Raw genomic sequence first — 144,179 nt, 5'->3', positions numbered from 1 at the left:
CAGAGAGATCCTCAATCGTTCAATTTCTTTAGAGTCCTTCCCTTCTGAATGGCTCCCTGTCTCAATTCTCCAATTAGGGAGTTCTGAAAACAAACAGTTCTATATGTGTTCTGTGTCTCCCAGCCAAGTGTGTTGTGGTGAGGCTTTATCTATAAGCTTCAGTAATAGGAGAGGGAATTTCGATAAATTTTATAAGTGTTTAATGAATGTAACACTTACAAAGGGAAGGGAAGAAAGCCTCTTCAGCTTTGCCAAGTATCTACTTTTACTGACTGAGAGTAAATATCACTAAATTTCACGGAAGACAAAAATCAAGGTAAAATAATATTTTCAATTAAAATATGCATCATGCATATATATATATATATATGTGTATGGGTGAATGCAAGAGTTATGTCTCTCCTTCCATAATATGAATTCCAGGGATCAAATTTATCCTAACAGGGTTGACAGCAAGCAATTTTATCTACAGAGCCATCTTGCCACTCTCAAAGAATGAATCTGTGTTTGTGTGTGTGTGTGTGTGTGTGTGTGTGTGTGTGTGTGTGTGTGTGTGTGTGTTTGTGAAGTGAGGGTCTATGTGAAAGTAGGTGCCAATTCTCTTAGAAGCCAGAGGTGTTGGATCCTCAGGGATCTGGAATTATAGGCGGTTTTAAGGGTGCTAGGAACTTAATTTGGGTTCTCCTCAAGAGCAGTGGATGCTCTTAAAAGCTAATCCGTCTCTCTAGCTTGAAGAATAAATTTTAAAGTAATTTATTTTAGTCTATTAATGTCTAAACCTAAACAAGTAAAACATGTAAAAAAAAACCCCGCAAAATATGCAGTTAAAATCATTGCAGGCACAAGATGTTTATGAAAAGAAAAATATTTCATTTTAATGTCTTAATCTCCACTATTGGAAAATTTATTAATTAGCTTGCACTTTTCTGTTTTCCTTTTTCTTTCTATCTCTATCTCTATATCTATCTATATCAAGCTGCATCATGAGATTTGTCATAGAACACTTAAGAAATTGTGCTATGCTATTATAACCTTTAAAACATGTACTGTCCCAAGAAATACTACTTTTTGCTTTAACAGATTTTTTCCAACAGAAAATTACTCCAAACTATTCAAATCTTTATTTTACATTCATTGTCACCAAAATAAATTTTACCACCTAACCAAATAAAAATAATGTATATTTAATTATTTCTGCATTAGAAATAGAATTTCTGCATTAGAAATATACAAATAGACCATCAAACGACCAAATAGGGAGATAGGCTCAACTCACATTAGAAGAGAAATTCATATCTTGACATTTTGTGCAAATCTAGCCAGAAAGGGCTCCCTTCCACAGGATTCTGTGCTCTACCATTGAGATGGGAACTTCCTCCAGGGGGGTTTAAAAGCACTTATTAATTTCAATGGGAAGAAATTTCCTTTCTTTATGTTTGTGAGACCCATCTCCTCAGTCAACATTCCAGCCAAAGAGAATGTAGTCTTTGACTAAATAGATCAAAAGTAGAGTACAGAGAAAAGCGTATGCAATAAAAAGGTTGCTTCCCCTGTGAATGACAAATCCATTACAGCTCTTAAGCCCGCCTTCAGCTCCTACGTTTGCATGGATCCAAGGGAATATTTTATTGACCATCTTAAAGTTTACCTCGGTGTAATAATAAACCAAAGAGTATGGCTTAATGACCAAATAGAGTTCATATTTAAGCAGCGAATGATACATAATAAAGCATTTACTAGTGTCCTGTAGACCAGGTTTTCAGCCTGTTGACTATGATGGTCACAGAAGTGTGCTGTCACCCAATAGTTACTGAGTACAAAGTCCAAATGGAGAGAAGACCACTCGAGATGTTTTTAGAAGTGGTTTAACAGGGAGAAACTAAGCACAGAGTTCTTGGGAGAGCCCTAGAGCTAAAAGAGGAGCAGAGTGGTCAGTGACATAGTATAGAAAAAAGAATGACCCAGTGCCCAGCAAGTTACCCCTGCCGGGGGATGAAGTGTAGAGCTTGGATAGATCCGGTGGAGACAGTGCTGCTGAGATGCTGAAAAGCCAAGATTAACCACAGAGTAGTGGTTGCATTTAGAGTGTACCTGGGAGGGAGCCAGGATCGCTTTCTGAGAGAAGCAGGACCAGAAGCCTGGGGCTGGGCACAACAGGCCTCTTTTTGTTCCTTTGTCTCCCAGAATTCCACTGTGTGTTCCATTGTCTAAATCCCACTAGAAACCAGATGAGAGCAAGTCAAGCAAAGGAGCTTTGTAGGCTTTCGTCCCACTGGTTACATGGAAGAACAATGTGGATGGAAATGGATCTGGGAAACAAGAGGCTAACATACAGTACAATCGCTTTCCAAGTACCATGTGCTGAGGGATCTACAGAACACATCAACCTAACCAAGAAAGGATCGGCTGGCTGCCCCATTGACAACCACATGCTAAACTCTGGTTGCTTCCTAATTGGCAGCAAAACTGTTTTTCAAATGAAATTTTAACAAGAAATATTATTGTAGATTATGGGACAATACCAACCACTTAAATTATGAGCAGAAATCTATTATGACATGTGCTGTAAATTAATCTGTGGTTATTGAAAACAAATAAGGCTGTCCTGACAACAAAAACGATTTGGCTTCAAGGACCTGCTGACATTTGCATTCGGGTTCCATAAAATTCCAGTTGCACGTTACGAACTTTTCCGGACGAAGTTCTTTGCACATCATAGAATTGTAAGGAGCATTTAAGCTCTGTGTGTGTGTGTGTGTGTGTGTGTGTGTGTGTGTGTGTGTTCTAATAAAAATGGTGTGTTTGGGAATTACTCCCAAATTACTACACAAAAGAAGGCCCATAGCAATAAATATTTTAATAAAATAAATCTTATTTTTAATACAATTCATTATAACAGACTTACATACACCCAGACAATATTTTTGTTTATCAGAATATATAGTAAAAGTCTTAAAATGTAAAGTCCCATAGTATGTCACCAACAAACCAACATTGGTTTATGGAATAGGACAGGACAGTCTGATTTTATCACCACAATTCTCAATCCAAATAATTTCAATATTTTTCTATAAGCTAAAGCAAGACATGTTCAGACAGCCTAGAATACAATGCTTTCTAATTGAAATGTAACTGATATTCCAACCGCATCCTCCAGGATTAACGCCCATCCTACTTTTACTTCAGTTCATTGCTCTCTGTGTGATATTCACATTTCTCTGGCCTTTCACCTTTAATCAAGTCATCCTGTCTATGAAATAATTTCCCTCATTCTACTCCAGAAGCTTCTTCAATTAGATACACCTCCATATACTACAGTTGCCTTTATGGTAGTCTACGACCTATGTGTGCATGTATGTCCATACTGTGTGTTTTGTGCATGCATGTATGCACATGTATTTTCACTTAAGAAGGTAGAATGAATTTGAAACCACCATTGACATTCATTTTAAAAATCAAGTTTAAAAACAATAGAAATAACATTCTGAAAATGTGACAAACCTGTGCTGGTAATTACAACAAACCATAAAGGGTATTTGAGTATTTATTGAATTAATAAAATGAAAAACATATGTTACAGATGTGTGAAAATGTTGTAACACCCTCTGACAGGCTTCAACCTACCTTGCTCTCATCCAAAGGCAAGCATAAAAAGTTGATCAAAACATTAACTAACTGAACGCAGGTTTTCTGTGATCGCCGTGACACCAGTGCCCTGAGCACTGAGTTCTGTGTCACTCGGAACAGAATCATAGATGGTCATGACCCAACCACGGAGTCTTTGGGGTTATGGTCATTAGTGTTTTCACTTAGCATTGAATGTTTTCTCAGTATTTCGTTCCACCAGCCGGATGTCATCCATGCGATGACAGGAGGGGAAGGCAGATCTTTAGTCTATGACATTTTGCAACATCACGGGTAATAAATATTCACCTAATTTGATGAATTATGGTTGACTCAGAGAGAGTTTAGGGATATCCTGATTCATTCCTTCTGTGTATTCCACCAATAAATATACTCAGGAGAACCTAGAAAAGGCTGACTTAAAACACATTTATGTATTCTCTTTGCTGGGTGTTTTGTTTCTACAGAGCATGCTCGGTCAAAATTTCTAAACCGTTCTTCCAAGGGCGAGAGAGAGGGGGGGGAGAAAGGGAGGAAGGGAGAGGAGGAGGGGGAGGGAGGGAGGGAAGGTGGGAAGGAGAGAGAGAGAGAGAGAGAGAGAGAGAGAGGAGAGAGAGATCCTCTCACTTCCTCCAGGTTCGTCCAGATTTTTGAGTTCTATTTCCTGTTCGCCTAAGATATAACAGGAAGAGTCAAGTCATTCTTGCCTGTCGCCAAGTCACAAGTATGTTGTCCACTATTGTTAAAAGATGCAACTAGTTCTTTTTAATACCACAGAGATATAAGCCTTCAACAAATGCCCCTGTGACTAAATACTGTCATTATCCAGGCAAGACAGAAGTGTAGAAAGCTTAGTGCCTGTGCTCACAGAAACAGGATGCAGGATTGCTGCCAGTGGTCCAGTCACCACTATCACCAAACAGAAAGTTGCTGTTCAATTTTGCCACAGGAACGCCACCATTTTTTGGTGGGGCCACAAAAGATCAGTGACAATGGGGCCTAAAATGCCATCTTCCACGTGAACCAAGGATGGCATAATTCCCCTGAAAAGCAGAAGAAAAATATCTAATTTAATCATTTGTCCAGTCTTCCCCCTACAATATCTGGAGAAAACCAATCAACCCGCAGTGTGGAACAGCTTATTTCTCCTACCACTTTTCTTCCATAAAAATAATGAATTTGATGGCGGTTAGAGTAGCAAGATGAATCTGGCCAGGAGGCTTCTAACAAACTCTCATTCATCATGCTTGGTCCCTCTGTCATATCACAGTGTAGCTAGATAATCCCTTTTCCATTTTGGCTCAGAGACCTTTATACACACTAGCTCATTAACTCCACAAATGCTGTGTAAGCTGAAGGAAATCAAGTAGCCCAGTGCGAGGCCTGGGAGCACTGCAGTGACTAAGAAGCAGGCGGTACGCCAGATGATCCCGCGTACCTGATGTGCACCTTCTGAGCACGCAGCCCAGACCGTAGCCTGTTTCCTTGTCTCTTTCTGTTCACGAGTCTTTGCATAAATGCAATGGAATCAAGCAGCAACTGATTAGTTCTCAAGGAATGATGTTTAATGCATAGATCACCAGTCAGCATGAAAGGAAGGAAGGAAGGGAGGAAGGAAAAAGGAAGGAAAAGGAAAAGAAAGAAAAGAAAAGAAAGGAAAAGAAAAACCCCAAGATTAACAAAGCAAGCAAGCATTACGCAAATTGGCTACATGTGGGCACAGGTCGGCTTCACTGTTAGATCACTGCTGGCCTCCTTGGGATAAGCACAGCCTTAGAAGGCACCTATCCATTTGTAAGGAAACTTTCTTTTCGAGAGAGTCTTTTAGGTTCCTTTATTAAACTTAATATTAAGAAATTACTTAAGGCCTGGGCTCAAGAAAATAATGTACTTGCTATGTACTCTTGGCAACCCAAGTTAGATCTGCAGAATCCATCTAAAGGCAGAAGAAAATGAACCCCATGAAGTTGTCATCTGAAGTCCTAGGCTGTTCTGTGATATGTGTGTAGTACCCACCACAAATGCCATGCACACAGGCAAGATAATAATGAAAGCAAAAATTTTAAGGACTAACTTAGACATATTTTGGAGAATAGTCTTACAAAGAACTGAATATAGGTACGTGGATTTCCAGTTGTTTCACACAAATACAGTATTTCCTGGAAGGAAGACTCCTAGGCTGCCCTCCATAAAATATGTGACAGATAGGTCTGACGTTCATTTCTAAGGTTACAGCTATATTATTGGAACATAGAATATGAAAAGATTTCACAATGAAAGGGCAGACCCAACCCAATCCCTACAGGACTTGGATTAACATTTTGTAGCCAATAAATAATTTATTTATTTACTTTACATCCTGATCAAAGCTTCCCCTCCTTCCCCTCCTCCCAGTCTCTCCCTCTCACCTCACCTCTTAATCATCCCCCCTTTCTCCTCAGAGAAGGAGAGGTTTCCTGTGGATAGCAACCCCCCTTGACATAACAAATTGAAGTAGGACTGTGTGCATCTTCCTCCATTGCTGTTAGACAAGGCCATTCCGTTAGGGTGAAAGGATCCAAAGGTAGGTAACAGACTCAGAGACAGCCCCTGTTCCTGCTGTTAGAGGTCCTTCATGAAGATGATGTCATACATCTGTTACATATGCGGAGGGGGACTAGGTCCATCCCATGCATGCACTCTGTTTGGTGGTTCAGTGTCTGTGAGCCCTTGTGTGCCCAGGTAAGTTGATTTCTGAAGGTTTTTCTTGTGGGTATCCTTGACCTCTCTGTCTCTTTCAATCCTTCTTCCTCTTCTTTCACAAGATTCCCTGAGCTCTGTCTGATATTCTGGCTATGGGTCTCTGCATCAGCTGCTGGGGAAGCCACTCATAACTGTTGTGCTAGGCTCCTGTCTGAGAGTATAGTAAAATATTAATGCTGTCAGGAGTGGAGTCTCTCTCGTGGCCTGGGATTCAAGTTGGTTCAATCATTGGTTTGCCATTCCCTCACTTTCTGCCATCTCTTTATCCCTGTACCTCTTACAGGCAGGGAAATTTGTGGTTCGGGGGTTTTGTGGCTGGGATATCCCCATCTCTCCATTGGAAGGAAGTCTTGCCTGGTTACCGGAGATGCTTCATGTTCTATATCCCCGGTTGCTAGGAGTCTTAGTTAGGGTCACCCTCATAGATTGCTGGGAGTATCCATTGTCCTAGGTTTCTGATTTGTTCCATAAATACCCCCTACCACTGATTCCAGTTCTCTCTCCCACCATCCCTCCCAATGCTTGCTCCTCTTGTTTCCTTTACCACCCGCTCTCACAGCCAGCCCTCCATCCAGTCCCCTCCATCCAGTCCCCTCCATCCATCTATTCACTCCATCCAGTCCCCTCCATCCATCTATTCACTCCATCCAGTCCCCTCCATCCATCTATTCACTCCATCCAGTCCCCTCCATCCATCTATTCACTCCATCCAGTCCCCTCCATCCATCTATTCACTCCATCCAGTCCCCTCCATCCATCTATTCACTCCATCCAGTCCCCTCCATCCATCTATTCACTCCATCCAGTCCCCTCCATCCATCTATTCACTCCATCCAGTCCCCTCCATCCAGTCCCCTCCATCCATCTATTCACTCCATCCAGTCCCCTCCATCCAGTCCCCTCCATCCATCTATTCACTCCATCCCATCCCCTCCACCCATCCACTCTATCCAGTTCCCTCCATTCAGTCCCCTCCATACATCCACTCCAGAAGTCTATTTTATTTTCTCTTGTCAGTGATATTCAAACATCCTCACCTGGGTTCTAGTTGTTACTTAACTGCTTTGGGTCTATGGATTACAGCATGGTTATCCATAAATAACTTTGTGACACGTGTATTTACAATATCTTCAAATATACCTTTTTTATTTCTAATCCTGAAAATAATTAATTCCAAATAACCAATCATATTCTGAACAAGTGAACGAGTCCATTTAGATCAATCACAAATACCAATCAGTTGAGCTTTTGAATACAGTCAGGATAAGGACTAGAAGTGGAGGAATGCAAAGCTAGATCTCAGTCTCTCGTCTATCTCTGTTTTCTCCCTATCTAAAGGATGTCATAATCATTATCAAACCATACAGCTAGTGGTTTTGTCCACATTTTTCTTCATATACCTGGGGAAGTCAAAGTAAGAAAGTATCTTTATCAGTTCTGGTCCTGATTGAGTAACGACTCTTGATGTCTAGGTTACTATTGTGTAGTATAGAATCCGAATTCTAGCCTCAATTCAATATATTCCTTTTATCCTAAGACACAAACATGTATTTAATGCAACCCTTGATATTGGGACATGCAGAACCCCATTCTATCCCTTTGTGTTCTACCCATTCTCTTTGTTTGATTGGCTGATTTTAATTTTTGAGACAGGGTACCATGTAGCTCAAACTAGCTTCAAACTCACAATGTAACTGAAGATGACCTTAAATTTCTGACCCTACCTTCTCAGTGCTGGGATTACAAGCATGAACCAAGGTGCCTAGTTTTATTTAACTCAGAACTGTGTGCATACAAGGCAAGCCCTCTACTGAACTACATCTTTAGTCCTTGTCTGGACATTCTTTTAAAAAAGACTATTTATTCATTTATTGTGTGTTTTTTATGTTTAGGTGAACATGCATGTGCCATGGCATGCATGGGATTTCAGAGAACAAATTTGAGGAGTTGGTTCTTTCCTTCCTCTTTTATTCAAGTTTTGAGGGATGGATTTAAGTCAACTTGTCCAGCAAACACCTTTTCCCTCTGAGGCACCCTGCAGGCCTCTATTTTTTAGGGACAGGCTAAGTTGTCTAGGACACTCTAAATATGATATTTACAAGTCAGCCCAAAATTATCCTCTAGGAGAAGTCTAACTTGGAATAAAATGTCCTTTTTTAACTGGTGCTGCTCTGAGCCCCTAAACTTTATCATTTTAAATTCTAACCTTAACTATGTTAGTGTAGCTGAGAAAGCTATAGGTTTATCAACCCCAACCCCTTAATTTTCAACTGTTTACATAACTAGACCACCATTCCTAGCATCACATGCTGTTTGAAAGTGCATGTAACAAAATATTGACCAGGTTTCTTTGTTGTGTTCTATCACTCTGAAGAGACACCATGACCAAGGTGACTTATTAAAAAAAAAAACATTTCACTGAGGGCTTGCTTACAGTTTTGAAAGGTGAATTAATGACCATCATGGTGGGCAGCATGGCGGCAGGCAGACATACATGGTGCTAGAGAGTAACTAAGAGCTTATTATCTGTTCCATAGGTAGCATGTAAATAGAAAGACAGAAAGATCCTGACATGGGCTTATGAAACCTCAAAGCACAACCCCAGTGATGCACTTTCTCCAAAAATGCCACACCTCCTAGTCCTTCCCAAACAGGTCCATTTGGAGCAGAAAAGATGCATCATTTCTGTGATAGAGAAGCCAAGATAGGGGTGTACTTTTTCCTTGCTGTCTTTTCTATCAACCAACTACATAAAGAAGATTATGAAACAAGAAAAGGATGAGTAAGGTGCTCTGAATTAAAACACTTGCGTAGTCTCCCAGGCCCTAGGACGAATCACCAGGACAGGCAAAAATAAGTATAGAGATATAAGACAAAGGCAGTATGGATCTCTGCAAATGATGTGGAATCAAACTGCACCAAGAATATTGGCAGTGCTATTAGCAATTATATGTCAGCTTAGTAGCAAGTATTTTGCCTTTAGGTCTCTCAAAATCGTTACCACAGTTACCCAGTTTTCCTGAAATGTTAGCATTTACTACACTATGAGTATAGCAAGTGTTGGGTATAACCTGCCCCTCTTTATTGTGCTCATTTTTCTTACATGCACATATCTGTCAAATTTCAGTCTCACCAAAACCTCACTTCTTCTGAAAGCCTTAATGGACACCTTAAACTCTCCCAAACCTTAGTCTATGTCCCTTCCATAGAAGACCAATCATCATAAATATCATGTTCTCTCATTTTCTTCTCTCTTTCTATCTCTCTTTCTGTCTCTGTCTCTGTCTCTCTCTGTGTCTCTGTCTTTCTCTGTTTCTCTCTGTCTCTCTCTCTGTCTCTCTGCCCCCCCACACACACACACCAAGCATATCACTGAATATTCTTGTCACCTAATCGGGTTGTATGCTCAGCAGCTTTAATTCACCGTAAGCATCTCAGCACAGTTGGGATTCTGCCATGGACCTCACTTATTTTTAAATTGGACCATAGTCATTTCTGAATAAGAAATTTGCCTCCTTTAAAGTTGCATTATTATTGATTTTTTGTTCACACTTTGATTAAACAAAGTTGTTTTCAAAACATTAGTCATGTGAAACACTAAAACTTTCAAGTGTATTCCCTCAAATCTATCCACTTATATTCTCTGTTCTTCCATGCATTTTATGAAATGAGTGGTGAACCAGAGGTCTGCCTTATAGCACAAGACACTGTGTTACATGATCATCATCTTCTCTTTCAAGCAGTTTCTTTTGTATATTAGTAGGTGCCCTGCTTTTCTAAGCACAAAACACCTATCATGTCACATGGTTCCCTCACTGCAGAGAAAATCTGTCAAAGCCTATTTGTCTAACTAAGCCTGGCCTCACCACTCAACTTGGAGTTTTCTGTTCTAGGCTTCCTAAACTGTGTGTAGTGTCACTAACAAACATGAAATGTGGGGAAGACAATTCACCTATCATCCTGCAGTGACAAAGCTCTGTGCCTGGCTTGTCACACTGGGTGATGCTACTATATCAACAGCCAGTCATGAAGGAAACCATAGAATAATTGTCAACTCATCACTGGCCTTTGTTCTAGATCTACTGTCTTCAGCGCTCAGAGTAACTGTTCACATCCTGTCTGGATATGACTCCTCCTCACTGGGCTCCCAGACTGTGACTACAGAGATCATGCGGAAATATTTTCATCTCCAAATGCCGTACATCCAATGATACTGCCACATGGGAAACAAATGAAGTTATTAGAAAGGCTTGCATTAATACTGTTGCTTTGTAAGTCCTAAGAGAGATTATTCAACATATCTGAATCTCTATTTTCCTATATAAAATTTGTGAAAAATAATGTTTACATGCTCAATTGTTTTTATTTTAAATAAGAAGTATACTTTAGAGCTCGGTTTCAATGTTCAAATAATCAAGTTCAAAGTAATCAATTGAATAAATATTTTTAAAAACCCAAATATTCATGTTGTATAAAAATATTACTAGCATTAGAGAAATAAATTGAAATGCTACCTGAAAAAAATATACCATTGTAACCCGCAAATTTGATACATAAGAAACTCAATTCTATAGCAAGAAAATATATAATATACTCTACTAACTAGATAAAAAAATAGATATTTCTCAAAATAAACATGCAAGTGATCAACAAAATTCTAAAGCTATCATATGATTAATCAATCTTTCTACTGAGTTTATAATCAAAGGAAATAAAAATTGGTACATGGAGAAGATACCTGTATCCCTTGTATCTTATAACATTATGCACATTAGTCAACATATGGTATCAACTTAAGTTTTCATTTGTGAATGAACTGGTAAAGAAAGTGTGGTGCATGTGCACAATTCATTCATAAACAGGGGAATTTCTGTCATGTTTAAGATGAATGAAGCTAGTGGAAATGATCATGAAGAAGAAAACAATACACAGTCAAGGACAGCATAGTGTCAATAATATGTAGAAACAATTGGCTTTATAGAAGTAAGTGAGAGAATCCACAATTAACAAGCATGGTTCAGGATATTTTAATGGATCCATGGGATTGGCAAGTTGCTGGTGACAGTACTCAAAATTTTCATTAGGAGGAATGAGTTTATTTATGAGCTCTATATACAACTTGAGTGTAGCATAATAACTAAAATGTAGTTTTAATTTTTTATTATTTATTAATTATGTATTATGGCAAGATTTATTTATTATTCATTGTTATTATTGTGTGTGCATATGAGTATGTATGTAGGTAGATGCACAATAGTAGGTATTTGGACATCGGAGGCCAACTCTTAAAAGCAGGCTGTCTCTAGCTTACTGTTTGGAATCTGAAGATTGCATTCAATTTCTCAGAACCGTGACCAAGAACCTCTATCTATTGAGCCAGCTCATCTGCCTGAAACATGTAAGAGAAGGACTATAAAGTGGTGTTACTATAAAAAACATAATTATGTGGCACATAGGTAGTCTAGATTTTCTCATTATATATTTCACAGCATCATACCATACATGAGAAATGTGCAAATTTTTATCTATTACTGTAATGAGAGAGAGAGAAAAAGAATAGGAGAGCGAGAGAGAGAGAGAAACAGAGCGAAAGCGTGAGTCAGGGTGAGAGCGAGAGAGAGAGAGAGAAAGAGAGAGAGAGAGAGAGAGAGAGAGAGAGAGAGAGAGAGAGAGAGAGGGGCAGAGAGGCCACTAGCTGCTGGCTGCTAAATATATTCCACTTCTTTGGTGAGTTTTATATTTAGCAATTATATGAAAATATTGTAGGTCATGGAATTATAAAAATGTGAAAAAGAATCGCCTTCCTATGAATGCTGCATGAACGCAGTTAATATCTGTGACAGACTCAACCCAGTCTGATGAACTACCCTGAAAGGGGACAAACTGGAAAGACTTCCAGCCCTCATGTAGAGATGATCTAACTAATCTACTTATGTGCACATCTCTCAATTACTATACATTTGGCCTCAGTCGAGTTCTTATCTTTGTTGAGTTGAAGCTGTGAAGAACCAAATGCTTCAACCTTCATCATTACTTGAGCAGGGCGATCATAAACAGCTAAGTGGATTATGTATTACACAAGACATACAGGAAAGAGAACACGTAGCTTAAAGGCTCTGTTCTTGTCCAGATGAAGTGCAAACACTACTACTGGGCTCCTTGTATCAGGAGCACAGCCATTTTCTTTCCAGTTTCCTTGAGCTTATGATAGCGGCATCTTCCGGGCTACATGTTCCCAGAGAGAATACATTATCTAATTCATTCAAAGCTGTGGCTAGCTGAAGCTCTGATTGCAAGAACAACAATGAAAAACAGAACTGAACACGGAACTCTAGAATACCATACACATACATCTGTACATCTAGTCAACCAACAATTCAAACACAAGATATTGAGAATTTGGGAAGAATTCAATCATTCTAACAGATATCTCTCAGTCAATCAAAATATCTATAAAGTATTGATTTCCTCATATAATTTGTGAATAATGAAGTAATAAAATCAAACATTGACATGACACCTGACTGAACACAGGCACCAATCGGTTTTGTGATACGAAACACCGTAAATTCATTTTCATCAAACTTACCAGAGCCTTCTGAAACATTCCCAGCTTAGAATATTTTGAAGACATCTAGCACTGGTCTTCTAAGAGTTTGTTCCCCAAGATAGCAAGTAAAATATAGGGCAATGCTGCCCCAAAGTGTATTAATAAGGCCATATTGATAGGGTCATATGGGTAAAATAACACCATCCATTGAAAATGAGAGCAATTTAAAAGACATTTTACACGTCTAGCCACCTCTTTACGTGGTAGATTTACTACACACAAATCAATTTGAATCTAAATGTGTGACGTTCTCGCATTTATATGCATGAAACAAAGTCAATTTGTTTAGCAGATAATTGCGGGAATACTGATCAAATAGACGTGTTAATCAGTTTTACCAGCTATGTAGAAAAAGAGAGAAATACCTCTTTTATGAGCTTCCATAGAGTTCACCGTAATAGTCTCAGGTAACTATTAACACTGAGGCTATCTGGGCTTCCGTTTTTCGCTGGTGATTATCTTAGTCGGTTGCTTTAAAATAAGAGTGTTTTTGTAATCCATCCAGGGAGAGTCTTATACTGTCCGTTCTGAGTTCACCAGTATAATCCAGGGGTCTCCTACCCATCCTGCTTCTCTAGTTGGCAATCCAACACTTCATTCATCACAGTCACCATGTCTTGGAAACAGCTTCTTTCTACTCAAGCCTAAATTTCCACTGACATAAATTTACAACAGCAGGGATGCACATGATTGGGACAAAATTCTTTGCCACTTTGAGAGATACAACACTTTAGTAAAGACCATACACTTCCCAGGACTCCTCACCCCAAACCATGAGGAATACAGTTAACACAGAAGCACACTCCTTTCTCATAAACTCGTACTTGCTGCATTTCTCTCTCCTCTTTGCCAACCACCGGCCCCTTCTTGCCCTGGCTCCAATGCAAAGCATGGTTTTGCTCTGTCTTTCGTTTAGAAGATGGAAGTTATTGAGAAAATCTGCCAAGCGCATTTCTAATCTGAGGAGAGAAGTCTCCCTGACTGGTTTCTCTCCTTTTCTGAACACAAGATACATGTTCCGTGGGAAGTCCGCCTTCATTCACCCTGTTTCTTTAAAGTGGGCGTTAGGGTTTTGGCAAGTATTCAGCGACTGGTCTTAGAGTGTGTAGAGGGTTTTATTGATAAACTCTTGTATTTTTAATGTCAGGAATCTGTATAGTAATTTTTATAAAAGTCAGCATAAATTATTATATGGGGCATTGTATATCCAAGAAGAATATTCTAGTTTATGGGTCGTGTTGCATAATGCATAGCAATAACATTAATCTAATGTCCCTTATCTTTGCATTTTCCTTTACACTGCATTTCCAGAAAACAGTCTTAGCTTGTGATTCAGATAACTACCATGAGTGTGTGAAGAGAATCCTGCTATAAAGCCATCTCCTATTTTCAAACTGACCTCACCACCTGAACCTCACTGAAAGTGAAAATTGTAGTCATTCTCCAAGAGGGAGGTAGAAGTCTTTGATCATGGTTCTTTTAAATCATTGATAATGGGGGATTACATATGGGAAAAAAATTAACAATAGTAATAAAATAGTTCCAGAATAAAGAATAAATCAAGTTTATCAAAATATCCCATGGAATTCCATACACACACACACACACACACACACACACACACACGCCCGCACGCACACACACATACACATACATACACACATGCATGCACTCACGCACACACATATGCATATATATATATCAATTCTTATTTTAAAATAAAAATAAATGAACACAAACATACCTAGATCTTAAGAAACACTACAAAGTAAAAGCTAAAAAAAAAAAAAAAAGAAACCCAGTGTTCAAAGATGTAAAATATGGTGGCATTCCTCAAAATAAAATGTTCTACATTGACACATTACTAAAAATAGACAAACATTTCTATCACTTGGTTCATTTCTTATGGGTCCCAAGTGTACTTTGTTTATATCTTCCTGTATTTTAATATTGTCCTATATCCATAATGTTTGCTAATGTAAGGACAGTGAGGAAACTATGTGATAGGGAAAGCATCAAAGGTTTTGGATATTATCCTCATTTTTACTGGTTGGTGGTGTTCAATATGTTTATTCTATAAACTAGTGCCTTCATTTGTAAGGTTGAAAACCCAAGATGTCTCTAACCTAGGGATATGACAAAGAGCTGGTAAGACCCATGTTAGTGACTGTTGAAAAATCTACCCTATCCTTTATTCCAAATAACTGTTCCAAAATCATACCTTAGATTTTGCTCTACTGTCCCTGTCATCAACAACTAGTAGCCCCAACCATTTCCATGGCAACAGTGACACCTGTTTGTTATGATGCTCTAATCCATGTTATTGGTCCAGAGTAAGTTCTCCTTGCATTTGATAAAGAAACTCAACCCCAAGTAATTGAGCTAACTATCTCTCCTTCCTGTTTTACCTCAGATCCTATTCTCTGCTTAGGACAAAATCACCAAGGCAGCAACCTGGAGATCTCAATGGCTCTTTTTCTCTTTGCTGCCATCCCCAGCGCCCCTGAAAGTTTTCTCAGTCCTACCTTCGCACATCACTGTTGCTGCCATCGGCTGCTTATCTTCTTTTGAATCTCTTTGTTATCCGTATTCTATCTTCTCCTGTCAGTGGGACCATTGTCATCAAGTGATATGGCTAAAGACACAACTAAGTTGTCCACTCCTTAGAGTATAATCTTCTGTGGTCACACTGACATATAAAACGAACCACTGAGATCTTTAGATTGCTCCAAGTGCATACTAGTTGTCATAGGTTCCTTTCTATTGCTATGATTAACAATAGAAGCAAGGAAATTTAGAGTAAAGGATTTAGTTGGCTTACAGTCCATAGTCTATCATAAAGGGAAGTCATGGTAGGAGTGCAAGGCAGGAACCCGGAGGCACAGATTGAAGAAAAGGTCATTGAAGAACACTGCTTACTGGTTTGCTGTCCAAGCTCATGTTCACTGACCGTTGTCATACATTCCAGGCCTACCTATCCAAGGATGGCCCTGGCTACAGGAGGCTGGATACTCGCACATCAATTAGTGAAGAAAATACCTGACAAACTTGCTTCCAGGTCAATCTGATGGAGGTATTTTTCAACCAAGTTCAACCCGGCTGACCCACTTTGTACCGAGTTGATGAAAACCAGGATATTATTCTCTCACTGTAAACTCTAGTTATGGAGAATTTATAACCTGCCTAAGCATGAAATAATGCCTCTTCAGGATGGGTCATCTGCACAACTATAACTTTACCCTTTCTTTGGTCAGTCCATGGGCAGACAGTCTCTATAATACTAATTGCCTTTTTAGTGGGGCTTCTATGGGCTTTATACCTGATTCTACAACAGGTCTTATAACTCCCCAATTCTTCCTGTCTTTTGATGGAAACTTTAACTCTAAGTCTCAGTGACTTGAAGCCAACCACTAATCGCTCAACGTTCACATCAGTTATTATTGGAAACTGATGCTATAATCATTTTGTGATCTGAACAGTCTTTAATAGTGACAGTCACCATTTCAAGAGGTTGAGGCTCCAGGTCCACAAGTTCAAGGCCTGGTTGGGATTCAAATGTAGCCTGGGTAACTTAACAAGACCTTGTTTTAAAACTGACCTAACTAATTAATTAATTAATTAATAAGTAAATAAGTGAAGGGGCTATAAATGTATCCCAGTGATGAAGCAACCTCCCAGCATCCAATTCCTAATGTTGCTAAAAACATGAATTAATAATTGAATAGACTCATCAAGGCGTGCAAGCTGGATTTTGAGAGGTAAATAAAGGATTAGTCTGAATTTGGAAAATAACGCAGAGAAAAGGACGTCATTCCAGACTCAAGGAGAGTAGCAGCACTGAATGAGAAGCATGTTCCTGTCTATAGAGATGCTGGGAGTCCAAAACAAGCTGCACATGAAAGAACAATAAATACCCCCTCCTTGCTAGTGACTTTCTTCCAACGCAACCAAGTATACGGGAGGAAATGCACAGAAGCTACTGGCAGAGTCAATTACAGATGTCCTGGAAGAGGGGAACAGGGTCCCAAGCACAGCAAAACAACAAAGAAAATATATAGTGCAAACTCTAAAGACTCTCAGAGATACTAATTACTTGCATGATAAGTGTTGAATAAAAAATTCACTGAATGATTATTTGTGCGACACTAAAATCTGCACACACAAAAAATGGACAGTGAACAGTTAAATACAAAGGCTCGGGAACAGAATTTCTGCTAGCTCTATACAGGATTATGTTGTGCAGGCACTTAGCTGCTTCAGCTGAGACATGCTTTAAAGGGGAAGTGCAGAAAACACTGGGAAAAAAGGTTTTGTCATGTTTCCCAGGGGAGAAATGTGTTGCTGGTGGTGTTACCCAGAAGGCGGTCCTTTTTGACAAAATGGTGAAGACAACCGAGGGTGGATGCGAAGAAAACTCGTAGGCTCTGCATATAAATGCAAATAAACAACTAGACACAACAAGAGTAAGGATCCCAAGTAAGAATCTCCAGCAGCACCGAGGGGGAGGGGAGCTTCTATAGAAGGAAGGCAGAATGACTAAGAAGAAATGAAAACAGGAGGACTAAAGTGAGATAAGAAGGACAGTAAACAAGCGGGCGGTGGTATCAGCGGGAGAATGAGATGTTTGCAGAGGGAGTCTGTAAGTCTCCCACAAAAAGTCAGAACAACCCTGAGAGCTGTGGAACAGCATGTCTGCCAGAGTGGAAAGGCTCTCCTGGAAATGACAGCTCGCTCATCAATCAGAATGTGCAAGGATGATGTAGGCTCTAAAGGAAAACAAGGAAGTAAAACAGGAAGACGAGAAGGACTAGCTTGAGACCCACCCTAGCCAAATCAAGACTAATGCATTCCAAACAATTAGTTAGAAGTGTCTTTCATTAACCATACATGTACAAATTAATTCTTTGCTAAACTGATTATCATTTTAACGTTCTCTGTATACAGAAGTAGCTTCAGATAAATCAAATAGTTGATTAAGCTCCTAATCATGAGTGGCTCAAAATATTACAGCTGAGTATTGTCTAAGGGAGGAATTTGTGACTTCGTGGATGCAACCAAAGAAAAGACATGTAAAACCATATGACACAAAGCCAGGGATGGGAACTTTGGTGTCAGACAAAACTTTATGTCAATTTCTGCTGTCATGTCAAGTAGTTATGTAAGCCTTGTGTCAGTTTTAACTTCAGGACGATGCTTCCCCCCACAAAAGGCCCCCCAGTCACTGGAGTCACTTGAAAACTTAAATGGTTAATAAAAGTTGATACTGTGCCTGGCACACGCACGCACCCATGTCCTAAACTGTGGTTTCTATTAAAGCTTACTGTTCATGTGATTTCCATGAAGTGTGTAGGAAACATGGAGTGTTGATTGATCCTTACAGATTATAAGCTATTTCACAAATGTTAGATCCTATCATTATATGTAATTATTTATGATATGTAGGGATTGGCTTTTTAAGTGGTTGAGGGTTACAATTCTTAGATCATCCAGAATCCGTGTGTTTGCTGGCTTGCTATATAAATTCACAGCCTTATAATTATAGCAATAGGTAAATAGAGGCTATTATTTTGTAAACTAGTTATATATTTGTAAGTAATCTGTAGTATCATAATGTATCCAGTTATTTCAACTATTTTAAATTATATTTTCTTTCCTCTAAGGTCTACTGCTTGCTGTATTATAAAATATGGAAATAATAAGACAAAATATATACTTGATTACACAATACCAGGTAATTCAAAAATAAAATAAAACTATAAACACCAAGTATAGGGGCTTGAAATTAAAGAAAATAATCATTATATAGTAAACCCTATATATTATTTGTGTGTGTGTGTGTGTATGAGATGTTAAAGAGTATTGAAATTAAATTAAAGGACACCTATTTTATCTCAGTGTAACAACTAATATTTATATTTATTACAAATTTACAACAGTTGCTGTCTCTTTGGGCACCCTGTTTGTGATGGTGTGTTTATGCTTGACCCAGGGAGTGGCACTATTAAAAGGTGTGACCTTGTGGGGGGAAGTGTATCACTGTGGGGTGGGCTTGGAGACCCTCCTCCTAGTTGCTAGAGGATGCTCAGACTGTTCCTGGCTTCCTGTGGGTGAAGATGTAGCACTCAGTTCCTCCTGCACCATGACTGCCTGGATGTTGCCCTGCTCCTGCCTTGATGATAATGGACTGAACCTCTGAACCCGTAAGCCAGCCCCAATTAAATGTTGTCCTTTATAAAACTTGCATTGATCATGGTGTCTGTTCACAATGATAAAACCTTAACTAAGACACTATTACAGCATTACAAAGTACCCAGGATGAGTGGCACTGCCACCACAGTGATAAGAAGAGGAGGGTGACCAGCTCTTTCCCAAAATAAAGCACAAACTGTAGCTGTATATGTCACTCTCACAGTATGAAATGGAAACACTAAGTATTGTTTTCATTTTTAAAAATGCTTGCAAATGGTGCCCATTTTCCAAAGGCAGATTAAAAACATGTATTTACCAAAAATGTTCTTTATAAACCAACCGATAGCCATTCTATTTCTGACACTCTTTTCTCTGAGTTACCCACGTTGGTGGTGTGTTGCCAAGAGAGCTTTTGGGAGGTCTGTGGGCTGGCTGCTTCTGAGATGAGTGGAGCTCAATGCTGCTGTACATCAAAGCATCTGTCTAGGTAGCGAACAAGAACCAAGTACCAACTCGGGCATGTTTTTCTCTCAACATCTCCATACTTAGGTGAAGCATGAAGAGTGGCTTCTGAAATACCCAAGTCTCAATTCATGCTGGAGGCTGGATCTCCACAAAGCAGGATCTGAGTGGGAGGTGGGTGTACCAAGAATTTACTAAGAAGGAGTGTTACTAAGGAGTGTCTTTGTGAAGCAGGAAAAAGAAACAGGAACATACAGGAAGCCATGCTGCATGCCTAGTTTCAGACTCTGCTAACTCCATGAACAAATACATGTGAAAACCGAAATGGTTAGTCTCATATTTTCAAGCTACATGTTCTTGAGTCATACGACTTTTAGAAATAAATTAAGAAGGATCATATTTCACACATCCAGATCATGTTGTTTATTTATAAAAAGGTATTTAACAGTCTTAAACTCATATTGAGTGCATATGTGGATACCTAAAAATGCCAGAGTGAATAGGTGAGGCTCAGTTTGACCCTGATAACAGTTATCTTAAAAGAGTCGAGCACAAGGAATTCAAACCTCAGTGAGTGATCATTTTAGCTGGATAAAAAAAATCTTTGTAAATATAATTGATATCCCTGACTGAAAAAAATGGCTTTTAAATATTTTATTAGTGAGTTGGAGCCAAAACAGGCCAAGCTGCCTTTCACATTCTCGTCATCTGCCCCTCCCCCACTACCTCACCCAACAAATGAAAGAGTGAGCAATGTCAAAGTCACTATCACATCAAGTAATGTATTTGACTCAACATTGAAAGGTCTGAGTCTTCTATTCTCTATACTGGGTGTAGAAAAGAAAAGTTTGTGAGGTGTCACCCAGTTACCAGAAAAGCAAATGGCCAAACGCACCCTGGAGCAGCAAACTGGAGATCTGGAAGACTGTGGCGGCCCAAGGAAAGCATGCCCCATCCCCACCACAGGGTGTTTGTTCCATTCTTTACAACACAGACTGAAAGAGCAAAGATGCCTGAGGTCAAATATGTGAGCTCTTTTTATCCACAAGGGAAACATCTCTGTCCTCTGTCTTAGAACACCTATAAAATTAAAATCCAAACTACTCCACTCTCCCAAATCCCTGCATAAAGTGTCATCATGCACTTTCCTTTCTCTAACACTGTTCGCCATAACTCTGGCCAATTTCTAAGGAAAAGGTATAAGAGGGAAGTCAAACATGTATATTATTTTAGGAGATGGAAATCATGTATGGCAATAAACATAAACATGATAGATAGATGATAGATAGATAGATAGATAGATAGATAGATAGATAGATAGATGATTGATAAATGATAAATAGATAATAGATATAGGTAGATGATTGATAGATGGTAGAAAATAGAGATAGGTAGATAGATAGATAGATAGATAGATAGATAGATAGATAGATAGATATAGAGTGAGCGATAATCTTACCTGCTTTCTAGAAAAACATAACCTTTTCACACTTTTCCCTACTAAGTGATTATGTAGAGTAAAAGAATGAAATGATACAAAGAAGGGAGGAATGGGAGGAAGAAAAGAATGCAGGAGGGAAAAGGGAAGGAAAGGGGGAAAGGGCTATTTTTAATCTTTGTAAGCTAAAACTTTACTGTGCAGAGCTTTGTGAATGGAGTACTAGGCAAGGAGGGATGAAATACGTCATTATGAATGGAGATCAAGTTACTGGGAGAAGCATGGTGTAAACTGTTTGACTGGAGAATCCAAATCATGATATGTTGTAGCAAAATATAAACCGTTTGTAACATACAATATATACAATTTATGGCCTTATGCCACCAAACTCTTGCCTATGCTGCCAAGGCTGATACTCTATGTGTTCTTTCCCTGTTCATCTTCTTCAACCACCAAGGACTCACTCACCTTACCACCGTCTCCATCAAGGCTTCTGAAAGAAGCAAATGGTGTCTGGTCTGTACTTTCAGGTTAATGATAGACATAACCACTTCAGAGCTCTTTGTCTACTCCTTTCCAGAGAGCTACCACAGACACCACATGCTCTTTAAATCCTACTGCTTTAACACTCTCTAGCCTTGATAGTGGCTCTTCACTTAAACCTGTCTCCTGAGCCTGATGAAATGGAGGCAGTGTAGCAGGTATGTTTTAAACTGTGGTTAAGTGGTCTATTATTATATCAAAGTTATAGTCATATCAGCAATGCGCAGTAATAGATAAGGACCATCTAAGGGACGATGAAAACCTAAGTAGAGAACAAAACAAACCCAGAAACTCCCTTTTTCAACTTCCTGTAATTTGATTCATTAATAGATTCTACTTCTTTGAGTACTTCCTGTGTCAAGGACTATATTAACTACTGAAAACATTTTCCCTAGTCCACTAGGAACAGATAATCTAAAGGGAAAAAAGCAGAGCATAAACCAAGCTATTTAGAACAAATGCGATAAGGACCACAGCAGTAACGTTAAAGGAATGCACTGTGGACTGAAGTTAATTATAAAATACTGCTAAGGGAAAGGGGTGCCTGACTATATAGGTCTCCGATTGGGTGATGAAAAGAAATTCAAGGACAGGAAAGAACCCAAATGATGTCAAGGGTTAATATTTGAGGATACCAACTAAGAATTTCTTCTTATAGAGCATTTCCTTTACTGTCTCCCTGCTTCTTCTCATCTCATATTGGAAGGCAAGATAAGATTTTACACCGTGAAGCCAGGGCTTTTCAGTGAAAGAAGCTAAGGCCTCAAGCACTCAACACCAGCTAAGATCAAAGTTTATGTTATAAACAGGGAATAAGGAGCCAGAGCTTCCTTCTCAGACTACATTAAAATTCCAAAGAGAACAGAAAATGACTAACGATATAGGAGAAAGCTAGAGTTTAGAGGCTAGTATGTTCCTTGAAAGATCACTGCATTCCATTGTGCCCTTTCTGTGGAAGGTATATTTAAACCCTGACACAGGGCTGAGATACCAGAACCACGATGGGAGCTAGGCAACGTGAGGATAAGAACAGGGAGAACAAGGTAAGAGCGGCTTTGCTAAAATACTTATCAGGACCAAGCAGTATTATTCTTATCGAATCTTATTTGAATAAGTTCCTAATTATAGAATTATCATGAAGGCATCCCTATTTTACAGACAATAACAGTAGGTCACAGAGAAGTTATGTGAGCTGAGTCATGACATTCATGTGAAAATAACTGAGTTGGTATTTGAATCTTATCATAGGCAGAACTCATAAGCATGATGTTGAGGGATACCCAGAGTTACCGAAGATGTTGCTTTTAGTACAACTTAGAATCATGGATCAATAGAAAAGCAAGATCAATTACAGAAACAAAAAGCAAACTACTTTTAAGTGAAAGATTTATATCATCTGAGGAGAAACCAGAGTGCACCACAGGTGTTTGAATGGGTAACCTGTAGACATAATTATAGTATCACATCACTAATGTGAAGGACTTCTTTTAATCCAATTAAAGAGCTATTTGGTGGGTGAAATTACTGATAATCAACTTAAAAAGTTCACAAAGTCAAAACTCATCAAAAGATCCGTAGTTAACGATGATCAATCGATATGTGTCTGTGACCACGTGGTGTGACTTCATTGTCCTTGATCCGTCTATGTTCCTACTTATCCTGCCATTGTGTTCAGGACATAACAACTGTATCCAAGCTTGTGTGTCCTGTGATGGTTACTGAGTTTCCAACTACTAGCCTTCTATCCCTACTTCTGCATCCATTCCCCCTGGATACCCTATCCAGTGACTAAGCATGTCTCAATCATATATCACTCTCCCAATATAAATTTTGACTCCGCAAAACTCCCCCTGCTGTCTCTTTTCTTGTTTAGCACAACTGTCAAACTTAAAATCCCAAGCAGCTCTCTCTTCTTTCTTTCTCCACTCAATCTCCTACATCTCTAACCCATCCTTGGCATCTGCTTCTCTGGGGATCCAAGTAACTTGAGTGGTATGTGATGATAGTGAGTTGAGGGGAAAATATCTTAGATGTGGGTTTGGTTGGCTCACAAGTCACTCGCTCTACACAGAAAGACAGTCCATGGCACCAGTCCCAAATGATAACATTCTCACAGTGTGATGACAGGTGATGATCTGCTTTACAGGTGTCATGGTTCAGGGATTGGAAAGGCAGAGGGGTTGTCTGGTTACGTTAAATTAAACTCACACTAACAGTTTGCTGAGACAGAGAAACTGAGAAACTGAGACCCATTAACAAACTTGCCCCAACTGTGTCCAAATGTAAGAGCAGTTTAATTTAGTAGTGGACCAGTGATCTGATAGACTCAAACTCTAGAGATTTCAAAGCATCCACCAAAGCCAGACTTGTGTTAAACTCAAAGGCGAGATTTAGAAACCCCAGGATCCTTAAGGAAGGATGGGAAAATGCAGATGAGCGCTCCTGGAGGCTCCTGTTTTGTTTTTTTTTGTTTGTTTGTTTGTTTTGTTTTGTTTTGTGCAATCTTCTAATCCCTCAGAATTTGGAAAGTTGCTTTACCACAATCTAACACTAGAGAATGCTGCAGTGGACATACGTCTTCCAGGCAACATTAACTGTATACACATCTTCTTGACTTCAGGCACCTAAACCAAAATCAATTCCAACATTATCTAGCAGACAGTTGTTGGACTTGGTAAAAAGAGGGATGAAATTATTTTCCAACGGACTTTCAAAAGTTAGCTGCCATGTACAAAAGGGAGCCCAGGAAGTAACCCTGGGGTTATTTAACAAAGTGCTTACTCAAAGGGGCTGGGAAGTAAGAACAGATAAGGAAAAAATTATCTACTTGACAGCATTTTCTCCAGACCTAATTTTCTTCCAATTTAACACCCTGACGAGATTCCTCAAGGAGAAGACAAGTTTGCTGCACTTAAAAATCAGCTTGAAGTTAGGGCAAGGACTGTAGGAGCTGAAGGGGTTTGCAACCTCATAGGAAGAACAATAATATCAACCAACCAGATGCCCCAGAGCTCCGAGGGACTAAACCATCAACCAGAGTACATAGGGTGTACCCATGGCTCCAGTGGAATATATAGCAGAGGATGGCCTTATCTGGCATCACTGGGAGGGGAGCCCCTTCGTCCTGGGGAGACTTGATGACCAAGGAAAGGGGAACACTGGGCTGCTGAGGCAGGAGTGAGTGGGCTGGTGGGGGAGCACCCTAATAAAGGCACAGGGAAGGGAGGAGGGGATAAGGGGTTTGTGGAGGGGAAACTGGGAAGGGGAATAACATCTGAAATGTAAATAAATAAAATAACCAATAAAAAATCAGCTTGGACAGCTATCTCATGAAGCCAGGCTGAAGCACAATACTCCCCAATCAAATCTCCCATCCTACATGCCCTGCTTGCCCGTGTCAGCCACCATGACACTCTGAAGTTTCCTCACTTTCCAGTCTTCCTCATGACAAGGTTTCGTTTCTGCTTTTGAGTCTCATAATCATCTTTGTTCCTAAGTGGACCCATAAGACATAGGAACAAGTACATGAAATAAGACTCAAAACTAAGGCCTGGAATGATGGTATATCCTGAAGGTTAGAAAGAGAAAATTTATCCTAACCCAGAGCGAAAGCTTGGAGACATAAGTTTGGTGTTGAACATAAACAAATACTTCGACATTAGAATAATTTTGGGTTGAGGGTAGGGGAAAAACTATTAGGAATCAGAGATTTTTTGAAGGTTGTATGTAAAACTTCAGAATCTGAGGTGTTGACATGTGCATCCTTTGTGTTAAGGTACAAGACAGCTATATGGAAAGACCCCAGTAAACAATGATGTGTGACAAAGACCATTAATTTTTTTTTCATGTGGTCTTGAAGCCTAGTCAGGGCCACTGCCATTTAGCTGTGTCAGCGGTGCTTAAGTCAAGACAGTGTAACCTGTTTGAAGTGGTTAATGTATTTGTAAACAAATGTTCTGAAACTATGAATCTATTGGTGCCAGATGAAATATCACTAGGTAATAATTACAGAGTCCCCTTTGCCACCAAAGGGAACGGCATTTTAGCTGAATTCCAGGTGAGAGAGGAATCTCAGTAGGAAGGCTTCTTTCAATGCTGGACAGCAAGTTTGTTTACATTAGACTTCTTTTTCTAAAAGGATTTCCAATTTCTAGAAACATGAGTTTGCTTAAAAAATGAAAAATACATATTTTATCAATCATGCCATTATAAAAAAATAAACTGAATTAAGTCATGCCTATATGAAGAGCATCTAAGATAGATGATAGGTGAGGCTTATTCCAAGGAATGTGATAGATAGATAGATAGATAGACAGATAGATAGATAGATAGATAGATAGATAGATAGATACTTTTCCAATGAAATATGAGATGTCTAATAATTTGATAGTATGTCAGTGTTTATGGGACACAAGTTAGTTGTCTGAAGGGAACTGGCCTTTTAGAAATGACTAGAACACAAAATGATTCATTGAGTTGGCTTCCTTCTATAGAAGCACTATTTAAGCACTGATTTAACAAGAGATTATGGCAAACGTTGTAGATTAATAAAAATCATTAGTGACCCAGATGTGGTGGCACCCGGAGGATGAAGTAGAAAATGGCAAGTTCTAACTATCATGGGCTACACAGTGAATTCCCATTTCCCAAACAAAGACAAGACAAACACACAACAAAACAACAAGAATAGATATTTGAACAATATAACTTTAAATATTACAAAAATAGGTTTTTTACTCAACTATTCAGTTAGGCTTTTAAATACTTAAAGTTATGACTATTATCAATTATGCAAACATGAAAGCCCTGACTTTAGAATGCATAACATTTCCTTTTAAAAAAATCAGCATTCATATATTTGCATACTTACAATTTACTAACATATCAAAATGACAAATACTTTAAGAATTCATAAACACAGATAGGGACGTAGTAATAAGTCTAAGGGTTTATCTAAGATGTTACACTTAGATTTATGACTACTGTAATATACAAATGACAAAATTTTTCTACAAATGCTTTTATAGGTCAACCAGAAAAATAAATCAATAGAAAGTGAAATAAAGAAAGTTCACATGTAGATTTCACAGCAGCATCTCTGATCAGGGTTTTCACATCGATATCTTTAGTGAAGCTTTACCTATTCTAGTCACCCAAATTGTTTCTTAGTACTGAAGTTTTAAGAGAAACTTAACTCAAAATTTTACAAATAATTATTTCTTAGCATTGTTTGAATTTTAATCGCTCTACTTATATATTTTAGATAAAAAAAGACAGAAGTCACATATACTTTTGTAGTTTTTCCTCTATATTAAAGAATGAGAAAAGGGTTCTGTAAGTCTAGAAGTGCAGGGTAAAATACATCTTTATAAGGCAATTAAATACTTTTAGTTGTGGTCTTTTCCAGTTAAACATTTATGTGTGGGGTGACAGAGGGAACACGGGTTCTGATACTGGAGGACACTGCTTTCTCTGTCTAAGAATATCACAGGCCTTGCTTACCGTGTTTTTCTTTCTTTGCATTGTGCTAAGACCTGGTGAGCCTCCATTTCTCCATTTCTCCATGCAAGAGGCCTACACTCTGTCTGCTCTGTGCCTGCACCTCTTACGGTCTTAATGAGTTCCCACCTGCCTCTGGACACTCACTCTCCTCTTTCAGTGGTCTGATTAGCAAGGGTGGTCCATTACCTTGAGTCAATAATTCAGGGACAAGAGCAAGTGCCATGCTGAGCCAAACCAGGGTATTGTTTTTGTCCCACTTTCTTTAAGAAACCACTAGAAGATAAGAACCTCTCTTGGTGCTGAGCAGAATTACAGAATATGTTATTCTGGAAGTGGATCATGTTACCAACCAGAGTGATAGCCTCCATTGCTTGCGGATCGTAGTTTGTCACTTAATAAGCACATCTACTTAGGCTGATGCATGAAGAGCAGGAGAAGACAGTGACGTGATGCTGACATAGACTTTACAGAAGCCACAGCTTTGTCAGCAAGGCCTCAACAAACACGAATCTGCTCATCTTACAAAGCACCATGAAATCAAACGCATTCCTGTGTCTTTATAGCTTAATTGACAGCTGCCATTCAAACAAACCACACGTGCAGGAGGGCTAACCTTTAATTAAAAGCTATTTGAATTGCCAAAGGAAGTGGCATCTTATTTTCTAAAGGGTTTCTGAAATGTGCCTTTTAAGTTAGTGCTGTCTTTCAAATACTTACAAAACACCTTCCATCTCACATGTAAGTCGACCTTGGCACATCAAGTGTGTAATGGTTATCCCAAAGGACCCTTTATACACTGGATTTAAATTTATCTCTGCTGGTGTCAGTCAGTTTGCATGATTTCTGTCCTTCTTCATGACCATGAGTCCCTCTTTCCTCAAATGTATCAAACTGACCAAGGTGGCCAGGGCAGGCACACTTCCTCCGTACCATGTGCTTCGTTTCTGGAGGTTGGCCTTGATTGTCCCATGTAGTATGTACATTTGTTGACATCACTAGTCAGGTACTGGGTGCGGCCCATCTTTTCGATGACAGCTCGTGCTGGGCTCCGTTTCTTCTTAGTAAGTGGGGACTCACATCTCATCTTCGTGAACTTGTGGGTTGTTAGTTCCCATGAGAAGCATCCTGAGAGGTTCAAGAATGTGGCGATTTGTGTGGGCTTTTCATTCTTCTAACTGTAAAGCCGACAGCGGTAGCATCCTGGTGCTTTGCCTTCGCGGTGCATGGAGTCTGGTGGTATTTTCAGCTTTGCCAAATTTTTCCAACTTTCTCTTCTAGCAAGCTTAGCATCACACATCCCCTATTGTGAGGTGTGCTTTATTACTATTAAACGAAATTATAGCGTAGAAAGGGGGTTGATTTCGTTTCTGGAATAGGAAATTTTCTCTTAAGCATGATTTTGTTTCTGGAATAAGAATTAAGTTCAAGATGTAGGAATGCTGAAATCAGAAAACCATTGGCTTCGTCTAACCCCGTGGTTCGATGGTAAAAACAACAAATGTAATGAAAAGGAAAACTCTATAAAAAGCCGTGTTAGAGTTAGTGGCTAAGGCCTGATTTGTATTTTGTGACTTTGATGTTGTTCTGTTACTTTTCTGAAAAAAAAAAACTCATTTCCTGTATAAATCCGTTCCTTGCATTCTATATAATCAACGTTAGCACAGATTTCTGTAAGGAAATGGACTGACTACAACGGATAGAATATTGCTGGAAAGCTTATCAAATTGATTGCAAGTTATAATCTTCATCTCAGAAACTGTGCTCGCACAGCCCTAGTCATGGGTAAAAGGCATTGCACGTGTCTGCCTGTTGTGTGTGTTTATGCATATACATGACTAATTAATAAAAATGAATCTTCTGAGTTAACCAAATCGAGTTATCAATTATACAGAAATTAATGACTCTATTAGGATTCTAACTAAGATCTCAGTTTCTCTGCTTCCTCTTGCTGCTGCTGCTACCTTAGTCATTAACCCTTCAATAAAAACTTCCTGTAGATACTCACTGGCGGCTCTCCCTCCTTGCCCCAAATGTCTTTGTAGCCCTCTTTTTTGTTCTCTATTGTTAAGCCTTCTCTCAGTTATTTTTCCTTTTATTCATATTCTTTGCTAGTTTTCTTTACCTCTTATCCAATCCCACTTTTCTTATCATCCCATCCCAATTTTCTCTGAATAACTCTTCCTTCATTCGTTCCCAATAGGATGAAAATGTATACCACCACCTTGATCACACACACTGATTAAGAAGCATGACCTCCTTTAGCCTCCATCAGAGCTGTTTAAATGCTGGGCATAGGATCCTAGTCAACCAATTAGGTCCACCAAAACAAACCTAATTGTTGGATTGCTGCCAAAATTGAGAGAAATGAAATACAATATTCAGGAATTCCTACAGACAGGAAATCTCAGGCATGCTAGAGGACACAGTGGGGACATATGAGGGTCAAGATAAAGCTGAGCGCGCTGGAGGGAGGGAGCAGGAGAACAGGAAGTGTGTGCCTCTTAATTTGGCCTTTCTTCAACCTCTCCTCTCAGAAATAACTCCCCCTGTCTTTGTTTAACCTCTTGTCTGTGGTGTACTTTCCGCCTTCTTTGTGCTGTAACTATGGCACTATTCCCAACCGTTCTGTTCTTACAGGAATTATTTATAATCTTTAAGGAGTTAAGAAAGATAGTTATAGGGAATCTAATCGCCATACCTACGAATTCTAGAGCTGAAGTACAGAGATGGCAAAGTCGGAGACAAGGCTGTGGCGATAAACCTATATCAATTTTAGAGTACATTATTCATTTTTTCACTTTCAATGTACAACTCTTATAAATTACCATTTTCCTGTAAGCATTCACATAGATAGTGTGTCCTTCTTACTTCACATCAAGGGAAATTCCCTTTCAAACTCCAGGTTGTCCTACTAAAAACCACTTCCTCTTAAGTCTCTGAACAAACTAGTAAGTGATCTACTAAATTAGACCTACTTGCAAGTCATGTTTTACTTTTGCTAGTTAAAGTAACCATATGAGATAGTCGCCAGCCATTTGTCAAACTATGAAGAACGACTAGTCATTCAAGGAACCTTGTGATAGCGTGACTGGAATAACATTTCCAAATAGTTCCTGCCTTAACGTTTATAAAGTGAGTTGTATGGAGTCCACCCCATAAACAAAATAAAAGTTTATCTCCCAGACAAAATTATATCTTCAGGTTTACTTTGGGTAGCCACTCTAGAGACAACTGACGAATTCTAACTTAAAGCTACTTGATTTACATGATGACCACAGACAGTACCACAATCGAATGCAGTTCTAGTCTTTTAAAGACATAAGAGAACCAAAGCTGTTTCAAAAGCCTCAATCAGAAGCAGGTTTGTTTGCCTACTATGTGTTATTTCCAATAAGAACACAAAGAAGCTAAACATGGTCTATGATTTGAAGACTACAATGTACAATATTGGCAATGTATATGATGATTACTGATAAGAATTAATCATCACTCCTCCTTCTGTACACAGTGCAGACCAAATAGACACAGCAGGTCTGGTCAAGCTATTCAAAGGGACAAACAAGCAAAAGTCTATCGTCAGCCATGGTGTAAACCACATTTGTAAATTTTGTGCCAGCTTCCTTTAAATATATCCTTTTAAGAGGTTGGTATAATATGTACTGTGTCTTCTCAGGCTCACTATTTTGTCATATTGTGGGAATATGCTAAATAATTCAGTTTATAAACTAACCCTTACATGTTTCTGTGAACATTTATTTATGTGACTCTTTTCCTCAATGATAGAACCTGTAGGTAACCTTCAGCTGTGTGACAGCCCTTCCCAACCACACATTTACTTTATAATCCTTAGCAGTTTCACAAGAGTCTCAACTTTCACTGGGCAAGCATTCCAATCAAGCATTTATGTGTTTATCATAGCTGGTTTCTTGCTCTGTAGATGTCCTTAGGGTTACAAAGGACAAAACAATGGCCCTCTGATTCTTCTGATATGGAGCAGATGACAACTTAGTCCGTCCTCAGAACTATGTTCCTGGGCCCTAAGAAACTTCTGTTAAATAGTCAATTCAAAAATCAAAGACTAAAGAAGCGGGGGTCTTACATTTTTTGCTTTTCAAATACAAAATACAAACGCTTGTCTTTCTACCATCCTCCCTGGAGAGAATTTCAACTCCTAGTGAAAATGCATATAATTAACTCTGTAAAGAATGGCAAACTAGAAACAAGAAAGGAAATTAATGAATAATTTACATTAAGTATATTTTTCATCACAAGTCAACTTTTTCCCTTGCGAAGGGTCATTTGGGCAAATCTGAACATCTTATTCCCCATTTTTGTGACTGGAACTTGACAAAGATTATTTTTAATTTTCACTATCTATCCACATTCAATATCTATTAGAGCAGTTGAGTCCCTCGATATATCAAATAACTAATAAGAATATTGTTCACCTCTAAGGGACTAGCATCAAGATTTACATGCACAGAAATATGAAGTGAAGCCAAATTTAGTACAATTGTGCTTAATTTTTCAAACATCAGTTATCATATTAAATTTTTAAATCACTGCACCTATGCATTAGAGAAAAGATTAGCATGCGTAATTAATTAGAACTGTGTGTGGATAAACATTGCTAACTATAGGCATTTTGCATGTGATAGAGATTTGACTGGGATAACAAAAGATCAAAAGAATGAGTCCTGGGGAAGGGAGGGTATCTGGAGCCTTTCACTGGTTCTTAGATTTCCATTTATTTTTCTAGGTTTGTCGAGCTGGAATACAGGTCCCCAATTTAAAAACTGATTACAATTAAAGTAAAGATATAATTATTGTAGAAGAGTCCCAGACCTGCCTTTCATCTCTCTCTCCCAGACCTCTCATACTCAGCCCATCAAGAATCCCCCATATATCAAACTTAGAATGTCTAAAACACAAGTATACCTTTCCTGCATGTCAGCAAACATTGATTTCACTTCTCCAGCCATTTATATTAAGATCCAGGAAGACATTGCTAAGTCTTCTCTTCACTACATATTTAACCCTTCGCATGTCTACATCGAATGTCTACGGTCGTCTTGCCTTTACTACATTTCAGTATAAACTAAGTTGGCCTGATGCTATGGCTTTCACTATCACTGTCCTGATGCCATGTGCATAGCAATAGGTTTAAGGTTTTAAGCTGCTGTCCCTTCCTACCACTTTGGCCATTTACACTGTAAAGCTTATGAGTGGTTCTTGGGATTCCTCTCTTACCCTCAGTGACTTTCCATTAATCTCAGCAAATCCACACATGTGATCTACAGGGTCCTCTGTGATTGGACTCTGCAATCCCATGACCTGTCTCATTCCCTCCTCTTCTCTATGTTCAGCCACTTAGACCATCTCATGTTTTTTATATTTACAAGACAGGTTTTCCGCTCAGAATAGGACAGTACCTCCACACTGCCTTTAATGTCTAGAGTGGTCCCATTCTGCCTGGTGTTATCTTCTCATTTCTTTTTTTTTATTTTATTTTATTTTATTTTTTAACTTGAGTATTTCTTATTTACATTTCGAGTGTTATTCCCTTTCCCGGTTTATAGGCCAACATCCCCCTAATCCCTCCCCCTCCCCTTCCTTATGGGTGTTCCCCTCCCCATCCTCCCCCCATTGCCGCCCTCCCCCCAACAATCACGTTCAGTCTTAGCAGGACCCAGGGCTTCCCCTTACACTGATGATCTTACTAGGATATTCATTGCTACCTATGAGGTCAGAGTCCAGGGTCAGTCCATGTATAGTCTTTAGGTAGTGGCTTAGTCCCTGGAAGCTCTGGTTGCTTGACATTGTTGTTCATGAGGAGTCTCGAGCCCCTTCAAGCTCTTCCAGTCCTTTCTCTGATTCCTTCAACGGGGGTCCTATTCTCAGTTCAGTGGTTTGCTGTTGGCATTCGCCTCTGTGTTTGCTGTATTCTGGCTGTGTCTCTCAGGAGCGATCTACATCCAGCTCCTGTCGGCCTGCACTTCTTTGCTTCATCCATCTTGTCTAATTGGGTGGCTGTATATGTATGGGCCACATGTGGGGCAGGCTCTGAATGGGTGTTCCTTTTGTGTCTGTTTTAATCTTTGCCTCTCTATTCCCTGTCAAGGGTATTCTTGTTCCCCTTTTAAAGAAGGAGTGAAGCATTCACATTTTGATCATCCGTCTTGAGTTTCATTTGTTCTAGGCATCTAGAGTAATTCAAGCATTTGGGCTAATAGCCACTTATCAATGAGTGCATACCATGTGTGTTTTTCTGTGATTGGGTTACCTCAATGGATGGGTTACTCAGGATGATATTTTCCAGTTCCAACCATTTTCCTATGAATTACATAAAGTCATTGTTTTTGATAACTGAGTAATATTCCACTGTATAGATGTACCACATTTTCTGTATCCATTCCTCTGTTGAAGGGCATCTGGGTTCTTTCCAGTTTCTGACTATTATAAATAAGGCTGCGATGAACATAGTGGAGCACGTGTCTTTTTTATATGTTGGGGCATCTTTTGGGTATATGCCCAAGAGAGGTATAGCTGGATCCTCAGGCAGTTCAATGTCCAATTTTCTGAGGAACCTCCAGACTGATTTCCAGAATGGTTGTACCAGTCTGCAATCCCACCAACAATGGAGGAGTGTTCCTCTTTCTCCACATCCTCGCCAGCATTTGCTGTCCCCTGAGTTTTTGATCTTAGCCATTCTCACTGGTGTGAGGTGAAATCTCAGGGTTGTTTTGATTTGCATTTCCCTTATGACTAAAGATGTTGAACATTTCTTTAGGTGTTTCTCAGCCATTCGGCATTCCTCAGCTGTGAATTGTTTGCTTAGCTCTGAACCCCATTTTTAATAGGGTTATTTGTCTCCCTGCGGTCTAACTTCTTGAGTTCTTTGTATATTTTGGATATAAGGCCTCTATCTGTTGTAGGATTGGTAAAGATCTTTTCCCAATCTGTTGGTTGCCGTTTTGTCCTAACCACAGTGTCCTTTGCCTTGCAGAAGCTTTGCAGTTTTATGAGATCCCATTTGTCGATTATTGATCTTAGAGCATAAGCCATTGGTGTTTTGTTCAGGAAATTTTTTCCAGTGCCCATGTTTTCAAGATGCTGCCATAGTTTTTCTTCTATTAGTTTGAGTGTATCTGGTTTGATGTGGAAGTCCTTGATCCACTTGCACTTAAGCTTTGTACAGGGTGATGAGCCTGGATTGATCTGCATTCTTCTACAAGTTGACCTCTAGTTGAACCAGCACCATTTGCTGAAAATGCTATCTTTTTTCCATTGGATGGTTTTGGCTCCTTTGTCAAAAATCAAGTGGCCATAGGTGCGTGGGTTCATTTCTGGGTCTTCAGTTCTGTTCCATTGGTCTATCTGTCTGTCTCTATACCAATACCATGCAGTTTTTATCACTATCACTCTATAATACTGCTTGAGTTCAGGGATAGTGATTCCCCTTGAAGTCCTTTTATTGTTGAGGATAGTTTTAGCTATCCTGGGTTTTTTGTTATTCCAGATGAATTTGCGAATTGTTCTGTCTAACTCTTTGAAGAAATGGATTGGTATTTTGATGGGAATTGCATTGAATCTGTAGATCGCTTTTGGTAAAATGGCCATTTTTACTATATTAATCCTGCCAATCCATGAGCATGGGAGATCTTTCCATCTTCTGAGGTCTTCTTCAATTTCTTTCTTCAGAGTCTTGAAGTTCTTATTGTACAGATCTTTTACTTGCTTGGTTAAAGTCACACGGAGGTACTTTATATTATTTGAAGTCTATTATGAAGGGTGTCGTTTCCTTAATTTCTTTCTCCGCTTGTTTCTCTTTTGTGTAGAGGAAGGCTCCTGATTTATTTGAGTTAATTTTATACCCAGCCACTTTGCTGAAGTTGTCTATCAGCTTTAGTAGTTCTCTGGTGGAACTTTTGGGATCACTTAAATATACTATCATATCATCTGCAAAAAGTGATATTTTGACTTCTTCTTTTCCGATCTGTATCCCCTTGACCTCCTTTTGTTGTCTGATTGCTCTGGCTAGAACTTCAAGAACTATATTGAATAAGTAGGGAGAGAGTGGGCAGCCTTGTCTAGCCCCTGATTTTAGTGGGATTGCTTCAAGTTTCTCTCCATTTAGTTTAATGTTAGCAACTGGTTTGCTGTATATGGCTTTTACTATGTTTAGGTATGGGCCTTGAATTCCTTTTCTTTCCAGGACTTATATCATGAAGGGGTGTTGAATTTTGTCAAATGCTTTCTCAGCATCTAATGAAATGATCACGTGGTTTTCTTCTTTCAGTTTGTTTATATAATGGATCACAATGATAGTTTTCTGTATATTAAACCATCCCTGCATGCCTGGGATGAAGCCTACTTGATCGTGGTGGATGATTGTTTTGATGTGCTCTTGGATTCGGTTTGCCAGAATTTTATTGAGTATTTTTGCATCGATATTCATAAGGGAAATCGGTCTGAAGCTCTCTTTCTTTGTTGGGTCTTTGTGTGGTTTAGGTATAAGAGTAATTGTGGCTTCATAGTAGGAATTCGGTAGAGATCCATCTGTTTCAATTTTGTGGAATAGTTTGGATAGTATTGGTATGAGGTCTTCTATGAAGGTCTGATAGACTTCTGCACTAAACCCGTCTGGACCTGGGCTCTTTTTGGTTGGGAGACCTTTAATGACTGCTTCTATTTCCTTAGGAGTTATGGGGTTCTTTAACTGGTTTATTTGTTCCTGATTTAACTTCGGTACCTGGTATCTGTCTAAGAAATTGTCCATTTCCTGCAGATTTTCAAGTTTTGTTGAATATAGGCTTTTATAGTAAGATCTGATGATTTTTTGAATTTCCTCTGAATCTGTAGTTATGTCTCCCTTTTCATTTCTGATTTTGTTAATTTGGACACACTCTCTGTGTCCTCTCGTTAGTCTGGCTAAGGGTTTATCTATCTTGTTGATTTTCTCAAAGAACCAACTTTCGGTTCTGTGGATTCTTTCTATGGTCCTTTTTGTTTCTACTTGGTTGATTTCAGCTCTGAGTTTGATTATTTCCAGCCTTCTACTCCTCCTGGGTGTATTTGCTTCTTTTTGTTCTAGAGCTTTTAGGTGTGCTGTCAAGCTGCTGACATATGCTCTTTCCTGTTTCTTTCTGCAGGCACTCAGCGCTATGAGTTTTCCTCTTAGCACAGCTTTCATTGTGTCCCATAAGTTTGGGTATGTTGTACCTTCATTTTCATTAAATTCTAAAAAGTCTTTAACTTCTTTCTTTATTTCTTCCTTGACCAGGTTATCATTGAGTAGAGCATTGTTCAACTTCCACGTATATGTGGGCGTTCTTCCCTTATTGTTATTGAAGACCAGCTTTAGGGCGTGGTGGTCTGATAGCACGCATGGGATTATTTCTATCATTCTGTACCTTTTGAGGCCCGTTTTTTGACCAATTATATGGTCAATTTTGGAGAAAGTACCATGAGGAGCTGAGAAGAAGGTATATCCTTTTGCTTTAGGATAGAACGTTCTATAAATATCTGTTAAGTCCATTTGGCTCATGACTTCTCTTAGTCTGTCTACGTCTCTGTTTAATTTCTGTTTCCATGATCTGTCCATTGATGAGAGGGAGTGTTGAAATCTCCTACTATTATTGTGTGAGGTGCAATGTGTGTTTTGAGCTTTAGTAAGGTTTCTTTTACGTATGTAGGTGCCCTTGTATTTGGGGCATAGATATTTAGGATTGAGAGTTCTGGTGGATTTTTCCTTTGATGAATATGAAGTGTCCTTCCTTATCTTTTTTGATGACTTTTAGTTGAAAATTGATTTTATTTGATAGTAGAATGGCTACTCCAGCTTGCTTCTTCTGACCATTATCTTGGAAAGTTGTTTTCCAGCCTTTCACTCTGAGGTAGTGTCTGCCTTTGTCTCTGAGGTGTGTTTCCTGTAGGCAACAGAATGCAGGGTCCTTGTTGCATATCCAGTTTGTTAATCTGTGTCTTTTTATTGGGGAGTTGAGTCCATTGATGTTGAGAGATATTAAGGAATAGTGATTATTGCTTCCTGTTATATTCACATTTGGATATGAGGTTATGTTTGTGTGCTTTTCTTCTCTTTGTTTTGTTGCCAAGACGATTAGTTTCTTGCTTCTTCTAGGGTGTAGCTTGCCTCCTTATGTTGGGCTTTACCATTTATTATCCTTTGTAGTGCTGGATTTGTAGAAAGATATTGTGTAAATTTGGTTTTGTCATGGAATATCTTGGTTTCTCCATCTATGGAAATTGAGAGTTTTGCAGAATACAGTAACCTGGGCTGGCAGTTGTGTTCTCTTAGGGTCTGTATGACATCTGTCCAGGATCTTCTAGCTTTCATAGTCTCTGGCGAAAAGTCTGGTGTGATTCTGATAGGTCTGCCTTTATATGTTACTTGACCTTTTTCCCTTACTGCTTTTAATATTCTTTCTTTATTTTGTGCATTTGGTGTTTTGACTATTATGTGACTGGAAGAGTTTCTTTTCTGGTCCAATCTATTTGGAATTCTGTAGGCTTCTTATATGCTTATGGGTATCTCTTTCTTTAGGTTAGGGAAGTTTTCTTCTGTGATTTTTTTGAAGATATTTACTGGTCCTTTGAGCTGGGAGTCTTCAGTCTCTTCTATACCTATTATCCTTAGGTTTGATCTCCTCATTGAGTCCTGGATTTCCTGTATGTTTTGGACCAGTAGCTTTTTCCGCTTTACATTATCTTTGACAGTTGAGTCGATGATTTCTATGGAATCTTCTGCTCCAGAGATTCTCTCTTCTGTCTCTTTTATTCTGTTGGTGAAACTTGTATCTACAGCTCCTTGTCTCTTCTTTTGGTTTTCTATATCCAGGGTTGTTTCCATGTGTTCTTTCTTGATTGCTTCTATTTCCATTTTTAATTCCTTCAACTGTTTGATTGTGCTTTCCTGGAATTCTTTCAGGGATTTTTGCAATTCCTCTCTGTAGGCTTCTACTTGTTTATTAATGTTTTCCTGTGTTTCTCTAAGGGAGTTCTTCACGTCTTTCTTGAAGTCCTCCAGCATCATGATCAAATATGATTTTGAAACTAGATCTTGCTTTTCTGGTGTGTTTGGATATTCAGTGTTTGCTTTGGTGGGAGAATTGGGCCCTGATGATGCCATGTAGTCTTGGTTTCTGTTGCTTGGATTCCTGCATTTGCCTCTGGCCATCAGATTATCTCTAGTGTTACTAGAGGACAGTGGCTAGACTGTCCTATAAGCCTGTGTGTCAGGGGTGCTGTAAACCTGTTTTCCTGTTTTCTTTCAGCCAGTTATGGGAACAGGGTGTTCTGCTTTCGGGCGTGTAGTTTTTCCTATCTACAGGTCTTCAGCTGTAACACAGTTCCTGTGGGCCTGTGTCCTGAGTTCACCAGGCAGGTCGCTTGCAGCAGGAAGGTTTGTCTTACCTGTGGTCCCGAGGCTCAAGTTTGCTCGTGGGGTGTTGCTTACGAGCTCTCCGAGGCAGCAGCAGCCAGCAAGATCTGCGCTGCCCTTTCTGGGAGCTTCCGTGCACCAGGGTTCCAGATGGCGTTTGGTGTTTTCCTCTGGAGTCAGAGATGTGGGCAGAGTGCAGTCTCTTCTGGTTTCCCAGGTGTGTCTGCCTCTCTGAAGGTTTAGCTCTCCCTCCTATGGGATTTGGGTGCAGAGAACTGTTTATCTGGTCAGTCCCTTCAGGTTCAGGCGGTGTCTCAGATGCAGCAGACCTGCTGCTCCTGGGCCCTTCTCTATGGGAACCTCTTCTCATTTCTTAAAGCTAGCACTCAAGTCATCTATAAGTATTTAGCTGTACACTTAAAATTCACATATGTAAATATATTAATAGAATATAAATATGTCAAATATTCAAATGATGTGAAGTAGTGCTCCTGGGAAGCAAACCATGGGCATAATTTTAATACAGCTCTTAAGAATTGAAAGCAAGACACAATAAATCAAAACAGGACCTCAATTAAAGAGTGCTTACTTTTTTCTCTTTCTCTCTTTCTTTCTTTCTTTCTTTCTTTTTTCCTTTCTTCCTTTTTTTGGATTTATTTATTTATTTATTTCATGTATGTGAGCACACTGTCCCTGTCTTTAGACATGCCAGAAGAGGGTATCAGATCCCCATTAACGGATGGTTGTGAACCACCATATGGTTGCTGAGAATTGAAGTCAGGACTTCTAGAAGAGTAGTCAGTGCTCTTAAACACCGAGCTATCTCTAGATACCAGGTACCAAAGTTAACTCTGGATCAGATAAACCATTTAAACAGTCCCATAACTCCTAAAGAAACAGAAGCAGTTATTAAAAGTCTCCCAACCAAAAAAAGCTGAGGAACAGGTGAGTTTAGTGAAGAATTCTATCAGACCTTCATAGAAGACTTCATACCAATACTGTCAAAACTATTCCACAAAATAGAAACAGAAGGAACATTACCCAATTCCTTCTATGAAGCCACAATTACACTTATACCAAAACCACACAAAGACCCAACAAAGAAAGAGAACTTCAGACCAATTTCCCTTACAAATATCAATGCAAAAATGTTCAATAAAATTCTCACAAACCAAATCCAAGAACACATCAAAACAATCATCCATCCTGATCAAGTAGGCTTCATTCCAGAGATGCAGACATGGTTCAATATATGGAAATCCATCAATCTAATCCACTGTAGAAACAAACTCAAAGAAAAAAAAACATATGATCATTTGATTAGATGCTGAGAAAGCATTTGACAAAATCCAACACCCCTTAATGTTAAAAGTCTTGTAAAGACTAGGAATGCAAGGCCCATATCTAAACATAGTAAAAGCAATATACAGTAAACTATATGGAAAGAAACTTGAAGTAATCCCACTAAAATCAGGGACTACACAAGGCTGCCCACTCTCTCCACTATTCAATATAGTACTTGAAGTCCTAGCTAGAGCAATAAACCAACAAAAGGAGGTCAAAGGGATACAAATTGGAAAGGAAGAAGTCAAAATATTGCTATTTGCAGATGATATGATAGTATACTTAAATGACTCCAAAAGTTCTACCAGAGAACTACTAAGCCTGATAAACAACTTCAGCAAAGTTGCTGGATATAAAATTAAACAAATCAGTAGCCTTCTTCTACTCAGAGGATAAACAGGCTGAAAAAGAAATTAGGGAAATGACACCCTTCACAATAGTTCCAAATAATATAACATACCTTGGTGTGACTTTAACCAAGCAAGTGAAAGATCTGTATGACAAGAACTTCAAGTCTCTGAAGAAAGAAATTGAAGATCTCAGAAGATGGAAAGATCACCCATGCTCATGGATTGACAGAATTAATATTGTAAAAATTGCCATCTTGCCAAAAGCAGTCTATAGATTCAATGCAATCCCCATCAAAATTCCAACTCAATTTTTCACATAGTTAGAGCAATTTGCAATTTCATTTGGAATAACAAAAATCCCAGGATAGTGAAAACTATCCTCGACAATGAAATAACTTTTGGGGGAATCACCATCCCTGACCTCAAGCTTTATTACAGAGCAACAGTGATAAAAATGTATGGTATTGGTACAGAGACAGGCAGATAGACCAGTGGAATAGAACTGAAGACCCAGAAATGAACCCACACACCTATGGGCACTTGATTTTTTGACAAAGGAGCCAAAACCATCCAATGGAAAAAAGATAGTATTTTCAGCAAATGATGCTAGTTCAACTGGAGGTCAACATGTAGAAGAATGCAAATTGATTCATTCTTATTACCCTGTACAAAGGTCAAGTACAAGTGGATCAAGGATCTCCACATAAAACCAGATGTACTCAAAGTAAGAGAAGAAAAAGTGGGAGAAAGAATCAAACACATGGGCTCTGGGTAAAATTTCCTGAAGAAAACACCAATGGCTCAGGCTGTAAGATCATGAATTGACAACTGGGACCTCATAAAATTGCAAAGCTTGTGTAAGGCAAAGGACACTGTCATTAGAACAAAATGCAACCAACAGCTTTGGAAAAGATCTTTACCAATCTTAAATCTGATAGAGGGATAATATTCAATATATACAAAGAACTCAAGAAGTTAGACTCAAGAAAGCCAAATAACCCTACTGAAAAATGGTGTACAAAGCTTAACAAAGAGTACTCAGCTGAGGAATGTCAAATGGCTGAGAAGTATTCAAAGAAATGTTCCTTAGACATCAGGGAAATGCAAATCAAAACAACCCTGAGATTCTACCTCATACCAATCAGAAAGACTAAGATCAAAAACTCAGGTGACAGCAGATGCTGGTGAGGATGTGGAGAAAGAGGAACACTCCTCCATTGTTGGTGGGATTTCAAGCTGGTAAAACCACTCTAGAAATCAGTCTGGAGGTTCCTCAGAAAATTGGATATAGTATAGCTGAGGACCCAGCTATTTCACTCCTAGACATATGCCCAAAAGATGCTCTAACATATAATGAAGACACACGCTCCACTATGTTCATAGCAGCCTTATTTATAATAGCCACATGCTGGAAAGAACCCAGATGTCCTTCCAGACAGGAATGGATACAGAAAATATGGTACATTTACACAATGGAGTACAGTACAACTCAGCTATTAAAAACAATGACTTCATGAAATTCTTAGGCAAATGGCTGGAGCTATAAAATATCATCCTGAGTGAAATAATCCGATCACAAAAAAACACACATGGAATGTACTTTCTGATAAGTGGATATTAGCCCAAATGCTCAGATTACCCAAGATACAATTCACAGACCACATGAAGCTCAAGAAGAAGGACGACCAAAATGCGATGCTTCAGTCCTTCTTAGAAGGGGGAACAAAAATATTCATAAGAGGGGATATGGAGACAGAGTTTGGAGCAGAGACTGAAAGAATGGCCATCCAGAGACTGCCCCACCTGGGGATCCAGCCCATACACATACAGTCACCAAACCCAGACACTATTGCTGATGCCAAGAAGTGCATGCTGACAGGAGCCTGATATAGCTGTGTCCTGAGAGGCTCTTTCTGAGCATGACAAATACAGAGGTTAATGCTAGCCAACCATTGAACTGAGAACGGGGTCTCCATTGGAGGAGATAGAGAAAGGATTGAGGAGCTGAAGGGGCTTACAACCCCATAAGAACAATACCAACCAACCAGAGCTCCCAGGGATTAAACCACTACCCAAATTGTACACAGGGACAGACCCATTGCTTCAGCTGCATATGTGGCAGAGGATGGCTTTGTTGGGCACCAAAGCGAAGAGAAGCCCTTCGTCCTGCCAAGGCTGGACTCCCACCACACCCCCACCCCCATATAGGGGAATGTAATGGCAGGGAGTTGGGAAGAGGTGGGTGGTTGGGTGGGGAAGAGGGGATAATATTTGAAATGTAAATTTAAAAATATCCAATAAAAAAAGAGCGCTTACAAAGTGTAAAAGATGCTACACAGTTTCCCCAAATTCTCTGATTCTGAGAGAATCCATTAATCACTTTTAAGATGCTGAATCTGCACTCAATTCAACCACAGAGTAACAAAGGTTTATTTTTCATTGCAGATTTCTAGTAGCCCATGCTAATACTTAGCTATTCTGGGGCACAGCCTAAACTGGTGGACATGAATGCACAGAGGTACAGAGAAAGACTTAATGATAAACACACACAGGTACACACACATGCGTATACACACCCACATATCCATTCTCCTCGTGAGTGAAATATTTAAATGAAAAGCAAGAAGAGTTTTTAATGTATACAATAAAAATCTCCAGATCAGCATATTTTATGATGCTATCAGAGGGTAATTAGAACAACTTGGTTTTATTTCTTTTTGTAATGCCCCTCCCCCCACTGATGTGCAGCTCTCCTTTCAGCCACAGGATCAATTTTTGGAAGTGAGAAGAAACCAGTCCCCAGATTCTCCTACCAGAAATCTTTAAGGCAGTTAAAGGCAATTGTGTACTAAAAATACCTTATACTCAAGGTAGACTTTAGTTTTAAGCAGCAGGATTCTTGGGAAAAGATAGTAAAAAGTGCTTCCGATTTGCAAGCTGGAGCACCTGTCAGACACGGTCATGTGCACCACCACCCTGGAAGGGAAGATTTGCCTGAACGTGGAATTTAGTTTATAACTCACAATACATGCAAATTAAGAAACATTAACTTGAGAATTGGCTAAATAAATAATATAATATTAAAAAAACATCTGAGTTGTGAAGGACACAAAAGGAGATCCCAAGGCAAGATATCAGAACAAAATATTGGAAGCACAATTCTCAAATAAGTTTTTTATTTAATACTCACACCGCACATGAAACTAGACACTTAAGTTGTATACACTGTCCTTGATCTGAATAGTTTCTTCTCTCCCTGTCTCTGTCTCCCTCCCTCCTTCTTTAAAAGGGAGAGTGGAAGAACAAGTTCTACTACATAGAACCATAAACAAAAACTTTTAACACACTTGGGAAACTTGTTTTGTGTGTGTAGAAACCATACAGATTATGTGGCTCAATATTACAAAAATTAGAAATGTTTTCAAAAGGCAGTCTCTTTCTCTCCAAATCTTTGGGTCATTCAAGCTGTTGAAGAATCATCTCATTACTGCAAATGAACCCCAGACATTCATATTCTTGTCAGGTTAAAGTAGAGTACTATTTGCCCAAATTCCAATTGAATATATATATATATATACATATATATATATACATATATATATATATATATATATATATATATATATATATATATCTCACACTTCTGTCGCTTGAAGCCAAATATAACAAAAAGGCATAGTGACTTACCTGAGAAGCTGCTGTATATCTGGGAGTTTCTTGTAATTAGAATTATTGAAGTCCTCTTTCCTGTCCTATATAAGTCCATCCTGCTGCTGTGTTCCAAATACTTCCTATTTATAATGTTAAACCTTAACAGGGCACACATCAATGTATAATACACTTGTAAACCATCTTCTCATGTGGTATTATAGTCTAATAAACATGAAGTCTTTGAGTAGTAGTGTGTTCTGTGTGTTCCTATATCAAGGATTTCAAAGATCGGACTGAGTGGAGGTGAGATAGGGACTCAGCACACAAGTAATGAACAGCACGGTGGACTGTGGCATTTCATGACAAGAAAAACTAACATGTATCAAGTCAAAAGGAAGGGAGTGGCCAGAGACACAATTCCATGTGTCACATTTCTTCACATACATCCTCAAGAGTCATCTCTGAAGGTTTTCACTTACAGCACGAAGAAGTCTTCAGTGTTTTCTATGGACAAGGAGGAGGGGAAGCTCAAGTTCATTTTTTTGTCTCCAACTTCGAAAGACATTGAAAGTTTTCAAGAAAAGTATTTGCTAAATATATTTTTCTTCTTTATATAGGTTACATAGAGATGATAGATGAATGGATGACAGAGATAGATCTATAAATAAACACGGATGAACAAAAAGAAAAACAATAGCGTGCTTTAGGAAGGAGAAGAAGCCTCCACGTCATAAACAGTATTAGATTTTCAGAACTGTGTTTATTAATTTAAATCCCACAAATAAAATTTTGCCATGGAAAAATGGAGATACTTTGAATACTAAAGTCCTTTATTTAACAACACAGAAATTTCACAAAAACAACTTTACTGGGCAAATTGAAGTGGTTTTTAATTTCTTTTTACAGTTTTGTACATGCCCCATAAGTGATTTTTCTTTAATAAATACACTGTTTTTCCAAAACTGCTTTTTAAAATAACTGCACAAGCTTACATACACCTTTACACAAATATCTATTAGAAAATGTAACCGATAACTGCACAGTTCAGAATGGGAGGACGCTGGGAACGGAGTACACTTGGTGGCCCATGTCCTGAAATGTCTGCTTGTCAATTGTGGAACGGAATCCTTCTGAACACAGTAGCTGTGTTTTACTCGCTAGGAATACAGATCTCAGTGTGAAATGCCAAATTTAATAAAAAACAAAATCTGAAACATTTAGCTGCTACACGAGAACCAGCTGTTGGATCTCGCCGTGAATCTCGCCATGATCAAAGACCCACTACAGCTCTCTGCTCAACATATTTGACCCTGAATTGTGCCCCATTTAACTGTGTCTCTCTTTTCACTCTTTGATTACTGATACTATCAGCTTAAGAGCTTTCTAGGCTCCAGCACTAATTGAACAACATCCATGCCAGGGGTTCTGACAAAGGATGGGACATTCCGTTCCTTTCATGATTACTTAATATTAATTCATAACAACCTTGTTGCCTATCACTCCCTGTGACTGCTTAGTCTGAAAGGGAAGGTTTGGGGGTAAGCAAACAGGAGACGTTTTATATATTCATACGTCAGGGGAAGATGTTTATTGTTTATGGAACTTGGATGGATTCAGTACTACTTTGTGAGCGTGTTGTGCCTCTGCTTGTATGAAGGCAAGAGGAGTCCAACAGAAAGTCACTTTAGTCTGAAAGGTCAATAAAGACGGAGGTCTGCATTACAGTATTTGGTCTTCTGGAGAGCTAAAGGGAGCATCTGTTGGACATCCTGTATGCCAGTGGTCCACGTATCCTCCTGTACTCCCCTCAAATGCTGCCAGGGAATGCATCTGCTGAAGACTGGATTCCTGTGTGCGGACTTCTCTAGCAGCTTTAGAAACACCAGTGTGTAATTTTTAAGTTGTATATATACAACCTACAGTCTGATTGCTAAATTCTAAATTTTATTGATATGGAAAACGAGACACTCAGTGAGCAAGCTGTTAAGAGTTACGTTTCATTTCTATTTTGGAATAGAGAAAAAATACACAAGCACACCTTCACTGACTTAAGGCTACAAGTTGTTGGTACGTAGATACTTGAGAATGAAAACTAGAGGGAATCTAGAAGGGTAATTTCTTCACCATCACCAGTGAGAACTCTATCTGTACCCTACATTTTGTAAATTGGGTTTAAAGGGAAATATAAGAAGAGTGTGGCATAATGAAAATAATGTCAATAATGAAAATGTAAGAAAATATTTTTTTAAAAAAAGAAAGGCCACACTGTTCATCATGGTGACAAACATTCCTTTCACTAAAAATAAATGAACTGCCATGTGAAACGACACATTTACAATACCCAGATTCATTGTCTTAAAACAAAAACCATGAAACAAACAAACAAAAAAATACATCAGGACATGCAACGCCACCTTGAGTTTTTGACTTTCCATATATTGCTATGATGTCCTTATGGTGTGCCTAATACAGCCTGAAGAAAAGTTTTATAATCATTTTTTTACAATAGCAAGGGAAGTCCCATTCAAGTGTGAAAATAAATTTTTGCATACTCATAGTTCACTAACAAATTGTCCAAAATAAGAATAAAGTAAAATAAAAATTGGAGAGAGAGAGAGAGAGAGAGAGAGAGAGAGAGAGGATATAAAGCAATAGAGAACTCATATACCTCTCATTGGTCCTACAGCAGAAACAGAAATTATAGCTACGAACACTCTAAGGGATACACATGGAGTAGAAAGCTATCTCGAAAGTAATATACAGCGCATTTTACTTTTTGATGAGCTCATTCCTCTCTTTAAGCCCGGGCAGGTGTGATACATAAAGCGTTTTCCTCACAGGCTGCTTGACCATACTGCAGACTCAGCACTGGTCTGCTAGCTAGGCTCATCCATCCCGCTGGTACCCTACACTGGCATCATACAAACCTACTATGCTCTCATCCAGGTGACCAATGATGGCGTACCTGACCTGCCTTTGGAAAAAAAATAATGTCATCCCTCCTCCACTTAAATCTAAAATGAGATTTAAAAAATATTCCCCAACCAGCCTTTGAAGCTCTTTAGACTCTAAAGTCCTCGCTGACTTATCACTCTGCTGTTGTTTTCCTTCTCACCCATCTTGCTAACCTGTCTGACAGGCATAAAAAACGGAGATGTAATTTAACATGGCAACTTTGTTATTCTACGTGTCTTTCCTAAACTATGTTTTATTCCTGAAACTGGTTCGTTTAGGCTAGTCTTAAAAATAAATCAATGAAAGTGTTTGTCTTATTGGGACAGGCATCATTTGAGAAGCATGACAGTCCTAGGAAAATCAAACCTTACCGAGTAACGCAGCCCGGGTTCTATAAAGCATCCTGGGGGGCAGATGGGCTGTGTTGGTTTTTTTTTTTTATGAAATTCCTTACAATGTGGCCTTGCTTCATGAAAAGAAAGCTTCCAGTGGTAAGAAAGGGAATGGAAGCAGTAGGTGTCCCACTGAGAGACTGAGGAAGGGAAGGTAAAGAAACAAAAAGGTCCCACTTTTAATGAATGTGTTTAATTATTTTGAACTTGAAAATAAGCCCAACCAAGCCTTAAAGTAGGCTTCAATGCATTTGAGTATTGTTTGAAACCTACCCATTCAACGCCACACATGGAATTAAAACATTTTGAATACTCTTCTGTTTTTGTTTTTATTTTTTTCTACCCCTCCCCGAAGCAAAAAAAAATAAGAATAAAAAAGCTTGAACAACCTGTGTACGGCTAGGAGGGGGAAAAAAAGTGGAGTCAGGCATGAATTTCTCTTTCTATGATCGGATATCGTTAGCCTAGAACACGCTTTTCCAATTTAAAAAAAAAAAAAAGATACAACTGATTCTGCATTTTCCAACTATTCAGCGTACTCCCTTACAGTGCAACCCAAACAAGTCAACTACACTAAATATTGGGAGGTAGACCCTCTGTACAGCTCGTCTGTAAGCAATGCAAATGCATAACCACTACTCTAATATAGTGCTCAAAAGATTAATGGAAACCTTCCTAGTAGCTTTCCCTCTCATATCAACACAACTGAAGGTAATTGCTGGATGCAGGGCTAATCTTTTCGTCTCGTAAAAACCAGCCAACAAGTCTCTACAGAAGGATGCATGAAAACCACCGGTGTTGTTTCTGCTCCTAAAAACAACTGGCAAAAAATATATATATATATTTAAAGCTAAAATTTATTGCTCCGGATTTTTTAACTTGCAGAACCATAGTTTTGTGTACAAACCGTTAATCTCCATAGTTGCTCAGACCTGATTGTCTCCTTGTGTCTAAACACACAAAATACAAGCCGCTGTCTGTACAGTTTACGGTACTGGAACACATATATATGAAAATGACGTATAGATATGTACTTTGCAAAGATACATCATTTTACAGTCGGGGGTTACCCAAACTTATTTTTTTTTACAGCCACTTTCAAAATAGACAACAGCTTCACTAGTATAGCTAGATACATCAAAGGAAGAATCAGTGTATTGAACGTAAATAAACCGGCCAATCCCCAAGCTTCCCTCTTATTTTTATGTGTCTTGTTGTTGTTGTTGTTGTTGTTGTTGTTGATTTCTTTTCCTCTTGGTTTTTTTTTTTTTTGAAGAAATCCCTATACATAAAATGAAAATAATTTCTGGATAATTTCTTCAATGGTGGACTAAGTGGTTTCTTAAAACAAGACATTAGTTTGCCCTTCATTTCCAAATGCCTTGAAAATAAGGTACACTACAGCTTTAAAAGAACCATCGGAATGCTTCAGCGCTGGGAACAGGTGTTCTCTATAAAAAGAAAACAAAGAAAAAAGAGCAAGAAAACAGGTTAAGCTTTCTTTCTTTGTCAATGTAAAATTAGATTTTCCTCCTTTGGCAATAGTTTTAGCCAACCATACAGAACACGAGGACATATATGGCAACATGTAATAAATGAGGAAATGCTCAATCTTAAAACTATGACAACCATGCTATTCAGTTTAATACCAGTTGACTGATCCTAATGACTGGAGCACATTACATACTTAAAATACATGAAATACATCCTGGGGTATGTGTAGCAATTAAAGAACGTTCAAGGTATGAACCAATGGGACGCACGACTGGTACCTGTATGTAAATTCTGTGGCTGCCTCACAGGAAACCCGTGTCACTTTAAGTTGGTCATCTTTGTGTTTAAACCCAGGTGGCAGAGTCACACCATGACATAGGAAATAGATCTTTCCTGATCTTCATTTCTCTATCTCTTAAATTGTAAAAGATCATAACCAGCTATACCTGCTGTCTTCAGTGTGATATAAGTCTTTCATGAAGCCAAAGTAACTGTGACTAGATTATTCTGTTCGTTACACTAACAAGCATGTCACCTGACAGTAACCTGAAGTTTTATATACAAAGTTGCAATATATATATATGTATATATATATGTATATATATATGCACATATATACATATGCAGCCTATGTAAGGTCAATGTCAGAGCTGAGTAAAGCATTTCTTTGTGGTGGCAAACTGATAGGCTAAATTAATGTTGCCAGCCAGCAAGCCACTTGTGTGTGCGTGTTTACATACTCTTAAGGTATAGATTAAAATATAGTAAGGTTTATTAATATGTTCTGTGTTAATATATATCCCTTAAGAGAATGTCCATAGCACTTGAATTTCCTATTAGAATTCACATGAAAACTATGCTACAAATTATATTACAAAATGCTCTAATGATTGAAGTTGGCTTTGATTTACTTTCTCATACATAAGTAATTTGGTTGGTTGCCATTCTCTTTTCATAATAAAGTTAATCAAAAATAAAACCCTATATTAACCTATGGCATTAGCTTAAGTCAGACATTCTACTTCTCTCTTTTGAGAATGCCCTTCCCATGCTTTGTGTGTGTGTGTGTGTGTGTGTGTGTGTGTGTGTGTGTGTGTGTTACTTTATTCAAGTGCCTTTGTCTTAGACCTGGACCTTAAGCCTATATCACCTTTATTGTTAAAAAAAAAGAAATTTAATAACTGTTTTGGAAGTTAGATTTCATTTGCACTATTGGCACTAACAATTATTTTTAAAGACTGCTCTCTAAAACAACCACAAATTTTAAATATTAAGACAAATGAATTGACTTAAGTTATATAATTCAGATTTGCATGCATGCATAAAAAAATGAAATCTTGCCTTCACAAAGCACAAAAAGGTCTACCACTCTCAATAAAATAAGCACCTATTTTGCTCTGTTTTGACTCCCCTTATTGATGAGGTAATCAGTTTTATTCTTTCCAGATCACTGTGCACAGTGGACTGTGCATTATTTGGTTTTGTTTGTAAAAAAGTCCTTAACAACTTTCTAAATTTAACTTCTGAATACTGAATGTACTAATTATAATTCTTGTTACATTTGCTTAGTCATTACTGAAGGAACTATATAAAGCAAACAAGAAACACACCCATTCTAATATTCATACTTACAAACAGGCACTCGAGTGACACACAGACACATGAGCATACACACATATGCACATACATGTATGTGCACACACACGTGCATGCACACACATGCATGCCATGAGCACACACACACACACACACACACACACACACACACGCAAAAACAAGAAGAGAAAACTGAAATGTTCTACCAGATGCTACCTTGCTTTCTCATGCCAACTAAGAATCAATTCTATGTAAGTAAGTTTATTTATATAAATGTAGTCATTTTTAACAAGATACATTAGATCCAAGTATATCCATGCAATTATATATCTACACTCAGATTCACATATGAAAAATAAACATGTGCATATATATTCATACATATGCACATTTATGCGTATATGTATGACAAAGATGCCAACTGGAAACGAGTTTATAAATATATACTTATGCAGTCATGTATCTTGATAAACAGATATGTTTATGAAGGTAAACAGAAAAAATGCAGAGTACGTTATTTAAATGAGATAAACTCCGTATGCCTTAGATACGCTTTTGAATCTATTTTCTGACTTCGTTCTTCCTGATCCCCGTTCTGCAAGTCCATGTTATTTTCAGTATTTAGTGAGAGTGAGGTTTTAAATGCTACCTAGAATCAAGGGTCAGTGCTATAAGGAGAAGATGGTTCTTTCTCAATGTTTGCTCACACAGGAGACCATGAAGGCAGCAAGGCAGAGGTTTCTATAGTGACATAAAATAGCACCCCGGTGAAGCTCTTCCGTGACATAACTCAACACTGTGCTGAGGTCAGAACGTCTCCCCAGAGAGGGAAATAAAGAAGGTAAGCAGAGAAGCTTTTAAAATGGCTTTTCGGGGCTGGGGATTTAGCTCAGTGGTAGAGCGCTTACCTAGGAAGCGCAAGGCCCTGGGTTCGATCCCCAGCTCCGAAAAAAAGAACCAAAAAAAAATAATAAAATGGCTTTTCTTCGCGTAAAGATCTTTGAAGTCATAAAACTTCATTAAAAAGAAATAAATAAAAAGGTTAGTGAGGAAATCGCCTAAACCACATAAGAACAAAGAAAGCCACCAGCGCAATAATTAGTGCAAATTATCAAGTAGTCACCAGAAACTTACAATCTCCCTCTCAATTTCATTTAAGGATTAAAGAGAGCAAAAATTCTTTAGAGTCCTAGAGTCCTAGGGGCTACACAAAACTACTGCCCTACCCAATTTTCATTAGGCTTGCCAGAAATTTACTTGAGGGTGAGGCTGAGCTATTTACAACCAAGCAGCTAGAAGCAACTGTTTCCACAGAAGTACTGTGTTAAATCACAGGTTTCTGATTAGTCTGCACAAATTCGGGCACACATCTTCTGACTTTGTCAATGATGGAGGTCGTCTCCGTAAGAGGACCACGTAAACTGGAGGCTCAGTACATCCACACCGGAGATTAGATGCCCTCGGCAGATACCTCTAAGTTAGATAAATTCAAAATCCCAGCTGGGGAATCGCACTCGATAAGATTACTGTGACTTCCTGGATCTCAGTGATGCTTACAGGGGATAGTTATCCTGAGTGACAGGAAGACCAGATTCCCTTGGAAGAAAATGGTATGGGAGTTAAGGAAGAATATTGAGGTGATCCTGTTGTTTGAGGCAGTCTGGCTCCCATGGAGCCAGTGGAGAAATCTGCAGGTCCCAACCATACCCCACTGTCCCTCTTCCTGACAATGCTATCAAGCATGCTGGGAAAAAAATCTTCGGACAGAAGCTAGATAGAAAATGACCTTCAGCGTTGAAAGAAGGGTATGTGTTTATCCTCTACGTAATGCTTCAAAGCAAGGATGTTCTTCAAGGACAGAGTGGCATTTTACATTTTCCCAACAACTTAGGGTAAATACTGTCTCTGGAGAAATGGATTACGGTATCAATTTTTGCTAACTTAATAAGGGACGGCAAACAAGACAGCCTCAAGCAAGGCAGAAGCCCCAAGCTCTGCTCTGAGAATCCAGAAAGGTTTCTCACTTCTGGCACCTGCCAAGTGAGCGTTGCTCTGTTGGTGTCTTGGGGTCAAACACTCATCCGCACACTGTTGTTAGAAGCACGGGCAGTTTAAGGAGAATTCACCTCCTGAGAGAGGGAAGTGGAGAACCTAAAACTGAACAAACGAGGGTGTGGAGTGCGGCCATTCAGATCAATAGATACAGCAGACAGATGTGAACACGGCAGTACTTACCACAGTGAAACATTTTAACTACAGAACACCTGAGGGTCCAAAGACCAAAGTAGAGATAAACTTAGGCACTGAAATCCCAAGGGTGACTCGAATGCATGAAATTCTAAATTGAGATAATGAAGGAGGTGTTGGAGTTTTCCACCGAGGATGATACTTTGCTGGTATTTGTTTGTATTACTTTCTAGAGCGAAGACTTCCATAAAACACCCGGGGCCTTCAGATTTCTACTGTGAAACAGGTGGGTCTAACACAATGATTTCGAAGAGTTAGAATTGGAGAATAACGCTATTCTTACATTGATTAAAAATAATGTTCCGTGTCCTTATTGGCAATTAAGGGAACGCGAGTCACGAAATCAGTTTCCGATTTTCATATAGCGATGGAGGAAAAAAAATGTTTTCCAGCCGAAGTCCATGCAGTTTCAGGCTGGGCAGAGCCAATGACACCTCCTTGGAGACTTTCTGGGATGTCCCTTTGCTGTGAAAGCCACTAAATAGGACTCCAGGATGCCTTAAGCCTTGAGTTTTGAAATCCTTGCTATATTAAAACCTACATATGTGTTGCTACAATTTAAAGACTTTAGTGGATCTCTGAGACCCTGCAATGAAAATTGCATAAATAAAAAAGACCAAAGGCAGCAGATCCTCTCCGTGGCCCTTTAGCATTTGACTGTAGCTTTTTATAGTTTTGAGAATACCTCTCGACTGTAGGATTTTATTTTTTGAGTAAACAAAGTCAAAAGGATTCCTGATGAGGAAAAATTCCTTCTTTTCTGATGTGATTTATAAAATAATCTTAAGATACCATTAAATGTGTTGTTACTTCCTAGTGAATTTCAAAATCTTCTTATAGATGTGAAACATTATACATTGCATGCATGAGAGCCTGGATTCTGCATTCACAACACCATGCAATATACCTTAACATACGTTTATCCATAACAATCTTTAAATAGTTAATTATGGTTTAGAGTGATATCCAGCGAAGGGAAGCAGATTTTGCCTAGGGTTTTTTCTTTACACTTTGACTTTAAATGTTACATTGTAAAAAGTATAGTATACTACTACAGCCACTAGAGAGTGTAGGTAGAGTATAATCAGGGTAGGAGAAAACCATGAATGTATGGCCAATGTTAATGTGATGCCTTGGAATGGACTGGTCATAAATGAAAGTAACCTTATAGTAAAAAATAACTGCTATGAAATATATGAATAGGACTAGGATTTTACTTTCTAACATTTTCTTGTCTTATTGTTTGGTTTTTTAGGGTCTTGCTATGTCTCAGTCTGGCCTCAAACTCAAGACCCTCCTTCCTCAGTCTGCAGAGTGCTGGGATTATGAACATGTATCACTTGCCCCAGCTCTCTAGTTTTAAAATACACCTCTCTTTTTTTTCTTCAGGCTTGTCTATCGGATGCATTTCTCCCATAATCGATTCCTTTAGCACATAACTATTTGACATAAGGAAGCTCTTTATTTTGGACAATGTTTAGATGTAAGTAAAAACAAGTACAGTAATACCACTGACTGGTAATATTTAATATCTAAAGGAGAACACGTACTAAATATGAGATCAGTGATTGGAAGGTGCCTTCCCCCTCCCTGGCTTCCAAACTGACATCTGACATTATAAACTGACACTTGGATCCCTCTGACCAATGGTGAAGGGCTAGCCAGAGCATTTTTCAGGCTCTCTTCCTAGCTCCTGTTACTCCCTCTACCTTGGGAACGCCTCTCTTCTCTCGCCTTCCTGCCTGCTCCTCTGGCACCACCGGCACTACCATCGCCGAGATGGTAATATCTAGAAGGCAAACCTAGCTAACGTAAACAGGACACACTTAGAGACCACACTACAAGGGAATTAAGTGCATGTGCGGGTAGAGCCAATTAGGGAAAGGAGGCTGAGACCCATATTTGGGGAGAGATTGAGTCAGAGGTAAGAAAACTGACACATGGACGCCATGAGCCTAAAGGACATGGACTTTCTGTCCCCAGCATCAAATGCAAACAATTTCTTTAGACTTGACTCTTGAAAAATGCTACATATAGTTACATTTGGCTAAAAAAAATACTTGAAACCACAACAGATCAACAGATAAGAAAGCTTACTGTGACACATATTACTATTTTAGGGATTTAAATGTTCTTGGACAAAAAAAAAAGTCACTCTGATACAGTTGCAACAAGCTATAGAGAAATAAGTAATTTTTTTCAGTGACCTTCAGTTTTCGAGAATATTTTTACAAAAATGATTCCATATGATTATTTTAATCTTATGTGTAAGCAAGGGTATAAGATTAACATTAGAATTAAAAAATGCAAAATATACTGGCCATGGTGTTGTGCACCTGTGATCTCAGCACTTTGAAAGTGCAAGGGACCCAGGTGATCTCAAGCTACAGTTAGACAACCTGGGCTACATAAAACTGTGTCTCACAAAAATAAATATGTAAAAATCAGGTTAATGAAATCTAAGTTACACTGTCAATAATTTAAACATACAGAATGTTATTTATAAATCTGCAAGCCTGTATTAGAATATAGGTATGCAAATATATCTGGCTTTAGGATCTCTTTATATTTCTACTCTCCGTCTCTAAAAATTTGATGATTCAATCTCTCCCTGATGCTACTATGCTAATTCCATCCAGTCTCTCCCTGATGCTGGTCTACTAATTCCTGTCTGCAATATTGCCTCTAGGAGAAAATAGCTATCAAAAAGTGATGAAGTTTTTTAATAATTTTGAATCTTGGGATAAACTTTTGTTACAACCACGAATTTCTATCAAGTCCACAACTCTTTTACTGAAAACAAGAAGAGATATTTTGCACAACCACGAGAAAATTATAGATTACTTACAGTACTTATCAAAGCTAGATTTGAATCGCCTTTAATTTTATTAAAATTAAAACCCAATAGTTACAATTATGATCCAGTCTTACTTATGGTGGTTCTCATTCCTACAGACATGGAGGCTGGAGAAAAAAAAATTTTTTGATGTTACATAAAGGTGTAAGTTGGCTAATGTTTTGATCGAAGTCACTAACTTGCAAGTTAGTTGTTCAACATCTCGTCTGGTAACACTCAGCCACTGACAGAGACCCAGCCCAGAACCCCCTGAGGGTTTTATGCTCCTAAATTAATCAGAGAAATTCAGAGACGTACGAGGCCTTGCAGATGTACCTCCCAATATTCTCTCTCTTCTCTTTGCCCTCTCTCTCTCTCTCTCTCTCTCTCTCTCTCTCTCTCTCTCTCTCTCTCTCTCTCTCTCTGCTTTCAACTAAGATTCACCAGTACAAGGAATTATTAGTCTTTGACCTCTTTGTCTTCCTCAGTAATTTTGAAATAAAAAATATAAAAACAACAACTGATTTAATGAGACTTGGTTTTTCACATGTGCCCTCAATCACTGAGAGTTTATTTGAGTTCATCCACACTAAGACGACAAACACATGAAGGATTCTGCTACCTTGACATCAGAGGATCGCCACATCCCAACAATACTCCAGTCTATAGGTTCAAATTCATCCTCAGAAAGTGTTTGTGGGTTTTTCTACATATTTGTGCAAACATAGTCTCATAAAAGAAATGAACAAGCCTACTGTTTTAGCCATGGTATGTGATTATAACACATAGTAAGCAATAATCTTCTCACCGTTGTTCTGGAATCTTTTCTAAATGCTCAATTCTGTGTTTTTCCATAACTTCCTTAAAGTGATGCTCACAGCTTTGAATACTTGGTTGCTTAGAAGTAAATGCTTTTAGTTACCTAAGCACTATCGTTAGTTAATGTTAAGGATCCATCGTCTCCCCTTACTCTTCCTATGTCTCTAATAGCTGCATTTCATCCTTAAATTGAAATTGAAACAGGAAAAGAAAGGAAAGAAGAGAGTTGGGGAAGGCTAGAAAGAATTCAGCAAAGGCAAGGAAAAGCTAAGCTCAGCTAATCTCCCTGGAACTAATTTCTCCATTGTGGTGAATGAAGAAAAACTCTGAATGGTTCTAGTGGGCCTGATCCCAGATCCATCTGGGATGGATCTCAGATCTCAAAGACTGAAAAACATTAACAATTGCTATTCATTCCTGATTTGAGCAGACTCAAAGTGACCTAGAGCTCAATGCTTTCCCAGTCTGCAGCATCCTGTAGCCTGCATGTGCTCCTTCCCGCTCTGTACATTCTGTGTTTCTTCTAATATTTACCTCCCCTCACTTAGAGCCTATAACATAGTCCTCAAAATACAGCAAAAATAATCTATGACATGAAGCACCACACACCGTGGTACTGGAGTCACCACATCACTGTGTCCCTTGTCCAGGATGGAGGACAAAAGTAAAATGAACCATGTCCACAAGTGTGCAATTGCTTCTTGAGTTGTCTAAACATTCAACTCTTCCATTTATAATTATTTCATTTCATAGATGGCAATGGAACGTAAGAGGTAACTAAGAACATCCTTGGATAAAAGACTAAGACCTTGAGTTAGGGGATCATAAAGGTACCTACAGAGGGCAGTTGGAAATAAAGGAAAGTGCTTCCTTAAACCTGGACACACTGTAACTGTATGTATCCACACCCACGTGTCTACTGAAGTTACATTCAAGCATTAGAAAGCAGCAGCTTCTGCCTAAAGGGGCGTTCCTCCTCATCCAGTTTACCACGTGTTTTGCCACACTCTTACCAGCTCTATAAATGCACAACACAGGCCCAAGTCTATCTTAGAATCCAAGCATGGCTGCTTACAGAACACATAAAGTTTACTCCCTATCTTACTAAAAAATGATCAAATATAATTTCCTTCATCGCTAAAGACATGCTCAATGGTGTTACAGCTATGGCTAACATTTTCCAAATTGTATCTGAAAGTAGTCAACAGCTTCACATTTGACACGCCTGCCTAATGCGGTTGAAGCCATCACTAAGGGGCACCACTTGCCCGTGGTATATCTATGTGTTTCCTGCTCTGTTCTACTTTACTCCACTTTCTCTCATCCTCTGGAGAAGCTGACGCACGGACTTCATGGACCTCTGATATACTACCCTTGTACTAGTCTAACAAACTATCATCCGTAACCTGAGAAACTTAGCATCGGTCTCAACTGAACCCCACATCACTCAAACCCAGAGAGACTCCACACGATGCAGCCTTGCAGCAAACAGAAAACATATTCTTGTGAGGATGGATCAAGGCAGCACTCTCTGTTCTGCTTTCTGTGAACTAAAAGAAAATTGCAGATTTAAGATTTAGTAAGTTTCGCAGCTGACCTCTCACTGATTTATATTTTATATTTGATCCTTTTCCTTATTTTAACTCCATCAAAATCATCACTTAGCCTACAGAAACATTTCCACAGCATAGTCATTTCCCAGCACAATAATTTTTGACCACTGATGTACCATCGCTAACTACGACCCTTTCCACATGATTACATTTCAGTGGTTTTCTTCCTTTAAGGAAAGGTATTTCACCACCTTCTACTTTAGGAAGTTTTAGAGAAAATAGGTCTTTTTCGGAATTTGCCAGATTTGCTGAAATCCACAGAGCTGCCCGTCATCACTCTTCCCTCTCTACAGGCATCTGCCATGGTCTCTCCTCATCCGACTTGATCTCTATCCCTCAGATGCTCCTATCAATCATTCGGTTATGGTCTGCTATGCTGAGCAGAGAATAGCACTTTCAGCAGTTTTCGCCCTGTTCAACACTTTCTGCAACTTTTTAGACTGCCCTCTAAGATATAAATTAAATGTAGGTCAGACTCAAAGGGGAGCTTGTTCTCTACTAATCCTGGAAGTGTTTTCACTGTACTCTGGAGTTATGCTACCAAGTGTTTTGAGGGCACGCATCAAAATCACATCAGCTGGGACACAGACCTCACTGAGAATTCACTCAGCACTAAGCTGGAAGCCACAGCTCTCACTCTCAAGCCAAAGGCGTTAAGTCAGATCTCCAACACTTGTTCCTTCCTTTTCTCCTGTTCTCTTCTCTGCCAACTTTCAAACTTCTGGAAGGATGAAGGGATGAACGTTCCCTCTTGACAAACGTTCTTCTATGTTGTGTTTAGCATCCTAGTTGTATGTTTTTTTAATTAAAAAAATAAAATACTTCTGTGGTTAGAATTCCACTTCTCTAAGGGCCTCTCGCTTTTTCCTCAAAACCGTCCTTACCTGTCTCACACCTAAACTAAACCAATGCCTGTATCTTCTACCTGGATAAGGTTTACTAATATATACATTTCAGTTTCCCAACACTAAATGTTTTCTCTAACTTTATAGAAAGCATTTAACTCTTTCCTCACATTGAGCCTCTGGAACTAAGTCACGTAGAGAAGCACTCTCTCAATAAAGTTGTCTAATGTCTCAGGCATTGCTTGAGACAAGAGCTGCTTTTTCATAGATTCTCTATGTGACAACACGGCCCTGATGTTGATTTTTAAACTAAAACATAAAGAAGAAAGAAAGAAATAAAGAAAGGAAGGAAGGAAGGAAGAAAGGAAGGCCAGGAAGCTAGTATTGTATTTCCTGAATATACTTTATATCTGATTTTACATAAAATAAATACAAAATGAATATGACTTACATGAAAAGTAACTGTTTTGCCATTAGTAAGAAGCTGCATTAAAACATTTGTAATAGATACCAAGAAAAATGGGGAGGAGAGCCAGTGAGCTTGATCTCCCTATGTATGTGTTCTCAAACTCCTAAAGGAGACTAAGACATGGGCTGTAAGTTTCACAAAGGGAGAAAGATCCTTCTAATGCTTTAACTTAGAGCTAACAAGCCTGCTAGGATCCCTCCGACCCCCGCAGAGCTAAGTACTCAACATTATTAAATATCTGTCACACGTGAAGTATGATACGGCGTAACTCAATAGAAAACGGAAACACACTGCTGAAATGGAGCGAGGGTTTTCAGTTACCCAGCAGAATAATTCAGTTTCTGGGCAGGTGTCTCTGCAAAAGATAGAACAAGATGTGACTTGGATAAAATCACTCCCACGTGCCTCCACGGGTAGCATGGAACTCCCAAGGATACCAGAGCACTGCCAAAGAGTAAGTATAAGGTAGGCATAAACACTGAAGTGGCGCTGAGGGGACAAAACTATGCACACACATACCCACAGCACTTATAGCCTATACGAAATAGATTCCTGCAAACAAGTTTTTATAAAAACGACGTTTCCAGACTTCTTCCATCCAAACCATCTAACATCGCCCTCCTCCCAGTGTCTGAGAAAACACACTTGTAACCAACACCCTGTACAAAGTATTCTGAGTTCACTTCTGCTTTCATAAATTAACTTATGAATAAGAGAAGATTTAATATTTTAATGCATCCTAACTTCAACCTATTATTTTACCTAGATATTGCTGTGTGGCTTGACCAAGAATCTCTTAGTATTTTGTATAATGTAAGAAGTTGAAACACACCTGGCTTATGAAAAATGTACTGAGTAGGACACCATATTATTAAAGTTTTGCAACGCAAATTCGGAGAGAATTGTTTTCTGGTAAAGGTAAACTTTATATTCAGATCACCTGGTCAACTCTGATGGAGTGATGGACCTTAAGAGGACCTGCAACTTCTTAAAAACACCTTTGAGCCTAGTCCTAGGAAATACTAAGGTAAGTAAATGTTTAACTTCATATCCAAAATGAACATCACAACAAGGTTTCAGAGCTCACAGCAGTTGCTGTCTCCAGTTTCCAACATGGTAGAAAATGTTGTACTTGGAGAAAGTACAGTGGTCCTCCATCTTCTGTGCAGACCTCTTAAATCCAGTCTTACAGATCACTTTGCCAAATGGCTTTACATCAGTCTCTAAGTCTGACTCTGTGAAACTCTGGCATTCCATCCAAAAGAAAAGTAGATGGTATGCAGAAAAGTAATTCAGTAATCAAATCATTAAAACTTTTCAAGGCAAGAAACTTTTACAACCTCCGTTGCCCAATAAACACCCCCTTCTTCTCCAAATATCTTCATCCGATTAAGTTGCGCCTAAAGTTCAATGTTATTTGATTTCTTTTCTTCGTTGTCTTTCTGAATGTCTTCTTGCCTTTTGTTTGATGACGTCTAAGTTTCCAAGAAATAGTCTGTATATGGTATTGTTTATAGATTTTTTTTCTCAATTTTATTTCACTACTTCTAATTGCCACATAAAATACTGCTTAGATTTTTTTCCATGCTGCTTAGACAGAAAGGAATATCAGTTTCATTTAGGAAGCAAAAAATATATCTTATTTTCATAAGCAATTATATTTTTAACTAACAGATGAAGTTGAATGGATTTATTATGTACAATTTGAGCTCTGGTGTGCATAAAAACAACGTTAACTCCTTTGGACTGATCTAAAGGGCAGAGCAGCTCCCTGGGTACCTCAGTGTCCTCACAATGAAACTGCCTCATATCTCTGACCATAACTAAACTTTTCCTTATCATTTATAGACTCTGGGTCTTCCTTTTACATTATCGCCTTGTTACATTCTAATGTAACAAAAAAAGTATCAGTTGGTTAGGAGTTTATTGGGGAAAAAAAAACCTCCTGTCCTATAGAGAGATAGAATGTGTCTAGTCCCCCAGGGACTTGATGTGCAGGACATTCAGAGGCGATACCCAGAGGGGAGCTTCCTCTTCTAAAGAGAAGGGGAAGGTGAAATGGGGGTAGGACTTGCATGAGAGGGTGCTGGGAGGAGAGGAAGGGCTGATGTTGGGTTGTGAAGTAAACAAATTAAAAAATACTTCCTGCGAGCATGTCTTAATTGTTAGACAGAAAACTCATTTTGAAACTACGACATGAAATGACAAACTGAAAAAGTTTCAACTTAAAATATGCAAGATTTATTATATTTTATCTATGCATATATACTTTTTAAAACAACCCAGTAGACTTTAAGACCTTCTGAAGTGTTCAGTCATTTGCTAGTTTTCTGCAGCTACGAACTGGATAGTGACACATCTACTTTAGATGTGGGCTACAAATTAATTTTCTTAGCAGGCAGCCATCATCATTTTGCACAAGTTACAGACACAGTGCTTTGTCCAGAATTTCACAACTGCCCTTGGTTGGGGCCCCCAGAGCTTAAAATGAATACGTAGTGTCTCTCTCCACTTCTAAAACACGTTTCTAAACCAAGTTATCTGGTTTCACTTGATAACATCAGAATGTTTTTCATCAAATCCTTCAGAATCTCGAGCTGGCTTCTAGAAACATTGCTGGGGGGCTGGTACATAGGCACACTTCCTATTTTTTAAGTGAGAGAAAAGAGAAAGAAAAACATAACCACCCTTTTAACTGTTTTTTCCCCCAGTTTTCCCATCTCTTCTCTATAAAGTTGTGGCAGGAAAGAGAGCAGGAGTGGGAGGCAGGGGAGCCTCCCAGAGGTACAGCTTCACTAATGTAATTCCATAAATCAACTAATGGGAGAGAAACCAGCTCTGTGTGGTCTCTAATGCTGTCCCACAGAGATCAATCATGTCACCTGAACAATGTTCAGGGACTAAGAGGCTGGGCTTGCCCATGGGACTTTATCCCTTGAGTTACATTAGATCGTGATATTTTAAAAAGTGAAATCTTTGTATCAGGCCAAAAAAATAAAGGTTGCATATATAAGTATTTACCTAGTATCATAATAATCCCCTAAATGGTCATATTTTAAATAAATCTAGGAACTGAATGTTAATTAAAGACATAGACTCTTAAAGTAAATTTCGTCCAGCAGGAACACAATGCATTTGTATCAACTGCTTTTAACAATTAGTGGCTATTGTTAATACAGTGATTGATGAAGGAGCCGTGGCATGTGCAAACACACAGCACACAGAACACAGAGCACACACTATTCCATGGGTATTGCCACACTGAACGTCAACAGGGAGTGCTACAACGTAAGTTGCTCTTAACAGGGAACTAAGCAGGGGAAGTCGCATTTAAAGGAAGGCTAGGAAAGGAGGCTTAAGAGAATGTGGGCAGAATCCCAACACATCCATGTGAATCTTCCTTAATCTTGATTTCCACAGCCTAAAAGCAATCTGACTGTGCCTCTGGTCTCTGAGATAAGACCAGGTCAAAGAGAAGGAGGGTTTGGAGTGCTAAGAGGATGAGTCGTGAGTAGTGTGTAGATATAAACCACTTATGTGTCTGAAAGTTAGCGCCACAAGTATCAGCTACTAAGTTTATGATTGAAATCCAACTCCTAGACCTGACAAGAGTCTACCCACTCTCAAAAACATCTCCTGAGATCATAATGGGCCAAATTAAAGATAGAAAAGCGGATCTGCAGGGGAACTTTTTCAGCTTCGGTTCAATCATTGAAGATCTGCTACCCTATATGCAAGCCCTGGAAGTTTCCTACAAGTGTAGCCTGAGGATCCATGTGGGTTTGAGGTAATCACACGGCAATTACTCTATTCAGGACCTGGATAGACACTCAGACAATTTAGAAACCTTTTTTTCCTTTTGTTTTGCCTAGTAGTATTTCATGGCCCTGAACTGTCCCGCATGCCCTGGTAGGTAGAAGGAACCCTCACTCCGGAAAACACCTGCAGTGGGAAATGTGCGTTCTCTCACCCACTCCCCACCTTCTGCGTGGCCACAACGTTCTGTGCACGCTAATTTTCAAAGACAAAATAAACGATTCTACGATGCTTGGAACTATGAACAAAAACTTTGAAAAGTTTGTGGGAAACCACTGAAAGAGAGACAGAGAAGAAATATACGAAGCCAGTTTAAATGAACACAGCAGCCTAGAAACATGGCTGAAAGCCTACTGGAGCTCGTAGCAAACTCCTCTGGAGTGGTTGCTGACTAAATAGATGAGGGTCATTCAGCTTTCCTCTCCACTACGTCCCCTGCAATGGAACAGGTGGCTATGCTATAGCTGAAGCTAGGGTATGACAATTCCAATGCTATACTATATACAATGCCAGAAATATAACTCTACAGATTACTCTTCAAAGGGAAAATAGAAGCCATACTGTCCTATTCACTAGACATTCATAGGCCACCGCCTCATCATAAGCTAAAATTTCCCATGGTCTTCCAACCGAAAGAAGTTATAGTAAATGAAAGTACAACAGAGAGCTCAAAAGTTAGTTTCTTGCCATCTCGGGAAATACATAACCTGCACTGTAGCTGCTGTTACCTTTGCTTGACCATAGTTTCCCACAGGAAGAACAACGACATACCCTGTGAAACAATTACAGTTCCCAAGAAGACCTGGTTTCTTTAGGAGGAGGAATACATGCAATGTTGTGACAGAACTGCAGTCCATATGCTGCTAACTTTGGAAATCCCAGTCCCTTGGCCTTGGTTTGAACCAAGATGATCCGTCTTCTTTGTAGTCAAAACAGAAGCAAGATCTTTAACTTTTATGTTTATTCTTTAAAACTCCAATTCTCAGTGCTCCAAGGAAGGCATCCCTAGGTCATGTTCCTGATTTTTTAAAAGAATGTGCAAGTAAGTATTCCTCAGGACGGATTGGGGCAGTCACTCTCAACATCCAGTCTAGTCCACAGAACCTTCCCTAAGAGTAAACCCATTGCCCTGCCTCACATTGCACAAGCAGCTCACCAGATAGCCTTTCTCTCTAGATTTCATCAGAGACTGTGATTGCCTGTTCATACTTCCTTTCTGAATGTCACCAAAACAATATACCTGTAATTTTGCATTTTTTCCTCCTGTGTTTTGATTAGGCTATCATATAAAATGTTCGTCCCATGTATCAATATTAATTTAAAATGCAATTAAAAGCCTAATGTTACCATTACTTTAGTGAATAATGTCTGTTTTAAAGACCTATAGGAAAAGTAAACTATCATTTACCACATATGGCACCGACCAAAGCCTTCCTATGTTTAGAGTAATTTTGCAACCACAAAATGGTTACTTTGTCAGATGCTGAACCCAAGGGAGATGTAAAATCTAAAACAACAACAAAACAACCGAGTTTTCCTGGAACTACGTAAATTATTTTAAAAATAAGCTCCCCGTTAGGTCACATTAGTAAATAATTATCATTTTACTCAAAGTCACATCTCAAAAATGTGACTAGCAGCTCCCTACACTCTCTCTGCTGGCTCAAAAATTATCAGGAAGGCAAAAAAAAAAAAAAAAAAAAAAAGACAGGAAACAAAAAACATCCTGTTAGGCTCAGAAGAAAATTATTCTAGAAGAGGATAAAAATCCCCTTTGGAATCCAGGCAATTCAGCCCACACATGCACGCGCACACACACACACACACACACACACACACACACACACAAAGATGGTATATATACATATGTATGCGTATACTTTAAGTTGTGTACAACATGAGTAGTGTTATGTCTGGGCTATACTAAGTCCATATATATATATATATATATATATATATATATACATACATATATGTATATATATATGAATGATAAATATGTTCAATATTTGGGGCAGAGCTTTTTGTTTGGATGTTTTCCTGATGGACCAGTTTAAAACAGCAGGGAAAATATTAAGCATACTCAGATGCAAAACTTCGGGTTCTTAGACCAATTGCCTTTTTTTCCAGAGACTAAAAAAGGAGGGGCACTCTCTAGCCGAAGGGCGGTCCCGACTGAAGTGCAGCTGAGAGGGTGGTATTGAGGCCAAGTCCTCCGCCAACCACCCATGCCAGTATGTTTCAGCCTGCAAGAAGCTTCAGAAAAGGGGATGCTGCGTCTTGAATCCAGACAAGAAACCCTGTGGGGGAGAGGGCAGGGGGGTGAGGAGGGAGGGGGCAAGACTGGGAAACAAGAAATCATCTCCTCTGACCTCTAGCGAAGTGCCAGGTTTTTTCTTTAGCTCTTCACATTTTCTAAATTTGCAGATCTGGTGTCCCGTTTTGCGGTTCCTGCAACTGCTGCAGACGCCACAGTTGATGAGCCTCTTGCAGGGCACGCAGACCCCACACCTTTTCCTCTTCTTCTTGGCCGGGTTGGCTCCGCCAGCTCCCCCCGAGGAGGACGAGGAGGAGGAGGAATGATTCTGCGGGCAGTCTGCCAGATTGGCAATTTGAAACGCACTGTCTGTGACGGCTGCTGAGGCTGCTGCGGGGGAGTGAAGGGCTGTCATGACGATGACCCCTGGAGGTAATGAGATGCCCCCTAAAGCCGGGATAGCGGAAAAAGTCCCCACCCGCTCGGGGAGATTCATTATCTCTGCTTCAGCAGCGCCGCATTTGAGCTTGTTCATGCATTCCCCCGCCAAAGGTCTGCAGTGTTCGGGGGATAAGGTGGAGAGGAAATTAGTATTTGCCATTTGCAACGACGGCTCTGGCGGACAGCCAGCCTTCCCCAGACGCTGGGAGTCGTTCCGGTGGTGCATGCTGGTCCTGCCGCCGCCACCGCCGCCGCCGCCGCCGCTGCCACTGCCGCCGCCGCCACCGCCACCGCCGGCGGCGGGGAGGATCGCCGAGGAGGAGGCGGAGGAGGAGGCGGCGGCCGAGGAGGATTTCCTGCCGGCTCCGCCGCCCCCACCCCCGCCCCCACCGCCTCCGCCGCCGCCCCCGCTGCCCCAGAGCATCGCGGTGGCGGCGGCGGTGGCCGCGTTGTCGCAGTTCCACGGGGACATGCCGATGCGCGCAGCAGCCGCGGCGGCGGCGGCGCTGCTGGGGAAGATGGGGGTGGTGATGCGCGCGATCTTGGCTGCCTGCGGGAAGGCGCCCCCGTTGGTCTTGTAGAAGGAGGTGGCAAAAGAGCGATAGCGCTCCATCTCAGAGTTGTAATCCACAAGGCTGTTCAGGGCCCCCTCGGGCAGGTGGCTCTCCTTGGGCAAGCCCGGGGCCTCCGGGCTCGGCCCCGGCTCCACGCAGACATTGGTGTTCATGGTGCAGGGGGGGAAGAAGGGGTGCAGGGTGGAAGTGGGGACCGCCTGGTCCGACACCTGGGTGGGAAAGGGGGAGAGGTGGGGGGAAGGGAAGCGGGTGATGGTGGGGTCGGGGTACGGGCCGAGCCGTGCAGGAAAGTGGGATCCGGGTGGGGAGAGCAAGGTGAGGGCTGCTCTAGTCCTCTCTGGGGCGCATGTCCACAGACGGTGAATTCCCAGGCAGCGTCTTCCTTTGCATTATCCTCCAACTGTTACAACTAAAATAAAGAAAGTCATTCCAACGAGCTGCACGAGGAGAAAAATTAAAAATAAATAAACAGCCGCCCTCGTTACCCCACCGCAGACACCACAGAAAGCTCCCACGTTCTCTAGTCGGGTCGTTTGCATAACAATCATCAAGACGTGACCCCCTTCGCCCCCCCCAACACTCCCAAGCCCCTGCTCCCTCCCTCCCTTCCTCCCTCCCCGCAGCACACCACACAGCTCCTCCCCCCCTATTCTTGTAACCCTCCTGAGAAAAAATGTATTAATAGCTAGAGTACCCAGGGAAAGAGGAAAGACGGGGGTGACAAATGCCGAGGGAAAAGGGCAATTGGAGTGCTAAAGACATGCAAATCAGGGGTGGGAGGGCGATACTACCTATAAGCAGAGGGCATTTAAACATTATGAAATGTGTGAACAAGTGCTGCCTGGGCATGCAAATGCTGTAAAGTAGAAACAGCAATGGCCCTATGAGGAAAACGAACCGGAAATTAGCAAATGAAGTACTGAGAAAGTCTACAATACATCCGAGCATAAACTGTAAGCAAACACAATACAACCCAGAGCTACAAGACTGCCCACATACAATCTGAACCAAAGAGGCAAAGGGGGTTGGGGGGCAGGGGTGGGGGAGAACTACCAGCTGCCACAGTGTCCTTCTGTGTCTGCTGTCATTAGTTTGAATCCCAGCACAGCTGGCTCTGTTAGGATCTTAATTCATTGGACCAAGGACAGGTCTCAATTGTACAAGCCATTTGGTGGCAGGGGCAAGAAGGTGGTGTATTTCTTGTTTTTAAAAGGGAGGGGAGATGGAACATAGGTAGGTAGGTAGGTATAAATATATAGATAGATCTCAAATACAAGTAATGCCACAGCTTATAACTAAGTATCTGCTGCTCCTATAAGAATACCAATTATTTCTAATGGAGATTGCTGTCTTCCCAAGAAAACAGGAAAGCAAAGGACTTAAAAAAAAAATCATTCACTAACACTGGTTTTTGCATAAAGAGAAGGGAGATCCCTTCAGGTGTTGTTTATCCAAAGAGCCATTAAGATAATTTTCCCCCTTTTGCTATTTTTTTAAAGAGGAAAGTTTAATGCTAGCTGGGTATTTGCATTTCTCTGCTTAACAGGCCACCATGAAGCTTTAGGAAGAGGGATCCTGTTTGCTTATTAAGGGTGGGAGGCACATCACAGCCTTTTAAGAATTAAAGGGAAGATGTAAAATGTATATTCACCTTACAAAAACAGTTTCTTTGTTTCCTTTTTTTTTTTTTTTTTTTTTTGCCAGAGTACCTTTCTCAGGCATCTTCTGAAGCCTAGAGATTGGTGTGGAAGGTGGAGTTCAGGGAATTAAAGCTGAGGGCCTAATAGTCCCTGTCTCAAAATTTCAGAGTTTCAAATGCATATCAATTATAGTAATTACGCTTATAATTAGATTAATGAATCATTATGTCCAAACTCCAATTTTGAAAACTTCAAGGTCTACTGATGAGGCACCCTAAAAAAAATGGGTTTATGTAAACAAATCCCTATTAGGCATAGTAAATCAGGATAAGGAACCCCCCTCCGGCTGGATTAGAAGCTAGCAGGCATCCTTCAATCACAGCAAGTCCCTAATCACTCAGGAACCACCTCTGTGGTTTCACATTAGGGAAAACTGCTCCCTTCTGAGGCCTGATGACAATACAAAGGTGCCCCCCAAATCTTCCTGACTAAATATCCCTGATACTCTCAAGGGTATGGGGGAAAAGACACAGTAAGAAAACATAAACAGCTTCAGTTTCTGTGGATCACATTGAAGATGCAAGTGCTACTCACTAGAAAACTAGTTATGCCAGCCATGCAGTAGGCATCATCCCACTGAGTGGAGGGAACACTAACATTTTAGTCTTTTGACCTTGTTCCAAATAAAGAAGGGGTTTAATATCCGCCCCCCCCCCACTTCCAGATCTTAGCATGGTGTTTCCAAACAAGCTGTCCTTGCTTCTCCAATTGCTACCACCTCCCCCTTCCCACCTCTAGGTTCAATGCCACCAGAAACTGCAGAAAATGATTGTGCCCAGCATCCAGGTCATTATTGTTTAATCAATGCATCCCTGGAGCATGAAAAAAAAAAGGTACCTAAGCCACAGTTATTGTTTGGCTTTTATTTAGCAACAAAATAAAACATACACACCAATGACTATAGTTCTAATGCCAAAGCTAAATTAAACATCCATACTTCATGATCCTGCTTTGCCTCTGAACAATGTGACTGTACATGCCTAGTACTGTATGTCTGGTCTACCAGAGACATGGAGATCAAAGGTCATATTTAACATTCAGGAGGAGGGGCCGGTGCAGATTAATTAATTAATTAATACAGTCACGGTTTTTATTGCTGGAGTCCAGCATTAATCTACTTTTACAATCCCACCGGACAGCAAACATTTAAGAGAGAAAGAGGTGGGGGGAAAGCCAGAGGAAGAGAAAGAACAATCACTTACCAGTCTCTTTTTATTTGGGGAGCCTTAGAATTTGCAGACGCTGCCAGTCTGCCTTTAATTAGTTGCACATCACCCCCTAACACAAAGAAACACAAATCCAGATGTGTCTTGGCAGCTCCCAATTACAACTTTAATACTTGTAAACAAACTGTTGGGAATGGGGGGGTGGGGTAAATAAATATGCGGATGAAAAAAAATACCTGTAAATGGCTTTTTTTTCTTGTTGCAGAGAGGAGGAGGAGATGGTGTTAGTGGAGGGGGTGGAAGGAGGAGGAGGTGGGGGTGGAGAGGAAAGCGCCGAGTGTGAGCGTGTGTGGGAGAGCGCGGGGCTGTTGTCGGTGGTCTCTGCTCTTCCCAGCGCGTTGCTCCCGGTCCGTCTCCAGTCGCTGTGTGCGAGGGAGGGAGGGAGCCGGGGAGTCTCTCTCTCTCTCGCTCTCTCTCTCTCTTTCTCACCCTCCCCCCCCCCGTCTGTTTGTGTGTGTGCGTGTGTGCGGTGGCTGGGGGAGGGGAGCGCGGAGAAAGGCGAGGGAGGCGGTGCGGAGCCGGGGGCGGGGGCGGGCCGCGGCGCCGAGGTGAGCAGGACGCAGGGCGCGGACACCTCCCGATGATTGGCTGCAAATTACACCGGGAACAAGAGGCGCACGCGGGCCAGCGCTCCTTTTCACAAATCCCCAGCTCGCCGGCGCGGCCACGTTTCCCGGCTCGCCCGCCGCCCCGCCAGCCCCCGGCTCGGCGGAGGATTTTCTTTTTTTTTTTTTTTTCTCTCTCTGGCAGATAATTGTTTGGAAGGGATGGAAGAGAGGGCGTTCCCGCCCCTCGCGCCCTCGCTCTCTGCGGGTGTGTTTGTGCACGCTGGGCGGGGGGGGTGTGTAAATAAACTTGTCTGGGTTCCCTGGCTGAGCAGGGAAGAGCCGTGCCAGACACAGAGGGAAGGTCCTGTGTGGTGCAGGAAGGCTCTCAGTTTCACATCCCCATCGCCTGCTTTTAAATGATCTTCCTGGTGGGGCCGGGAAAGACACTGTAAAAGAGAATCGTTATCGTTCTAAAGTAAGGGGTAAAGGGACCGGTGTTCTGGTGGTTCGAATCCCTGAAATGTTATTATGCCAGAATGTTTAAAGAAAACAAAAATGATGCGATGCTTGACCGGTCTCAGTCTGTGGCTGCCTTTCTCTCGTCTCCCACACCGCCTGCCATTCCCACTGTGTCCGCGTCTTCCTGCCCTACATGGCTTCACCCTCCCCCTTTCCTCTTTTATCCGGTAGTTCCAAGGAGTCAGATTTCTATCCCACCTCCCTAATTTTAACTCCAAACTTTACTTTTATATCTAAACGATCTCTTTTAACTAATTTTAATGTGATGGACATTTTACTTCCCATCACCCAGGGAAAATACTTCAAACTGAAAGATAAGTATTTAACACACATCGCATGTAAATAAAACTCATGAAATCCAACTATGAATTAACCTCTTCCTTACCGTCTCAAAGAAACCGAGATATACAAGACACATGGTGTACACCTATTGAGCTGCAGACTGCCAGAAACGGGTATGAAATAGGATGTTAATTTTTAAGTCCTTTTAAATATTACTCTTTCTCCCCAACCCCTTCCCACTTGGATGGGATTTGAGAAGGTGTTTCATACTGTAGCCCAGAAATTTCTGGAATTTACTATATAGCCCAGGCTAGCCTGGGTCCCTCCTAGGCAGTTATCCTGGCTCAGACGCCAATGTCCTGGGGTTCTAGATGTGCACTACAGCATCTGACTCTGAACGAGCCTTCTAAGAGCAAACGAAATCAGACTCAGCTTTAAAGTAGAATCAAGTTACACAATGTAACAGAAACCATATTGTGGAGTAATGCAGTATCGTGGTTTCAGAGAGGGAAGAAAAACATGGGTTATTTGTTTTATGAGAACATATTACTAAAAGACAGCGTAAACTATTTTATATTTGAATTTTCAAAAGATTTATCTTGACCTTGTCAAGATTTGGTGATGTGAAGGTTATGGATAGCGGATAAGATGGTAAGAACGTTGGTGTGCACACTCAAGATGATCTCTCAAGAGGTAGGTAGCAGTGGCTGAAGTAGTTGCAATATGCTCGTCTTTTTTGTAGACATAGGCTAAGTTTGTTTAAAAAATAGTTATGTCTTTTCAGGCAAAATAATTGGATAATTAATGAGTTATTTCTACATTTCTGGGAATGCCTTGCATATGCAAGGAAAGAAAATTTCCACTCAATGTTTGTTTTCTTTTCCTTTTTTGTTTTTGAGCTGAGCATCATATGAAATCTATCAGCAGACTGCAATCAGTTTTAATGTGTAAATACGTTCTACGAAGATCCCTAAGTATCTTTTCAAGTATACGGATATATAAATAGTGCTTGTTTGTTTTGTTGAGACAGGGTCTTGCTATGTACTTCAGAGTAGCCTTGAACTTTGCCTGATGAATTCTAAGATTATAAGTGTGTGCTATCACACCTGGCTTCCAAGTTTACAAATATTTAAAAGCATCGGTTTAATCTTTAATGTTACTGTTGATGACTACTATTGATGAACTATCTGTACCAGGCATCTGCAGTATCTTATGTTATTCTCATACTTCTTTTTCTTTCTTTAAAAAAAAATAAAAGTGAAAAAAATTCCAGAGAAAGTCAAGAAATTTTAGACAATTCTACCAATTGAGCAAATTTTACAAAATCCAGTGTCTCTCCAGTGCCATATGGTTATAACTTCAGTCTGAGTTTTATGATCAATAATTAATTGATCAGTAGACCCTCTCTAGACATTAGAATCTTAGATTTAATTATGATTGTGGAGCCATGGCTAATATGATGCCAACTGAACATGCAGGGAAAAATTATAAACAGTCCATGCCCTTTCCACCAGAAAATTAACCATAGGCTTCCCCAAATGCAATAAAGTAAACTTCCTTTCCTTGCCTATTTCCGGCCTCATTATTTTTTATATAATCTTAAAAGCTTGTATGTCTGACATCTCTTACACTAGTCTTCGCCTTATATTGTCCCCAAGATAAAATGCCAGAGCTTTGAAAATTCTTTGCCAGTGTTAATTTTCAAGTTAGTTCTCAACAAGATCCCTAATTCTATGAAACACTAAAACTTAAGAATTTCTCTTCTAGATGCTTACCACGACTTTCAAATGGTTGCAAGCTGTTTGTATCTTTAGCATGCTTCTGTGGTCAATATCACTGTCATTATCCCTATATTCCCATAGTGTGAAACCATAGAAATACACTGGTCATCCTAAGGATGGTCATTCGAGGCCAGAGGGTCGCTCATCTCTGAGGGATGCAGGGATCCTATTTCCTTCTAACCTGGGACTTCAGGATCAACTACTTATCCTGTGTTCAACTGGCAGAAGGGCACAGAGGAAGCAAGGCTGATCGGTCTTCCAGTCAAACACAGTATCCAAGTTAGCATGTACTTGCCAAGAACTGGGAACTTGCCACAAATGGCTGCCAAGATCCCTGGTGGCCACCAACTGATTGCAACTCTGTTACTTAGAAGACAAAAACATGTGAAGGACATCTGGAAGCCTCCATCCATTGTAACACTAGCAGAATACATAGCTCAGTGTCTTACCTCCAGATTCCTTTTCCTCCTGGGGGCTATTTTACTAATTACTCCCCTTTGAGATTACCACTGTAAGGCATAGTTCCTTAGTGATTTAATGGGAAGTTTAACATCTAGGAACGATTGATGCTTCCTTAAATATTTAAGGACAGGTTAGACAGAGCTAGGTGTTCAAATAAAGGTTTCCTAAACAACAAAGAAAGCAGAAATGGTACCGTTAAAGGAAATGCCATGAACCTGAATTAAAATGGCTTAGAGATAAATTTTAGGCGATGCCAGCTTCTATTTGTCCCTCTAAGTACTCTATCCAAACCCACTTCCTCAGACATAACATAGTTCAGCTTGCCATTATCAGACAGAAAAATTAACAACTGTAATCCAAATACTGCTACTTATCCTAAAGACCTATCCCTCTAGTGATCATATAAGAAGGAAAAAATATTTCACATTCCTTAATAGTTTGTGTTAAGGAAACCCTTCCAAGTTTACTTGGTGCTATGAATCCACAGTTGTCATTCGATGAGGCTAGATCTTAAAAAACAAAGGTCTATACACATTGTCATTGCCTTCCACTTTAATTAATGTGGCAGCATCAGCATCAGCATCAGCATCAGCATCAGCATCAGCATCAGCATCAGGATCAGGATCAGGATCAGCATCAGCATCATCAGCATCAGCATCAGCATCATCTCCACACTGGACTTCATATTCTAAGCTGATGCTTTCTTGAAGTTAACACAGGAGTCTTGACTTACAAGCTGCCTGTTCATCTGTCTTCATTGCCCTAACCATGCCGTTCTAATGACAAGATAGTTTCTTCTATGGTTTGGATGACCTCAGTCAAGGCTGAAGACGGTGACAGTTGAGGGTAAAGAAAATAACGGGTTCACTTGGTTAAACCTATTTCCCTGGCCTCCCTATTTTTAAATCCAATAAAGAAATTTTTTCATAAAGTATTTGCCAAAACCCAAGTTTGTACACAGTTTAGTATTAATCCTTCGTTTCTAATAAAACAATTCTCTGTGCTTTTCTAAAAACGAGCGTGTCCAGTGTTTATTTTCAATGAACTATTTTAGAAAAAGCACAAGTCCATTTTCCTTCCTTGAGAGGAAGAATTCTAGATAATATCACTGAATTGCTAAAAGTTCAATCCAGACAGGATCCCCACCCCCACCCTGTGCTGACCTTTGCTGTTCTGTAGTTATAGCAACAAGAAGACTTCCTTCTGTCTGTCTGCTCGGTTCTCTTTCTGAAGTGATGGCAGTCTCTTACCTGTTGGTATGTAGTATAGAGAGTGTTTTACGTGCACTGGTCTCTTCATTTAATCTTGGATTTAGCGAAACCAGAGTTTACATTCGAATTTTTAAAAAATAAATGCAATTAATTGAAGTGAATTTGAAATGGTATACATAGTATCATAGAATATCGATCATTCCTTTAGACAATGTTTCACATCGTCTTCAAGCTTCCTTAAATAACTCCAAGTTTAATGTCTCTGTATACTCATATTATATCTTAATCTAAGCATACAGAGAGAAAAAGTCATAAAACAGTCAAGCCCCTTTCTAGGATAGTCATCTGACATAAGAATGTAAGAGTGAGAAGCTAAACTAGGCCTCACAGTCTTACTCTGACCTTGGGTATTTTAAGTCTCATTTAACCAGTCTGAAATATCACTTTAATTATAGCAATTACCTATCTCACAGGGTTTGTGAGGTTTAATTAATGTTAGCAAAGTGTTAAAGCTATTTAGTAGAACAGTACCATAGAAGCAAACTACCTGAAAATACAGCCTCCCACCTCTAAGAGTTGTTAATTTTGTACTGCTTTTCTTTGTTTCTTCAGAATGAATGTTGCACTCACTCCCTTTTAAAGCTTTCGCTTCCATATTGTGGTCTTTTCTTCTTGGAATTTACCCTGGATGAAAACATTCCTCAGTCAGACAGGGTAGGAAAATAAGAGACCTATTTGGCAAAGAGACATCATATTCCTCTATTCAGAATTATAAATTGACAATTGACAATTTGAAGGTAGCCCCCAAAAACATCTTTTATTTGGGTCCACGGAGTTAGACAAACTGAATGAAATATTAATTTTCCTTCAAATGTCGGGAGATTTGTTTAATCAATTCCCGGTGGTGGAGCTGGTACCACTTCTGGGGATGGAGCCTTAAGTTTTCCAGTATTTTTGGTATATTTTATTATCCAACACCTGTCCATATAAACACTGGAATCCTGAACTCAGTCTGTGCCCATTTGTACTGACTGCTCACAACATAGCATTGCCTGGCTGGGTAGAGCATTGGAGGCTGACGTCCAGTCCAGATGTGAAAGTACTTTAGCAAATGTATTCTTTGACCTCAGACAGAAGGCTATCAGAATGATGTTGAATCCATGGCAAAACAGTTACTCTAACTGGGTGAAATTATGAGTTCAGAGTAGAACTGGATTCAGGCAAGAGATAGCCATGGCTTTCCAACGTCATGGATGACATGATTCTTCCTGTGTCTTACTGAGCCACCCTATGACCTCGGCTCCTCTCACAGACTGTTTCCCTCACACTCCACTGGCACTAGGTTCAGGCATCACATTCAGGGAAAGAGAAAGGCTTTGCTATGTGTCTAAATAGTTAGTGTGGAAAAACTTGCCCAGAAGCACTACTGCCAATTCCTCTGAGTTAAAATTAGATCACGTGGACACATGTAAGCCAGCCACTCTGAGACAATGAGACTGACATTGTCTTCCAAACAAGTGTCATTTGCAGGATGAAAGATGAGGTCCTCCTAGAGAAGGGGACAGCGTGGAGGATAGAAACCGTGTTTCTATGAGGGTCCAAGGAGACTCTAGGAGACACACTGTTGTTGGTTAGATAAATATCATTGTTAGCTGCCTCATGTAGTTCATCTGTCATTTGATTTCTACTACCTTAGAAAGGTTACCCAGGCCTGGGCCTCACAAATCATGTCAAATTTTCCGCAAGAGGCAGTTACTTTGTGTTAATAGTAGGGGTCAGTTCTTTATTTGAGAAAATTAGTAAATTATAATATCACTTATCAATTCCTATAAACAAGGATTATTTTGGAATAGCATGGCTTTCTGGGAAGTTTCGATTTCTCCAATAACTTTATTGAGTCCCATCTCCCATTCATGACCACAAGACCTTTTATACTGTGCAATCCAAATCATGGACTGACTAGCTGAGTGTCAGAAGTATTAGGGATATGTTGTGGTTTGCCCTGGAGTTATCTGTATTTCGATGCTAATTCCACTGCCCCAAGGACAGCTGCATACTCAGGACTCAGGAATCAGGTGACTTCACCAGAACCTTCTCCCCATTGAATTTGTAAAATACTGGTGAGGGGCAGGTACAGGAGAAGGAGGCCTGTCATTGGAGGAGAAGGAAGAATGAGCAGGAGAGAAGTTTGAAGGAAGAGGAGGAGACTGGAACTAAAAAGGAGAAGAGTAAGGAGGGAGAGAGAGAGAGAAGCAGTAGCAGGACAATATGGCAGATGACATTAAGATCCCACTCTGTGTATTTACAGGTTATTTTCAATGTTCTTAAGGGATGGATGGCACCAACATTGTATGTTTAGGTGGGCAATTATATCTTATCTATTGGATCTAAGGTTATTGTGTTGTGTGTTCTTTCATGTGTAGATTTAAGTGTAATGGAGTGTGGGGCGGCTGGTCTGGGCCACCATGGAGTTGGGATGTGTGTTTCTGGCATGGAAACATCTTGAGAACTAGATAGTCAGAGAGATTGCTGACAGCTCAGAAAGAGGCCTTCAGTAGTGTGATAGGGGATGGAGCAGAGCAGGTGAGACGCTTTGCTGACTGAGAATTAAGATATCCAACAGATATCTTCGGGCACCACGGTGCCGGACCTAGCAGGGATAAAAGACAACCTATACTTTTTTTATTTTTATATTTTACAACAACAGATGGCACCCAACGTGGGTCTCGAACACATGACCCTGAGATAAAGAGTCTCATGCTCTACTGACAGCAGGATATGAGCTAAAGTTCTCTGAGTGCAATGAGAAAAGCAAAAAGAATATAAAAATTGAAGGAAATTAGGTTTAAGAGAAATCATGAAATTTTTAGCAACATAGCATAGTATGCTAGATCTATGTTTTGGTCCATTTTAAACATTTCCCCATAATGCCTTCTGCCAGCCAGCCCTCAAGTCTCATGCCCTGACGTAATTACAAAGTATCATAAGCAAAGTAAATAGCCAGTCTTTAAATGTTCAAGTTGATCCCCAAACTGACTCAAATTTGCAAAAATCTGGCATAATTTAAAAGTAAATAAATAGAAGCAACACTTAACAGAAGGTTCCCGACATAAGCAAAGCTGTGCACGTTTTGTTTATTTACGGGATCCTGCAAAGTGTCAGATTCACTTAAAAATAGTCAGCGTGCGAGTGATTGATTTTTAAAAACTGAATAGAGTTCAGTAACATGAGCATTCTCAAATTAAGTGGTTTAGTAAGAGGAAAGGGGAAAACGGCTTTTGGATAATATTGTACTCTGGAAAACATTTGTCTATTCAGATATTTTTTGAAGGTCAGCTGTGAGAAAATAGCCACTGTTTTTACTGTTGTTGTTTTTCCAAACATGCATTTGGATTGGAATTGTACAAAGAAAAACTCTCACCACACGTATAACACCTGGATGTCTCCTGAGATTGAGTGTTAAGTGGAAGTGTAATTATTCTACTTTAATCTTTTTCATTACATAAAATTTTACCATATACTGAAAAGATGTAATAAGTTAGAAACTCTATGCCAGTGGAGTTTTTAATTTACTGTTGTCTCTTCACTTGGCCAATAACCATTTGCTTTTCCTCTCCACCCAGAATTATTCTTTCACACATGTTCATCAAAGCAAATATTTCTTGAACGTTTACTAGGTGTGTGAAATAATGTCAACTGGTGAGAAGTTGCTCTTAATTTAATAGAGTGCCCAACAACATTAACACACACACACACATACACAGACACACACTTACACAGACACACACACAGACACACACACAGAGAACACACAGACACACACAAATACTCGCGTGCGCACACACTACAGGGATGAGAACATTCAAGAAGCAAAAAGAGTGACAGTGAATGAGATACCAGAAGAACAGAATTTCATTGTATATAACCTTTAAAGTTACATGAGAAAGGGGCATTTCCAATGTTCAGGATCTCTGCAGTCGGCCATGACTGGTTTGCTCTGGAAGGATCCTGCTGATTGATTTTGGAGAAGATGACCTGGAGGGAAGGGACATTCTGTTCTTAAGGACATTTTAGATTCTCTGAAAGACAAAAGAGACTTATGGAGGCCACAGAGTGGATGTCTGTAGTTGATTTAAGGGACACAGGAACTTCTTGATGCAAGGAAGGTGACTCCGAAAAGTCATTAGAAAGGGAGATAGTGTAAGAAAATCCCCCAAAAGGAAGGTGCTTGTGCATTAATAAGTGGTTCACAGATGTCACTTCCTCAAAGAAGCTGATGTAGGTTCCACCTTTATTTTGTTATCAGCAGGTCTACTTTGCTAAATTCCTGTTATTCTTACTGCTCTGAGTGTGACTCCCTGATCTATGTCTTCTCATCAAACACCCAAAATATGATTGTTTCATAATTTATTTTATAGGAAATTAACTATTTTATGTGAAAATTATGAACTAGAGACTCTTGTCCCATATTTCAACTTACCCATTTAGAAGCCAATAACTGAAGACTTCTGCCCCCATAAGAAAGGTTTCAAAGTCATTTTAGTTCCATGCAGAATTCTATAATCAGTAACACCTCTCTTTTGTTCTCCAGTAGTCAAGACGTCAAGAGCAGGTCAAAAGTTCCAACACTTGCACATTCACTGTCACACTCACTTCCTGTCCTGATGACCAGGATCACTGATGTGTCACTGACTGCACTTGTTCACCCTCCTTGTAAGTGACAACCAGAAACTCTGGATTCACAGGCAAGACCTCGTTTATTTCCACATTTTAGTTTTCATGTGGTTCTATATACATGCCACCTAATGGCCATCTCCCATGTGCCTCTAGCTCCCAAGAGTAGACAGCCATTATTATCAAAATCAGCTCTTTCCTCTTCGGGGATCATACTGATGTCATTATGACACACTACCACCATCTGCACTTCACTTAAGTCATCTAGAGATCCTCTCCAACCCTTCAGCTCTCGGCTTGCTCCACCACAATTCCTTGTTAGATTCTGAGGGTTATCAATTCTTGAGTGTGTAATTCTTCTAATGCAATGATCATCTACCATCCTTTGAAAATTCTGTGGCCACACTCTAAACCAACCATTTCTAGATTGCCTTTCTAGGTCATTTCCTTACATCTCTGGTTCTCAGCTATCCCATAATCTCCACCCCAGAATGTACAAGTCACTGACCACCTCCTTCTCGTTATCACTTCATACCTTTGCTTCCTCATGTATTCATTATAAAAAAAAACCTCTTGCAAGCTTTCTCAAATTTCCATTATTAATCAATTTGAACACCCTAGACTTGGCTTTTTTATGCCTTGACTCTCTCCTGACTAACTTAGTCAGAGAAAATTCTTCAGCCTGATTGCACAGAGCTTAATGGTCTCCTTCACTCCTGTATCTGTGGCTAGGAAAAAAAAATATATTGTATGAGTCTCCATCTCTCTTGAATTTTTGTTACAGTTCCTCAGGTAGGCCTTTTTAATGATACAGCATTATGACACCCCCACCCTTTCTGTTTTATATTTTCTCTCTTCAAGCCTATAAAACCACCTCCCCACTCTTTATTCCGGGTTCTACTTCACTGAGTTAATTCATAAAAACCACAGGAAGAAAAATTGCACAAGCCTCATCTATCACATTATACTCTCCATTTATCATCTGTGGTCAACATTCTTTTTTCCTCTTATTAGAAGGAACACTGGATGTTCCTAGTTAATGTTCAAACCTCCTACATTTTCAGTATGCCAAGTCTGCTCTAGATTTTATTCAGAACTTCACTATAGAAAGGCCCACTTCCCATCCCAAATTATTCCCGTCAACGGTTTCATTTCCATCACCACACAAACACATTTCTTCGTCTTCCCAGTTAACCCACTTTGTTCCCTACAACCACAGAGCCATGCACTCATTTGCCAGCAAAATTTTCCCAAAGAAATATGAAAGGTGATGTGTTCTTTTCAGCTTTGTGCATTGAGCCAGTTTCAGCTACACTCAGGTAAAGATTTCCAATGCCTGCCCTTTGCTAGATTCAAATATAACTTCAGTCTGCTTTTTTTTTCTTATTCATAAGTGTCATCTGACGTGTTCTTACCATGGCTTTTTAAAAAACCACTCCTGTGATTCTTTTCTTAATGGTGAACTGGTTCAGGGTTAGACCTAGATAAGTTTCTTCTTACCTTTCTCTATTCACCCCTTTCCTCGTTTTATCCAATCTAGTGACTTTAAATTTCACCCATATGCTAAGGCCTCCAGAAAGCACTTCTCCATTCTGGACTTCTATATCTAACTTACTAAAATTCTGTATTGATTATCTAAAGGTGGGCACCTTTCTCTCTCAACAGTCCCCTCAAAAAAAACTGAATGTTTAATTAATGGATGCAATTGCGTTATTTCGGATCAGAAATCTTGGAATCATCCTCCATTCCCCTTTACATCTATGATGGTTCTGTATATACTCAGCTGAAAAAGGGGCATCCAGCTATCTGGCAAAAGAGTTATGAGATTGGTGTAACTTCAAGGGTGATCTTGGGAAAGCCCAACAGTTGAATATGTGAAGATCTCTCCTACCAATGCTGGAGGACATCATGCAGCATGAAGAGAAGAAAAGTGTGGAGGAAGGGAAAAATACTTCTTTTACCTTGGTCTTTGTGATGGGTTGTATATGTTGGGCCAGGGAGTGGCACTATAATGAGGTGTGGCCTTGTTGGAGTAGGTGTGTCACTGTGGGTGTGAGCTTTAAGACTTTTTTTTTTAAATTTTTCTTCTACTTTTTATTTTCTTTTTATCTTTATTAACTTGAGTAGTTCTTATTTACATTTCGATTGTTATTCCCTTGCCCAGTTTCTGGGCCAACATCCCCCTAACCCCTTCCCCTCCCCTTCGATATTGGTGTTCCCCTCCCCATCCTCCCCCCATTGCCGCCCTCCCCCCAACAATCACGTTCACTGGGGGTTCAGTCTTAGCAGGACCAAGGGCTTCCCCTTCCACTGGTGATCTTACTAGAATATTCATTGCTACCTATGAGGTCAGAGTCCAGGGTCAGTCCATGTATAGTCTTTAGGTAGTGGCTTAGTCCCTGGAAGCTCTGGTTGGTTGGCATTGTTGTACATATGGGGTCTCGAGCCCCTTCAAGCTCTTCCAGCCCTTTCTCTGATTCCTTCAACGAGGGTCCCGTTCTCAGTTCAGTGGTTTGCTGGAGCTTTAAGACTCTTATCCTAGCCGCCTGGAAGTCAGTATTCTGCTAACAGCCTTCAGATGAAGATGTAGACCTCTCAGCTCTTCCTGCACCATGCCTGCCTGGATGCTGCCATGTTCCTGCCTTGGTGATAATGGACTGAACCTCTGAACCTGTAAGCCAGTCTGTTAAATGTTGTTCTTTAAGAGTTGCCTTGGCCATGGTATCTGTTCACAGCAGTAAAACCCTAACTAAGAAAGTCTGGGGTATCCATTAGCACTTGCTATCACATTTCATTACAGTCTTGGCACTGTGGCTCCCCATGTTTTGTGAGCCTTCAGCTTGAACACAGTATATTATAGGACTTCTCAGCCTCCGAAATCATATCAGCCAACCTTCCATAATATGTTTCTCCTCTTGGTTCTATTTTCACACAGAATCCTTACTTATATAATCGTGTATTCTCTTTATAAGTTTAATCTTCAAATCTCATTTTTGCCTTTTCTAAAATATAAGAGAGTTATTTGTTTATCTTGTACGTTGCTAGCCTACCAACAGTGAATTGACCCCTCCTTATTGCTCCTAATTCCAGCCACTGTGATCTTCCACACATAATTGATCTATTTTTACCCATAAAATTTATTAACATTTCTAGTAAAATTTGCTACAGTGCCTCATCTTTTCTTTTCCATTCCCATGAAGAAACCATTTACTCCTCCAGCGATGGTGTGGCTTTGAAATTGGCTGAGCACTTCTTAGCCTGTAACCTCCACTAAGAGGCAATTTTCAATATTATTTCTCCTTCTACTGGGATTCCCACATAAAATGGTTCACTGAAGAGGATGAATGGCTTAACCCACCCCCCCCCCATTTTTCAAGTTGTAACTACTATGAGGTGCCAACAAACTGTAGTGAGCCCTACAGGATCCACCACATCCTCGCCTGTTGTGACTACGTCACAATTCATTCCTTTGACAAAGCATTCACCTCTCTTCTTGTACTGCCGAATTGGTCCTCAGAGGAGTAACTACCCAATACCCTAAAAATCTCGTAAACTGTGGCCTGTGAGCTTTGTACTAGAGATATTATAGAAGGCAGAGTCTAGGGTGACCTGTCTAGATGATGGCAATGAAAACCTCTTCAGAGGGCACAGAAGGAACACTGCTGGGCCCTGGTATTTGCAATGAAGTTATTAAAATTTTCAGCAGCATAACATGGAGAGTAGATATTAAAACTGATTCTGCGGCAGGTGCACAAGCTCAAGAGTTTGAGAAATTGTGACAATGGTGATTTTTAAGGAGTTTTGAATAGGGTGGCAATGATTCTGGGGATCATTGATATATTGGGGAATGGTGAGGGAAACCCAAGGCTGACCAATTACTAATATGAAGATGGTCTTCTCTGGCCAGTGCACAGAAAGGCTGAAGTTACATTTTGATTAAAGAGGAACTGAGTGCAGGGAACCTGTAATTCCCAATGCTAGGAGGAATCTCAAGCTCTAGAATGGGAGGAAGTGGAATTCCAAAACCTATGACATAAATACCACAGTCGAAGCACTGCAGAACTTCAGATCTCCAGAGTTTCTCGAGTTCTGAAAACTCCTTAATTTGAAGACTGGTCTATGTGTGTTGTGGTCCTTTCTTTGCACGATTAAATGTGCTTTCTGTGGAATAGGCTGCCATTCCCATACTGGGCCGTCCCCAGTCATGTCTTCTGATTCTGCCTGACACTAAGCCAGTAACTACTTAGGCTACTGGAATCAAATCACAACGTACACAAATAGCAATTTACTAAGGTAGCAAAGGGGATGCAACCAAAGGAAAAACTAGTCAATGTATGTGATGAGGATTCAGGACAGTGGGCATGCTTTACAAGTGTGAAAATGCTGATTAATTATTTATTCTTAGGAGAGTGCCCACACCCTGGTTAAAGGATTTGAAATTGGTGCAAAATGTCTGGAAGATGATAAGTAAGGTGCTAGAGTAAGGATCTCCTAGACACCTGAGAAAAACTGAGGGGCTCTCCTCTGGTAGGTGCCAGTGTTAGAATTGTTTCAGGCTATGGTTGTAAAACATCAAAGACTCATGTAAGTGGGCATTGACTGAGTCAGAGAACCCACAAGACCACCATGATCTCTGAGGGAAAATTCCATGTACCAAAGGGAAAATGAATGTGTTAGTGGCCCTGATGCTAACCAGCCTCGTTGATAGCAGTGGGACTCATAGGGGTCCTAATTAATGGAGACAAGGTGGCAATGCTGCACTGTCAAACTCCAGTTGGTACAATTATTATAATGAGTAGTAGCATCAGAATGGCAGGCAGGCAGAAGCCTACAGAGAGCTATAGTGGTAGAGAACCGAGTAGAACACATGTAAGAGCAAGATGTGTGCACATCTGAACCAGTTACAGCGAATGAAGCAAAAATGAAGGAAGAAGGAAGCTGGAGGCAATTACTCAGATAAAGAAGTTCCCATCCCTTACTCACAGCCCATGTTTGACTCTGTTTTCACACCTGGGGATGGCTGATTGAACTAAGGCTTTTCCCCATGAAGAATGAAAGCAAAAACACCACAAAGACAAAGCAAGGATTCCTGTAGTCGCTTCCCATCAGACCTTGACACTGGCTAGTGTAGTTATACACAGGAGTGAAGAGAAAAGGTTACAAAAGATGTATTAGGCACAGGGTCTAAGTTCATATAACTTAAGAGTGCTAAACATCATATGGCCAACTTGTTATGAGTAAAGTATTCTTGATAGTCAAATCCCAGCAGAGGCTCATGGTGGATTGACAAAGACCAATAAGTTTATGGGCTTATAAGTTTGATAAAAGGATGCACAACTGAAGTAAATACAATTTATCTTCTGAGTGGCTCTGTCACAGATCTCTGGGCTCTAGGCTAAAAGTCTCACCCCTTCCCCATCCCCGCCCCCTACCAACAAAGGCCAAAGTTTCTACACTGGTCACTGACTATGGTGGTAGATGTTAGATGTGCTGACACTGAGACCAAGGCAGAATAGGCAAAGATTATTGCCACCCAGAAAGATATAATAGATTCAAGATCAGTTGTCCACATTGCATTTTCACTTAGTTCTTAGTCAGCTCCTTACAAAAAAAATCCAGAAGGATCCTAGGTTCGTAATTTACAGAAAACTTAAAGGAATAAAACCTAACATACGCTTGCTTTGCTGGTACGGCTTAGCTATAGTTCATGTCAAATGGATCTTATTTGGCTAGGTGTTATTTTATACTCCAAAAATTACTATAAGAAACTTTTTATGTTCCCTTTAAAAGACAACAGTATATTTTGACAGTCTTAGATTAATACTAAACTGTTTGTTCCTGAATTAAGATTGAAAGAATTTAAGGTATAAATTCTGAAGTCAAGTGGGTTATGTCTCCGATGTGGGAGAACACTTCCTATAGGGCTCTGTGAGCTTCTCTTAGTATTTAAACCAGGTGTCAGGAGTCCATGTCTGTGCTAATACCTATATGTTCTTTCTTTGTTGTTCTTCCCAGTAGAATCCTTCAAAATAATCCTAAATGAAAATTCCGCTGCTCGGCCCAAGATGGCTCAGGGTTAAAGAGTACTGGCTGCTCTTCCAGAGGACCTGGGTTCAATTTTCCACACCACCATGGCAGTTTCCAGATCTGTGACTTCCGGACAATCCAATACTCTTACCCAGACATGCACGCAGGCAAAAAAAAATTTATTTAAAAAAGAAAGAAAGAAAATCGTAGTCCGAAACCTTGCTTCCATGGAACAAGACTTTGCAATGTTCAACTTCACACAGAATTAACTCATTTATCATTCTGTTGCTTTATTGTTCTTTCTTACTTGTATAACATGGGAATCTTGAGAGTGGGAATCTTGATTTCTTTCTTTCTCGATGTGCCCTGCCCCCAAATCCAAGGGCAGATCCCAGTTTACTAAAAACACTAAGGAAACATTTAAATAAATTCATGCTGCATACCAAGACTTGATGTATTAACTTTATGCTTTGGAAATTATAACTGCTTTCATAACGCTATGGTGCCTCTAAAACTCCCTTCCTTCCATGCCATCTTCTGTGTAACTCAAAACTTACGAAATCTACCCTTGAAAACTATAGGTCTTATTTAAAATATATGCCGTCATCATCTCGAGAATTGATGTTCATTTTTAAAGGTTCGCAATTTTCTAAATTACATACCACATACATCCAATTCTTCTACTCCGAAAGATGAGAATAATGGAGAGACAATGTCACAACACAGATGAGTACTATTCATGATCAATTTTTAAATGATCCTTAGCATTGCATCAGCACATTTTAAAGTTTACCTCAGCAAGACATGAGTTCTTCTTGTGTATGCTAGTTTTAAACTTTGGTTTCTCTTGATTACCCCACACTACTTCTAACCAGTTACCTCATGACTTAGAGATTCTGTATTTTTCTTTATACATCTTTAATTATTTAAATAATGTTTACCCCTTTTGGCTTTGGACATAGTTTGGACATAGTTTGTTTTAGTTATTGTGATGGGCAGGCATACCATCCAGATGTCTTCTCCACTCAAAAGCTGGGAGTGCAGTTTGCCATAGGCTCTGGGTCCCGTGAGTTATTCTGTTACTTGCCAGGAGCTATTTCCCTGCTGGTCACCCGATTACCCAAGTGCCCACCAACATAAAATGATTCTTCTGCCCAATGTAAGGACACTATGATGACCATTTTAGTTAAGATTCTTTTTTTTTTTAATTTAGAGAATACTTTATTAGTTTTTGTAATCAAACCCACGTATATAAGACCTTACATATTTAATACAGTGTGTTACCCCTGTACAAATGGAAAAAACTTAAGTTCAACATTTCTAGACCAATATGGCTGTTAATTTCTGTACAGTGCCAACTCAACACAGTAAACGGGGATACTTTTTTCAAAAGTTGACAGCACAGGTAAAGTTTCAAAAAATTCAAATTATATATCTGTATATATATATTTATATTTATATAAAAAGACCAATAATAGCAGTGTGTTATGCATCAACAGCAGCAACAGCTTTTCCAGGTTCTGCAGTCATCTGAACAAAACTGTAGAGACATCCAGCACACTCCATTAAAAAAAAAGTAAAAAAACAAAACCCGAGAAAACAGCACAGTTCTGTTACTCTTGTGGTACCTGGCACCATTTTTTTTTTAAATTAGCTTCTCAATCATCATCTGGAAAGAAAACATTCTGAGCAACATCATTAAAAACAGCTCTGATAAAGCACGGTCACTACTACGTATCATAAAGCAGGTACAAGCTATTTTACATCCACAGAGGTATGATACAGTACTGTCCTACATCTATAATACTAGAGGATACAATTTAAAAGGCATTATTTGAGACTTGATTCTACTTTTCCAGCAGAGGGCCCAAAGGATGGTGTGACACAGCTTTGTAAAGAAACATACTCTAGACAGGATTTCCTTTCACTAGTGGCACACACTTCTAAGGATTCATTCTCTCCATGAATGTCAGCTAAAACCGTTATTAAAAAAATGAAATATCCCTAGAACAAAACCGTATAACCACCGGATTCACATGAAGATGACCTAGTGGAGACAAGCTGGACCTCACCTTACCAACAAGCTATCAAATCTGTTATGTTTAAACAGTGAGACCTCCAAGGAAGGAGATGCCAAGTAGTGCTTCAAAGCTTCGGACCACAATCAAACACAGCATCCTTTTCAACAGAAGCAGAAGCTCATCTGAATATGCTCATGGATGCTGACATCAACATTTAATCATCTCCTCACTCATCCAGGAAGAGGGGGAGATCAGTTACTACTGTACTTTATTGTGTTCAACCAAATCACCATGTTACAAAAATAGCAAGCTGCCATAATAAAAAATAAGGCTCCACTATCCAGCACCAGATAGCATCATTTTACTTTCAAGCCTAGAAATTGCACACTTGTATATAAACCAATCGAAGATGAGGATTGAGAGTTCATCTTGGTGGATTTTTCCTTTGATGAATATGAAGTGTCCTTCCTTATCTTTTTTGATGACTTTTAGTTGAAAATTGATTTTATTTGATATTAGAATGGCTACTCCAGCTTGCTTCTTCTGACCATTTGCTTGGAAAGTTGTTTTCCAGCCTTTCACTCTGAGGTAGTGTCTGTCTTTGTCTCTGAGGTGTGTTTCCTGTAGGCAGCAGAATGCAGGGTCCTCATTGCGTATCCAGTTTGTTAATCTATGTCTTTTTATTGGGGAGTTGAGGCCATTGATGTTGAGAGATATTAAGGAATAGTGATTATTGCTTCCCGTTATATTCATATTGGGATATGAGGTTGTGTTTGTGTGCTTTCATTCTCTTTGTTTTGTTGCCAAGACGATTAGTTTCTTGCTTCTTCTAGGGTATAGCTTGCCTCCTTATGTTGGGCTTTACCCTTTATTATCCTTTGTAGTGCTGGATTTGTAGAAAGATATTGTGTAAATTTGGTTTTGTCATGGAATATCTTGGTTTCTCCATCTATGTTAATTGAGAGTTTTGCAGGATACAGTAACCTGGGCTGGCATTTGTGTTCTCTTAGGGTCTGTATGACATCTGTCCAGGATCTTCTGGCCTTCATAGTTTCTGGCGAAAAGTCTGGTGTGATTCTGATAGGTCTGCCTTTATATGTTACTTGACCTTTTTCCCTTACTGCTTTTAATATTCTTTCTTTATTTTGTGCGTTTGGTGTTTTGACTATTATGTGACGGGAGGTGTTTCTTTTCTGGTCCAATCTATTTGGAGTTCTGTAGGCTTCTTGTATGCTTATGGGTATCTCTTTTTTTAGGTTAGGGAAGTTTTCTTCTATGATTTTGTTGAAGATATTTACTGGTCCTTTGAGCTGGGAGTCTTCACTCTCTTCTATACCTATTATCCTTAGGTTTGATCTTCTCATTGAGTCCTGGATTTCCTGTATGTTTTGGACCAGTAGCTTTTTCCGCTTTACATTATCTTTGACAGTTGAGTCAATGATTTCTATGGAATCTTCTGCTCCCGAGATTCTCTCTTCCATCTCTTGTATTCTGTTGGTGAAGCTTGTATCTACAGCTCCTTGTCTTTTCATTTGATTTTCTATGTCCAGGGTTGTTTCCATGTGTTCTTTCTTGATTGCTTCTATTTCCATTTTTAATTCCTTCAACTGTTTGATTGTGTTTTCCTGGAATTCTTTCAGGGATTTTTGCGATTCCTCTCTGTAGGCTTCTACTTGTTCTCTAAGGGAGTTCTTTATGTCTTTCTTGAAGTCCTCCAGCATCATGATCAAATATGATTTTGAAACTAGATCTTGCTTTTCTGGTGTGTTTGGATATTCCGTGTTTGCTTTGGTGGGAGAATTGGGCTCCGATGATGCCATGTTCTTGGTTTCTGTTGTTTGGGTTCCTGCGCTTGCGTCTCGCCATCAGATTATCTCTAGTGTTACTTTGTTCTGCTATTTCTGACCGTGGCTAGACTGTCCTATAAGCCTGTGTGTCAGGAGTGCTGTAGACCTGTTTTCCTGTTTTCTTTCAGCCAGTTATGGGGACAGAGTGCTCTGCTTTCGGGCGTGTAGTTTTTCCTCTCTACAGGTCTTCAGCTGTTCCTGTGGGCCTGTGTCTTGAGTTCACCAGGCAGGTTTCTTGCAGGGGAAAAGTTGGTCCTACCTGTGGTTCCAAGGCTCAAGTTTGCTCGTGGGGTACTGCCTAAGTCCTCTCCGCGGCGGCAGCAACTGGGAAGATCTGCGCCACTCTTTCCGGGAGCCTCCGTGCACCAGGGTTCCAGATGGCATTTGGTGTTTTCCTCTGGCGTCTGGATGTGCACAGAGTGCAGTCTCTTCTGGTTTCCCAGGCGTGTCTGCCTCTCTGAAGGTTTAGCTCTCCCTCCCACGGGATTTGGGTGCAGAGAACTGTTTATCCGGTCTGTTTCCTTCAGGTTCCGGCGGTGTCTCAGGCAGGGGTCCTGCTGCCCCTGGGCCCTCCCCTACGGGAACCCAGAGGCCTTATACAGTTGCCTCTTGGGCCAGGGATGTGGGCAGGGGTGGGCAGTGTTGGTGGTCTCCTCCGCTCTGCAGCCTCAGGAGTGCCCACCTGACCAGGCGGTGAGGTCTCTCTCCCACGGGGTTTGGGAGCAGAGAGCTCTTTAGTTAAGATTCTTATCAGTCCTGTTTTATAACTAAATTTTACATTTTTTCCAGTCTTGTTTCTCAAGGTAGATTCCAAGACACTCCCTACGAAGTACACAAAGACTAAACTCCATCTCACATTCTGTTTCCAAAAGACTGCACACTGTGTAAGAGTTCATATGATGTTTTCATCTCTGCAGCTTGCTTTAGTAACCAACCCTGTGCCGAACCATGGGCATAAATCTGATACATTCTTTCACTGATTCTGTGATGTTTCTAAGGCTTGCTTAAACTAATTTGTTCATTCTAGTGATTCTTCCTCAGACACCATCCACCCAGTTCTTTGAGACAAGGTCTCTTACTGGCCTGAGAATTGCTTACTAGGGGAGGCTTGGGGGTGGGGTGGGCAGCGAGCCCCTAGGATCTGCTGTGTCTGCCTCTTCAGCCTTGGGAGCACAAGCATGCTTCAGCACATCCATGGTTTTCATGAGAATCCTGACCTTGAACTCAGGTGCTCATGTAGAGGTGACAACATTTCCCAACAACTCTCTTCTAAGAGCCTCCAAATTTTTCAAACAAATATGCCCATCACAGACCAATTTAGGCACAAAACACTTCCAAAGATCGCATTACAGTTTTCATTAATGGGTCCTTTATTTTTTTTTAAATACCCACACGTTAATGTATTTCTTCTTCTGCTTTCTTTTCTACTGCTTCCAACACAGGTCAATAACTTGTATACTTGAAAACCTTGTGGCTAGTCCATACAGAATTAAATGTATATATATTTTTCCTGTCATTTCTCTCTCTGATTTTGTGAAATGTAAGAAAACGGTATCAATATTATTCGTTATCTTGGATAAAACGTAATAATGTTAATTTACTCTTCTGTAAGTGTAGTCCACACACACTAGAAGCATTTTAAGCTATAACATTTGAAATAATAACAAATAGATTAGATTCCAGACTATCAAAAAATCATATAGTTAATATATAAGAAACCCAAATTGCTTCCAGTTTCTTAGTCTGTAAAGTAACTAAGCCTCTGGATAGAGTGAGAAATAAAGATTGTGTAAGCTCATTGTTTCGGCAGAGGGTTTTGCACAGAAAGGATGAATCATAATCATGATTACAAATTTTTCATATGCTTGGATTTTCTTTCAGGTCAGGGGCGTGTGTGTGTGTGTGTGTGTGTGTGTGTGTGTGTGTGTGTGTGTGTCTGTGTGTGTGAGACCTTTTCCTCCCAAAGTTGTTAATTTTGAGAGAAATTCACCTTACCTGTTCTTTGTTGTAGGTAAAGAACTGTGCTATATGTAGGCTTCATGATACCTAATTCAAGGCATTTACCATCTTAATCATTCCCACTGCGTTGGTCACCAGAATGCAGTTCTACACCGATACTGAAGAAGTAGACATGGATAAAACCTCTGACTAAAGTCAAACTTTAAGCTGTAGAAAAATAAAGCAGAAACAAACATCCACACAAACTAATCATACCATTTCCAAGAATCAGTTCACATCTAAATGAGGGCTTTTGTCTTGATGTAGAGTTAATTGGTGCTATTTTGCCTCTTCTTTCCTTTGCCCAGAAATCAAGTTCCTCAGCTGTTGGGGCCCAGGAGTCTTCATTAACACTGCAGCAGAAACATACAGAAGGGTTTTGTTTTGTTCTTTGTTTTTTGTTGCTGGCTGTTTTCAGGTGACCCTGGTTTGCCTTATAAGTGATCCTCAGATCTGCTACATAATTTCAATATTTCGTTTGTTTTTTTTTTCCTTTTCTCCTCTGTTTGACATGTATTCTATTGGGCAGCGTTTAACCTCAGGTTTTTGTCACCGTGATGTTGGAGCTTTCTTCTTGGCTTACTTCTACCTGGTCTAGCAAGCCTGCCGACCCAGGTTTATGGGAATCTGGCTCCTATCATGCGTCGTCTCCTCTTTAAGTAAAAGTAGATCCAGGGTACAGTAAGAATCTCTTACACCTGGGAGAGGAAACTGTGACTTGGAGAGCAGTGGATGGATCAGAACACCTCCAGAGGAAACTAGGAAGGGACTAAAGAATTCTGAGAGAAGACGCTCAAAATCTTCTCCCTGTCTTCCAAGGCAACAGAAGATGAATCCAGGAGGAAGCCTGCTGTGGTTTAGTGAGTCAATGCTTTGTAGAACAACAGTCCAGAGCAAAAATATAACACTCATTCGGCAGTCTCACAAGTAATATTTGGGGATGGGTGTTAGAAGATCTAATAGAAATGGGTACTCATTTAGCAATTTTGTATTAAACATGCCATTCAAAAATATCCGTACTTTCATTCAATGGTTCATAACCGAGTATGGGATTATTCCACAATGGGGCATTTAAAAAAAGGTAAGGACACTTTTATCATTAAAATGATGGAAAGATATCCCTTGTCTGATAATGGCAGTGATCAAAGACGTAAACTGAATGTTTCTGGAAATTCAGCCCAACAAAGAATCAGTTTATACAGATTACTACCAAGACTCTGGGAAATCTAGCAACGTGGAGAGAGAGACAGACTGTCAGCCAATAGTGACCTCCTATTTTACATATTACTGATAATGAGTAACCTTTAGCAAACACAGTAATTACTGCAGCACTGCCACCTCCACCTTCGGCTGTGTAAATAAATTCTGTACGTTTCAAAGCTGTCTATTCAGTGTCAAGGAGAAAGGTCAAAATCACTCTTTATTATACAAAGTCATAAAGCAAAGAATGCCTAGTTAGGTCAGCTACTTTTCATGTCCTCATCAACTAAAGGGTCTTAGTTTCATAAACACGAACGCTTGCACGCATGCATGCACACACGCACGTATGCACGTACGCACGCACATACGCACGCACGCATGCATCAAATAAACCTCCCCAATTCAGAGACGCAGTCTCTTGAGACTGGAGGTTTCTAGGAAGACACAGATATATCTCTGCTTATAAACACAAGCATATGTTCATACACAAGTTGTCATGCAAATTGCCAAACCCCCAAACAGACTTGTTTATCAAAGGAAAAAATTCTCTGCAGAGAATTTTAATAGATAAGTAAATGATGATTCATTGCAGTAGCGTGGGGCATCATCAGATTCAGACACAGATGTCTAAGACATGCATGACCATCAGTGCAGGTGATGTCCAGGGACAGCAAATGTTAACTACCCTGACAGAAACTTCTATTACCATCTGAAAATGTTTTCAGGTGTATGGAAGAAATACTCGTATTCTTTTGTGAGTGTTGCAGGGATTTAGATTCATCCTGACTTGAAGATTGACATTGATGCTGATGGGGTAAGCAGTTCGCAGCAATGGAACTCTTAGGAGAAGCATTTTTATGGACTTCTAGGACAGGGGTTCAAAGTTTCCTTCTTCTTTTGTGACATGCATCTTTGAAGGGATGTGATTCTTGTTTAAGGTATCATATTTTACGGTCATCTAAATATTTTGTCTCCAAGTATTAATTAATTAGAATATATACTTAATATCTGATTATTTCTCATTTTATTTTGAAATTCATAGTGGTAGAAAGTGCCTTCTTTTGGCTTCTGTAACTATATCTTTTTCTTCCGGAGCTGGGGACCGAACCCAGGGCCTTGTGGTTGCTAGGCAAGCGCTCTACCACTGAGCTAAATCCCCCCCCCCCGTAACTATATTAAAAGTAGCTCCCTTTAACACCCATCCTTCCTTCCTCCCTCTCTCCCTCCCTCCCCCTCTCTCTCTCTTTCTTTCTTTCTTTCTTTTAATTTCAGAGTAGGATGCTGCCCTGGCTCATGCTGGCCATGAATTAATTATGTAGTCCATGCTGGCCTCAAATTTGCCATCCTTCCTCCACACTGTCCAGACCGATGAGAATAGACTTGTCTCCTACTTTATGTGTTAACTTCTACACTCTAAAATTTTCTTGAAATTACTTTACTCCTTTTTCTCTTTGCATTAGTGAATAAAGGAAATTTCTATTATGTAAAGGAGACCTGATGCAAAAATAGAGATTGCAAAGTCCACCATCAGTTAAATGTTAAAGTAAGATTCACAGCAGGTTTTCTTACTCTTGGCTGCTATAATTTGAACTTTTAATGATTTTTGCTTTCTCTCTCATATCTAACTAAATGTCTAGGTAATATCTGTAGTCTAATTTGGGATTCAAGAAAGTACAGAATCATAGAGATGGAGTCCATGGACAATTTGTTGTCTGGTAGCATCAGGAATTGTTTCAAATGTTCTGAACCACTCGATAACGTAAAGCATAAATGAGTCCCTGTTTGCTTCTTATGTATACAAAGGTTAGTACATATAATAAATTAAACTCATGATTCCATAACTTTGGAATATTAGATATTATCAGAAATGAAAATATTTGTACCATTGGTGTCACAAGTTTCCCAGAAGTTTACCAGACCTTCTTCCTATGTAACTATACCAGTGGCTTATGGAGTCTCCTAACCTCTCAAGGTCTCAGTGAAATTCGTTAGATAAAAATGAGTGTTAGCACATGGTATCCACTCATTGATAAGTGGCTATTAGCCCAAATGCTTGAATTGCCCAAGATGCACAGAACACATGAAACTCAAGACAGATGATCAAAATGCGAATGCTTCACTCCTTCTTTAAAAGGGGAACAAGAATACCCTTGGCAGGGAATAGGGAGGCAAAGATTAAAACAGAGGCAGAAGGAACACCCATTCAGAGCCTGCCCCACATGTGGCCCATACATATACAGCCACCCAATTAGACAAGATGGATGAAGCAAAGAAATGCAGGCTGACAGGAACCGGATGTAGATCTCTCCTGAGAGACATAGCCAGAATATAGCAAATACATAGGCGAATGCCAGCAGCAAACCACTGAACTGAGAACGGGAACCCTGTTGAAGGAATCAGAGAAAGAACTGGAAGAGCTTAAAGGGGCTCAAGACCCCATATGTACAACAATGCCAAGCAACCAGAGCTTCCAGGGACTAAGCCACTACCTAAGGACTCCACATGGACTGACCCTGGACTCTGACCTCATAGGTAGCAATGAATAGCCTAGTAAGAGCACCAGTGGAAGGGGAAGCCCTGGGTCCTGCTAAGACTGAACCCCCAGTGAACGTGATTGTTGGGGGAGGGCGGTAATGAGGGGAAGATGGGGAAGGGAACACCCATATAGAAGGGGAGGGGGAGGGGTTAGTGGGATGTTGTCCCGGAAACCGGGAAAGGGAATAACAATTGAAATGTAAATAAGAAGTACTCAAGTTAATAAAGGAAAAAAAAAGTGTTAGAATCCAAATGCTGTATTTTCCTGGATTTATTTTTAGAAGTACAGTGGAAGCATAGAAAAATAAAATAAAGGAAGAGAAAATTCGATTTCATGACCTTAAAAAGATAGTTAGATGATAGATAGATAGATGACAGATGATAGGTAGGTAGAGATTCCCTATACCAGAACTTATGAACTAAAGCACAAAGTAGTCTCCAATATGGAAAAATGTTTCTAGAAATAAGCTAACTGAATACACAGTTATATTAAAAACTCACAAACTTCTAAAGAAAATCATGACTCACATTTTAAAAACAAGTTGATGACAATATGTGATTTACCAAAGTCAAAGTTCATGTCTCAAACATCTAGTCCATGTATGAAGAGCTACACTAATAGTCCGGGGAGGCTCACTGTTTTCTTTTCTTACTCCAATTTCATATTTGAAATATTTTTACTTCGTGACTTCATTGTTTTCTTTTGACAGCCTTCCTTCCGTCTACACTCAGCCTCCTCTTGGTTCATCATGTTCCCCTACTTTCCAATGAAGAAATAAAAGTAGTCAACATCTCCCCCAACATCACTGCATAAGACTGATAGATTTACCTGCTCTTGTTACTATATTCTGTCTTGTAAACTACAACGATCCAATGTAGCTATTTCCAAAACCTGGCAAACTCTGGGCCCGATTCTCTGAATCACATGGGGCTTATATGATGCACGGCAACCCTGTGTTCTACTCTTCTCTGCTTTGTTTACTCAGATCTTTCCGAAATAAACCCATGTCCTGAAAACATTCATCTGCAGATTCACAGACCTTAAAAGCAGATGAAAATTGATCATGGTACCTTTGATTGTCCCAAACATCTTGCAAGGATGAGCTGGCTATCTCCATTCTCCCCCTGGTTCTTTTTCACTTTGCTGCAGCCCTGTTGCTAAACTGCAGCCCACAGAACATGCCACCATCAACTGTGTAGACTATCTGGAGTCTACTTTTCTAATAACTACTTTCTGTCTAAAGGCACCCTGGTATCCAGGCTGGTTGCTATGTTGCCTCCTCCTCATCAGGCCAGATTTTGGCTCTAGAACTTTTAGTTTCAGGTAGGGTGCAGAGCAGTTCTTGTCTAACTGACCTTTTAGACTTTCATGGCTTTGAACTTCGTCCAAGTTCCAGATCTGTGAATTTATGTATCTACCTGTCAATCAGTATCAATTTTCTATTTCATGGAAAATCAACCGTGAAAAACCCAAATGGACTCCTTTTAATGCCGTTCCAATTGGCTATGGCCACAAAGATGCTACATAACAAATAATCCTGAAAACAACTCCTTAAAATATATGACCTCACACAATGATGGGGTGGCTGGTTTCTTCTGCTTTATTCTTCTATCCACCAATGGGATTATAGGGGTTCTGTGCTCTATTATATTGTTCTGGCTTCAAGTTTCCCAGTGAAAACTTTTGATGAAGAGGCTTCAAGTGTGGGAGGTGGAAGAATCATCATGCTATGGCAAAGTCTAGAACTGGCATACGGCCACCTCTGTCCCATTGCCTTTACCCAAGCAAGTCACTAAAGGAGGGAATATATATATATATATCTCCATCCATAGGTTGAGTACCGCTGGCTTACAGAGATGTGCAGAGAGCATCAGATAATGGATACATAGGGCCTTCTATTGGTAGGTCACTACTTTCTTCCTATCTCCAGAGAGGCAGTGCTTTGGCTTGCTTGAAATAGATTCTCCTAGGAAGTCATTCTCTTATATAGCTAAATTTCAATGACGATTACTAATATCTATGACAACGGCTTTACAGTGAGTCCTATGCATTAGGAGCATAAGGTTAATTTTCTTAAGGGCACAGAAACTGTCATCTTTCCATTTTATAGGTAAAATTTGTTCTTTAAAAGACATAGTTACTTAGCTGGACACTTGTATTTTGTTCATGGTAGAGCAGAAATTTGAAGTCATGGCTTTTTGTTTCCCAAGCCTGTGTTCCAGTCTCAGCTAAACATCTACTCATTTACTCTTTTGTATAAACTGCCTTGTCTTTGGGGTGTTATTTTTTCTGTAATCAGCAGGGCAGACAGAAGTACTTTTGCAGCACAGCAGATTAGATTTGATCATATCTACCTTTGCAAAGCAGCCATATGTTGCAGATGTCCATGTTAGCACTTATTATAAGGCCCTATATTAAGAGAATATTAAGTATGTTTATAGACAACAAAAAAGCAAGAGCTATGCTAAGTGGAAAGTGGCATGGTGCTTAGACATTTAAGAGAAAAAAAATTTGGGTTTAATAGGAGAGGTGAACTAGGAAGAGATTGGAAATAGAGATGCTTTATAACTTCTAGTTCAAGTGAAAGAACTGAGGGCTGAAATAAAGTGTCATTGACAGCCTAGAACTCAAAGGGAAGGACTGGGAAGTACGATGCATGATAATCTCTAGGCTCAGCTGATTGGTTGAGAGAGAAAATGATATGCACAGCTTTCTAACTGAATGTACTCAATGTGTTCAATGGATTGATGTATCTCAATGAAAACATGGGAGACAGAACAGATTTGAGGAGGAAGTGTGGAGTCAACTATTATGTATGTGTGAGCTGTGGAGGAGGGAGAAGATACAGCCAAGGAGATGGTGAGTCAGTATATGGTACAACCAAATCCCAAACATGTGACATCCAACACATTTGATCCGCAGGCAGTTTGAGTTCCTCACTGTTTGTTGGTTTTGACTCAGATGGACCTGGCAGTCAAATAGATGCATATACACGTCTCAGAAGTCCATGCCTCCTGTGGCAACACAAAGTCCTTGTAGTTCTTTCATTTTAGTTGGAGAACGTTTTTTTTTCAGTTGCTGATCTGTTTTTCTTTGTTCTACAATGTGAAATAGTCAACACTCACCAGGATGGTTCTCACCCAGCAGGTTCGTGGTTAGAAAATCATAGTGACGTACCAATCTGGCATTTTGTTAGCACCCAACATCTAGCCGAGTCTTTAGGGGTTGACTGTGAGCGTGGGAGAACACGCTATTGCTATCTTAGTTAATGAGAAAGCAAAACACAATTCTGACTGGCCCTGAGCCACAGTAGAGTGGTGGAACGCTGTCCCTCTCTGCATCATCATACTTACCAGGTCTCCTTACCCAAGCCCTTTGGAGCGATATTGAAACATAAAATAAAAGAAAGAGAGGTCCTGTTAATCATGTGTCCATCTAATTCTAGTTTGTTCTTGTTGTTCAGAGAGCATTATGGATAAAGCTCAGAAGCCCTTCCCAATTATAGATGCTATACTCATGATCACGTGTATCAGAAGTACTTTTGCCTCTTCAGACATTTTGAGATGGTTAGGATGTACTAAAGAGATTTACGAATAGCAAATAGTCTACTAAAATCTCAGCCATGAGAGTTTGGTCATTAGTGCTCTCTAGTGGAACAAGAATTTTGTGCTTAACTCTGCATATCTGCTGAAGAAAGCTTGTTTCCAGGGAAGTTCCAAGGTACTCAGTGTGACCCTTGCCCAACACTCTGGAGGCTTCAGTGTGGTGCTAAATGCAGGCCCTCAGTGCTGGAAAAGACTTTTTATCACCATGGACATGGTATGACATTGCCTCATTTGGATAGAACATGTTTTAGAGTGAGTAAAGTGTCACCTTGCTCCTCTGCCCAGGGCCTTGTATCTGTGGCTTACCCATGAGGCACTAGGACCACCCGACTTCAGATTTAGCCCTTCTGTTTTAATCTGTCAGATTCTCTTCTCTTTTTAGTCTTTGGTTACAAATAATTACAGCTCTAAGATTATTCAAATTGCAGATCAACATGAATAACTTTGTGAGTCCAAGATAAGTAAATTATTTGCCCAAATTAATCTGAACATGCAGTAAGAGAAAAAAGTAAAATCCTCAGGCAAGGATGAACTTTGAGAAAAGTTGTCTGAATGAAAAACCTATTGACATCTTTTTAAGCATGATTTCACTCAGATTCTTTTCAAGTTGACATTGTTTGCAGTATTTCAAAATTCAGCACTTTGGAAATTTAATCCAGCAACTTGATTGCTCTGACAAGGGATCTTATCCAAATACCTTCTAGGTCTGTATGATCCAGCTGGAGCAACATACCTATAATCTCCCTCTGACTGGAATACAGACACTCCCTTGGGACATATCTTTAATCCTAATGATGAAGGTCAAGTTAGTTTGTAGAAGGAAGCCGTCGTGTTTGAAATTGAAATTGTCTAATTGAGAGGCAGACAAGTGATGAATCAGAGGCAGATTGGCAGAATAAGTCAGATATGCCCAACTCTCAGGACAACAAACAGAAAGAGAGCAGCACAGCGAGCTCCACTGAGAGCCAGTCAGTTCCACTGAGTTAAGTTGACTGCAGAAACAGTCCAGTTGAGTGGAGTTCAGTTCAGTTAACCGCAGTCAGTGCAGTTCAGTTCCGTGGAGTTCGGAAGCCATTTTGCCAAGCAGAGCAATTCAGTGAGAAGTTGAGAGAAGCCAGTTCAAATCATTCAATTTAGAGAAGACTTTGAGCAGAACAGTTGAGTTGAATCAGCCAGCCAGATTTCAGGAAAGGAAAAAAACAAAACAAAACAAAACAAAACAAAACAAAACAAACTATAAAGGGCAATCTTATTCAGTAAGCCTCCAAAAGGGGAATTATACCTGATGAATAAAATAACTGGGAATGGGGGATAACATTTGAGGTGTCAATAAATAAAATAACGAAATAAAATAAAAATAAAAGAGCATGGATATGCTGGATCTTGGCCCCTTCACATATATACCACATGTTCAAACTGGTCTTCATGTGCTTTCCCTAACAAATGGAGCAGGGGTTGTGTCTGACTCTGTGGCCTAGCTTTGGACCCCTTTCTGTGAGCTGGGGGGCCTTGTCTAATCTCAGTTGGAGAGGATGTGCCTCACCCGGCTGGAAATTGATGTGCCAGAGTGGGTTGGTACCCATGGGGTCAAATCAAAGTGGAACGTGGGAAGGGGGTATAAGTGGGTACTAGAAAGAGGAGGTAGGGCTATAGTCAGTAAGTAAGGTGAATAAATAAATAAACACCTTTTTAAAAAGTTACATTCACATCCAAGTGGTTGATATATAAACAAATGTGACTTTAAGAATGGGGAAAAAAAGCCACATAAGGCAACTTGTATTTTTGATATCCTAGCTCATGTGTATATGACAAAGCCAAGAACAGCATCTGCTTCCCTCTCTCTGTCTGTCTGTCTCCTTTCTCCATCTCTCTTAGAATTCCTACTCACACTTGATTTCTCACCATCCATTTTCCACTCATTTACTGAAGCTTCCCTTTACCACGCACTGGTGTGGCTAAGCAACTCCCTCCCTTTTGTCGGGAGTCCTTTTCTGGTCACTGTGGGTCTTAGTTCTTTCTTTGGGTAAACAGCAAGCACTCTGGAACAAAACCATAAAATAGAACTGGAAAGAAAAGGCAGGGGTTTAACAGAAAGAAAAACGGGATGGAGGGAGCTTTCAAAAGATGATGGCCAGCACCAGGCAGGGGTAGCCGGGGAAGTCTAGAGACAGAGGAGGAGAAGGTTGTTTGAAGGAACTGCACACCATAGGAGGGAAATCACTTTAGAAACCTGGTCTCCCTTCACAACTGCTGAGAGACCAAGCATCCTGGACTTTGGCCCTCTGACAAGCTCTGTTTTTGTTAACTACTTTCATATCAAAATACTTCTGCTGTTTGAATAGCAATCTCCATCTAAAGGCTAAGTTCACTGTATAAATAACAGGACGGAGTGGTTCATATGGCTCCAGGTTTCACAGTGACAGTAGATTAGGCCACTTTGTCAACTGCTGTGGTTATTTTTACCAACACAAACTCTACTCAACCTAAGAATTTCCTTTCTGTTAGTTCCATGATTTAGTATTGGGGTGGGGAAATCTATATCTGTATCTATAATTTTGCTATTAAGAAATTACCTATGGTAACATGACTCAGATCAATGATAAAGGCTATTTCAAAGCTATCCTACTTGGGGTTATTTCAGAGGAATTGAAGCCCCAGACAGTTCTTATTAGTAGGGAAATTTCCTGCATCTCATCTAGCTTACTCAGCCTTATTAAAAACTGTGGTGATGGGAAATTAACGTAGTTGTGCCATCTGGAAAGATTTGTTCCATGCTGTAAGTGAGACTAAGTAGGAGCCTGCATTTCACAGAGAGCTTCTCACCCAACACCTGTAAGTATCAAATGTTACCTTGGAAACCGTATCCTAAATAAGAATATTTCCATCTTGTTCCAAAAAGGATTTGACAAGGCTTCATACACCATGGTACAATGATCTACGGCAGTTGATGCTGGGTTTAATTCCTCTGGACTAATGAATGAGTGAATATTTATTCAGCAAGTAGACTTGAAACCTGGTTCAATGCTAACAACATTCTTGACTCAGAGTTACTTCTAGCACTGTCTCCCAGTGACCAGGAGAGTGGAAAACCCTAGTCGCAGAGGCAGAATGTTGCCAAAACCAACCAACCAACCAACCAACCAACCAACCAACCAACCAACAAAGTAACAAGGTTGGGGATGGAATCTCACCGTATTGAAGAACCCGAAGATGACATGAAATGCAAAACAGGCTGCGCTAGACGTGGATAAAGAGTGCGACTGCTGGAAGTGAAGAGCTTGAGGAAACAGACTGACCTAAATAATCATACAGGGTAAGCTTTTGACTGTATTGTGAGAACAAAGTGAACTGGACACTGCTATCTTCTAAGTCTGTTCTCCTGAGGAATAAGGGTTAATAATTATGACACACACAACACATGCAGACACCTATGTATTTATCCAGTACAAAATGACCTATACCAAGAACACAGTGAATTTCTCACCTGATAATGACTTTATTCTACAGCCATGGGCTTTGTTTTTTTTTTTTCCCTTTTCTTGTATTAAATGGCTAAATTGTTTAAGACAGGATACTGGCAGTCACTACTTTCTGCCTATGTTGTGTCTCCTTCTTGTTTGGCTTGTTTTTCCACAGCCTAGCTGGCCCTTAACCATGTCCCTGATGTCTTCCTGTCTTGTTCCCACATTGTGAAGGATACAAGAACCCTTATTGTAGAGAGATTTAAGGATCTCGATGCTTAAAATACATTGTTTGGTTAAGAATAATAACAAATTCAGCTGAGTTCAGTGAAATATGTATCAACGATATTAGAAGATACCATTGGATGATAGAAACTACAGTTGCTTTTGTTTCAAAAAAAAAAAAGACGTGAGTGAACTCTTTTGATATTTCTGAGATTGATCGAGCTGGCATAAAGATATATGTAAGTTTGTCTTAGCAGCAAACTAGTGAAATGGTAGCTCTAAGAAACATGAGCAGAATTCTGAAACCAAGTCGTCAGATTACTAATGCATTTGTTATCTTTCGATTGTCTACACTCAGCGAAGTGGTGTAACTTAACGATGCTTTGCCATTAATCAGAAATAGCCTAAAAACATGCACATAGAACACAAACCTGGATTGCAGGATTGCAGGAGGAGTAAAACAAAGGGAAAGTTCCAGAGAAAGTTATGCCATTTAACACTGCTGGGGGCTGACTTCCTGGGAATTCACAATTTTAGAAACTGGCATTTATGTTCATACAATCACGATACTCTTCTCAGGGATAGACAGTGCTCGCGCTTTTGATTAACACAACTTACTGAAGAACATAGAAGGACGAGCACGTGCCTCAGATTAAAATATAACAGCCGAAAAGACAGCAGCATCACTTTTTCCTCACAATCTTAGAACGCTCAACTATGATTGATTTCATACTCACATACAAATGCACTGTTAATGTAGAAATAAATGCTTCCTGGCTAAATATTCACTTCCTCGAATCCGCCCGCCATCCTCTGGTTTGAGGAAAAGCAGGGGAATTGAGCAGTAATTAAATGCTAATGTTTTTGTGATCCATGTAAATGTTACTGTGAAGGAACAATTCCCAGAGTTGAGGGAGTTCCTAAGAAGAGAGATACCTGATGGGGTATGTAGGCTGTGCGTTGGCCAGGCAGGCTGGTTGTAACAAATGGCAAATAGATCCCCTAAAGATAAGAGAGTAGCAGAAGTCAGGGTTGGGGAGATGAACAGGAAGTAAGAGGCAAGTATCCAGGGAGATGCCAAGTGGGTAGGGAATTCTGCTCACCAGGACTGATGAAGCTAGCCTGCCATTCAGCTCAAAGGGCCCTAAAATTGCAGCAGCACAGCCATAAAGTGGCTAGAAACAAACATCATTACAGGCCTGAAGTGGCAGCCAGGGAGAGCGTTGAGTACCAGGCAGGAGAGAGGTGGCGACAGACTGCCCTGACTTGCCACTCTCTCTCTTCCAAACAGGCTCTTTTGCTTCCATGATGCGGGAGCATAAAGAGACAGAAACCTGGACCATGCAACCCAGGAAGCTGATAAGCTGCAGACAAGAGAGCTAACTCAGGAAGGAAGCAGATTAGAGAGAAGAGAAAAAGAAGAAGCTGCCGGGAAGTTTCTTCAAACAACCTGTATCGTTCGCTATGAAGGTAGCCAGGGAAAGCAAGCAAATTGTCACATTAGGTCTAGAAGTAGAAATGGAGTAACTAGAAGGAACAAACAATGATATCTTGGAAAAGGGTCTGTGATATGTCTAATAAATATGGGTCACTAGAATTAAGTAACCTGAGTTGAAGGAAAACACACACACACACACACACACACACACACACACACACACACACACACACACACACATAGATTCAACTCTGTGTGTGAACTCTATCCATGACTAATATACATGATTTGCTGCTAGCATTCGACTAATTATGCTTTCATATTATTTCCTTGAGTAGAAAAAAAAAGCATCTCTTTGTCTCTTTGGTTGAAAGTGTAATGTGAGTTTACTGAAGAAACAGAAAACACACGAACACCGTTAGAAAAACCCAACTTTAGGAAGCAATGCTATACATTTCCAGGTGACGACTGTGTAATTCCTCAGGTTTTCTACACACATTTTTTTTTTCTGAACTGAAAACTTTCTTTTTACAGAATTAACTTTCCCATGAAGACTCTATGACTGTTCCTTTAATACTGTTCCACCTGTTATTAAAACAGCTTAAAAGCAGCATACTGTACGTGGGTACAGTATGACAAGACAAAGGGGACCAATAAAGAATCGGGACCAGGAAGAGTGATTGCAGACAACGGACACAAATTATGGAAGAGGATATGAAGATAATTGTTTTGCAAGTTCTAAATCTGTTGGGGAGATTTTGCTTGTGGTGGTTAATAACTGCATAGAGAGATATTCAGCAGTGAAAGAATAAAATTCAATATGAAGCTTCACAACTTCTATGAACAGTAACTTCCACTGTAGAAGTTCACTGAAAAGTATAGCCTTTGGACTGTTGTTATTGTATTATTATTATCGTCATCATCGTCATCGTCATCATCATCATCACCATTATTACTTGAAACTTTGAAAATAAAAGTTAAATGTTTTTGACGTGATATTTCTATTAGATACATGATTTATTCTGCTGTGGATAAACAGAATTTTCTTTTTAAAAGTTCTTCTGGAAAGCTGGGCTTTCACTGAACTTTGCTTTGAGAAAAGTTACAGCTTTTGAAGTCACCGTATACGTAAAGGTGCCTATATATTTGTAAATTGTTACTCTCACTTGGAATCCCAGTGGTCCTCCAAAGTGAACCTTTTGAGTGAAGGGACAATGCCTGAAGAACTTTTGGTCTGATTTCATGCACAAGATCAGTGCAGTTTGAAATTCCTGCATGGAGCAGGGAGTTACTCCAAGGCCCAATTCCAAATTGATGGCTGACCTGGGAGCGAGAGTTGCCTTTCATTGTTGGGGTCCCCACTGGACGGCTGCGTATGCTCAGCTATACAAGGATGGATGTCACTGTTTGGACTCTGTGAGCTATAAAAAGCAAACAGAGGGCTTGAAACTAAAAGGGAGGGGAACTCAGGGGGCTCAAGGGAAAGAAATGAGGGTGAATATATTAAGATCCATCTATGAAAATTTCAAAGAGTAAGAATAAATTAAGATAGCCCTAAAGAAAATTGTTTTGAAGAGAAAATGTTTCCAGTTTATTGCAGCCCATACTTTTAAATCATTCTTATTTTAAAATTAAGTTAGATTTATTAGTCTAACTATTGCTTACTTTCTGATTTATGTTTTTATTAGATTTAATTACATTTAACATTAAAGTTATTTTTATTGGTTTGCTCTGCCAATTTTAAAATAGACTGAAATGAGTAAATTTCTATTTCTTAAGTTAATACAACTAAGCGAATTTTCTGAGTGCATCGGTGTTTGTATCTTTGTGTTCTCTGTGTACTTACTTGTCTTTCAACATGTCATGAGAATTAATTCCTTCAAATTTTACTTGTAATAAATATATCACCTAGTCTGTTTGTGGCATGTATAAAGTCAGGACATTTAGAAGTTTAAAGTTTTTATTTGATATTTGTAGGTCTCCTTGGGACTTTCCATTTGCTTCTCAATGAAAACTTTTAAGTTAGGAAAAAACACATAGACCCATAGTAAGACACATGCTTGTCAAATATTCTTTATTTTTTTAAATGTTACTGACTTTTGTTCACGTGTATATGTATGGTGTGTGTGTGTGTGTGTGTGTGTGTGTATTTTCACATATGTGTGGATGCACACCAGTGAGCACATGGGTGATAATGTGTATTGAAGACTAGAATTAACATCAGTCAAGAACATTAGGAGATCACTCTCCAGTACTCACTAAGGAAGAGTCTCTCAGCTGAAGTCAGAACTGTTCTTTGTGTTATTCCTGCTAGACAGGATTCCCACTTCCATTTCCCAAACCCAGGGATTATGGACACCAGTAATGCCCATGTGACATCTATGCTCGTGCTGGAGGTCACACGGGTCCTCCACCTTTCCGTGGCAAGCGATTTATCAACTGGTGTATCTCCCCAGCCTCTATCCTGTTCTACTGTCCTACAGTTTTCAATTTTTGATGAAATCATCTAGCTTAAAAGTTACGACAGGGTGAGACATAAGAACTAGAGTACCCACCCTACTCCCACCCATTAATTTCTTCAATAAATACTGACTTGAGTCTACATGCTACCATAATTGTATATTTTCTGGAGTCACACTCTGAAGTAGGGACATAAGCATAAAGCAAACCTGGATTTACTCGTGTTTGCATTTTTTTCCCCTCAAGGGAATTCAATGAAGCCAGAGGGTGGCAGGGAGTGAGGTCATGCATGTTCACAAAGGAGTAATTGTGATGTCCCTGAGGAGATGCAAACTGGGGGAACTATGCAGAATGGTCAAAGGAAAAGGGAGGAACCACTCATGGGGCAGGGGGAGGATTGACAAATTACTGGAGCAGAAGAACTTATAGGAGTGAGTGGAGGAGACCAGACTCTGAGGTTTCCATAGGACTGCAGTAGTGGAACTCAAGGATGCTGGCACTGCTGAGGCTGGACGCCCCCTTTGAAATTGGTTATTGCCGTGGTTCCCCAGTCCTAGCCTTGGGTCAGGAGTCAGTCAAGTGCATGAATGCTAAAATTGTTTGTCTATACAAGAAAGCAGTGTTGATTCAATGAAATTAAAACAAATGAGAAGGTAAACTTTAACTAGAAAAAAAGGATGTCTGCCTTGGGAAACAACTGAGGCCAGCACAAAGGCGGCAAGAAGGTCTCAGACAGGATAATAGCAGATCTCACCCACGGGAAAGGAAGTGCAATCCACAGAAGACAGAAACAGTGACAATGCTAAAAGCTTTTGAAACTAGGACTGGCCCTTGCTCCCCGCTCCATGTGTCCTCCTGATCTCCCCTTGTCTCAGCAGTCTGCTGCTTGTTCTAGATTTCTCTATTTGACAAAGCAACGACTCAGCTTCTCTGGCTCTGTTCTCTCTCTCCATCCCATAGATAATAGCTTCCTTTCAGCCTCTGCTGGCTTTTGAAATGATTCAAGGAACTGACCTTGTTGTCCTGTCTAGAAGACCTACTCTGTGTAAATGTGTCAGGGGCTAGCCTTTAGCACTTACACAGGAATCATGGGGCTATAGCCCATCTTTGTCACATCAATGGACCAATTTTAAGAAACTGGGCTTGAAGAATACAGCAAATACAGAGGCGAATGCCAGCAGCAAACCACTGAACTGAGAATAGGACCCCCGTTGAAGGAATCAGAGAAAGAACAGAGCTTGAAGGGGCTCGAGACCCCATATGTACAACAATGCCAAGCAACCAGAGCTTCCAGGGACTAAGCCACTACCTAAAGACTATACATGGACTGACCCTGGACTCTGACCTCATAGGTAGCAATGAATATCCTAGTAAGAGCACCAGTGGAAGGGGAAGCCCTTGGTCCTGCCAAGTCTGAACCCCCAGTGAACTAGATTGTTGGGGGGAGGGCGGCAATGGGGGGAGGATGGGAAGGGGAACACCCATAAAGAAGGGGGGGCTAGGGGGATGTTGGCCCGTAAACCGGGAAAGGGAATAACACTTGAAATGTCAATAAAAAATACTCAAGTTAATAAAAAAAAAAAAGAAAAAAAATGGGAAAAAAAAAAAAGAAACTGGGCTTGACTTCAGCTACTGTATGAAATGATTCAACTTCATTTCTATTGCATAGTTTAGCTTCCTGAAGCTTTTCAAAGGAGAATTAAATGAAAGTAGGGGGTGGGGGGGACCACCATGGACGCTAACTCTCAACCAGTATCTTTAAAGACTTTTACTAGAACTGTGTCACCTCAACTGTTAGCCAAAGAAAATGCTCTAAATGCTAGTTCTTCTGAAATGCATCTTTATCGCAAACGATATTTTAATCTCTCTCTGATTAATGATGTTCCAAGGCTTTTGCTACTTTCCCTTGTTTTGTCTTTTTACACATTAAGAAGTGTCCTATTTTCTATCCAGGTACATGCGTGTATTCTGCTGTGCTGTCAGACTCTTTGAAGAAGTATATGACTATCTGGAGTATACAGTTTGGTGTATAGACGTGTTTCAGATTTGACTTTTTGTGTGTTTGTTCTTGGTTCTGTTTTTAGATATGGGACTTTGGTCCTATTTGTTATTCTCTCTAGTGAAAATATGAGTCTTGCAGTAGAATCTCAACACTGGCCTCTGTTCAGTCAACACCCTGCTTCTCTGTAAGACTCTACAGCCTTCCCTGTGTTCCCAGCTGCTCAACCACTCCATATTGTCACCCCTTGAATTGTAGATTTACTAGAAGTCAGCTGAGGTGGTCTTGGAAATCATTTACTCCCTTTCAATGGTTGTCATTTTAAATTTCAATAAATCTACTACAAGCTATTTATGTGTGGAGAAACAAACCAGAAAAGAATATTTGTGTAAAAATTAAACTGAATGCCTTGAAAAGTCTCGATCAAGGTGAATCATAAATTGTGGTTGAATTCTGTGTAGAAAAATAAGAACCTGCAAAGGATTGGGACAGGGTCTTGCTCTCTGGGACTTTTACAATATAACTCTGCCTTAATGAATTCACAACAGGAAATGTTAAAGGACAAACTGTGAGTGTAATGTACTGAAAAAGAAAAGGAGCAAATAAGAGTTTAAATCTAAAATCAGGTGAACTGGCCAGCCAGTTCGAGGAGCAGCGGACAGGTTGAATGGACTGTGTCATCTACACTAGACTATCCAAAAAATAAAAAAGTAAGTAAAAAAATCTAAGTTCAGAGGCTGATTTATCCAACCGAGCCCTCACCTCACCACTGTGGTAACGTTATGAATTTTGGATTTTTAAAACAAAGGACAACAATGGGAAAAACAAGATGGATGACAATATAAAAAACATATATCTTAGAATATCCATTTGTTTACACAGAAACCAACTTCTCTTCAAGTCCAAATTTGTCTAAAGAATATATGGATTCCATCATTCACTCAACGCCGAGAACCCACTGTCAGGCAGACAACAGCTCTGGACCATGACAGGAACTGAGATGGGGTGGGGTGACTCATCCTTCTTCTAGCTTCCCCAACTGACCTCACCATGCACCTTGACAGGTAGCCTACCTCTTTCTCCCGATCCTCCATTTCTGGGTACTTGTTCCTCCTGTCCTGCAGGCCTGCTTTTCAAATCCTGCACGCAGAATTTGTCAATGGCTCTCTTATGTCCTCTTCTTTAATTTCCTGAGTGTAAAAGCAAAACATGGCGTTGTATAAAACTAGAAACTAGACATTGCCTTGAAAGAATTCCAAATTAAAAGCCATGTTCATTCCACCTAGTGGTTAACCCTCACTCTCATCAGACTGATACTTCCCCTGCCGTTACATGCTTAATGTATCAAAATGGAAATGAAAGGATAGCCCTGTTGAGTTTTGATATATAAAATATCTTTTTGCTTATGTATTATAATTTACAGTACCTAGTGTCATTAGTGAACATATATGTGTTTGTTTTTTTGTATTAAATCCTAATATCTGACTTTGTGCTAGTCTGTGATTGGTTTGCCTTTCTTGTTACTATTATTATCTGGCTTTCAAGTTTAAGGTTTTTTTAAATGCAAATTCAGAATTTCAATTTTAATATATTTACATGGGTTGGCCTAGCTGTCATCTTTGTTCCCCAGGCCTTTGTACATGCTAGGCAAGGGCTCTACCATTCAGCTTCCTAACCTGCTAAAATAAAGGTAAAATAGTGGTCTCCTGAGACCATACATGTTTGAAGAACATATCCCTATTTTCTTCACAAATACATGGTTTGGCATAGAATTCCTAGACCATCTCATTGTCTTATGAGACCTTCATACTTTAGCCTATGTTTTCGGAATTTACTATTATGAAGCAAATGTATGAAGTTGTATTTTAGTTTTTATAGCTTTCATCTTTCTTCTTCACCTATGAACTAACAACTTTATTGGCCTAGGAATAGGACTGGCTGTCCAAAATTATCATTGTTAGAGCAAATTCATCAAGGGCCAGCAGCATAGAGAACACAGACATTGACATCATCCTCCAAAGTCATAAAACTGCATTTTCTTGATGTAAAACTGGCCGACTCCCACATCAGAGTAAATGTGTAGATTCTGGTAAGCAGTCCTCAGACTCATGAAGCAACATAAATTTAGAAAAAGACTTTGGCAAAAGTACTAAGACACATTATTCAATTTTGTTTTAAGTCTTATAAATGTATCCACTTTATGATCCCAAGTTATGATATATTTGTACATAACAGTGATTTATAAGCACATTCATGCACACCATTTAATTTGAGCCTCATCCCAAGTGTGGGGCGATGCTGGGATATTGTGCATTTTATACACGAGATGCAAGATCCTCAAAGCAACCCAGTGACTCTCCCAAATTTAACCACTAATTGAGTTTCTGATGCCAGATATGATTTGCTGCACCCATTATGTTGAAATTTTTATATAATTTATATAATTAAGAGACCGAGAACAGACAAGCAATTCCCGGGAGCCAAGGTAAGGCAGACTTTGAGCCCAATATATACTGAGAAACTTTCTGCTTACCTTAACCCCAGTATCCTGGGTTTATTAGATAAATATCACCACCACCCTAGTTCTGCATATTATCTATCAGAAATACAAACTTTCTAGCAAAAGTAACAACTCATTTTTTCATTATTGTTACATTAATACCCATGGAGGAAAATGACAAGAACTACTGTTAGCAATGTGTACTGGCTAATAAAAAAGGAAGCTTTATTTCATTAGGTATTCTGTATTGCCTCTACTTGAAGGCATGATCACCTTGATAATGTGTTAACATTCATATCCAGTGAATTATCACCTACAATTGATAGTCTTGCTATCATTTAAATACATTTTAAATCCGATAACCCTTATACATATCTAAAATACAAATCCCAGCGTATTTTTATCTCAAATATCTTAGAGCAATGTAAAACTTAGAACATGTTTCTGTACACAGCACATAATTTTTTCTTAACTTACAAATTCCTAAAATAGTAGAACACTGCACAATGTAGCAAATATGCTAGGGTTTGTGGCACAGGCTAATCGACACGCCTGATGTTTGATTGCTGTCTAGTGTCCATCATGATTAAGTATGCCCACAGTAAAAAAGTTCTTCAGCCTTATATGTAGGACTTAACAGCTTCAGTAGTTAGGGGTTGCATCACTCCAAGAGATGAGCTAGACCAGAGAGGAGATATCTGAGTACCTTCTTGTCTCCCTCGATATGGAGGAAAGCAGCATGTTCCCAGACTGTTTGCTGTGCAAAGTCATTGAAAGACTTGCCCCAAAACAGAGGTCAGTTAGCACTTCTACAGTGCAAAGCAGGAATGTAATAAATGCAGTCTCCCATCAGACCTTTCTTGATGTATTAAGAGATAATTTCTAACTCTATAAAATCAATAGCAGCTGTGGCTGCCTGCCTAAGACTGGCAAAAGCCAGCCAATGTTCCAGCACGGAGTGGGGAAGTTTTCCTGAGCCCCAGTGTCTTCTGAGGATGGGAGAGTCCGTTTTCTTTAAAGGTGTGGCTTCTGGTCGGATGGACGCACTCCGGTGGGTAGTTCCAAACCTAGAACTAAATGAAGAACGAAGACTGGAACGGTTAGGTTGTGAACTTAAATCCAGCGAGCAAACAGACAACACAAAGAGCGAGCTTGAAGTGAGAGGGCATGAAGGTGTGTCTGTGAGGAGTTGAGGAGTTGGGGAGTAATATGTTCAAAATAGATAGTTGAAACCTTCAAGGAATGAATAAAAATATTTATTTTTTAAGAACAACAGCCGGTAGAGAGAGGCTAATTTTAAAAATCTGTAGTATATATTCATATTAATTTTGTCGAGACACACGAACCTTTCTCTTCTTTCTGCAGTATTTTATGACTGGTCACCTCCATTGTGTGTTTCATCACTGGAAACCTGTTCTTATTTTTAAGAATGCAGAGTAAATCGGCGTATTACAGTATGATCAGTTTAGGGGATTCTTGGAACTAACTTGTGACAGTCGTGTTCATGCGGTAACATCACTGTTTCTGAGAAACCATCAGCACAGACATTTGTCAGCCACCTACTTCAAAACCTGAAACGGATTCGAGATTCAGACATACCTGTCATTATATAAAAACTCACATGAATTATTTTATGCTACTCATAAAAACCCTTGGGTAATTTTGTTTGCTAGAAAAAAATAAAATTCATACATACTGATAGAGAACACAAGTGAGAAATATAAGTATTTCCCCTTCCTTTGTCAAAAAAAAATAGAGGTACACCACTAGCACCTGCCCTGTACAAGAACATTTTGTGTGCACACTAATATACACAGGATATAATGTATACAGGATATACAAATCATGTGTCATATACATATTATATATAATATGGCAATATGAATTTTTAAATATTTTTTATACATTCTCCTCTTTCCATGATACACATGACTACCTAGCCTAGACTTAATTAAAAGCTCTTCTCTTGCATTTTGGCTTTAAAAACAGACCTGCTTCTTAAAAATGAAAACAAGCAACGACAGAGAGGGGCTGGGGACAACTAGGCACTAAAAAGGGTAGACAATACTTCTTCAGAAATCAATAGCTCTGTCCCCTGCTCGAGGATGATTCAAACATTCATTATCACTCAAGTAACTGCCAAGCAATTGAAGTTCCTCTAATTGCAAGTCCCTAAATGTAGCTTATTGCCTTCCCCTCAAATCTCCTGACTTCTCTGGGTCATTTCATTCGCACCTCTCTTTCAAGCCATCTGGGATCTCCAGCACTGCGAGCCTTAATGCTGAACACCTGGCCTGACAGTGTCTGCTGCTCTCTTTCACCTGCCAGCCCTTTGTTCCTCCCCAAGATTGAATGAGCACTACAAGTCCTGTCAAGCACGCACACACTGCGGCTTTTCCTGCGCCTGGTCTTGCGCTGGTCCTTAAGTCTGCTAAATCCTTTCATTATTTCGCCTCGCCCATCTAGGGACTCCATCTACTTTGTGATCTCTAGAAGCTAAAAAAAAAAAAAAAAAATCCACAGAGGAGTTAACTACACTAGATACTTCTAGAACGCAGGGGTAGAGGGAGGAAAAAAAAAAACGCAACTGAAAATAAATCACACAGAACCACCCTGCTCTGGCTGGAAAATAGTTATAAATCACCCGGTGGTAGCTCAAATTTGAAAATTCACTGTAGGCTAATTGAAAATATATGTAATCGGTGTGACAACAGAGTTAAGTAGCTACTCTACCAATTAGGTACCCCTGACCCTGAGGCTGGAATTTTCATTCTTTGCCTAGCAGCCCCCCCACACCCCCCCACCCCACCCCCCCCACCCCCACCCCCCCACCCCCCACCCCCCCACCCCCCCCTATCCCCCCACCCCCCAACCCCCCACCCCCCCACCCCCCCACCCCCCCACCCCCCAACCCCCCACCCCCCACCCCCCACCCCCCCACCCCCCACCCCTCCACCCCCCCCCATCCCCCCACCCCCCCACCCCCCACCCCCCACCCCCCCACCCCCCAGGATCTGTCGCAGCTTTTGGGCTCCTCCCACACGCAAACCTCCTTTTACATTTCCAAAAATAATCTCTGATCTGACATTCCCAGAGATATTGAGTCTATACCTCAACTTCCATCTGTTTCCTACTCTCGATTTCTATAGACTATACACTAAGAATATGGCTACTTGGCTTAGCACTCCCTCTTCTTAATTATTCACAACTCTTTCCAAACTTTAGCCTTTTTCGAGCTGCTTCTTTCAGTCAATACAGACTATTTTCCCAGTTTAACTCAGACTCAATGACATGTCTCCGACCCAGGCTTCTGCTGAAAGCGGGTCACTGCAGTGTTCAGTAAGACAAAGCCGGCAGCATAGTTGCCATTCCTGTTGCGAGAAAAGAGCCAGTGGAAACAGATAACAAAAATTCCTATTGGTTTTGCTGACTAAACAGCCACAACAAAGAAGAAAACAAACCGAATGCCAAAGAAGTGTGTGTGTGTGTGTGTGAGAGAGAGAGAGAGAGAGAGAGAGAGAGAGAGAGAGAGAGAGAGAGAGGAGACTAGAATATTTCATCAGAGTCAAGTCCTGTCTGTACTCCGGGGACATCAAAATGCTGTCATAAGAAACACAATAACTCAGAAAGAAAGAAAGAGAGAGAGAGAGAAAGAAAGAAAGAAAGAAAGAAAGAAAGAAAGAAAGACCAAACCAGCGAGGCACAAAGGAGAGAGAGAGAGAGAGAGAGAGAGAGAGAGAGAGACTGAGACTGTATCAACAAAAAGCTCTCAAGTATCCAGCATTCAGTATGTAGACACTGAGATTAGAATCTGATGATACACTTTATTGAAATCATAAAAAAAGGTGTTATCATAGGCAGTCTCTGAGTTGATTAGGGAAGACTAGGCTTTTATTGACTCACCTTTGATAAGATAGTTCCAGAAATATATATATATTTTTTGCAGCTTATATACAGGAAACAAAAGAATACCAACTCAGCCACCTGATGACAGAGAAAGTTTTAAACACTGGCTCTGCCCTTTTTCCTTTTCCTTTGTCCTACTATCACATTCCTGTCTGATATATAGGTAATTTTAACCAGTAAGCCATGAAACACAATTAAGAAATTCTGAATCCAAGCCATACACACACACACACACACACACACACACACACGTATAATTATAGAACAGAAAAGAGAAAAATTCTTATTTGAAAATTTAAAAATAAAGGGAAAAAATTTAACCTTAACTTGTTGTCTGCTGAACATGAGGTTAGGACTTGTTAGTGGCTAGGGGATTTATAAATAAAGAGAAGTTGTACCAGGGCTGGGGTGATAGTACAGGCAGGTTTCTAATCATCTGGTCTGTAGAATAAACTTAGCTAACTTGAGATTTCAGCTAAGGAAGTGAACTTTCACAATACCATATGTGAAAAGGAGAAGTGGAAGGATCCTTGGTTTAAAAGACAAGCATGGGGAGGGGGGAAAAGCAAAGAACCCAGGATGCTCTGCCACCCCGTATTTGTAGAGAAGCCCAGGAAGACAGGGTACAGGATTCAACACGAAGGACAAAGGAGACATAGGTATAAATAGACTGTAGACCACCAGAGGAGATTTCAAAATGGGAAAAAGAATTAAAACAGAGCTTGAACATGTGAAAAGATATTTTAACTGTGATTGGGAACCTCTGGGGAAAGGACTTCAATGGCATCTTTTAAGATTCCTTCTATTGTCTTTGTTCTGACATTTTGCCAGTATTTTGGATGAGAACATGAATGACACAATGTATCTGCAGTAGGAAAAAAAATGAACAAAGGTAACACTAGCTAGTTTATCAATTTGCATTTCTTTAATTGTTCTGGCAGTCTTATTCCTCACTGCTGATTTTGTGTGTGTGTGTGTGTGTGTGTGTGTGTGTGTGTGTGTGTGTGTGTGTGTGAGCTTAGCCTTTAATGGCTGAACCATCTCTCCAAGCCCACTTTTTTTTTAATCCATTGGTGTTTTGCTGGCATGTATGTCTGTGTGAGGGTGTCAGTGTGAGGGTGTCTGTGTGAGGGTGTCCTGGAACAGGAGTTAGAGACAGTTGTGAGCTTCCATATAGATGCTGGGAACTGAACCTACGTCCTCTCTCCAGCCCAGCCACTACTGATCTTGATTGATCCAGTTGTTCTCGTGTGCTTTCTGCCAAAGGCAATATGAGGAAGGAAGGGTCTATTTCAGCTTACATGGCATGTCTTGAGTTCATAGTCCATCATAAAGGGAAATCCGGGCAGGAACTCAAGTCAGTAACCTAGAGTCCATGGAGGCTGTGGAGGAGTACTGCTTCCTAGCTTGCTCTTCCTGGTTTGCTCAGTTTGCTTTCTTAGATACTCCATGTACAGCACTGCCCACAGTGGATTGGACCCTCCACATCAATTAACAATGAAGAAATGCCCCATAGACTTGACTCAGGCCAACCTTATAGTGCCATTTTCTCAGTTGGGATTTCCTCTTCTGAGATGACACGAGCTTGTGTCAAGAAGACAGAAACTAACCACCTTAATGGTTCTTCCTTTTTCTTCTCAGACAAAAATTCTTAGCAATTTTTTTTAATACCATGGCTTTTCCCCTCAACAATATTCACTCCCTAGACCTCTCAAAATGGCTCCTGCCCTCACTACTGACATGAATTATACTTGATAATCTTAATAATTGTGAGCAAGTTGTAAAATCTCATTGACTTATTTCATTGGTGCCTTTTGATCCTGCATTATATGACAAATGCACCCTTGGTTCTCAGTCACCATTTTTACATTCTTTTCTGATCCCCTCATAATAGAGTCTACTGTGTTCTTTTTGTATTCAAGTTCTCTGCTCAGTCTCAGGGCAATGCCATAATTAATGCTTCTACAGCGGTCTTTTGTTGTGGAATGATGTCATTACACAGGTGAAAGCAGGTACAAGATAGAATGAAGCCTGTCATTGGATGAGAAGGAAGGATGGGTGGGAGAAAAGTTTGAGGGAAGAGGAGGAGACTGGAACAGGAAGGCAGAAGAAGTCTCAAGAAAACTCTGTGTGTGTTTACAGGTTGTTATGAATGTTCTTAAGGGATGGATGTGTACAGGGCTTTGTATGTTTAGGTGGGCAAGATATCTTACCAATTGGATCAGAGGATATTGTGTTGTGTGTTCTTTCTTGTGGCAAATTAAGTTTAAGAGAGCATGTGGCGGCTGGGACACTAAAGTGCCATGGAATTGGGATGTATATTTCTGGCATGGTAGATGGGTAGAGAGATTGTTGCCAGGCTCAGAGAGAGGCCATCGGCAGTGTGTCACGGAAATGGGAGCAAAGCGGGTGAGAGGCTTTGCTGACAGATGAAGATATCTACCAAGTATCTTGGGGCACTACGGTGCCGGACCTAGAGCGGGATAAAAGAGAGGCCTTTTTATCATTTTACAGCAACATTTTATGTCTCTGAGTTCCGGATCAAATATCTCCTCCTAAATATTTGAGATGATATTCAGCAAAATTAACAAAAAACTATGTCTTTCTAACTAGTTCATTGTCCTCCAAGAAGGTGTGGGTTCAGAAATGGACCTGTCAAACAGTCAGCCATAATAAACTACAGCCTTTTCAACTCTTTGCTCTACGTTGAGCGATGTGTGGGGATGCGTACAACTATAGTGAAGCAGATCTAGCACACAGAGTAACAAGAAAGGAGTTGGATGAAAGAATCTTGTTTCCTTATAAAGTTTTCATTACACTATCATTTCAAAGAAGCATTAAAAAGTCTATTGCAAGTTCTGGGTTTTTGTTTCCTTATTGATTATTGAAGTTTTGTTCATCATCCTTTACTTTTAACATACCAAAACTTTTATAGGCTAACCCTTTAGCACTGTCCCACTCTTGTTATAAGGAGAGAAAACGTGTATGTGTGTGTTACAGACTCTTTACTGTGGTAAAAAACTACTGATTATTTCTTTGTATAAAATGACAGTTTTAGGGGTTGGGGATTTAGCTCAGTGGTAGAGCGCTTGCCTAGGAAGCGCAAGGCCCTGGGTTCGATCCCCAGCTCTGAAAAAAAGAACCAGGAAAAAAAAATGACAGTTTTAGCCTTTTAAGGAAATCAGGGGATATTAATTTAAAACTTAATATGAAATGTCACACTTAATTCTTCCTGATACTTGGATGGTGCAAGCTTATATGTGTTACTGCTTAATTATAACATGGGAGACCAATAGGGTTGGTTCATCTACAGCTGTACAAAACAGCCCTGCTCCCTTTTTGTTCAGGCAACCTTTCTAACTTCCTTTTCTGCATTCCAGGCACGCACAAACACCACTGCATCTAAATTTAGAATTTAACAACAAAAAAAAAAATTGGCTTTTGCATTTCAACTTGGCTTTGATAAAATCTTAATTCTGAGCTGCCCTTTCAAAGGTTCCCATGTTCCTTCACCGGGGTTTATGCATGTGGCCTCTCTGCTCACAGAGCACTTTATGTGAGGATACAGGTTGACTTTAACCCTGTATAAGCAGTGGACAGTTATAAAGTCAATCAGGGGGCATGCGATAGGGACAGTACAAGGCTCATGGTGCTAGGATAAGTAGCATCTGCCTATTTTGGGTCATTTGTGAATGATACAGAGGAAATAGTTCTCTTGCATATCATTTTGTACTCAAAATGTACAGTTCAAAAGCACAGATAGTTGAATAGAGATGATTTAATTTCTTGATTGCAGATAAGCAGCAATCACTAATTCCACTGTTTCAACCATTAGCTTTTGGACTTCAAGTACATACCCAAGTTCTAGTAGATGGATTTCTTGCTTTGTATAATTTAACTTTTCCCTGTGTAACAACCCTGCTCAAAAGCCTTCTCCATTATCTCAAGAAGTCTCAGTGGCTTACCAGTGAATCTTTCTTATTTCTGTCTGTCTGTCAGCTGGCCTTGGCTATAACAGGTGTGGTTTATCATAACATGATGTCACTCCTTGTCTTTTTTCTTATCTGCATGAACACACTTGCCTTTAGCTTTTCTCTTAAGATACACTTACTACAAGGTTCTTACAAGATGTAGCTGTCTAATCTTGCACTCACCAGACCCCAGAAACATAGACAAAATAGACTTTTCCCTATAAATTATCCAGGCTTAGGATATTTGTTCTAGCAACAGAAAGTGGATAAGGGCAAACAGGGATGAAAGAGAAGCCCCGTGTTGTTAAACAAACTGAAAAGACACACTCTAAGGCAATTTGTTGTCATTGCTCTTATGGGAGCCAGCGTTGTCTAAAACACAGTGTTTTAAACAGACATAATTGGTCAGAAATTTAGACAGAATCCGCAGGCTATCCTTTAGGTCTTCATTGTTTTTAGAAAACCTTGAAATCTAGGAATGCCTTGGCAGAATATGAAATCAGAATCACAAGAAAGTATTTGTGTGTTGAACTCTCTCTCTCTCCTCCCATCTTGTGAGATTGCTTGAAGGCTGTGGAATCTATGGGAAGTGGAACTCAGCCAACAGAAAGGTAACTAGAGGCAGGCCTTGGGGGTTATACCTTTCCTGTCTCCAGCCTCCTTTATCTTCTTCCTGTTTGCAGTTGTGTAGACTGAGTCACGTTCATGCTGCCACCACAGCCCAGCATGTTTCCATCATGCTCAAATCCTGGCCTCCCAATCTTAAGTTGTGAAATACATTGTCAAATGTATTTCATATATATAATATATATATATATATATATATATATATATATTTCAAATACAATGACAAGAGTTACTAGTGAAGAAGATTCATCTGTTCCCATTAGGAAGGAGGGACTATGAGGAATCAAATACTAGTAGCATTCAGTGGAGGAGCCTACTCATGACTTTCCACATTATATGGCTTCTAAGCGTCAGCTTCTCCAAGCTCAGAACTCTAAGACAAAGCTGTGTTGTGTTTCATGGCAGCATTGAAAGCCATACAACATCAATTTCTCCCTACTTCATGAACACAAGTCATGAATGTAGCTTCCTTTGCTCAAAAGTAGAATGCCGAAGTTACATTAGGGGGTAATATATTATTGCAGCTAAGAACAATGAAATATTACAAAATATGTTATGGACTAGCATTTTAGCCCTCATTGATTGACTTTCCCCACCCATGCAAAATATAATCACGTTCCCCTCTAGCCTCTATTATGGCATCAGCTTGAAGTCCAATGACTCATTACCTAAATCAGGTCCAGGTGTGGCTCGGGCTCCACGGTCTGGTTCTCGGTGTTCCGCTCCCCCACTCTAATCTCATGACGAGTGAGCTAAAGAGCTTCCTTGTCAGGCTGCTATGGGAGCAATGGCTTCAAGAGTTTTGTCTGTACTAATTTTTGACAAAATAGCTTTTGGGGATATGATGGATTTGCTCAGAGAGGATTTCATCTGTTTTAAAGGGTCCATGAAGTCTCAGTGTTCATTTCTGTGATGTCCTAACAGGCTAGGCCTAGTGGTACAAAGCTAAACTCAGTTGCTTTGGAGGCTGTAATAGAGGATAGTGAGTATGAGGCTAGCCTAGGTATATAGCAAGACCCAATGTCAGTTGCAAAGGGTAAGGTCTTAATAAGGGTTACACTGAAAGCCCTTTGGTTTTATCTTCCCGCTATTAATTGAAACAGTTACAGGCCTGCTCTGTTTCTTTGGAGAAACTATTGCAACTAAGTGTAGGAAACACAACTGGCCACAGGAGTGATGCCAGAAGACCCTTAACTATGTGAGATGCCCATGTAAATAATGTACCATGCCTCTGACCAAGTTATCCACTTGCCCGTTTATCAAATATTTATATAGAACCTTCTGTTTTCCGGGTCCAGTTCTAGGTACCAGATGTAAAGTGGTGGACAGAGCAGAGAAACCTTCTACCTTCCTCATGATTTACATCCTCATCAGGGAGACAGATTGAAAACTAAGCAGTGAACACAGTAGATCAGGTGGCGCTAAGTGCAGAGGGGAAGGGAAGCAGAGAGGTAATTTAAGGGGCAAGTTACAAGTTTGGGTAGCCTTACTAGGGGGAGCTCATTGAGAAGATCTGAGCAAAGGATCCAGTTAAAGTAAAGGACACTTGTGTCATTGACGCGAGAAGGGAGACATGGAGAAGCAAAGAAGAAGTATTTTAAAACTCCTGAGCTTTTTCCTCACAAACTAGTTGTCCTTATTGTAAAATAACTGAGACAAAGGCTAGTCATATAAATAACATTTAAGAAGGCCTCATACCCAGTTGAGTATGGACATAAAGGTGTTGGAAGGCCTCAAGGATAATGAAGGGTGCACTTCTGTTTTAAGTTACCGTTCCTTTGGAATGTTTTAGTCAGCCTCGTCAACGCCTGAGTTCTGTGAACACTGGTTCCAGGCATCTGTACACTTACCCTTCCTGGGTTGCAGTAGAATGAATGCCTTGTACATAGCTGACTAAGGTTCTTTCCTTAACTCTCCTCTCCATGAAATTGTTTCTGGTCGCTCCAACCAATACTGATCTTTAGAAGTGCCTTTGATCATACCTCCTTTCACTGCCGTTCTTTCCTTAGTGATTAGATTATAGCCTCCTTTTAAGGGCAGGATGTCTCACAATGAAAAGGAGTAGATCAGATACACCCCTGAATCTTATTAAAGTAGCTATGCATTTTTGGTCAAAAAGCATAGATTTAAATCAAGAATGAGCTTAGGTTTTTCCCCCAGACATTATGTAAGATTCAGCGAATACTCAACTGTTCCAAGTGTTACTTTGAACACTTATTATGAATAAAATCTGATCCACTTAGACGGCAGAAAGAAGCGCTGTCACCCTTAGGTTCATTGTTCTGAGGATGTAATTAAGACATTGGCTTGGCCTACTGTCCTCATCATTGCTCACCCAGCACACAAACAAGATAGCTCAGGAGACATCCAGGGATGTTGAGCTCATTCTAACAGTTCGCAACAGCTTCCACATAGCTACAAATGCCATCTCAGTCTTATTCTTCCAAAAAGCTAGAGTTCTTAAGATGTAATAAAACAGAAGCCCCTAAGGTTGAAATGTTGAAAGGGACTGTGGTGGTTTGAATATGCTTGGCCCAGAGAGTGGCACTATTAGGAGGCATAGCCTTGTTGGAGCAGGTGTGACCTTGTTGGAGTAGGTGTGACCTTTTTGGAGCAGGTATGACCTTGTTGGAGCAGGTGTGACCTTGTTGGAGTAGGTGTGACTTTGTTGGAGAAAGTGGAGGTGAACGTTCCAGCTTGTAACTTTTTTTTTTATAATCAACAGTTTTTCAGTAGACCTTCCAATTATCATTTGGCTTTTATAGTGATTATCAAAACAATCATTGAGCACCTACCAAATATTGCATTTCCACCACAGTTTAAAAGACAGCCATTGCTCTTGTGCAAGTTTGCAGATATCTTTCTTCAGGTTTTCACTTAGCTCAAGGTTCTTACGTGTACCTAGATATGCTAATAAGTGAAAGAGGAATCAAAAGGCAAAATGAGACAAACAAGAGACAATCAAGGAGAGTCCCCAATGGATGCCTGACAAGCATGTTTATCTAAAGACTCCTGGGTGGAATTCTGATTTTTTTCTTTAAAAAAGGATTTAGTTATGTGACTCAGTCCTAGAAGCTACAAGATTCTTTCCTAAAAAATTATTGTTGCTTACATCTCTCTATACAGGTGCCTGGCATGGATAGTGATACATTTAAACTGTGTGTGTGTGTGTGTGTGTGTGTGTGTGTGTGTGTGTGTGTGTGTGTGTGTGTCTGTGTGTGTGTGAAAATGGTTGCAGGTGCCTACAAAGGCCGGCTTCCACTTGAAGCCAACTGAGCTGCAGGTAGTTGTGAGCTGTGTGTTGTGTATTTTCTGGGAGAGCAGTACAAGCTCTTAAATTACGGAGCTATCTCTCCAGCTCCACACACATGCAGTTCTAAGAATAGAAACAGAAACTTAGGCTGACGTGAGAAGCAGCAAGCAAGAAGAAAATGCAAGACCATGAAGATGGGCCGATGTCCATCCTAAAAACATCCAGAGCTCTGGGAGGAAACAAGCACAGGGTAGTAAGTATTTTCTGAGAGGCTGGATTTTGGGAGGGCTGAATAAATTGACATAAGGCTTTCAAAACTACAGTTAAGAAAACTGGGCAAAACTCACTTGGGGCCATGAAAATAAAGGCTCCTTTTAATTGCTTAGTGACAGACTATAAACATTCCTCTCTGCTCAACAGTTTTGTCACCTCTTATTGGCGACAGGATACTGGGGACAGTTTCCTAGTTTAGAACAAGGTACTCCAATAACTATGGTTTTAAATTTTTATTTTTGAAAGATTTATTTTTATATTTAATTGTGCCCATATCTATATATGTCTAGGTATGATACGTGCATATATATATATGAAGGTGCTGTAGGAGTCTAGCAGACAGGGTCAGGTCCCCCAGAATTGTAGTTCCAGGCTGGTGTGCAACACCTAACATAGGTGGAGGACACCAAACTGGTGTCCTTTACAAGAGCAATACTCACTCCTAAACACGGAGCCATCTTTCTGCCCTGACATTAGGTTTTTGAGACTTCTTTTTATCAATGATTCCTCTCTCAACCCGTGGGAATTTGTTTTGAACAATGATTATGCTGGTGCTACTTTTTCCATGTAGTAATTAGTTAAATATTCAAAACAATATTCCCATGACCTTGTTTGTAAACCTCATATATATATATATATATATATATATATATATATATATATATATATATATGAAAAACAAGGCTCCACACAGATAAGTAAGCATGGCTGACTGCATGGGTGGCGCAACACAACAGAGTTTGTTCCAACTCCCACTTCTGTGGCTGTCACCTATTATTCTAGAAAGCTCCTCTTCCCAAGGAACCATCACTAAGAAAATCCTTAACTTGATAAGAGGCACTAATTTACCTCTTTACGGCTATGCTGCTCGCCGGGAGTGTAGGGCCGGACACAAGGTCAGAGTAGGTAACGCCACAAGCATGAAACAAGACGAAGATAAATAGCATGTGTCAGTGTGCTCAAAAGTCAGCCATAGGCAAGAGCAAGGAGAACAGAGCAGAGGGAGCAAAGGGTGGGGGCTATTTACAGGACTGCAGAACGAGGACAACGTGAAATCCTTGGGCAGTGGCCAGGATTCAGGAAATGTATACAAACAGAAAGGGTCAGAACAAGAGCGAGCAGGAGAGCAGAGCACATTAGTGTCCGTCAACCTTAATCACTGAAGCAGATCCCTCCTCCTAGGATATTTTTTTTACCACCCCTGTATGCACCAGGAACAACACTGCATAGCAATACTAGACACAGCATGAAGAAGCTGAACTGGCAGCTCAGAGCCAGGAGGCTGTTGGGGAGCAGCTCCTGACGCCTTAGCGTGCCTTCGGAGCTCTCAGAGCTTCCCCTATCTCGCCTGTCCCCTTTGCAAGGGGAAATTGGTTCTGCATCATATATCATAACTTCCCAGCTGGAAGAGTGCAATTACGGATTGCTGGAGTCCACCACGGATGACAGGTCCTTTCACTCCCCCCTCCCTGTCAGGAATATGTAACTCGTAACGACCACATATTGGTGTCATACGGGGGGGGGGGCTCTTCTCTGTGCCATTCTCCCCTTCTCCATGTACCAACTCAGTATTGTCATGAAGCTATTTTTGAAATGTTCCATCGATAGGATGTGCAAGACACTGTGCTAGCTAGAGGAGATAAAAAAAAAAATGAGTAGGCGTGGTCCTGCCTCCGAGGAGTTCGCAGACTACACAGCACAGTAACCATGGCTAGCAGATCTAGCAGATATGGGGTACATAAAATGGGGGAATGGTATGGTATTTATTTACTAACTCATTTAATCCCCACAACCATGTTACAAAGTAGGAATCTTACCTGAAATTTAAAGTGGGGAAACTGGCCTAAAAGGGAGCCAAATAAATCACTCAAAGATATACAGCTAATGAGTAAAAAAACTAGAGTTAAAAGAAAGCACTATGACTCCATACCCTGATTTCCAGAGTGAGTGACACATTGGCTTATCACCAACCCCAAAGTTACTGATCACAATTATAAGGACAGTGCTCAGGAAATACAGATTGGATAAAACAGTCCTGTGGAAGAGGGAACTAGTGAGGCTCTGTCAACTGTCATAGGACTCTGGCTACACTTCTCAGTTTATTGGGGTTTAAAGTTATTCACAGAGAGAACAAAGTCTGCTTCCAGACATTATTACAAAGAAAGGGACTGTACATAAAGACCACAGTTCATAGATTATAATCCAGTTATTGATAGAGGAAACAAGGTCTATTTCTAGGCATTATTATAAAGAAAATGACCACACATAAAGATTATATATAGTTCATGATTTATTAACCAGAGTGAGCATAGAAGATCCTTAAGAAAAGATGACTATAGGGCTGGAGAGATGGCTCGGCCATTAAAGGTTAGGCTCACAACCAAACATATAAGAAAAGATGACTATAAATCTTCATTATTAGATTCTGGTATTGCTACAAGAAGATGTAAAGGAAGTAGTTCAAGACATTGATATAGACAATGAGTTTCTATTTAGGACGCAGAACACAGGCAACACAAATAAACATGGAAGACAGGAATCCAATAGAACTAAGAATATTCTGTGCAGTAAAAGCAACAGTCAACAGAATCAGCAGTCAACCTCTAGACTAGGAGAACATGTGAACATGCTCGCAAAAGACATGTCCAGGAATGGCATCCAGAGTACAAGTAAAACTGGAAAAAAAAAAGGTGGTCAACAACAGATAAAACTAAGAAAAACTAAATAAAGAAATGAGTACACATGTCTCAAAAGAATACATACAAGGGACCAACAAACACATTAAAAATCTCTAAAATCAATAATCAGAGAAATGTAAATCAAAATTGTAAAAAGATATCATGTCACTTGAATTATCACAGCTAGAATGGGTGACAGTACGGAGAGTCTTCAAAAATCAAAAGAGAACTTTCATAAGTTCCAATCCAAAGGAAACAGAGCCCCCACCTCTTCCTCCCTCCCTTCCTTTACCCTCTCTTCCTTTCCCTTCCTCCTCTCTCCCTTTGTACTTAAACCCTCCCTCATTTGTAATTTGAGCTGAAGTCCCACTATGTAAACCACGCAGGTCTGGAAACCATTGCATAGACCAAGCCTGACTATATCTGATAATGCAGCTTCAGCCTCCCTAGTGCTAGGACTACAGGCCTCCACTAACTCCAAGGTCTAGGAAACGAAATCTTTATAGCAAAGACAACACTTTCGCTCATCTGTGTACACTGTACACAATAGTTGAATACAGAATCATCTCCACTTCCTGTCAACAGTGAGTGGGTAAACTGTGGTATGTTTACATAGTCGAATAGTAGTCTGCTCTAAAAATGGAATGCTGTTATTTGCAGCAACCTGGATGGGACTGTAGGACAACTTCTACTTTAAGAGAAATGCCTGGTACAAAATGGCAAATATCACATATATTTGCCCAGCTGATGAAACCATTGTCAACCTTGTCAAAACATTTAATGCTTATTAGAGGTGGGGGAAGGAGAAGTTTTTTTTTGTTTTGTTTTGTTTTTTGTTTTTACGAAAAGGAATTTTTAAGGATTGGAAATGGTGCTGGGGGAAGAAGACATGGCCTGGGTAGAAGACGTGCACAAGATGAGTGCACAGATTGGAGTATCGAGATAAACTAATATGTAATTTTATATAATTAATATGTAACTTTAAAAACACAAAAATAAGGATTATTAGTAATAATAAAAACAATATTGTGAAGTTTGGCAGAGAGGAACATTTGAATTATACCCAGAATGACCATCAAATATTTCTGAGAAAGAGAAATCAAATGTGCATAATGTCTTTGGAAAGTAAAGTGCTGTTGCTTTTATTATTATTATTATTATTATTATTATTATTATTATTATTATTATTATTATTTCATTAATTTATATTCCAAAAGTTGCCTCCCCTTCCCAGTCTTCCCTCCCTGAATTCTCTATTCCTTATCCCTCTCCCTGCCTCTTAGAGGGTGCTCCCCCATCCACCCACCCCCACCACCTCACCCCTACCAGCATTCCTCTTCCCTGGGGCATCAAGTAACCTACCCAGGTATGCTCCTTGGTTTTTGGCTTATTCTCTGGGAGCTCTGAGGGGTCCAAGTTAGTTGACACTGTTGTTCTTCCTGTTGGGGTTGCAATCCCCTTCAGCCCCTTCAGTCCTTCCTCTAACTCCTCCATATTGACAGTCTGTTCTTTTATAGAATTGACGAGAGAAAGAGAGAGAGAGAGACAGAGAGACAGAGAGACAGAGAGAGACAGAGAGAGAGACAGAGTGTGTGTGTGTGTGTGTGTGTGTGTGTGTGTGTGTGTGTTAGAGAAGAATGGCCAAAGATAGTGCAATAAATATTGGAAAACATCGATGATTACAAAATGCTTATAGAACATGAAATACTAAAGCAGTTCTTCATGTTCCCATTTTGTTGTTGTTGCTGTGTGTTTGTTTTTAGAGGCATATTGCCTTGCTTCCTTTTAAATATATTAAAGCACAAGCCACTGTAAGCCAGGACACAGTGTTCTAGAGTTGGCTGAGTGCTTTGTTTACCCTCTGTGTGAGTGAGTGAGCTTCCCTCCACCTACAGCTCAGGAATAAGGCAGGTGGAGGAAGATGGATGGATGTGGCTTAGACATCCACTTGAGTGACTTGTGAGAACTTTTGCCTTTCCTTGTTTTGGGGCCCAGACTATAATAAATAAATAAAAGAGGAGTATCTTATCATCAATTTGGATAAGAACATTCTTTCAAAATATTAAAATCAATTCTTCCTGTGAAGAGTCATTAATAACATGCATACAAATACATTCGTATAAACGTATATAACAGAATACTTATTTCTAAAATTATGGGACGGATCAGTTTGAAACACGCCTCTACTACACCAGTAAGTAAATGAATCCTTTGTCCATAAATTCTTTCCTGGGAATGGTACTAAGCATGCAATGTTGAAGGATCAAGAGATAAAACCTAGTGCTGATGTTTCCTCTGGTCTTTCACCAGAGAAATAACTGTCCTCAGCGACTCTCTTCTCTTACCCCTAACTAGGTGAAAAACCCCCATCTACCCATGCTGACAAATGGATTCCCATGGATCCTTTGAAACCATTGTTTGACTCTTTGCAGTTATTGATGTGGTATTGATTCTTATTTCAACACTTCTGCTTATTTACATGGCTTGGGACATACTAAATTAATATATGTATATATATATATATATATATATATATATATATATATATATATATATACTATAGAAATGTGTATGCGAGTGCTTACTTAGCATTCTATCAGAAACACCATGCTTGTTACTTAAATAGAAGTGACAAAATCACCTTATTCTGACCACTTAAAAAGCAAGGTAAAAGGGTATTAGTACCAGTCTTTGATGAAGAATATTACCCATATTTCCTTAATGATCCTTTTTCTATAGTTTGCAAGCTATTATTATTATTTTATTCATTATTTTAATTTTTCCTAGAAGTTTATCAGAAACACTTCTTAATCAACCTTACTAACCATTTTATTTCAGAAGTGTTTAGTACTAGTCATATCTTGGAATAATGGTAACCACCCAGTGTTTCCCAATATTTAAACATTTATTTTGCTAGAACTACATAGAGACGTAGTTTCCTCTTCTTGTTATAAAATGACAATGTAACATTTCCAATGCTTAAACACTGTGTTGGCTCCTGTGCCCTTGCACATTACTGTGGTGAAATCTGCTAGGAGTAGCCATCGTTTCTGCTATTATTTATGCCTTGCTCCCCTCTTACGCTGAATAAAGTTTTAAAATTACTATTTAAACCCATAGCCTTGGCCAGACTTTTAAAGTAAAGGTCATTCCTTTCCTTAGATACATATCAGCAAAATAATTTATCTGCCTCGTTGCTATGCCTGCTAACTTAGTACTCTTCAATTTAGCACCATCTGCAAATTTCATTAGCATATTGTTTACCCTCATTTCTAGGTGATTAATGTGGATATTAAACATGACTATAGCTAGCATCAATCCCTGTATGTCTTGGTTGGATATTTCTTCGAAATAGAATAACATTTTTATCATTACTTCTAATTTGTATTTCCATCAATTTCCTTTGCTGGTGGCATGAGAAAGTTGCATGCAACTTAATTTTAACTTTTAAGTGTCTGTCTGAGATTGCTAAAATCAAATATGTTCTGCCTGCTGCATTTTTCACATTTATTTATGGTTTCTTTTTTAAATTGAGAACAACCCCATTGACCTGTAAAATTAATTGATAATTCCAATTTGTCTTTCAAACATGACACAATCATCCTGGAGAGGTTTAAAGGTCTATAGCAACTGAAGTATGCTTGTAATATTTTTTTATAATGCCTCCGTGGAATTCAGTTGGTTTTCCCATAATTTTACTTGCTCTCTAATTTTAATAGTTGCTTGAAGTGTGTTATTTTCTGGAGTGTGTATAGGAAAATTATGTTTTGTTGCTTATAACAGTTTTGTTTTAAACAAATAGGCAATTAATAAATATTATTTTTCTTATCTCTCTTTCCTAGTTAGGGACAAATAAAACATCGTGAGCAAAACCAACTCCAAGTGGAAAGGATTTACTTCATCTTAGAACTCTCACATCACACTCTGTCACTAAGAAAATTCAGGGCAGAAACTCTAGGCAGGAAGCTGGAGACAGGAACTAAAGCAGAAATCATGAAGGAGTGATGGTTTTCCCAGCATGCTTTCTTATAGCACCTCCTGAGGGGTGGCCCAACCCACAGTGATCTGGGTCCTCTGATATCAATTATTAATAATGAAAATGCCCCAAAGGTTTGTCTATAGGCAATCTAATGGAGGTAGTGTTTACTAGGAAGAGATCAGTCTACCTAGATTTGTCTAGGTTTGTGTTAAGTTGAAACGAAAAAAAAAAAAAAGCACAGTATGTTCTTATGCAATGTGCAGATTAAACTAGTCTAACACCTAAATGATTGTTTATATGGAAATGTCCTTTTCATTGTTACCAGGGTGTTCTCAACACAGTCCTTGAGTCACATGATTTTTGAAGTAACTTTTATGTTACAAATGTATTTTCCTTAAAATCTCTTAGTTCCTAAGAAATGTTTCCCAGTACAAATGGGGAAGTATGACATGGCAGTCATTTTCCCATATCCCATCCTCCCTCTACAAATGGATTAGGCTAATTAATCATACTCATGATCTGCTGGGCAAGCAAAAACAGAACCTAGTTGGTAGAAAACATGTCAGGAGAAGGGAGCCACTCAAGAAGCCCGCACACAGGGGGCTGCTGAGTCTTCATGGAGATGTTAGAGTAAAACATCTGTACCACGAAGCTCATCTCTAGGCTGACTCCTTTGATCTTTCTCTGTAAATCCATCCTTAAGGCAGAAGGCCAAAGCATTCCTGAGTTATTATTGAGGATACACTCCGAAAACTTAAGAAAGAATACATTTGTTTAGGCTCTCTCATTGTTTTGATTTAAAATTCAACTTTTAAAAATTAAAAAGATTAATTAAAAATTAATTTTAACTTTTGCTACTTGCATGCATATATGTGTAGATACTGTGTAGAGATTAGTGACAATATGTGAGAGTTGGTTCTTTCCAACTACCTTGGGGTCAAGAGACAAAACTACTCAAACATGGGTCCTCATGCTTGAGAAGTGAACGTGTTTACCTTTGAGGTTACTTTCACTATTAACGCATAAACCATGAATCCTAGATGTCTGTTAAAGACGTGTTTATAACAGAAGTGTGGCGAGTCACGTCCCAGCAATGGCTTTTGCCCTTAACTATAGCTGCTCCTGACACTAATGAGGGAGAATGCATACAAAGGGTTTTCACAAGTATGCTTAAGACAGATTATCATGAGAGTTGGAGGAGGAGTGGGAGATGGTCATGATCAAAACTTCAAAAGAAAATCATACAGGTGAATCAAAAGTCAATAATTTTCAGGGAAATTAGAAGACAACTTTTCACAAAAGATAAATGGTCACCAAATGTGATCAGCATCAAGAGAATTGAATGTCGTAGTACTAATTTTACTGAATTTTACTAATAGGCTTTGACTAGATAGATACTCTCATATGTCATAGGGGATTACTCTAAGGTTGTTATTAAAGAAATATATTTAAAAAGGAGAAAAATGTATCACATGAGCAATTTCCTGATAACTAAAACAATCATCACTTCATCTAAATCAGAATAACAATATGGAACCATTTTAGCCCAAGTGTTCTGAAAAAATATGTTCTGTCAAAAATCTATCTATCTCTTCATCTACCTATCTATCTATCTATCTATCTATCTATCTATCTATCTATCTATCTATCTATCAACCATCACCTATCATCTATTATGTACCTATCAACATATTATGTACCTATCTATCCATCAGTCTTCCGTTTATATTTTATAAACCTACTATCCATCTATTATCTACCTATCAATCACCTATGTATCATCTATCTATATCAATGTATCAATCTATCTGTCAAACTATATATCATCATCTATCACTTGTCATTTATATTTCTACATGATAAGAATAAAGATCCTGGAAGAAGTCTACCTATAGGTCCTGATCCGAAACACAAATTTTGCTTTGCACACTATTCCAGATGAAGTTGTCTTTCATAGAAGTATAGTTCACCTTACTTGGAAGGATCACAGTGAATTTGTTACTGCATATAGAGTCAAAGAGTTTTGTTCTATAATGCTATCATGGCATCTAAACAACAAAACAGGAAGTCATCATCCATTCAGGCAGTCAGAAAACCCAGAATACTATAGAAAGAATGGATAAGAACCACACTGTGTTATTGCAGACTGAACATAAGCACACAATGTCTGGAGCTTCTCGGGGCTGGGATTCACACCATACCTGCAGCTGTTTGATCTTGGAAACTTCCTTAACCTAACTGCAATGCAGGATTCCCCTTAATACATCGAAGACCATTATACTGGTTTTGAAGTGCTGTTGCTATAACTCACCACACAGTGCAGAACCTAACACACAATGGGAGGGACTTCACTGTGAACCATACACATGACTGACTTTTACCTTTACATTGTCTCCTGAGGTGATTTGTTGGAATGACATGTAAAAATTTCAGATTAACTTAAAAGGTAAACTAAGTTTTTTTGTCATCAGTCAATGCATCAAAAGAAAAAGTAAGATTAGTGACTTTAACAAAACTGAAAGGTGAACCTTTTTAGCTATGACAGGGTCAAACTAACATACTAACCAATAGTATGTTAAATATCAATTATGGAAGCACTTAGACATGTTTGCTTTTGCATGCTGTATTCTCCCCACTCCCAACCCAGCCTTGGCTCTAATGTTTACCACAGAGAGATCTGCTCCTGCAGGGGTATTCCCTAGGCCCCCGAGTCAGCTGGTAACATTAGAATATATCTAATGGTAGACCCAAGCAGGAGACACATGGCAAGAGAAGAGTGGAGACATGGTCGAGCAACTATAGAAACTGAGTCATTATTTCCAGAATCTGAATCTCTTCTCTTTCTCTGTTTGACTGTTTTTTCAGGAATAGCCACATCTTTTAATGTTTTCAGCACCATGTCTGAGGCTCGCCAGACACTTTTCTGGTTTGAATATAAAATTTCCATTACAACTTATCTATTCAGTGTCTGGTCCCCAGCTGACTGTGCAGTTTTACCCAGTCCCAAACTAGCAGATAACCAGCTTTTGTAATGTTCTCCAGGAAAAGCCTAGGAAACCTAACACTAAGTGGTTTGGAGTTATTGAATAAATAGGTCTGTCGTCAACAGTAGGCAAATATTAAAAATTAACTACTACTAAGCTCTTGGATTTATACATATTATCTTTTAAGAAATATTTTCAAAGTGCAGCCATGGTGTTACTCACCAAAGTAACCCCCCAAAATAGGAAAAGTAGCTACTTAATTTAATTTAATATCCACTTGAAGTAGGGTATAAACACTACAAAATTCCATGTTTGCTATAACAATGCATAGTGACATGATCAAGGATCATCCGATTTCAATTCTGAAAGCTGAGGCTTAGGTCCGGATGAATGTCCTCAAGGTTACATAGATGTGAGGAGATCTCAATGAAATCAATAGCAGATTTTCTGGGCACCCATAAATCTTCCCAGCATATGGAATATATAAAGTGCTTACAATCAAATATGTTATATGTTAGCAAGAACAGTACTGAGTTATAAAGCAATGAAGAATAAACTAAGACAGTGAGCATAATTTGACTTCCCACTGTATACATGTATACAGTAGTTGCTCTAATGGTTTTCTTTCTTGGTCATGTGACAAGGCCATGTTTTCCTGTTTGTCCAACACATATGTTCAGGGAAGCTGAATATTTCAATGAATGATTGTGTGCCACAGTGAGACAAGGTTGGTAAGAATCATCTTTGACCTCTAGCAATTAACATAGACTTGAAGGAGATTACACATTTATAAATCATTTTAAATGTCTGACAATCGCTGACTTGGAGGCTGTTTGTGAACAGCAACCATAACAACCTCCAGGAAACAGTAACCTATAAAATACTTGCAAATAAAAACCTGCTTTAGCAAAACATTTTATAACCTCTCAGCTTTCAGATTTTATTATCCTTTAAAAATATTCACTATTTCTATTAGAAGAAATCACACACTGAATTTACAAGCACCAATTCCTGTATATTTTTGTGTACATAGCACACATCCAAATGTTCTACACATAATACATTGCTTAATATAATGAATATGCCCTGTGCTGGTTGGATAAGAATGCTCCCCATTGGCTCACATATTTGAATTTGAATGCTTGGTCATCAGGGAGCCGCTCTACTTGAGAAGGATTAGGAGGTGTGGCTTTGTTGGAGGAAGTGTGTCACTGGAGTAGGGCTTTGGGATTGTAGAAGCCCAAGCTAAACCTAGTGGTTCTTGCTTTTTGGGCTGCCTGTGGACCCAGATGTAGAGCTCTGAGCTACTTCTCCAGCATCATGTCTGCCTGCCTGCCACCATTCTCCCTGCCACGTCAACAATGGTCTAAACCTCATAAAATGTAGGCCAGCCCTAGTTAAATGCTTTCCTTTATAAAAAGTTGAGTACACATGGAGCAACCCATGGCTCCAGCTGTACATGTAGCAGAGGATGGCCTTGTGGGGCAACAATGAGACGAGGGACCCTTGGTCCTGTGAAGGCTCCATAACCCAGTGTTGGGGAATGCCAGGGCAGGGAGGTGGGAGGAAATAGGTGGCAGAGGACTCTCATGGAGGCAGGGGATGTGGGAATGGGATGGGAAAGGGGATAACATTTGAAATGTAGATAAAGAAAATATACAATAAAAAATGAAAAAACAAACAAGAAAGTTGCCTTGGTCATGGTGTTCTAACAGCAATAGAATACTGATAAAGGCATCCCCCTGAGAAAAAAAATAATAAATTCACCCCCTGAATTCAGTCTGCAACGTTAGGCAAGAGCCACATACAGAATATGAACACAGACATGAAATCTCAATTCTGAACCTTGAGGCATCACTGCCTCTCTGTAGACAACTTGAAGTGCTTGTTGTACACAAAGCATCAAGTGGTATGCCCCACTTGGCTGAAGTGGCTTGGAAGTTAACTGGAGGGCCACAGCATACCATCTCTACTTGTAAATAAGTATTAGCACATATTTAACTTTAAGGACATACCATCTCTCAGACACTGACTTGTTCTTGTTTAAACTAGAAAACGAGACCTATTATTTTTAAGCTTAGTACATTATCAAACAGAAAAAACAGAATATATTTTGAGTACTATAAATTGTTTGACAGTTCACTAAGATAGATTCTGTTAGCACCCTCATGTTATGACAGTGTACACTATGCCAACCCATAAAGCTGAAGGGCTGTACTCAAGCTGTATACTCTGTCAGACACCACCATCAGCATTAACATCAAGATTAAGTTGTGTTCATAAATGCAGATGCAGAGGTCAACCCAATACCAGTGAGTCAGAACTCTGGGAAACTTTTGCGTCAGTCAACTTTCAGGGTGACTTTCATTTACACTTAAACGTAAGAAGCACCTAACTGGTGTGAGTTTTATGACGTTTTAAAGTCTCTGTAATACTCTACTTCCTGTTCTTGCCACTGAATTGTGCTGTAACCTAGGCTGGTTGGGAAAGCACCAGGAAGGAATTAAAGATAAAAGCTCTTTCTTGAAGGATTAGTTGGATATGGAGACGTAGAAAGAATGGAAGGAACCACAGGAGTATTTTCAAATATGTCATTCACAGTGGCTCTCACGTTTATCTTCTCATTATATTTATAATAATTTTACCCCCCAAATTCTTGTGAGACTCTGTTTTAGTTCTGCAAATCCACCCATGATTAAAAAGAAAAAAAAAGATGGATCATCTGCACAAGTCAGCAATTCCTGGAGAAGCTCCTATGAAGTACTCTGCCAACAATCCTATTACCAATTAACTGTGATCATTAGTTTGATTTGGACCACAGCAATGGCAATGTAGTCGTAAGAGAAGAGGAAAACAAAACAGACACATTGGAAAACACAAATGCAATGTAAAACTCATTTCTGTGCCTTTGGTCAAGCTCCTGTTTTTATCCTTTATATATTTTGTGAATATTCCTTTTATCTGAAAAGACACCCATGCAGCACAGACTGATCTCAACTCACTACATACACCAAGTTCTTAGATACTTTTCTGTTATTGTGATAAGACATGATGACCAGCGTAACACCAAAGTGTCTATTTGGAGCTCCCAGGCTCAGTGGGTTAGAGGCCATGATCACCACGGTGGGATCACAGTAGAAGGCAGGAAGGCAAGGTGCTGGAGCAAGAGTTGAAAGCTTTTATCACATTCGCAAGCAAGAGACAGAGAGACCTAACTGAGAATGGTGTGGGCTTTTGAAACCTCAATGTCCACCTCAGTTAGACACACCTCCTCCAACAAAGGCAGACTTCCTAATCCTTCCCAAACAGTTCCACCAACCAAACATTCAAACATATGAGTCTATGGGAGCCATTTTCAGTCAAACTACCATACCGAAGATTGCCTTAACCATTTGATCCTCCTGCTTCTCCTTCCTGAGTGTATTTATGGGAATTCTGGAATTTCTTCTCTAGGTAACCAGAGTAAGACTACACTCAAAGGCTGCAAAACTGACCACAGTCTTGAGGCGGCATCATGTCACAGGCGAGGAGGCTTAGAGAGTGGATATTGGAAGGAAAGCTATAGGATCAATTCCAAATGGTCAGAGGGTTTTTGGAAGGTGAATGTTTTGTTTATGCATTTTATTTTATTTTTTCCACAGAACTAAAAGCTAGGGTGGTGAGGAAGAAGACACAAGAGGAGAAGAAAGTCCTTAGGCTGCTAATTCCTTTCCATATCTCCTCCCTCTTCTGCTTTCTAATTACAAGAAATTACACAGAACCAAATCATCTATCACAGAAAGAGAGGAGGTTTGTGGGCAATGTACTTGGATAAAGATAATGCCTGCCACCTTTGAGAAATAACAAGGTTCTTTATGTTTCTTGTAAAAAGAACTATTGAAATGCACATCCTGTGCATAGACATGTCTCATAAATCTCTTCTATGTGCAATCACCATGCCATGGGCACTGAAACATTCCATGCCATTTCTTCGTAGTAAAGTACTAATTCTAGGTAATAAAGGCAACTTATTTCTCAAAGGACCAAACTGTTGTAAAACATTGCAAAGCGGGCTCCTTGTGTACAAAGATAAGTTCTTCTCAAGACTTCAGGTCACTGTGTAAAGTCTCTGCCTTCCTTTGCTTTGCCTTCTTCCCTTTCTGTCCCATCCTTTATCTGAAGACTGTATGAAAAATACTTGTTGACATCCCTAAATAAAACAATAATTTCATATTAAATATCATCTTCCACAAGGTTTAAAGAGTGAAATGAAGCTATTGTATAAATATAATTTGTAAACAGTTACATGGTTCTACATTATAGTGGTTATATTTCCATTCTTGGCTTCATAAAGTTTAAATTTTAATTTATACCATATTGAGTGCCTAATAAAGTGTTTTGGTTTTAACTTCTAGCACCCTTAAAGGTTTAAAGCAGGGTCATGACCAGTTAATGTTGGGTTTTAGTAATAAAAGATTTAGTTATTTCTAAAGAGATGATTGATTTGCAAGCAATTAAATTTAGATTAATTAAATTAATTGAGATTAATTAATTAATTTGTATTGGTGTTTGACTGCATATAGGTCTGTTTGAGGGTCTCAGGCTCCCTGAATCTGGATATTATAGACAATTGTGTGCTGCCATGTAAATGCTAGGAATTTAGCCTGGGTCCTTTGGAAGAGAAGCCAATGCTCTTCACTGCTGAACCATCTTTCTTGCCACTAACTTAAGACCTTATTACACAATATAAGGTACTTGGCTGAAAAACTGTTGTAGTCATAAAAATGGAAAGGACGGGACAATTTAATGTGGTATTTATAATACTGAAATAGTTGTTCACACACACACACACACAAATATCTGCCTGATTGTCTATCAGTCAGTCAGTCAGTCAGTCAGTCAGTCAGTCTGTCTGTCTGTCTGTCTGTCTGAGTATGTTTCATGTGTATGAATACTTTTGGATGTCCGAAAAGGATATCAGTTCTCCTAGAACTGGTCTATAGGTGCTCATGAACTGCCCTGTGTGGGTACCGGGAACCAACTTAAGTCCTAAGCATGAATAGTTAGTTCTTTTAACCTTTGAACCATCTCTTTGTCCTTCTCCTTCCTTTTTACTTTTGGAGACATATTTTTTCATTGACCTTGAAGGTGGTTGATTACGCTATGTGGGCTGGCCAATGAGCTTTGGGGATCTTCCTATCTCCATCTACTAGACACCAGTGGGATTGCAAGCACTTGCTGCCATGCCGGCTTCTTATGTAGTTTCTGGGGACTAGGAACTCAAATGTACTTGTTTGAAAGTCAAGTCAAGTTATCCACTGAGATATCTCCCCAGCTCTAAAACCATTAGTTATTGATGACTATATTATGGCAATGAAAAAGAGATTCAGAGATGACTTTGTATTTTGTATTCCATAACTTAGGAAATCACTGAGTTCCCCCTAATTCTTACCTCACATCTAAGCTAAACAGCTAGGTTTGCCTTGGGAATATTCAACTTTCTGTATAATTGAAAACATTCTGTTAATGATTTCAATGTATGCCCAAGAATTTGCAGCACGTATATTACAGACAAATGCAAATTTCTATAGTCCAACAATCTGTGTCTTAGCTTATTTATTAGAATAAGGACTTGACAGAGTCCGGAAACATTCAGGTTTTCTTCTGTCCTTGGGGTCTGGTTGGAACAGTGATCTCTGTAAGTCAAACTATCTCACCTCCCATGCTCAGTTGATTTGCCTTTTCACTGCTGGGCTATTAGCCACAATATCGTAGCATTTTGAAGTCCATGCTTTACTTTCCTACAGATATACTGTACATAGGAACAGAGATAGAAGCATTGTATATTATTATTGTTTATTCTGAAATAAACTTAATCAGAAATGTCAAAGAGGACAATGATTAACGACTTAGGATAATATAATTACCATACTTACAGACATGCATGCATGTGTGCACAGTATGCATATGTGTGTGTGCCCATGGTTTATCCAACATGAATATTTTGGCTTCTTTTTTTTTTCAAAGAGAAATAAGGAATTCTGCTTATTACTAAGGAGGATGATCATTATTTGACCTCAAGATGACAGGGCATTGTCTATAAACATTTCCATCTTCCTAAAGTAAACAAATTTGTTTTACTCTACTTTATCCTTTCTGTAAGAAAGGAGAGTGTTAAGTAGCACCAAACAAAATATGAGAGTTTATGCTGAGATCTCTGTGAATTTACATTTCAAGAAACATCCTTAGGAGACTTTGACTACTTCCTTTGAAAAGTTGGAGGGGACCATTTCACTGGTGTATCTCCAGTCTCATGCTCTGACATGATCACCACAGTTTCCATTCAGACACAGGCTTCTGTGATAATACACATTTGAGCTCTTCCAGTGCTGGCTGGGAGTGGGTCCCTAAGGAATACGACTGAATTATTAATAATGAATAACTTGAACATAAAATCCCAAGTGGATAGATACTGTTAATTCTTTCTAGACTTACAAATATTTCTAAGATGACATTGCAAAATTTTTATGTAAGATGTACATCTATGATTAAAATGAAATTTGTCTCTACAGGTTAAAAAATCAATACATGATATCACAACAGAAAATATTAGTTACCTTTAAAACTCGATTATTTGAGGTATAATTTTATATTGGGATTTAAAATGAAATGTGCCTGATTTTTATAAAATGAGCATCAGAAGATTGTTAAACATCACAGCTGACAAAATGAAATGGCAAATATCTTACTAGTAGTTGGTTATATCATGAGAGTACATATGCAGATGCTAAGCAATTACAGAACATAAGAAAAGTGTCTCCTCTATACAGTATTTCTTATTGACTTGAAGGTAACCCATGATATAGTCTGTAAGCATCTATGTCCAAAACTGATGGATAACAAGACAAAAATTACTGTAAACAATAAAATGAATAGGCAGATTTTTACCTTTAACATCTTATGGTGTTGATAATTTCAGAAACCTGGATGAGTATTATAGAATATACATGACTTCTAAGTATTATAAAATAAGAGTTTTGGCTTCCTGGGTTGATTTAATCATGATAGTAGATATCTCATATTGCCTTATTGTTTTTTTTACTTATTATTTGACCATTTGTTTGGAACCTATTCAATGAATGTCTTTTATATACCAGATACTTGGTCAGATGAAAGGATTTAAGATCAGTCATGGAGTAAGTGGGACTTCACTCAAAGGGGAAAAATTAAACAGAAGACCCTTGGAAGACCTAGTCCTATCTAAGACACCTGAGGTACTTACCACAGGGGAACTGGCAAAATTTACAATTCCTATGTGATCCAAAGGTGGCTTGGTTATTACACTGATGCATTGGGCCAGAAAAGAAAGTCATCCTACACCCTGCCTTTTTCACTTAAGATTGTGTTGTGTAGAGTCATCATGAAATCCCAAGGTCCTGGGTACTGCAGAGCAGATGACCAAATTTCTCCAGGCTTTTGGACTATCCAGGAGATGGTACCAACTTTCCTGGACATACATGTGTAACATGCACCTGTCCCTGATAATAGCCAGCCAGACTGCACAGAGCCACTGGGACCATGGAGTTCCATGGAAACAGAGTGACATTTTTCACTCATTTCCAACTCTAGGGAATAACTGAATAGCCTTTTCTAAGTGCCACGGTTGCTCTAATCTTTAGGGGGCAACCAGATATCACTTCTTTTGTGATCTCAGGTTGTTAAATAACCTGTTTTTAGAAGGTTAGCTCACTGAGGTTCTTAGAAGCAGTGACTCTCACCACTGCCCTACATTTGGGTTCCATAAAACAGCTAAACAGCAAAGGAGGAGTTTGGCTTCTGGAAGCTTCATTAAGTCATCCATGTAGCCCTAAAGGATTGGTATGTACTCTACTAGACGCTTCTTGTGTGTCTCAGCTTCCTCCTGGGCAAGTGCACCACTCCATTGTTAGACACGCCATGTTTTACTAACTCTAGTGGACAGTGCTACTGCCACATAATCCAGAAAAATTTGCAGATAAGCACCACCCGTAGCTAGGCATGCACACGGTGAACTGCTAAGGAATTTGCTGCCAGTTGGTGCTACACCTACTCCAGTAGAGTCTGTGTGACATGAAATCTCTTGTGCTTCGTTTCTATCCAGAACAGAGGGCTGTGCCTGAAATGGCTTGACCTCCTGAAGGTCCCTGGCCGTCTCCCTACAAAAAGATGATGACTGGGGTCTATGCTTGCGGTGGAGGTGCCTTCTGTGTTCTAGCCTTGGTGATCTTAGCAACTTTAATCCTGTCAACAATATCTGATTTTAAGAATATAGCAGTGTGGGAAGATGGTCATGTACCTTTAGATGTCTCAGGAGCTGAAAGTTCAGAGACGGAAACGTCTCACACCATCATGATCCTGATAAACTCAACGGCTGCAATGAATTCAACTGCTGTATCCATTAGTTCCCAGCAAATAGGAGAGAAATTAATTGCAGTTACTAACAACATGACTGTTCCAGAAAAGCCTTTCCCCCTTTTGGATAAGTTTTGTTTATCATAATTCAAAACAGTAACGATTCTTTTAAAAAGATCATAGACAAGTTCCAACAAGTTGAACAAACTTATCAAGAGTTAACTATGGTTACAATAGTTTCCTTACTATTCTGAGGGGCCATAAATATATAGTTTAAACTTTATTATGACAAAGATAAATGACGAATACATACCTGGTGCCCACAAATCTGGCAGTATAACTGAAGTTTTCTAAACAATTGTTTGCAGTTAAGAACTGTTTCCTAGACTGTACGTTCAGTTTTCCTCCTTACAAGGGACATTGGTGGGGTGATGAATAAGAGCTGGATGACTGCCAGTTATGAGGTACCTGTTTTAACTGTTTAAATCTATGCCAAGAAGTAAAGCTTTTTGCAGCAGCACACACCTCTAGTTTGTATCTGTCTGTCACACCGAATCTGTTCTCTACCTGAAATCGAAGCCTTGGTCCCTCTGCTGACACACTCCCCTGGGTGGTCTGTGGCAAGTTGGGAGCTACCTCTCAGGCAATGATGTAATTTCAGAACTGCAGAGCCTAAGTGACCAAAATATCTGTAGATGTAACCAAAGCTGACTGTAAATAAAGAGGCAACATAGATGTATACTAAAAATGTTTACCTAGGTCCAAAGACAGGGCCACATATCCACCCAATACTCAGGACGTATCTCCAGGAAGGTCTTTTACTAAAATCAAACAAACAAACAACAGACAATTCTTGACAAAAAATAGAAAACTTATCTACCAGGTACAAAAAAATTATAAAGTCATAAGAGAAAGGAAAAATGAAACAGTATAATAAATAACTCTCTAGCAGTCAGACCCAAAGAAAATTAAATCAATAGCTTGAGTAACAAAGAATTCAAAAAAAGTATTTTAACGATACAAGACAAATCAATGCAATTAGAAATATGAAATATGAAATTCAGTAAAAGATAAAAAACTTAAAAGGTATCAATCATAAATTGTAGATTTTAGAAACTCAGCAATAATATGTTTATATATGTATATATATATATGGATGGATGCATACATGTATGTATTTATACATACATGCACACATGTGTTCATAATCTAGAACTTTGATAACAGAACTGATTAAATAGAGAAAATAATTTCTAAGTTTGAAGATAAATATTTTTAGATAATCAAACGTGATTTAAATAAAGTAAAAAGAGACAGACAAAGGTAAGAGGAATAGAAAAAAAAGAAAAGGAGTCAGGGTATGAATAGAAGGAGCAAGTAGAAAGAGACATGGAAAGACTAAATTTGGAACATTAAAAGAATGTCTTCAAGACTTATGGATAAGATTAAGTAAACAAATATTTGAACTATAGATAGTTCATCAAGAAAAAAAAGGAAATGAAACAGAAAATGCATCGAAGACAATAATTTCTAGAATCCTTTCTCATCTTGGAACATATTTGGAGATGACAAGGTGTATGAATTCCAATGGCATCAGTAAATTCAAATTTTGTAAAAACACACACACACACACACACATACAAATAAAACATTAACAGAAAGACAGAAATTTTCTGTTTATCAATAATGGTCTTGAGTATAAATGAATCAAATTCCCCAGTTAAAAGAAACAGACTGGCTGAATAGAATAAAACCCTAAGTCTAATAAGATAGGGTCTATAGGGAACATCTCACCAGAAAGCAAAGGGATGGATAAAACCATGGCACCCAGATGAAAACAACTGTTTATAATACATTATAATAAATTATAATAAACAAATTTTAAAGCAAAATATATAAGAGGATATGAAGGATTATTATGACACAAGAAGGATAAAATTAGCAACAGGAGCTAATAATTATATAGTTTTGCACTGAATACTAGAGTCCCTAATTATACAAAGAACAATTAGCTCTAAGATGATAGATCCTCCCACAAAAACACTTAGAAATTTCTACATCCCACATTTGTCAATGACCATATCTTACAGACAAAAACCAATAAAGAAGTAATAACATATTGAAGGCTTGGTGGAGAACAAAGAGATGTAGCATGCACTTACAGAACGTTTCGCCCAGGATCTAAAGAACAAGCCTTATCATCACATGGACTACGACCCAGGCGGAACCCCACGTTAACCTATAAACAACTCTCACTAAGTTCAAACTAAACCAAAATCAAGCATGCATCTTCTTTGAACACAATAGAGTAAAATTAACAATGGAAAAAAGGAAATCCTAAAATTATATTCACACTTAGAACTCAAACATTAATCATTTTAAATGACTGGTTGTGCTAATGGAGAAATCAAAATGAGGGTTAAAAAAACCTCTGAAGCTGTTGGAAAAGAAATCGCAGAGGGATAGCTGGAGATATACAATAATATCAGTATGAGTAGTAAAACATAGCACGTACATGTAAAAAGATACGAAGTATCTCATAAAGGTTTTTAAAAGTACAATTCAAGAACCTAGGAAAGCAAGAAGTTAAACTCAAAATTGGTAAAAGGAAATATATAACATACAGCACAGAAGAAATAAGTGACGAAATTAGTGTGATTGTGTGTGTATGTTACCAGTGAAACAATGGGATATGGCTTTTTTATGAAGAAGGATAAGGAAACTTGACAAACCACAAACTAAATTAATGAAGATAAGAATAGAGAACCGAGCTAACAAAATACAGAACTCCTAACGATCATTAGGGACCATTATAGATGATTATATGCAACAGAATTGGATAACATAGAAGACATGTATTTCTGAACACACACAAGCTACCAAAATTAATCCATGAGAATGTCAAAATGTGGGCGGGCCAATAACAATTCATGAGAAAGAATTATCAATAAAACATTTCTCCAGAAGCAATAGCCAAGCAATTGATTTGGCTAATTTTACAAGCTTTAAAAAAAGCTCATATGAATTCTTGGTGAATAGCTATAAAGTATTGAATGTATGTCATGCTTTGAGGCCAGCACTCACTCACACCTAAACCAGAGAAGGAAATGAAACAAGAGGGAGACAACCAGAAGTCAATAGACCTGATGAACAAGATGCAAAAATTCTCAAGAAAATACTAGGGAAGTGGTGATAGTAACAACAAGAAAAGATTACAAACCAAGAGAGAGGCAAGAACTGTTCAATACTTGCACATCAGTTAGTATGAACTATGCAGAAAATGTGGACTATTTATAATTACATAGTAAATATCTATCCTTACACCCACAAATGAGTGTATTCCTCATCCCTTGCCAAGAAAAATTCTCTTTGCAACAGATGGAGACCCTTACAGGAAATCAGAACCTATCAAAATGCAGTCATAGAGCTCAGTCCCAGTGATTGATTATCTCTCCAACTCCCTCACCTATGACTCACTGAAGAGGGCTCTTCATTGCAGAAGAGAGTGTAGAAAGATTGTAAGAACCAGAAGGTCGGGGACGTTGGTATGGGATGGAGTTTGCTCTGAGATGGTGTCTCCTAGGAATGTCAGAAGAGCTAGATCAATAAACATCCTTTCATGGTTAAAAAAATACTATAAAAATCGGGTATGGAAGGAATTTACCCCAACATAGTGGATATGTGTGACAACTTTATAGCTTCTATCATTATAAATGGAAGGAAAGTTGAAATCATTGGGTTGAGATCCCTTTGGGGGTTGAATGACCATTTTACAGAAGTTGCCCGAAACTATCTGAAAACAAAGATGTTTATATTATAATTCGTAATAGCAGCAAAATTACAGTTATGAAATAACAATGAAAATAATCTATGCTTGGTGGGCACCACAAAAGGAGGAACCATGTGAAAGGGTCACAGCATTAGGACAATTGAGATAGGACAATAGGTCTAAGATGAGGAGTACGACAAAGGTTTCATCTACACAACTCATATCGGGAGTTCAGGCCAAGAGTTAAAACAAGAAAAATAAATGAAGAACATCCAAATAGACAAAGAACAAGTCAAATTACTTCTGTTTATAAAATTGTGACTACACATATAGAAAATCTATTTCCCCCCCCAAAAAGAAAATCTTTACAGTGATAAATTTAGTAGTTACAGGCTATAAAACCACCGTAAAAATATGTAGCATTTTGTACTTTGTTGA

The 144,179-nt window shown here is 39.5% G+C and overlaps 1 protein-coding gene and 2 long non-coding RNA genes across 5 annotated transcripts; 2 read left to right on the top strand and 1 right to left on the bottom strand.

The window, feature by feature from the left end:
• Window positions 1–44,596: 44,596 nt before the first annotated feature.
• Cxxc4 (CXXC finger protein 4) lies at window positions 44,597–78,900 on the bottom strand. Of its 3 annotated transcripts, NM_053342.4 has the most exons (4): window positions 69,314–69,355; window positions 69,114–69,189; window positions 65,311–66,620; window positions 44,597–48,654 (listed from the first exon to the last, which is right to left on the bottom strand). In NM_053342.4, the coding sequence occupies exons 3-4, from the start codon at window positions 66,361–66,363 to the stop codon at window positions 48,610–48,612; spliced, it is 1,098 nt and encodes a 365-aa protein (NP_445794.4). In that variant the 5' UTR covers window positions 66,364–66,620; window positions 69,114–69,189; window positions 69,314–69,355; the 3' UTR covers window positions 44,597–48,609. The 3 variants fall into 3 exon arrangements, with proteins under 3 accessions (NP_445794.4, XP_006233401.2, XP_006233403.2); XM_006233339.5 differs by lacking the exon at window positions 44,597–48,654 and having other exon boundaries at window positions 61,207–66,620; window positions 69,314–78,900; XM_006233341.5 differs by lacking the exons at window positions 44,597–48,654; window positions 69,114–69,189 and having other exon boundaries at window positions 61,207–66,620; window positions 69,314–78,900.
• On the top strand, window positions 65,490–85,087 carry LOC134478856 (uncharacterized). Its single transcript, XR_010064445.1, has 2 exons — window positions 65,490–65,627; window positions 84,630–85,087. It is a non-coding gene; the product is annotated as an uncharacterized LOC134478856 (long non-coding RNA).
• Window positions 85,088–100,751: 15,664 nt separating this feature from the next.
• On the top strand, window positions 100,752–104,886 carry LOC120100946 (uncharacterized). The gene is made up of 2 exons (XR_005501320.2): window positions 100,752–103,004; window positions 103,507–104,886. It is a non-coding gene; the product is annotated as an uncharacterized LOC120100946 (long non-coding RNA).
• The last annotated feature ends 39,293 nt before the right edge of the window (window positions 104,887–144,179 follow it).

Source organism: Rattus norvegicus, chromosome 2, assembly GCF_036323735.1.
Source record: "Rattus norvegicus strain BN/NHsdMcwi chromosome 2, GRCr8, whole genome shotgun sequence".
Classification (NCBI taxonomy): domain Eukaryota; kingdom Metazoa; phylum Chordata; class Mammalia; order Rodentia; family Muridae; genus Rattus; species Rattus norvegicus.
Note: the sequence above shows the minus strand (reverse complement) of the source record. Positions and strands in the feature narration are given on the sequence as shown.

Excerpts from the sequence above, each read along its gene's own strand:
- Cxxc4 (XM_006233339.5), bottom strand. The coding sequence starts at position 66,363 with ATGAACACCAATGTCTGCGTGGAGCCGGGGCCGAGCCCGGAGGCCCCG.